The following is a 144,179-nucleotide window of genomic DNA, read 5'->3' on the forward strand; positions in this document are numbered from 1 at the left end:
TCCTCCTTCAATGTCTCCAGCTTCTTCTGCAAAAGCCTGATGAGGGGAATGACCTGACTCAGGCTGGCAGTGTCTGAACTGACTTCACGTGTGGCAAGTTCAAAGGGCATCAGAACCTTGCACAACGTTGAAATCATTCTCCACTGCGCTTGAGACAGGTGCATTCCACCTACTATATCGTGCTCAATTGTATAGGCTTGAATGGCCTTTTGCTGCTCCTCCAACCTCTGAAGCATATAGAGGGTTGAATTCCACCTCGTTACCACTTCTTGCTTCAGATGATGGCAGGGCAGGTTCAGTAGTTTTTGGTGGTGCTCCAGTCTTCTGTACGTGGTGCCTGTACGCCGAAAGTGTCCCGCAATTCTTCTGGCCACCGACAGCATCTCTTGCACGCCCCTGTCGTTTTTTAAAAAATTCTGCACCACCAAATTCAAGGTATGTGCAAAACATGGGACGTGCTGGAATTTGCCCATATTTAATGCACACACAATATTGCTGGCGTTGTCCGATGCCACAAATCCACAGGAGAGTCCAATTGGGGTAAGCCATTCCGCGATGATCTTCCTCAGTTGCCGTAAGAGGTTTTCAGCTGTGTGCGTATTCTGGAAAGCGGTGATACAAAGCGTAGCCTGCCTAGGAAAGAGTTGGCGTTTGCGAGATGCTGCTACTGGTGCCGCCGCTGCTGTTCTTGCGGCGGGAGTCCATACATCTACCCAGTGGGCTGTCACAGTCATATAGTCCTGACCCTGCCCTGCTCCACTTGTCCACATGTCCGTGGTTAAGTGGACATTGGGTACAACTGCATTTTTTAGGACACTGGTGAGTCTTTTTCTGACGTCCGTGTACATTCTCGGTATCGCCTGCCTAGAGAAGTGGAACCTAGATGGTATTTGGTAACGGGGGCACACTGCCTCAATAAATTGTCTAGTTCCCTGTGAACTAACGGCGGATACCGGACGCACGTCTAACACCAACATAGTTGTCAAGGCCTCAGTTATCCGCTTTGCAGCAGGATGACTGCTGTGATATTTCATCTTCCTCGCAAAGGACTGTTGAACAGTCAATTGCTTACTGGAAGTAGTACAAGTGGGCTTACGACTTCCCCTCTGGGATGACCATCGACTCCCAGCAGCAACAACAGCAGCGCCAGCAGCAGTAGGCGTTACACGCAAGGATGCATCGGAGGAATCCCAGGCAGGAGAGGACTCGTCAGAATTGCCAGTGACATTGCCTGCAGGACTATTGGCATTCCTGGGGAAGGAGGAAATTGACACTGAGGGAGTTGGTGGGGTGGTTTGCGTGAGCTTGGTTACAAGAGGAAGGGATTTACTGGTCAGTGGACTGCTTCCGCTGTCGGCCAAAGTTTTTGAACTTGTCACTGACTTATTATGAATGCGCTGCAGGTGACGTATAAGGGAGGATGTTCCGAGGTGGTTAACGTCCTTACCCCTACTTATTACAGCTTGACAAAGGGAACACACGGCTTGACACCTGTTGTCCGCATTTCTGGTGAAATACTTCCACACCGAAGAGCTGATTTTTTTGGTATTTTCACCAGGCATGTCAACGGCCATATTCCTACCACGGACAACAGGTGTCTCCCCGGGTGCCTGACTTAAACAAACCACCTCACCATCAGAATCCTCCTGGTCAATTTCCTCCCCAGCGCCAGCAACACCCATATCCTCCTCATCCTGGTGTACTTCAACACTGACATCTTCAATCTGACTATCAGGAACTGGACTGCGGGTGCTCCTTCCATCACTTGCAGGGGGCGTGCAAATGGTGGAAGGCGCATGCTCTTCACGTCCAGTGTTGGGAAGGTCAGGCATCGCAACCGACACAATTGGAGTCGGACTCTCCTTGTGGATTTGGGATTTCGAAGAACGCACAGTTCTTTGCGGTGCTACTGCTTTTGCCAGCTTTAGTCTTTTCATTTTTCTAGCGAGAGGCTGAGTGCTTCCATCCTCATGTGAAGCTGAACCACTAGCCATGAACATAGGCCAGGGCCTCAGCCGTTCCTTGCCACTCCGTGTGGTAAATGGCATATTGGCAAGTTTACGCTTCTCCTCCGACAATTTTATTTTAGGTTTTGGAGTCCTTTTTTTACTGATATTTGGTGTTTTGGATTTGACATGCTCTGTACTATGACATTGGGCATCGGCCTTGGCAGACGACGTTGCTGGCATTTCATCGTCTCGGCCATGACTAGTGGCAGCAGCTTCAGCACGAGGTGGAAGTGGATCTTGATCTTTCCATAATTTTGGAACCTCAACATTTTTGTTCTCCATATTTTAATAGGCACAACTAAAAGGCACCTCAGGTAAACAATGGAGATGGATGGATTGGATACTAGTATACAATTATGGATGGGCTGCCGAGTGCCGACACAGAGGTAGCCACAGCCGTGAACTACCGCACTGTACTGTGTCTGCTGCTAATATATAGACTGGTTGATAAAGAGATAGTATACTCGTAACTAGTATGTATGTATAAAGAAAGAAAAAAAAACCACGGTTAGGTGGTATATACAATTATGGACGGGCTGCCGAGTGCCGACACAGAGGTAGCCACAGCCGTGAACTACCGCACTGTACTGTGTCTGCTGCTAATATAGACTGGTTGATAAAGAGATAGTATACTCGTAACTAGTATGTATGTATAAAGAAAGAAAAAAAAACCACGGTTAGGTGGTATATACAATTATGGACGGGCTGCCGAGTGCCGACACAGAGGTAGCCACAGCCATGAACTACCGCACTGTACTGTGTCTGCTGCTAATATATAGACTGGTTGATAAAGAGATAGTATACTCGTAACTAGTATGTATGTATAAAGAAAGAAAAAAAAACCACGGTTAGGTGGTATATACAATTATGGACGGGCTGCCGAGTGCCGACACAGAGGTAGCCACAGCCGTGAACTACCGCACTGTACTGTGTCTGCTGCTAATATATAGACTGGTTGATAAAGAGATAGTATACTCGTAACTAGTATGTATGTATAAAGAAAGAAAAAAAAACCACGGTTAGGTGGTATATACAATTATGGACGGGCTGCCGAGTGCCGACACAGAGGTAGCCACAGCCGTGAACTACCGCACTGTACTGTGTCTGCTGCTAATATATAGACTGGTTGATAAAGAGATAGTATACTCGTAACTAGTATGTATGTATAAAGAAAGAAAAAAAAACCACGGTTAGGTGGTATATACAATTATGGACGGGCTGCCGAGTGCCGACACAGAGGTAGCCACAGCCGTGAACTACCGCACTGTACTGTGTCTGCTGCTAATATATAGACTGGTTGATAAAGAGATAGTATACTCGTAACTAGTATGTATGTATAAAGAAAGAAAAATAAACCACGGTTAGGTGGTATATACAATTATGGACGGGCTGCCGAGTGCCGACACAGAGGTAGCCACAGCCGTGAACTACCGCACTGTACTGTGTCTGCTGCTAATATATAGACTGGTTGATAAAGAGATAGTATACTCGTAACTAGTATGTATGTATAAAGAAAGAAAAAAAAACCACGGTTAGGTGGTATATACAATTTATGGACGGGCTGCCGAGTGCCGACACAGAGGTAGCCACAGCCGTGAACTACCGCACTGTACTGTGTCTGCTGCTAATATAGACTGGTTGATAAAGAGATAGTATACTCGTAACTAGTATGACTATAAAGAAAGAAAAAAAAACCACGGTTAGGTGGTATATACAATTATGGACGGGCTGCCGAGTGCCGACACAGAGGTAGCCACAGCCGTGAACTACCGCACTGTACTGTGTCTGCTGCTAATATATAGACTGGTTGATAAAGAGATAGTATACTCGTAACTAGTATGTATGTATAAAGAAAGAAAAAAAAAACCACGGTTAGGTGGTATATACAATTATGGACGGGCTGCCGAGTGCCGACACAGAGGTAGCCACAGCCGTGAACTACCGCACTGTACTGTGTCTGCTGCTAATATAGACTGGTTGATAAAGAGATAGTATACTCGTAACTAGTATGTATGTATAAAGAAAGAAAAAAAAAACCACGGTTAGGTGGTATATACAATTATGGACGGGCTGCCGAGTGCCGACACAGAGGTAGCCACAGCCGTGAACTACCGCACTGTACTGTGTCTGCTGCTAATATATAGACTGGTTGATAAAGAGATAGTATACTCGTAACTAGTATGTATGTATAAAGAAAGAAAAAAAAACCACGGTTAGGTGGTATATACAATTATGGACGGGCTGCCGAGTGCCGACACAGAGGTAGCCACAGCCGTGAACTACCGCACTGTACTGTGTCTGCTGCTAATATATAGACTGGTTGATAAAGAGATAGTATACTCGTAACTAGTATGTATGTATAAAGAAAGAAAAAAAAACCACGGTTAGGTGGTATATACAATTATGGACGGGCTGCCGAGTGCCGACACAGAGGTAGCCACAGCCATGAACTACCGCACTGTACTGTGTCTGCTGCTAATATAGACTGGTTGATAAAGAGATAGTATACTCGTAACTAGTATGTATGTATAAAGAAAGAAAAAAAAAATCACGGTTAGGTGGTATATACAATTATGGACGGGCTGCCGAGTGCCGACACAGAGGTAGCCACAGCCGTGAACTACCGCACTGTACTGTGTCTGCTGCTAATATAGACTGGTTGATAAAGAGATAGTATACTCGTAACTAGTATGACTATAAAGAAAGAAAAAAAAACCACGGTTAGGTGGTATATACAATTATGGACGGGCTGCCGAGTGCCGACACAGAGGTAGCCACAGCCGTGAACTACCGCACTGTACTGTGTCTGCTGCTAATATAGACTGGTTGATAAAGAGATAGTATACTACTAATATTATATATACTGGTGGTCAGGTCACTGGTCACTAGTCACACTGGCAGTGGCACTCCTGCAGCAAAAGTGTGCACTGTTTAATTTTAATATAATATTATGTACTCCTGGCTCCTGCTATAACCTATAACTGGCACTGCAGTGCTCCCCAGTCTCCCCCACAATTATAAGCTGTGTGAGCTGAGCACAGTCAGATATATATATACATTGATGCAGCACACTGGGCTGAGCAGTGCACACAGATATGGTATGTGACTGAGTCACTGTGTGTATCGTTTTTTTCAGGCAGAGAACGGATATATTAAATAAAACAAACAACTGCACTGTCTGGTGGTCACTGTGGTCGTCAGTCACTAAACTCTGCACTCTCTTCTACAGTATCACAGCCTCAGGTCAATCTCTCTCTCTCTCTCTCAACCCTAATCTAAATGGAGAGGACGCCAGCCACGTCCTCTCCCTATCAATCTCAATGCACGTGTGAAAATGGCGGCGACGCGCGGCTCCTTATATAGAATCCGAGTCTCGCGAGAATCCGACAGCGTCATGATGACGTTCGGGCGCGCTCGGGTTAACCGAGCAAGGCGGGAGGATCCGAGTCTGCTCGGACCCGTGAAAAAACCATGAAGTTCGGGCGGGTTCGGATTCAGAGAAACCGAACCCGCTCATCTCTATTTTCAAGCCTTAGTACATCTGGCGAGATGCCGGCTTCACAGTATCACTTTACTACACCAGGGGTCAAACTTGGATCACAGCAATCAGATTACCGGCTACCCTCACCGGATCTAACCTTTTTTTCTTTCTTTTAATAAACAGTGATCGGACTGTTTGTCCATCAGGCACACATGGCTGATCACGTGTGACAGATCCCAGCTCAGCCTTCACTGCCAACAAGCAGAGAAGGCTATTCAGGAGTCTGGGAACGTGGAAAGCCTGGATAACGCTATCTGAAGATAGCGTTATTATCACTGGGATGCCTCTAGTATTGTTTTACAATTCTGTTTTAGTAATTCGGGCAGATCGCATTTCCCATTACAAGTATGGGAAATGCAATCTGGCTACTCAACAAATGCGAATTTAAGGGCTTTCGCATTAGTACATTCTGGTAAAATAATGTGAAAATGTGAAAGCACCCTTCCTCACATTGGCCCTCATTCCGAGTTGATCGCTCGCAAGGCGATTTTAGCAGAGTTACACACGCTAAGCCGCCGCCTACTGGGAGTGAATCTTCGCTTCTTAAAATTGCGACCGATGTATTCGCAATATTGCGATTACAAACTACTTAGCAGTTTCAGAGTAGATTCAGACTTACTCGGCATCTGCGATCAGTTCAGTGCTTGTCGTTCCTGGTTTGACGTCATAAACACACCCAGCGTTCGCCCAGACACTCCTCCGTTTCTCCGGCCACTCCTGCGTTTTTTCCGGAAACGGTAGCGTTTTTAACCACACGCCCCTGAAACGCCGTGTTTCCGCCCAGTAACACCCATTTCCTGTCAATCACATTACGATCGCCGGAGCGAAGAAAAAGCCGTGAGTAAAAATACTATCTTCATTGTTAAATTACTTGGCGCAGTCGCAGTGCGAATATTGCGCATGCGTACTAAGCGGAATTTCACTGCGATGCGATGAAATATACCGAGCGAACGACTCGGAATGAGGGCCATTATTTTAGTAAAAAATGTTTTGTATAAATATGCCCGTATATTGTAAGGGAAATATTAATAGGAAGCTTTACATATATAACCTGTAAAGGTGCCCAATTTATATCATCCCTCTGCGTGTTGCATGAAATATCTTGACGTGTTAAACGTTGTTCCACTATGATCATCTCTCTTTGTTCCATGTAACCACGTTGGAGAAAAGGAAAGGAGACTAAAACATTATATTTCTGAAATAAGGACAGAATTGTTCATTCCTTTATTATTGTATCTCACATTGCAGGCAGCTGTGTGTGCTGGATTTTAAATACATTAATTACTACAATTTGAAAACCTAAAGTCATGTGGGGCCTGATTCAGGTCTGGTCCCTATGCTGGAAAGGACACAGTATATATACATACATTCTGTACACCAGGCATTCCCAACCTCAGTCCTCAAGGCACATTAACAGTCCAGGTTTTAGTTATATCCATGCTTGAGCACAGGTGACTTATCTATTACCTCAGTTATTTTGATTTAACAATCTGTGCTGAAGCCTGGATATCACTAAAACCTGCACTGTTTAACTAGGTACACACTATACAATTATCTGCCAGATAATCTGCCAGATTTAGCTGGTTGGAATGAAAATCTGGTAATGGATGACAGCAAATGACAATCCACCATTTGCTCCCAAACACTGGGAAACTAACAAAACCTGTCGTTCATACAAATTGGTTAAACATAAACACAAATTTAACCAACTTGGATGAATGACTGTTTTTATCCATTTTGACGTTTTTGGGAGCAAATGGTGGATTGTCGTTTGCTCTCATATCCATTACCAGATTTTCATTCCAACCAGCTAAATCTGGCAGATGATCTGCCCGATAATTGTATAGTGTGTACCTATCTTTAGTGTACCTTGAGGGCCGAGGTTGGGAATGCCTGCAGTCAGAGCCGGCCATAGGCAAACTAGGCAATTGCCTAGGGCATTTGATATGCCTAGGGGCATCAGCAGCTTCTGCTGATTAAAATGATATGCGGTATGCCTATATTCTGTATGTAGCATTTCATATGCAGATACAGCCACAGTCTCACACAGTATATAGGCATGCTGCATATCATTTTAATCAGCAGAAGCAGCGTGTGTATCCTAGCCACATAGCAATGCAAATAAGATGCAGTTTCATTAAAAAAAGGTGCCCAACGTTAGCATTGAGGCAAGAATTATGAGGACACACCTGTATCCAAGCAGAGGCACAGTGTTAGCGGCAGTGTGAGTGCTGTGTGCATGTGATTTGGTTGGTTGTGTAGTAGTGTTCATAATATGTGTAAGGAGCATTATGTGTGTCATGTAAAAATGCATTAATAACGTGTAACATATGTGTAAGGGGCACTATGTGTGTCATTATGGGTATAGGGGCACTAATAATGTGCAGCAAATGTGTAGGGGCACAACGTGTGTCATTATGTGTATAAGGGCATTAATAATGTGCGGCATATGTGTAAGGGACAATATGTGTAAAAGGGCATTAATAAAGGTTGTCATAATGTGTAAGGCGCATTATGTTTATAAGGACATTAATAATGTGTCTGTCTCAAATGTGTAAGGGGCATTACGGTGCGGAATTATGTGTATAAATGCGTTACTAATGTGTGGCATTTGTTACGATCCTGATGCTCAGGACAGGGGAGATCTTATGCAGTGAGTCCAGAGCACCAGGACGTGATGCTGGGATAGGGAAATGGAATGGAAATAGCCCCTAGCACCCTACCTCCGTTGTCTTACCCGTGTTGTCAATTCACGCCTTAACGACTATGGTTTCTTGGGCCCACGGCAGCCGCGTTTGAAGGGCGGATTAGGTCTGCCCAACTCCGACGAAGGCCGACACCAACGAACTGAGGCTACCAAAGGAAATCTTTACAGGAACTAATAAAGAATCATTAGAGGAGATTAACTGCAGACCCAAGTGAACCCCCTCACAATTCACTTGGTCAGAGCGTTTCCCGGCTTATTCGGGCAACCACGTGCGATATGTCCCTTGCCACCACAATACAAACAAAGACCAGAATTTAACCTTCTGGTTCTTTCCTCTGGGGACAGCCGAGAGAGACCCATTTGCATGGGCTTCTCGACGTCCTCAGGGAAAGTATACACACATGGACTAGGCCTAAAAGTTGTTCCTCTTTCAGCCCTCCGCTCTTGGAGACGACGATCAATTTTAATAGCGAGCTCCATGAGTTTGTCTAGAGTCTCAGGAGCGGGGTACTGAAGGAGACTGTCTTTAATAACTTCAGACAAACCGAGGCGAAACTGACTGCGCAGGGCCGGGTCATTCCAGCCACAGTCGTTCGACCAACGGCGAAACTCGGTACAATACGCCTCTGCAGGATTTTTACCTTGCTTTAGGGCACGCATGTGGCTCTCAGCAGATGCTTCTCTATCTGGGTCGTCATATAAAAGGCCTAAGGACTTAAAAAAGGCGTCTACTGATAACAAGGCAGCATCATCCGCTCTTAGCCCAAAAGCCCAGGTCTGTGGACCACCTTGGAGTAAAGACATCACAATCCCGACCCGTTGAGACTCAGTACCAGAGGAACGGGGCCTTAAACGAAAATAAAGCTTACAAGCTTTCTTAAAATTAAAGAAATCTTTTCGGTTACCCGAAAAACGGTCAGGTAAATGCATTTTTGGTTCTGGAACCATACTCTGGGAGGCTCGCAAAAGATCTTCCTGCGATCTCACCCGAAGAGTAAGGTCCTGAACCATCTGAGTTAATTCCTGAATCTGGTTGACCAAAAGCTGACTGGGATTTGGCCCTAAAACTGCCGGATTCATGAGGCCGAATTTCTAGGCCCACCAATACAAAGGAAAAAGAATTATACCCCTTTTTGTGGGCCGGTGATAATGTTACGATCCTGATGCTCAGGACAGGGGAGATCTTATGCAGTGAGTCCAGAGCACCAGGACGTGATGCTGGGATAGGGAAATGGAATGGAAATAGCCCCTAGCACCCTACCTCCGTTGTCTTACCCGTGTTGTCAATTCACGCCTGAACGACTATGGTTTCTTGGGCCCACGGCAGCCGCGTTTGAAGGGCGGATTAGGTCTGCCCAACTCCGATGCCCCCAGGTCTTAAAGAGAGACAAAGCGTGAACTGAGACAGGGTAATAACAAGGGGACCTCTAACTGAAACAACCAAGCTAGGGGCTACTAACTACCTGAAAACTAAACGTATGTGCGGTACGCCGCCAAAGGAAAAGAACTACAAAGGATACCACTGTCCACTCCCCCACACGGCACCGCCGAGTTCCGGGGAGGACAGTGAAAGCGGAAACCTCCGCAAAAGCACCAACTCAAAGAAACGCAAATACTAAGCGGCCAAGGCCGCAACACACGGCAGAAGCCGCTACTCACGAAACCGGGCGACATCCCCAGATGACAGTAACAGGTTCACAAGGACCAGAAGGATTCCCAGGACCGGCTTCAGAACTTCAGAATACAAAAGGGCAGGGAGCAGGATCGACCAGATGCAGCTGAACAGGAACAAACTTCTACAAGGCAGGAACAGCATACAGGAAGCCATCACCGGCGTTTGTGTGAGACACTGAGGAGGCATATAACAGGGAACCCTCCAATGGCAGTACAGAGCCTAATTGATAAATGTCGTGCAGCTGCCTTGCTGCACGACCAGGGGATAACAGGTGAGTAATCTTATGGCAACGGGGAACGCGGTCCACCTGTGGCGTCCCCGTTGCCATGGACCCGGCGGCCCTGCATGCACGGCGTCCTAGCGTTGCCAGGGACCCGGCGGCTATCGCGCGCACGGCGTCCCGGCGTTGCTAGGCGCCGTGCGGACGCAGGGAGAGAGAGGTGCGGCGGCCGTGACCACTGCTCTGTCAGGGCACGGCCGAACACCGCCGCGCCTAACAGCATTATGTGTACAAGGTGCTCTACTATGTGGCATTGCATATAGAAAGAGCACTACTGTGTCGTCTAATGTGAATAAAGAGCAATAGGGTGTGGTGTAATGTGAATAAGGAGCAATTCAGTGTGATGTAATGTGAATAAGGGGCTCTACTGTGAGGAGTAACGTTTATAAGGTAAAGTGATACTACTGTGGAATGTAATGTGAATTATGGACACTATCGCATGATCAAATGTGAATAAAGTTGCAGTACTGTGTGGCGTAATTTGAATTGGGGTTACTATTGTGTGGCCATGCCCCTTGCCAGCAAAAACACACCCCTTTTTGGGCTGTGCGCCAAATGTGCGAACTGTTCCTATTTAAAATATAGGGGGTACAAATACCAAAATAAGGACTGCTATGGGTGAGGGGTGATGGAGCTGGGAAAGAGGTAGAAGGTCAGAGGCGGAACCAGCGGTGGTGCTAGGGGGCACCAGCCAAAATCTTGCCTAGGGCATCATATTGGTTAGGGCCGGCTCTGCCTGCAGTACACTGTGCGTGCACAGGACCCATATTGAGCATGTGATCCTGGATCCTCGCTGGCAAAGTGGCTCCAGACGTCACGCGATTGATAGTCTACAGCCATTTGGGGGCGGGGAGAGGACGGCGGTGGGCTCTGTTTCCCAAATATGTCACCTCCGTTTTGTGGGAGTGCCGTTGCCAGGGTCTTGGTCTTCAGACAGAGATTTCCTGGCCTCAGCAACGGAGCTACAACGGCCCTTCTGCATAACCTGGGGGTTACTCTGCCGACCAATGGTGTTGCAGAGTGACCCAATGCTGCATCCTCGGACTCAGCACTGGCTCACACATGCGTGCAGGAGACGTCTACTTATACCAGACGCCTCCTGCTGCATTAGGAGCTGATTCAGCCCGCCACACAATCCCAAATTGGTTGCAATTGGCCAATGTTTTTGAGACTGCGCATGTGCTGGAGCCGCAGTGCGCATGAGCAGCGATTGTGCTGCGCCACTGGTCGCAGTTCCTGGGCGCCGCCGCCTGTTCGACATTCCATAACCATTTACTATTTCCATCATCTTGACAAGTTCCTTATGTGCGTCAGCCCATGCACAATGAGAGATGGTGACGAACACACAATTAGCATTAGTCATTATTATTATCTTTCATTTGAACGGCACCACAGGTATTCCATAACATGTTCATAAGGATGGAACATACATCAGGATTACACAGCTTCAAGGTGAACAATTTAGACTTTCACAGACAAGTTCACAACTTAAAATAATTACATACAGTATATTAGTGATGTGCACCGGACATTTTTCGGGTTTTGTGTTTTGGTTTTAGATTCGGACGCGTTTTGGCAAAACCTCCCTGAAAATTTTTTGTCGGATTCGGGTGTGTTTTGGATTCGGGTGTTTTTTTACAAAAAACCCTTAAAAACAGCTTAAATCATAGAATTTGGGGTTCATTTTGATCCCATAGTATTATTAACCTCAATAACCATAATTTCCACTCCTTTCCGGTCTATTCTGAACACCTCACACTATTATTTTTAGTCCTAAAATTTGCACCGAGGTCGCTGGATGACTAAGCTAAGCGACCCAAGTGGCCGGCACATACACCTGTCCCATCTAGGAGTGGCACTGCAGTGTCAGACAGGATGGCACTTAACAAAATTGTCCCCAAACAGCACATGATGCAAAGAAAAAAGAGGTGCACCAAGGTCGCTGGATGGTTAAGCTAAGCGACCCAAGTGGCCGACACAAACAACTGGCCCATCTAGGAGTGGCATTGCAGTGTCAGACAGGATGGCACTTCAAAAAATAGTCCCCAAACAGCACATGATGCAAAGAAAAATGAAAGAGAAAAGAGGTGCAAGATGGAATTGTCCTTGGGCCCTCCCACCCACCCTTATATTGTATAAACAGGACATGCACACTTTAACAAACCCATCATTTCAGCGACAGGATCTGCCACACGACTGTGACTGAAATGACTGGTTGGCTTGGGCCCCACCAAAAAAGAAGCAATCAATCTCTCCTTGCACAAACTGGCTCTACAGAGGCAAGATGTCCACCTCCTCCTCATCCTTCGATTCCTCACCCCTTTCACTGTGTACATCCCCCTCCTCACAGATTATTAATTCGTCCCCACTGGAATCCACCATCTCAGGTCCCTGTGTACTTTCTGGAGGCAATTGCTGGTGAATGTATCCACGGAGGAATTGATTATAAATCATTTTGATGAACATCATCTTCTCCACATTTTCTGGAAGTAACCTCGTACGCCGATTGCTGACAAGGTGAGCGGCTGCACTAAACACTCTTTCGGAGTACACACTGGAGGGGGGGCAACTTAGGTAAAATAAAGCCAGTTTGTGCAAGGGTCTCCAAATTGCCTCTTTTTCCTGCCAGTATACATACATACGTGCCTACTTGGAATCGGTCACTCATATAATCCTCCACCATTCTTTCAATGGTGACAGAATCAAATGCAGTGACAGTAGACGACATGTCAGTAATCGTTGGCAGGTCCTTCAGTCCGGACCAGATGTCAGCACTTGCTCCAGACTGCCCTGCATAACCGTCAGCGGGTGGGCTCGGAATTCTTAGCCTTTTCCTCGCAGCCCCAATTGCGGGAGAATGTGAAGGAGGAGATGTTGACGATCACGTTCCGCTTGACTTGACAATTTTCTCACCAGCAGGTCTTTGAACTTCTGCAGACTTGTGTCTTCCGGAAAGAGAGATCCAACGTAGGTTTTAAATCTAGGATCGAGCACGGTGGCCAAAATGTAGTGCTCTGATTTCAACAGATTGACCACCCGTGAATCCTGGTTAAGCGAATTAAGGGCTCCATCCACAAGTCCCACATGCCTAGCAGAATCGCTCTGTTTTAGCTCCTCCTTCAATCTCTCCAGCTTCTTCTGCAAAAGCCTGATGAGGGGAATGACCTGACTCAGGCTGGCAGTGTCTGAACTGACTTCACGTGTGGCAAGTTCAAAGGGTTGCAGAACCTTGCACAACATTGAAATCATTCTCCACTGCGCTTGAGTCAGGTGCATTCCCCCTCCTTTGCCTATATCGTAGGTAGCTGTATAGGCTTGAATGGCCTTTTGCTGCTCCTCCATCCTCTGAAGCATATAGAGGGTTGAATTCCACCTCGTTACCACCTCTTGCTTCAGATGATGGCGGGGCAGGTTCAGGAGTGTTTGCTGGTGCTCCAGTCTTCGGCACGCAGTGGCTGAATTCCGAAAGTGGCCCGCAATTCTTCGGCCCACTGACAGCATCTCTTGCACGCCCCTGTCGTTTTTTAAATAATTCTGCACCACCAAATTCAATGTATGTGCAAAACATGGGACGTGCTGGAATTTGCCCACATGTAATGCACGCACAATATTGGTGGCGTTGTCCGATGTCACAAATCCCCAGGAGAGTCCAATTGGGGTAAGCCATTCTGCGATGATGTTCCTCAGTTTTCGTAAGAGGTTGTCAGCTGTGTGCCTCTTATGGAAAGCGGTGATACAAAGCGTAGCCTGCCTAGGAATGAGTTGGCGTTTGCGAGATGCTGCTACTGGTGACACCGCTGCTGTTCTTGCTGTGGGAGGCAATACATCTACCCAGTGGGCTGTCACAGTCATATAGTCCTTAGTCTGCCCTGCTCCACTTGTCCACATGTCCGTGGTTAAGTGGACATTGGGTACAACTGCATTTTTTAGGACACTGGTGACTCTTTTTCTGAGGTCTGTGTACATTCTCGGTATCGCCTGCCTAGAAAATGGAACCTAGATGGTATTTGGTACCGGGGACACAGTACCTCAAGCAAATCTCTAGTTTCCTGTGAATTAACGGTGGATACCGGAAACACGTTTCTCACCACCCAGGCTGCCAAGGCCTGAACTATCCGCTTTGCAGCAGGATGACTGCTGAGATATTTAATCTTCCTCGCAAAGGACTGTTGGACAGTCAATTGCTTACTGGAAGTAGTACAAGTGGTCTTCCGACTTCCCCTCTGGGATGACGATCGACTCCCAGCAGCAACAACAGCAGCGCCAGCAGCAGTAGGCGTTACACTCAAGGATGCATCAGAGGAATCCCAGGCAGGAGAGGACTCGTCAGACTTAACAGTGACATGGCCTGCAGGACTATTGGCTTTCCTGTCTAAGGAGGAAATTGACACTGAGGGAGTTGGTGGTGTGGAGCTTGGTTACAAGAGGAAGGGATTTAGTTGTCAGTGGGCTGCTTCCGCTGTCACCCAAAGTTTTTGAACTTGTCAATGACTTCTGATGAATATGCTCCAGGTGACGTATAAGGGAGGATGTTTCGAGGTGGTTAACGTCATTACCCCTACTTATTACAGCTTGACAAAGGCAACACACGGGCTTGACACCAGTTGTCCGCATTTCTGTTGAAATAATTCCACACCGAAGAGGTGATTTTTTTTTTGTAATTTGACCAGGCATGTCAATGGCCATATTCGTCCCACGGACAACAGGTGTCTCCCCGGGTGCCTGACTTAAACAAACCACCTCACCATCTGAATCCTCCTTGTCGATTTCCTCCTCAGCGCCAGCAGCACCCATATCCTCATCCTGGTGTACTTCAACAGTGACATCTTCAATTTGACTATCTGGAACTGGACTGCGGGTGCTCCTTCCAGCACTTGCAGGGGGCGTGCAAAACTGCAAATGGTGGAAGGCGCCACCTCTTCCCGTCCAGTGTTGGGAAGGTCAGGCATCGCAACCGACACAATTGGACTCTCCTTGGGGATTTGTGATTTAGAAGAACGCACAGTTCTTTGCTGTGCTTTTGCCAGCTTAAGTCTTTTCATTTTTCTAGTGGGAGGATGAGTGCTTCCATCCTCATGTGAAGCTGACCCACTAGTCATGAGGAACATAGGAGAGGGCCTCAGCCGTTCCTTGCCACTCCGTGTCGTAAATGGCATATTGACAAGTTTACGCTTCTCCTCAGACGCTTTTAATTTAGATTTTTGGGTCATTTTACTGAACTTTTGTTTTTTTGATTTTACATTCTCTCTACTATGACATTGGGCATCGGTCTTGAAAGAAAACCGTTGATGGCATTTAATCGTCTCGGCCATGACTAGTGGCAGCAGCTTCAGCACGAGGTGGAAGTGGATCTTGATCTTTCCCTATTTTACCCTCCACATTTTTGTTCTCCATTTTTTAATGTGTGGAATTATATGCCAGTAATATAACAATAGCAATGGCCTACTGTACCGTACTGCTATATATTATATACTGGTGGTCAGCAAAATTATGCACTGTCCTCCTACTATATATACTGCGCAAAACTTAAATGCACCACAGGTATGGATGGATAGTATACTTGACGACACAGAGGTAGGTAGAGCAGTGGCCTACTGTACCGTACTGCTATATATTATATACTGGTTATCAGCAGAATTATGCACTGTCCTCCTACTACTGCGCACAACAACTAAAATGCACCACAGGTATGGATGGATAGTATACTTGACGACACAGAGGTAGGTAGAGCAGTGGACTACTCTACCGTACTGCTATATATTATATACTGGTGGTCAGCAAAATTATGCACTGTCCTCCTACTATATATACTGCGCATAACTTAAATGCACCACAGGTATGGATGGATAGTATACTTGATGACACAGAGGTAGGTAGAGCAGTGGCCTACTGTACCGTACCGCTATATATTATATACTGGTGGTCAGCAGAATTATGCACTGTCCTCCTACTACTGCGCACAACAACTAAAATGCACCACAGGTATGGATGGATAGTATACTTGACGACACCGAGGTAGGTAGAGCAGTGGCCTACTGTACCGTACTGCTATATATTATATACTGGTGGTCAGCAAAATTATGCACTGTCCTCCTACTATATATACTGCGCAAAACTTAAATGCACCACAGGTATGGATGGATAGTATACTTGACGACACAGAGGTAGGTAGAGCTGTGGCCTACTGTACCGTACTGCTATATATTATATACTGGTGGTCCGCAAAATTATGCACTGTCCTCCTACTACTGCACACAACAACTAAAATGCACCACAGGTATGGATGGATAGTATACTTGACGACACAGAGGTAGGTAGAGCAGTGGACTACTCTACCGTACTGATATAATACTGGTGGTCACTGGTCAGCAAAACTCTGCACTGTCCTCCTACTATATAATACTGGTGGTCCCCAGTCCCCACAATAAAGCACACTGAGCACAGATATTTGCAGCACACTGAGCACAGATATGGAGCGTTTTTCAGGCAGAGAACGTAGATATTTGCAGCACACTGAGCACAGATATTTGCAGCACACTGAGCACAGATATTTGCAAGCACACTGAACACAACTGAGAGAACACTGCACGTCCTCTCCCTTTCATCTCCAATGCACGAGTGAAAATGGCGGCGACGCGCGGCTCCTTATATAGAATACGAATCTCGCGAGAATACGACAGCGGGATGATGACGTTTGGGCGCACTCGGGTTAACCGAGCAAGGCGGGAAGATTCGAATCTGCCTCGGAACCGTGTAAAATGGGTGAAGTTCGGGTGGGTTCGGATTCTGAGGAACCGAACCCGCTCATCACTACAGTATATACATAATTATCTAATTACAACCTGCAATTATATATGAGAAAACAAATGGAGAGAGGAGAGATGTCTAGCCAAAGGGCTATTTCACACTACCCGGTTTACACCGGATGGCGGCTTTTTGCCATCCGGCAGGGTCTTTCACACACAACGGCTTTGAGCCGTGTGTAATGCTGTGCGCATGCGCAGCAGCAGCGGCTAAAAGTTGTGTGTGAAAGCTCCCCTTCACACACGGTTCTCTACCTACAAAGACGGCACGGCCTCGGCCCGGCAGCCGGACCTTCCAGTGGATATTTCCGGCTGCAACCCGGCAGCCATGCCGGGGCCGTGCCGTGTGAATTGACACATTGCTCTGAATGTGTCTCAGCAGCATGACCCGCCCCACGCATGGTCCGGCCACGCCTGCGTTGGCCGGACCGCACCCCCAACATGGCGGCCAAACGCCCCCTCCCGCCTCTACCTGTCAATCAGGCAGAGGCGATCGCAAGGAAACGATGGCCTTCAGCCGGCACATGCGGCCTTCGGCCGGCGCAATACCAACCCGATCGCTGCGCTGCGATAAACTGCAGCGAGCGATCGAGTCGGAATGACCCCCTATATCTGCTTCATGCAACAGAAAATGCTTTTCCAACGCATACCAATCTATTTACAACAAATGCTTGGACACAGAGCATCACCCATAGACTATTCTGAAAAATGATGTTTCTGCTGTGGGGTACACTGGGCTCTACAAGGAATGGATAATGGGGTGTAGAGTAGGATCATGATCCGAGGCACCAACAGGCTCAAAGCTTTGACTGTTCCCAGAATGCATAGCGCCGCCTCCTATATCACCCCGCCTCCCTGCACATGATCTCAGTTTTGTAGTTGGTGCTGCAGTAGCAGGCACTTAACAGGGGGGCTGCTCCAGGCAGCCCTAAGAAAAGCTTTTTTATGAGGAAAAAAGTGAAGACTTCAAGGGCAGCAGCAGTGTTACATGTCAGTGGACATTCATGGCTGCAGCTCCGGCTCTCCCCAGCGGCGCTGTACACTCCCGAGCCCTGGTTGCCGGGTAACTACAGCAGGAGGCTCCGGTTTTCTTCTTTTCAGGCACACACGATGGGGGCTCTCCGGGATCGCATGGCCGCGCTTCAGGAGGTGGTAAGTGGGTCCCGCTTGCGGGACCCGGTCTTTATCGCGATCCGGCGTGGTCAGTGTGAGGTGGGCCGCATGCGCTGGCGGTGGACACTGTGGCAGTACAGGCGATCCCACTAGATCACCAGGGCATGGGACAGGTCAGGTTTTCTCTATAAACCGTTTTATTAGAGCCCGCAGTACCCGGTGGTTTTGCCAGCAGGGGGATAGAGCTTGGACCTGAAGCCCCTCCCCTAGCCCCAGGGCACCATTTTCTGCAAATGTTCCTGCCCTGGAGCTGCATATCTGTCTCTCCCTCACTCCCTGGCAGTGTCTGCGGCACCATTATCCCTCAGCTCACTGTTCCTGGGAATGCTTGGGCAAATCCTCCTATGTAAAGCCGCCTGGTTGTCAGTGCTGTGACTTTACAAGACACTTAAGTATTCTACCTGCCTTTTTAGTCAGCGTTAGTAAGAAAGAGAGTGCATTTAGTCAGGGGTTTATAGTACAATTACCCTGTGATATACATCCAGTTTCTTACTGTGTAGTGTTATATCTATTGACTATATAGCTGTGTAAGCTAGTCCAGTGCAGTATTATTGTTAGTAATAACCTCTGCATTGTACAAACTGTGACTATTTGTGTGTGCATTGATAGCTGAGTGGTGTCCATCTCGTGTCTTTCACTCAACTTGCTATCCCTATATTCTATAACCTGAGGGGGCTTGGTGCGTCAGGTGTTATTTAATATAGGATTTTCACAAAGATATACTGTATTACGTATTTTTCTCTGTGATTTAGTCACCATATCTCTCCTTTATCTCTGCTGGTGCTGACTACACTGTGCAGGGGTTTGGGTTTAGGGATATAATGCTGCTAATAATTGTACTGTGTTACCTCATACTGCAAGTTATATCATGTCTGCTTCTGAGGGTAACGGTTCTGGGGCTGAACACACTGCCGGTGTTGCTGAAGCCGCAGATACCTATGAGGAGAATATAGCAGCTTTGGGCTCTGGTTCTGGGGGCTCTTTGCCCCCCAGTGGAACGGTGGCAACGGGGGCAAATAATGACCCGCCGTGGGCCGCTCTTTCCACGCTTCTGTATACGCTAGTTCATAAACTAACACCCCCTATGGGACCCCCAATGCCGGTGCAACCGTTTGTGGTCCCTGCAGCTAACCCGCCGTGGGCGGACGATTTATCTGCTCACATAAAGAAGTTGAACCAGTCCCTGACTACTAAAAAGTCTGACCGTCGCTCACCTACGTCCAAGGGGTCCTCTAAGCGAGCGCTTGTCTCCACTGCTGTCACTGACACCTCGTCGGATGAAGACGGCACTTACACTGACCCTACAGGTTCTGACTCAGATACGGCTGATGGGGAGGGTGGTTCACATGTGGATGTTCCTGATCTTTTGGAGGCTATTAAGTTAATTTTACAGATTACGGATGATCCCGAGCCATTCCTCCTAAGAAACCAGATAGGTTCAAGCGTCAGAAGGTGATTAAAAAAGTTTTACCTCACTCTGACCACCTAATTGATATACGTCAGGAACCCTGGGAAAACCCGGGTACGAAGTTTGTGCCTCAAAGATGCTGGCTCGCTATCCCCTCGCGCCGGAGCTGTCTAAGAATTGGGAAACGCCTCCTCCAGTGGACTCACATGTGGCTAGGATGGTGGTTTCCTCAGCTCTACCAGTCACCACCGTCACGTCTCTAAAAGAGCCTACGGATAAACGTGTGGAGGGTTGTCTGAAAGCGATTTACACCCTCACGGGTGCTGCACAAAGGCCCACTATTGCAACTACTTGGGCTGCAGAGGCCATTGAAGCATGGGCCTTGGAGTTGGATGCTGAAATCCCCTCTGACCATGCTAGACAATGTTTGTCTTATATTGTCACAGCTTCTCGTTATATTAAAAAGAGGCAGCTTCTGATGCCGGTATCCTGTCAGCCAAGGCCTCTACTACGTCAGTCCTGGCTCGACGGATATTGTGGCTGAGATCCTGGTCTGTGGATCTGGACTCTAGAAAAATCCTGGAGGTACTCCCTTTTAAGGGAGATATTCTGTTTGGTGAGGATTTAAATAAGATAGTGGCTGACTTGGCTACTGCCAAAACTGCCTGTCTGCCAAGTAGTGCTCCTTCTGTGTCGAAGGCTAAAGGTACTTCCTTTCGCCCCTTTCGTCCTTCAGGTAAAGCAAAAGGTCAGGCATACCACAAGCAGGCCCGCACTTCCAAACCTGGTAAGCCTAAGCCCAAAAGAGCCTCGGCGGCCTGTCAGCCAACTTCTAAGACAGATAAGCCTGCCGCATGACGAGGCGGGCCTCCCTCTGGGGGATCCCAGGGTGGGGGGCCGGCTTCTAGGGTATACCCAGGAATGGTTGAAACCACTTCAGATGTCTGGGTACGGGAAGTCGTCACGCGAGGTTACGCCATAGCCTTCAAAAACCGACCCCCTCATCGAATTTGCCAGACAGATGTTCCGTTGGACAAGACAAAGGCAAACACTCTACATTCGGTGGTACAGACCCTCCTGGATACAGGAGTCGTAGTACAGGTGCCTCTTGCGCAGAGGGGCCGGGGGTACTATTCTCCGCTGTTTCTAGTCCCGAAACCGAATGGGTCCTCCCGGCCCATTCTCAACCTCAAGGCATTGAACAGGTTTGTGAAGGTTTCCAGGTTCCGGATGGAAACCCTTTGCTCTATAGTTCTGGCCTTGGAACCTGGGGACTTCATGGTCTCCCTGGATATACAGGATGCTTACCTGCATATTCCTATAGCAGTGTCTCATCAGCAATACCTGAGATTTGCGATTGGCAACTGCCATTACCAGTTTCAGGCGTTACCTTTTGGTTTAACAACGGCTCCGCGAGTCTTTACAAAAGTCATGGCGGTGATGACGGTGGTACTCCGCCGTCAAGGGGTCAGGATACTGACGTATTTGCACGACTTGTTAATCCTGGCAAATTCCCCAGAACTTCTCCTGCGTCATCTAGATGTGACGGTCCGGTTTCTGCAAGCCCACGGGTGGCTCATCAACTGGAAGAAGTCATCCCTGATCCCTGCTCAGAGCATGGTGCATCTGGGAGCACTATTGGACACTCACAACCAGCGGTTGTTCCTGTCTCAGGAGAAAGTCCTGAAACTTCAGGACAGGATTAGTTGCTTCCTATCTCATCCGCAACTGTCGATACATTTGGCTATGAAGGTGCTGGGCCTCATGGTGTCAGCACTCGACATGGTGGAGTACGCTCAATTTCACTCTCGCCCTCTCCAGAGGCTGATTCTTGCCAAATGGGACGGCCTGCCTCACCGGATCAGGTCTCAAATGATCTCATTGACTCCGGAGGTCCGTCTGTCGCTGCTCTGGTGTCTCCGGGACCATCAACTGTGCAGGGGCTGTCCGTTCTGGATATCCGACTGGGTCCTGTTGACGACAGATGCCAGTCTAAGAGGTTGGGGCGCGGTGCTGGAGCAACACTCCCTTCAGGGGCGGTGGACCAAGGAGGAGTCCCTCCTCTCGATCAATATTCTGGAGTTGCGGGAGGCCTTCAATGCCTTGAACCTAGCCCAGCATTTAATTCAGAACCGTCCTGTTCAAGTACAGTCGGACAACGCCACCACAGTGGCTTACATAAATCATCAAGGCAGCACTCGAAGCTGCCTAGCAATGAAGGAAGTCTCACGGATTCTACAGTGGGCAGAACGCCATCTACCGGCCATATCGGCAATATTCATTCCGGGAGTCCTGAATTGGGAAGCGGACTTTCTTAGTCATCAGGACGTGCATGCCGGCGAGTGGGGCCTCCATCCAAAGTGTTTCAACTCCTAGTGGAAAGGTCGGGCCTTCCAGACGTAGATCTGATGGCGTCTTGACACAATCACAAGGTTCCGGTCTTCGGAGCAAGGACAAGGGATACTCGAGCAGCATTTCTGGATGCGCTGCCGGTACCGTGGAGGTTTCGGCTGCCATACGTGTTCCCTCCTGTGTGACTCCTGCCCAGGGTAATTCGTAAGTTCAAGCAAGAAAAAGGAATTCTTCTTCTCATAGCTCCAGCATGGCCCAGACGACACTGGTTCTCAGACCTGAAAGGCCTATCGACAGAGCGTCCAATTCTACTTCCACAACGCCCAGACCTCCTCGTTCAGGGCCCCTGTGTCTACCAGTACCTAGCCCGGCTGTCTTTGACGACGTGGCTCTTGAAGCTTCCGTCTTAAGGGCTAAAGGGTTTTCTGAGGCGGTCATTCAAACTATGTTGTGGGCCCGGAAACCGGCTTCGGCTCGGATTTACTATAGGGTCTGGCATTCTTACTTTGTTTGGTGCGCATCTAAAGATTATGACGCTTCCAAGTTCAGTATAGCCAAGTTGTTGGCTTTTCTTCAGCAGGGCCTGGACGTAGGCCTGCGTCTGGCCTCCCTCAAGGTTCAAATATCTGCCTTGTCGGTGTGGTTTCAGAGAAAAATTGCGACCTTACCTGATGTGCATACCTTTACTCAGGGCGTGTTGCGTATCCAACCTCCCTATGTCCCGTCTGTGTCTCCTTGGGACTTGTCGGTGGTTTTGGAGGCGTTACAAGAGTCTCCGTTTGAACCTCTTGGTTCAGCTGATCTTAAGTGGCTTTCCCTTAAGGTGGTGTTTCTGCTGGCTATTGCTTCAGCTAGAAGAGTGTCGGATTTGGGTGCCTTGTCCTGTAGTTCCCCATATCTGATATTTCACCGTGACCGGGCGGTTCTTAGGACTCGTCCCGGCTATCTACCTAAGGTGGTTTCTTCGTTCCACCTTAATCAGGAGATTGTAGTTCCGGCACTTGTTTCTCCTGATCTGTCTCCCAAAAAGCTGTCTTTGGATGTGGTACGGGCTCTCTGTATCTATGTGAAGAGAACTGCTCCTATTAGGAAATCTGATTCTCTTTTTGTTGTGTTTGGGTTTCACAAACGGGGCTGGCCTGCTCACAAGTAAACTCTAGCCAGATGGATTAGAATGGTGATTGCACATGCTTATGTGAAGGCTGGTCTCTCTGCTCCTGATCACATTAAGGCCCATTCTACTCGGTCTGTTGGACCTTCTTGGGCGGCCCAACGTGGTGTAACCCTTGAACAATTGTGCAAGGCGGCTATATGGTCCTCTGTGAACACGTTCATAAGGTTCTATGCCTTCGATACTGCCGCTTCCCAGGATGCTTCCTTTGGACGCCGGGTTCTTGTGCCCGCTACAGTGCGTCCCCTCCCATAAGGAACTGCTTTAGGACATCCCCATTGTCCATTCCTTGTGGAGCCCAGTGTACCCCGCAGCAGAAAATGAGTTTTATAGTAAGAACTTACGTTTGTTAAAACTCTTTCTTCGAGGTACACTGGGCTCCACAAGGCGCCCACCCTGACGCACTTAGCTTCTTTGGGTTGGTATGGCATTAGCCGCTGACACGTCTCCTGTCGTGAGAATGCGGTGTTGTGGCTACTAACCGTTGTCGTCTCTTTTCCTGCTACTGCATTGGACTGGTTGACTAAAAACTGAGATCCTGTGCAGGGAGGCGGGGTGATATAGGAGGCGGCGCTATGCATTCTGGGAACAGTCAAAGCTTTGAGCCTGTTGGTGCCTTGGATCAAGATCCTACTCTACACCCCATTGTCCATTTCTTGTGCCGCCCAGTGTACCTCGCAGAAAGAGTTTTAACAAAGGTAAGTTCTTACCAAAAAACTCGTTATTTGTAAGATACCTGTATTCAGGGATTGCAGATCCCATTGATCAAGCTCAGCAATCTGTAGTCTCAGTGGTTGTCAATGGTCCCTTACACCCAATCTATACCGGGTGTGGTATAGTTTGTCAACATTCATATACTGTATAGCTTTCTGGCTATCTGTAAAGGAGTAGGCCTACTAACCCCCTTCATCAGGCCTAGATAACCTGTGGCTCTCCAACTGTTGGGAAACGACACATCCCAGCGTACCCTGACACAGTTTTAGCTTTCCCGAGTAGCAAAATTGTGGCAGGGCATGCTGGAACTTGTAGTTTCATAACAGCTGGAGAGCCACAGGTTTACCAGGCCTGCCCTACATCTTACCACGCAGTGGCATATCTATAATGGATGCAGTGTACATGGGCCCCTGGGGTCCCCACACCGCACACAGTGCACCCATTTTTTCAATACTTACCTCTCAGGAGTCCACCGCCAGCGGCAGCATCTCACCACAAATCTCCGGGTAAATGGCGCATTTTCCGGGAGTTTTGAGCATGCACAGTAAGGAAATCTCTGGGAAAATGGCCACAACGCCATTTTCCTGGAGATCTGTGTATGCGCAATCGAGTCTGTGCTCCACTAGTGTTCAAACTCTATTGTGCTGCTGAGTGCCGGCTACAGAGGAGCGGGCCTGGACGGGGAAGGATGGACACAGGCCTCCTACTCTGTTAATATGCCCCTGTTACCACGTGTGTGTAGGGTGTGGCTACAGACCCCACAGACAGCTCAAGTACCCATTTCTCATTGTCAGTGCCAGGCGTTACATGCATTATAGGAGCTTGCCACTGTGCAGCCAGACCCAGGGCCCGACACTCCTCCCTCTAGTGGGCTATGACTATTCCTAATTTTCATACTGTAGGTTACTGAAAAGGCAGCATGTGGCAAAATTTATTTGCTAATGATAATCTCACGATTTATACTAGTTTTATAATTTTTCCAACTTCACCATCTTATTATTTATTCAAAACATCCTTATGTTATTACTAGAATTACCTCAGTGTTGTATTTATAGTTTCTTATACTGACTACTGATACACAACCCACAAGCCTTTTTCTGCAACCTGCAGGAAGCAGGACAGATGGGGGAGATGTACTAAGCAGTGATAAAAGTGGAGAAGTAAGCTAGTGGAGAAGTTGCCCATAGCAACCAATCAGCATTTACGTAACATTTATAAGTTGCATATTATAAAAGTATACAGAGCAGCTGATTGGTTGCCATGGGCAACTTCTCCACTGGCTCACTGCTTAGTACAGGTCACCCACAGGCCGGAACAGAAACACAAAAACAATATTTATGTCCCATCATCCTAAATTCCCCTGTATATATATGTCCTGTCCCACATCTTGCCATGGCTCTGGGACTCTGTGACACCAATAACTCTTGCAGCCACAATAAGCTGTGGTCATTCATCAGTGAGGTCTGGCAGGTCTCTGCTTATTGCCAGACTGGCACTGTTTTGCGGATCTTCGTATCTCCCGGGAAGTTTCACTTAACCACAGGACAGGAAAGTAAGGGTCATACTCACTCACGTGGACTCTTTTTAACAATATTGATAGGTATGGCATAACTGTTTCTGTAGTGCACCATGGGGGGGGGGGGGGGTGGAAGCCCCGAAATTTACATGGGCTAATAGGAAACCACCCTATATATTAATACAGGTTGAGTCTCCCATATCCAAAGTTCTGAAATACAGCTTATTCCGAAAAACTTACTTTTTTTTTAGCACAATTGAGATAGTGACACTTTGTTTTCTGATGGTTCAATGCACAAAATGATTGCAAATATTGTAGAAAATGACATTCAGGCTGTGTGTATATGAAACATGAATGCATTTGTGTTAAGACTTGGGTCCTTGTGTGTTGGGTGATGCTGGGTTGGGTTGGAGCTCAGAGTGGGGGTACTGATGCTGACACTTTCCCCCTGAACTGTATTGTACTTGCTGATCTTGCATGTTATCCTCATAAGCAGGCTTGGACTGGCCCACAGGGGTATAGGGGAAACCACCGGTGGGCCCCACTGCCTGGGGGCCCACCTCCTGCTCTAAGGATCAGGTTCCAGACTGTGCACTTGAATTATACATCATAATTTGTTACCTTATACTGGGCTATGGTGTATTTTCTACAGTGCATTGCTGTTATTAATCTGTTATTAATCTGGTCCATTATCATGCATGCGGCAGCTGAATTTACTGTATATATTTATGAAGGGGCCCAGATGTTGCACTCTCTAATGATTAGTCAAATCAATGAGGTGGCAGGCCACACCCCCTCTGTGAACTTACCACACCCCTAAACATGGGCCCCTACCACTGCATTCCCCGGTGGGCCCTACATGCCACAGTCCGACACTGCTCATATGGCATTCTGGGAACACCACGTGATCTCAGTGTTCTCAGATGACTCTTGGGCAGAGGAGAGCACGTCAGCTCTGCACATGCTTGGAACTAAGTAATGCTGGAGCTTGGCTTAAATAATTAGTTCTATACCTGTGCAGAAGTAGTCAAGTAATGCCTTACTTAGCACCTGAAGTAATGTCAAGTTTTACTGAAGTGATTAGTTCTTAGCATGTGTAGACCTAATCGCACATTCTTAGATCACATAGGTAGGAGACTTTAGGATAGCTTTAGAATGATTTATTTACTGTACAGTATATGAGATATTTGAGGGTCATCGGGTCCCTTCAAAGCAATAAATGCATAAAATAATCTTCAAAATCTTATTTGTGACCTTCAGCCTGGTCCAGGCAGTGACGGTCGTTGCACATTGGACTAGTTAGCGTTCTCCACCATTTTTTTTGGGCAGCAGGTTTCAATTGCTGATATTAAATCCATCACAATTTATTCCGGCGAGAGTTCGGTGTATTTCTGCGCAGAAAGTCCTGGATCTCTCTCCAGCTGTCTTCCTGCGCTCTGCAGTGAGGCAGGAGCTCCCCACCCCACATCAAGGGAAGTGGGAAGAAAGGAGATTGTGACACTGCACAAAAGGGGGAGCCTGGTGGCTCTATGAGATGCCCAGCCCCGGGGTAACACTGCATGTACACATCCTTCTTGCCATACTTTTGAGCCCTGGCTAATGCTTCCTTAGCAAAAAACAAACTGTCATAGTTCTGGTCTTTGTCTCCTACCAGGAAGAGGATGGGACCTCTGGCTTTCTCAAGAGGAAATATGGAGTCCTGGTGCTCTGGCTTTCTTGGGTCTTCCAAAGCATTACTAAGTTTGAGAGCCCCAATGTCTGTGACCAGACCGGCTTCTGCTTGGTAGGGAATCCCATTCAGGAGCAGATCACCATAGCTAAGACTGTTGCCATTTACAGCATTGGTTCCATTGATACAGACTGACGCACAAACTTGGGGCAAATAACAGGCCATTGCCAGAGCCATCTCGGCTCCTTTGCATATACCAATCACTCCCACTCCAGCTGCAGACACCTGAAAGACAAAGCATGGTGAGATGGTTTCATGCTCCAACACATGTATGATCGAACATCAGAATGACACTGACAGGACATTAGAGTGCTAGTTCACCTATATCCAATGGTTTCTAATAGTGCTCCTGATTATTAAAGCCTATGAAAGATGAACAATACTCCAGTGCTCATATCAACATATTAAAACACTCCATGTCTACAGATATTTTTCATTAGTCCAAAAAACAAGCGTGTCACACACCCGGAACTCCTTCCAAGTGCGGTTGTCATGAGGTTGATGCTTTTTTTGAGGCTGTATAGTAAGTCTAAGAACACAGAATTCAGAACTAGAAATTAGGATTTAAATTTCAAGAAAAACTTCAGCGATTACAGTTACAAAAAGGATTACAAGAGTATATGATTATTTCAAAAGTACACACAGATTTCAGACAATTTCAGAGAAAATAGTAAAAAGGATAAAACAAACTCAGAATCCTCATTACGTAAGTTGAGAATTCTTGTTGTGAAGGAGTCATTACACTCTCCTCAGGTAATGCACACTGGATTCAGCTAGTCAGTCAGACTTACCTCTTGTCCCGTTACTTGGCCCCCACCCTAGATTTTTAACCCTTTCAAAACTAGAATTTATTGTTTGTGCTTAGGTATCTGAAGGTCCTTTGTGTGCCTATCCCCAGGATTTTCCTGGTCAAACAAACAGGGTCCCCCTTAATTACTTGCTTCATTCTGTTTGAAGCCTAAAATGTAGGACTTGTCCAAATTGGGCAATTTATAGTCTTAGTAAAAAAAAAAAAAAGAAGAAAAAAATGAGAGATTCCCTGGCCAAGTGCCATCTTGAGCAATTTCTATCACCTCCTTCAAAAGAATTTGAAACCTGCATGGATGGCCAGGACACAGTACCAGTCACGCAGGCCCCTCTGCTGCCTAGAGTACATATACATTTCCTTTTACAATCCAAATCTCTCCTGCCTCAGTTCATTTACCTGGATTTAATTAAAGGCTTATAATTTGTCAAATAGTATGAAATATTTTTTTTTTTCATAGAGAATATACATTGATACAACATACAATTTGAATTTTTTTTTTCGGTGTGGGGGGAATCAGATAATGTGATGGATCACGACAAAGAGCAATAGTACAAAAGTAAGCACCATAACTGTGCAACATCGGTATGCTTGCACCTGCTTTGTGATTCATCTGCATCAACCTTAAAAAAATAATGAACTACTCCTCTTGCCCTTACTCTTGCAACCCCTGTGTCTTATAGGTTGGACACAGAAGGCTGTTTTTTGACATTTATGTACCCATCAGTTCTCCATTCTAATCCCTTTTGCTTTTGTGTGTCCTTTTCCATATTCCTGACTGAAAGTTAATAGAAAATAATAATAATAATAATAATATTAATGATAAATGACTCATTCAAATAGGATTAGTCTTTGTACTATGCCTCTATTAGAGCAGGTTGCACCAGCAGATCTGCATTTAAAACTTTAGTAGGTGCAGAGCAAAGATCAAATTAGTTGGCTTCAATAGCCATTTGCAATAAAAGTAATTTTCAACTGTTATGTTTCTATTGTGTGAATCCTATATATGTTAGATGAGGCTGCTGTTTGACCCCATGGCTGGACCCTATGGATCACAACTGCTATGGTTTTCCCTAAAAATGTTCTGTGCTTTTATTACCTTGTGAGTCTTATCATATTTATATAGTTTTTGGCACCCCCCCCCTCCGCATATTTAAAACGGGGTTGCGGCGCACAATGAAAATATAGAGGCATAGCTTCTTGGGGAAGGGGCTTGGCCGCAAAATAATACCAGTTCATATTACGCTGCACAGTAGTCTCCATTATTCAAATAATACTGCACAGTATCGCCACTTACACACTTTACACCAGGTAGAGCCCCTGTCACACATTACACCAGATAGCGCTCCATTTTACACATTACTCCAGGTAGAGCCCCTATCACACATTACGTCAGGCAGAGAACCCTTTTACACATTGAGAGGGAGAAAGAAAAGAAAGAAAGGGAGAGAGAAAGAAAGAGGGAGAAAGAAAGAAAGAGGGGTCGGAGGGGGAGAGATAGAGAAAGAGGGGTGGGAGGGGGAGAGAGGGGTGTGGGAAGACACACATACTCATATATGAGACATACCATTAGCTTGCAGGTGGGTGGCTCCCTGGTACATCAACAGGCCTGGGCTTTATGCGCCATTTAGAAATGATCGGCTACCGCAGCACGTCACCAGCCGGGAGTGGCGAGCGCTAACGCCCGGGGTCTTCCGTGTGTTGCAGCGTGACATGCAGACACAGCTGGCTCTGTTTGATGAAGGATTCCCAGGCCCTCATATAAGTAATCTTCTCCCAGTCCCCCACAATGCATGCTGCGTCCTCCAGGCTCCGGCGCACTCTCCAGAGTCTGGGGATGGAGCGGGGACAGCGCCTCTCCACGCTGTCCCTGGTTGCAGTCTTTACAGTGCTGGGGGGAATGCCACGGGCTGCCCGATCACTGTGGCCAGCAGTGATCAGGACACGCTGGGGGAGGAGCCGCAGGTACAGAGAGACCAGGAGGTCTCTCTGACATACTGTACTCATAAAGTGCAGCAGCCAAACAATTAAATAAAAACAAAATGACAAGGGGGACACACAACCTGTAGCGCTACCCGGCTATACTTCTATGTAGCGCTTTACAAATAGCAAGGTGTCAGAGCTATGTGGACACGCAGGGCGGCATGTTGCCGGCAGTCCTGCACCCACAGTGGACATGCGCTATGTGCCAGGCTGGCACACACCTAGTTACAGCACTGAATGATAATATAAACACGCTGCATTTTTTGGTGAAGAAAGATAATACAGGATATGAGGAAACTCTGTATAAAGCACTTACAACTCAGCTCAGACCTCCTCTCTCATCTCCAGGCTCCATATGGTGTTTGTGTGGGGGGAAACGGGATGCTGCTTCTGTCTGATCATCAGCGCACATTACTTCCCTCTCCTCCTCCACAGCAGCGGCTCCAATACTCACTTCTACACACCACACGGGGGAAGCCGCGCGCACGTGGGATGCCCAGCGCTGCATACTGTAAGATCTGCAGCACCACGCTCTAAAACATGGACGGGAGGGGGTGTTATGGTGGCGCCAGCGCTGCCTCATGTCATGTCTCACAACTAGAAGGAGCACTGAAGTCACAAATGGAAGACTCACTCACTCTGCCTCCCCAGCGCTGAAGCTCTCCTCACATAGACAGCCGGTCAACAGGGGTGGATGCAGACGGTGCGCACACGGGACAAATGCGCTGTGTGCAACGCACCGCCTGCCCACACCTAGCTAAGGCACTGTTAATAGTATATGTCTGGGAACTGCCGGAGTGTTGGATGTGAAAGCAGGGGGAGTTTGTGCTTGTTGGGTGCTTCACCTCCTGAAGTGATGGAAGTGAATGTAGTGTGGGGGAGTGTGTCTCTGGGTGCCAGATTTGGAGTAAGCATGGAGGTGGTAGGTGGGGGGTGTAGTGTCTGGGTGCTACTGGAGTGTTGGAAGTGAAAGTGGGTTAAGGGGAGTGTGTGTCAGTGACATGCAGTCAGGAGCCTCACCTGTCATACACCAGTATACTCCAGATTTTTGTACTATAAAAATTATTAGAATATTACAAAGATATGTATAATTTATATATATATATCTTTGTATTGTTCATATCATCTGTGTTATTATAATCTATATATAATCTATTATATTCTATAGTCAAAACTCACCACCAAATCATATACTGTGTGTGTAAATCTGGATCTGATACCAGTCAGTACCACACTGCTGTGTGTCTGGGTGCTGCTGGTATTTCAGTGTTGGCTGAATGTGAGCAGGGAAGGGCACCAACAACTATTTTGCCTCCGGGCTCCTGGTATAAACTTATGCCCCTGCATGTAGGCACCTGTTGTCCTAAGAGATGCCGTTGAGTATTTATTTCTAGCAAGGAAAGTCACAGTACGCAGATCAATGCCACATTTCACACCACAGCAGAGCCGGCCCTAACCAATATGATGCCCTAGGCAAGATTTTGGCTGGTGCCCCATAGCACCGCCGCTAGTTCTGCAGGAGATGTCTGGCATGAGTCAGCTGGCAGCTCTGCTAACGTCGGGCGCCTTTTGTTTATGAAAATGCATTTTATTTGCATTACTATGTGGCTAGGACGCACAAGCAGCTTCTGCTGATTAAAATGATATGCAGCATGCCTATATTCTGTGTGCGACTGCGGCTGTATCTACATATGAAATGCTACATTACAGTGATTTCCAGGAATACACTGCAACGTAGCATTTCGTATGCAGATACAGCCGCAGTCGCACACAGAATATAGGCATGCTGCATATCATTTTAATCAGCAGAAGCTGCTGGTGCCCCTAAGCATACCAAATGCCCTAGGCATTTGCCTAGTTTGCCTATGCCTAAGGCCGGCTCTGCACCACAGGCTCATAAAAGGAAATAGTACAAGAAATTGTTGTCTGTCTCATGGGACAGTCAAATGAAAATCCAGGCCTGGAATTTTTAGATTGACAACATCACACATACAGTACATTAGGACATCATAGTGACTCCCATCTGACTACTATATAGAGTGTATAAATTAGAGTAACCAGTTCTCCCAGCCCAATTAAGCATAAACTGTCACAATGCATGCTAAAATCATGTACAATTATAAGATGACTGCACATAAAGTGAGATAGCAATCTTCATGGACTGCATTTTTCATCAGTCCTAACATATTGTCTATATGGATGTCCCCAGATAACAATTGGCACCAGCAGCCATTTTGTAACCATGCTTAATTACCTATCAATACATAAGGCGACGGTGTAATGGGTTGGAGCTAATATGCCCAAAAGATAAGACCCATCCCACATGATAAACATGTGGTTCATTAGCCATTAACTAAATGAACGAATCCACGCTAGGCTCCATAAACTGTAAATGCATGTTTAATAATGTGTATTAAGTGGTTATATTTAATGCTCTAGGCGCAGTTGTAGAATTGCACATTTAAAATGCATGGGCGAAGCACTTAGGAGGAATGTGTAAGTTTTTATTTTAAAATGCATTGACATTTGGGGACAAATTGCCTTGGGACAGTCTCACCTAGGAATTGAGATGTTAATGACCTCTGATCAAGCTGTTTGTTTGAAATGCAGTTCAGGGGAGTATGCTTGTGTCTCTGTGTAACAGTTATAAAGAGACAAGCAGATGAACAGACAGTATTGTTTGGCTCTCAGAATTTCATGATGTTCCTAAAAAGTTGTTAAGATTCTGATTAAGCCAAACTGGTTTTAGTATAGATATGTGAAAGGGTAGATGCAATTGAAATTTGAGTTATATTAACATTTGTGAAAGGGACAGGAACATATTAATCAGATTTTGCTTGGGAGATGAGTGGGTTCGGTTCTCCGAGAGCCGTACCCCCCCGAACTTCACCTATTTTACACGGGTCCGAGGCAGCCTTGGATCTTCCCGCCTTGCTCGGTTAACCCGAACGCTGTCGTATTCTCGCGAGATTCGTATTCTATAGAAAGAGCTGCGCGTCGCCGCCATTTTCACTCGTGCATTGGAGATTAAACGGAGAGGACGTGGCTACGTTCTCTCCCTGAAAAGTTCCATATCTGTGCTCAGTGTGCTGCAAATATCTGTGCTCAGTGTGCTGCATTTTGGTGACCAACTGTATATAGTTGTACAGTACAGTAGGCCATTGCTGTATCTTGCAGCTCTGTGTGACTGCAAGTATCCATTCCATATCTGTGCTGCATTTTTGTGAGCAGTATATATAGTAGTACAGTGCAGCATTGTGGTGACCAGTATACTGCAGTACAATAGTCCAGTGCTGTTCTCGCTGCTCAGTGTCAGTTTTCCGTAGTATCATCAGTGCTCAGTAAAATCAGTCAGGCCCGGCGACAGGGGGGGTCAAAGGGGACACCCGTATGGGGCCCCAAGGATCAGGGGGGCCCCGAGCATCAGGGGCACAAGAAATGTGTAGGCAGCGCCTAAGAAAGCTGTGGCTCCCGTGCACTCCGGGACGCCCATACGTCAATTAACAGACAATTACTTCCCAATACAAACACCACCCCTGCCGCATACCCCATCACGTGGTCTGAGCTGGTCCCGTGCTGTGTTGCCAGCATCGCGGAGTCACTACGCATGAACCCGCGCCAGCCCGTCCCTGCTGCTGCCGCTGACTCCGAGGAGCTGAGCGGCACAGCACTGCCAAGCACACTGACTGGAAATATCAGACAGCAGCCGACTGCAGCTTTACCAATGTGATGTCCCTACAGACAAGGTCAGTCCCTCCTGGGTCCTTGCAGTCTCCCTCACCGTTGTGACAATCTGTGGGTCTGTGTCTATATATGTATGTTTGTTTGTGTCTGTGTACTATATGTACATGTAGGTGTGCTTCTGAAAGGATTTGACCTTATTTTCTTTAACCCTCGATGTGATGGCCTTACAGACGTCTGGAGTGTAAACTTTTAACCACAAGGTACATGCACAGACAAGCAGTTAAAATTCACACTGTTTATTATAAAGTTAACAAGAGTATATAAGACAATGCATATGGGTGGAACTGACAAGTGTAAAAGGGCTCATTGGCTTAGGGGTAGGTGCCTGGGTGGGGTACGTAGGGGTGGTTAATACTTGACATAACATAATTGGATATAGCAGTTGCCAGGCAGATGTTATATATGTTGCATCAGACGAAACTTAACAAAGGATCTTTTAGTAACACACAGAAGTAGAAAAAGCAGGTTTCATCTAGTAGAGAGCTGACCTTGGATGCCAGACCCACACAAGCCTGGTATCTGTATGAGAGACAAAGGCATCTAACACAGGGCAGCAGCATCCATTGCAAACACATAAGAGTTCATAAAGCATGTTTTAACCCTTCACTAGGGAAATAGAAATATTCACTTTTACACTGTAATTATTATAAGGAAACTGATCATATAAAAAGTAATATGTACAAAGACAGAAGAGGTAACCCTTCAATCCCCTCTTAGAATCATGATTATTATATGACATGATTCTTGAGTGAGGCTCCTTTCTTGTTTCTCCAGTTCTTGAGATATTGGACATAATCGTCGGGTCCCTTACTATCAGAGGAGGTGACAGGACTGGTGGTTATGTCATAATACATCAGGGCCTTATCAATGCCTTTGGAGGTAAGTTTCTTTCCACAGGGAATTACACAATAAACTATAATGCCTACAAGAATTAAAGTTACAAGTATGAATATGCTTATTTGCACAAGAGCCAGTTTCCAATTTTCAAACCATCCAAAATATTGGCTCCATGGGTTATCAATACCTGAATTTTTCTTAAGTTCTATGGATAAGGTTTCTAACTTGTTTATGGCTAAAGTAACCTTACCATTGGGACCAGTGTTGTCAGGAATATATGTACAACAGCCTTCCACCTTACTAATGTAAACACATGTACCGCCTTTTTCTGCTAGGATCATGTCAAGGGCCATTCTATTTTGGAATGTCATTTGGGAAGTGGCTTCTAGCTGTTCAGCTATACCTTTAAGAGCATCTTTGGTATCATTAACAAATCTTTGTTGATTATAATATATATAATTAATCCAGGCTACGTTTTTATTTACAGTTTCCCACATATGTAATAAATGTCGCCTAATGATCTAGTTTGGTTGACTAAAACAGTTGTTCTTTTATTTGCACAATACCCTGGTGGGAAGGTTTTTAAATTTCTCCCTGTTGTGGTGTTAGATGTATAACAAGTGTAGTTTCCAGGATATATGGTTATGGTGCTTCCTGGGTTGGGATTTTTTTGACAATATGGGATATTCCCTTTTCCACATTTCGCACTGACTGTCATTTGTTTTGGTGTCATTAAAAAGGCTGAAAAAAACAATTTTCTTGTTCTAGGGGTATATTAAGGGGCACTGTACCTAGGTGGGGCCTAGATTTGCCACAGACATAACAGTTGCTTTTATTGTGTTTGTTAGCACTATACTTCATCCATTCCAACCAAAAATTAATGTCAGAGAAACCAGTTTCAATAGCTAGGGTGTCTTCAAAGGTAGGGTTAGTAATAGCCACCATATCTTTAAAAGTGGCAATATGGGGCTTTAAAGGTTTGTTTTGGGGAGCAATTTTAGGCTGGTATTTTGGGTTTTTATACATATCCCATAAATAAAACATTTGCCTTGCACTATAATACCCTGCTTGCCACCATATACCAAGTACATAAGTCTCATTGTCGCTTCTGCTAGGGTTCACTATGTTTAGTCTAAACCTGTATGAATTTGGGCCTTCATCCATCTTATGAATGGATAGTCTAGAAAGTAGGGGTACTCCATATTTGCTCCATCTATTCTTTGCAAACGATGGGCCATATTTCCAATCTACTCCTGTATTCCACCCCACAGCTTCCCAGGAATTACAATTAGATCCATAATATCTATTGTCATAGTACCATTCGTCAGTAACACAAATATATACTGTATCAGACATTCCTGATTTCCTCCTTTGTTGTATATAATATTTGTCATCAGCAATTTTGGGGAACATAAAATAGTCAAGGATATATGTGGCTACGTGTGTATTGGAGGAATTGTACCACAAGGTGGGGATCCCATTAGTCTGTGTAATATCAACCTCACATATTGTGTGGTGAGTGAGGGCCAGTAGGGCTATCAAGGTAGTCCCCAGGATAAAGATAGGGGACAGGTTCCTCATCTTCTTCTGTTCTTCTTTCTTCGCTAGGTGGGAGGTCAGGGCTGTCTGCCCCGGTTCGTACCTCACTGGAATCACTTGCTTCCCTCTCTAGGTCTGGTCTAGGAACCTTTTTTTTTACTCGGGATGCATGGATCCAGGTAGGACTTTCCTCTGTCAGGACTGCTGTTCGGGTAACTGCTACGACCTCTGTCTCTGGACCATAGGTGAAGTCTCCTGGGCTCTTGTTCCTGGGGAGCACCTTCACCACGACTCTGTCTCCGACTTTAAAGGGGTGTGTAGGTTCCTGTGGATTCAAAAGGGTTTTTACAAACAACCTCATGTTCAATTTCATTCAGTTTTGTTATCAGGGACCTGACATACTCTTCTCTGATAAGTTCTAGATCTCCCTCCTGTATTACTAATGGTTTCTTAGCCCAAGGTGTGGGAAAAGGCCTGCCCATTAGTATTTTAAATGGGGAGTAACCTAGAGTTTTCTGTGGGGTATTCAAGATGCTGGTGTTTAGCTTTATTAGGGTTGTTCCTGAGGCAAGTGATGCATCTGCTAACATACTGGTCCACAAGTGATTTGGCATTAGTAACATAAAAATCACTGGTTAGTAGGAGGAGTGTTGTGGCTTCACCACGGTGACCAACACCACGGCACTGGGCAACGAGCAAAGGGGCACTGGACTGGGGTATACAGGGTTTCCCCTCTTTGCAGATTAATCCTGATTTAGGATTTTTTCTGCAGAATTGGGTAAGTCCAGTCGGAGAGATCAGCATTAGTCGCAGCAGCTTGAAGTTGAGTGAGCAGATGGACGTTGTCAAGGGAGGGACATGCTCCAGTGAGCGCAATGAGCTCTGCAGCTTGCGCGGACCGACAAGGCATTGGTAGGGTCTCCAACACAGTATCAGGGAGGGTGACAATGGCATAGCCAGCCTGGTATGTATTGTCATTGGGCCTACTACAGGAGTCGTCAACAAAAACAATGTCTGTGCCTGGTATGGGAACGGGAGACATGTCAAGTCTGGGAGAAGTTTCAGCTTCAATGGAAGCAGCACAGTCATGTAGGTCGGGTGGTTCATCCTCGGGACCTTTCAAGCCTAAAAGGGCATTGAGAATGGGTGCAGGGCCAGAAGAACCAGCAGTGCACTTAATGGTAAGGGTAGGGTTACTCAAAAGGAGTACTTCATATCCACTAAGGCGTTGTGCTGACATGTGCTGTGTGTAAGCCTTTAAGTATTGCCAGGACATCATGTGTGGTGTGGAGTACTGTGATGTGGCCTAAAGTGAGGGTAGTGGCCATTTCTGCAACCATTGCACAGGCTGCCAAAGCCCTGAGGCAGGCAGGCATACCTTGCACAGACACTGGCATGACTTTGGAAAAAAAAAAAAAAAAAATGCCACGGGGCGCAACTTCCCTCCATGAAACTGTGTGAGCACCCCCGCCATGGTTTTACAATTGTCCCTTGCATATAGATGGAAAGGTAGTACATAACTGGGGAGGCCAAGTGCCGGACTTTTCATCAACATACATTTTAAACTTTCATATGCAGTTAACATTTCTTGTGACCATTGTACAGTTTTAGGTTTGTCCTTCAGTGTGGCTTGTCTCAAAATGTTATCACAATAAGAGCAATCAGATATCCACTGTCTGCAGTAATTTACCATACCCAGGAAGGACAGTAGTTCCTTCTGGGTAGTTGGGGTGACCAGGCCCAATACAGACTGCATGCATTGTGGACTGACTTTTCTCTCTCCCTGAGTGAGCACAAAACCTAAGTAATCAACATGCTTTTTACACCATTGCATTTTTATTTTGGACACCTTGTGTCCACATTCACAAAGCCAGTTTAGTAATGAAACACCATCCTCTCGGCAGGCCTCCTCAGTTTTACTACAGAGCAGCAGATCATCTGCATACTGTAGCAGGACTGAACCATGGTGAGGTTGCCAGGGCCTCAATGTGGCCTGGAGACAACAGGTGCGTCAATAATCTGCACCAGGTAAGTTGTTTACCCTCAAAAGAAAAGGCAAAAGTAATTGTGTCTGTGAATCTACAGGTATGCTGAAAAAAAGGCATTCTTCAACACTCAGAAAATCTGTAAGAGAAGAACGCAGCATCTGTAGGGATTGCAGAAATGAGTGAGTTTACATCTGGAACAATTGGTGCAATTGGGACAATTAACTGATTGATCGCTCTGAGATCCTGTACAAATCCCATACTACCATCAGCTTTGGCAACAGGGTTCACAGGAGTACAGTATGGTGATACAATATGTCTGAGATACCCTGTTGTAAGAATTGCTGTATCATGGGGCGGAGACCTTCTATCTTTTCTGGTGAGAGGGGGTATTGCATAAGTCAGAACACAAAACACTGGCTGCTGCACCGCTGTCCACTAAAAAGGGAATTTTACTTCCATTTATAATAAGTGGCAGCAGAGGTGAATCTCACTATGACGGGAGAGTTGAATAAAGGCTGGGATACCCTCCTCCGGGCCCCGTCAGTGCGCGGGGTCTTTGGAATGTTCCCTGACTGCGGGGTTGGTTCTGTCTGTCAAAGCGTCTGGAGCTCTGATAGTTATGAGTGGGCGCAGGTTTCTTTTTACAAGCTACAGCGACAGGCAAAAAAACACAGGCAAAAAAAACTTCCTTCATATGTGTATAGCTGCGTCCTTTGCAAGTTTTGCGTAAATAAGATATACAGCCATCGAGGGTAATGGTGGGCTTGGGACAGTGTTTTACTATTATCTAAACTCTGGGTTATTGGTGCGTTAGGGATAGAGCTAGTGGACGCACCCTCCAGCAGTGAAGTTGGAAGCGATCCCATTTAGTGTGAAAGGGTTACTGCTGCCAAGAGATTTGTGTCTCTGAGCGCAGGATACATTGGAATGCAAAAGGGGGGGGGGGCGAGAGGGATTTCAAAGACTTACAATTCCTCTGCAGCTTCGCTTCTGTGCTATTGGAAACTGACATTTTTTCTTAAATCTCCATATAGAAAAGGTAATTACTGCCTTCCCGTAGGAATGGGTCCCGTCCTGCTTTCTCTGTCCATCCCGCTAAATTATCCACCCATGGGTTAACTAAATAATACTCTGAGGTAGAGTTACGGGCAACATACATCCTGCATGTCTCACCAGGGAGGGGCGGGGGATATGCAGTTTTTTTTTACTCTGACTAGAGCCCATTGTCAGACAGTAATATAAATCAACAGTACAACTTTTAAAAGAAAATTATCTAAAATATACGACACTCTACTTATACATAGGTCCCTCCCATAGTAAAAATGCAATCTACACCAGCTTTCTACGCAATTTCCACAACAACCCACAACAACTGTCTATGCAATATCACAACAAAAATGCAGTTTACAAAAAAAAACCTTCTATGCAATTTCACAACAAAAAGACTTTCTATGAAATTTCACAACAAAAAAATGCAATTTACAAAAACTTTCTATGCATGCATTAGCTAACACCAGTTAATTAGTCATTGACAATATCACAATATTATCTGTATAATGAGAACATGAAATCTTTTGACGGGTACGCTTACCTTCGTACAAGATGTCAGAAAAAATACAGCGTTTTAGACAGGAAGCAAGAAAAGTGTTTGAGTAAAGATATCTGGCAGACGAAAACTTACCAGCCGTCTGGACCAAATATAAGAACTTATCTCACTACAAACATACAAAAATATATAGGCGATCAAATCGGGGTATTCTCTACGTTACGTATAGACTCCCAGGTCTATTTTAAGTATCCCAGATACTAACGTCTTTGGAGAAGTGCGCTCGGACCCCTGGTCCCTTCTCAGACGTATCTTTAAGTCCCAGACATTAAAGATTCTATGGTATCCCTGATACCTGTTTTAAAAACTTCGTAATATTAAGTCCCGGACTTAAATATTACCTTGTCACGTGTTCCCGGAACACTGACACGGATTCAGCTTCAGTGTATGACCGCAATCCCGCATAGCAAAGACAGACAATAAATCTTCTATCTTTATTATTCGGGGACGATCACTGAATCCCGGACATAACCCCCAGCTGAAAGGATTTGACCTTATTTTCTTTAACCCTCGATGTGATGGCCTTACAGACGTCTGGAGTGTAAACTTTTAACCACAAGGTACATGCACAGACAAGCAGTTAAAATTCACACTGTTTATTATAAAGTTAACAAGAGTATATAAGACAATGCATATGGGTGGAACTGACAAGTGTAAAAGGGCTCATTGGCTTAGGGGTAGGTGCCTGGGTGGGGTACGTAGGGGTGGTTAATACTTGACATAACATAATTGGATATAGCAGTTGCCAGGCAGATGTTATATATGTTGCATCAGACGAAACTTAACAAAGGATCTTTTAGTAACACACAGAAGTAGAAAAAGCAGGTTTCATCTAGTAGAGAGCTGACCTTGGATGCCAGACCCACACAAGCCTGGTATCTGTATGAGAGACAAAGGCATCTAACACAGGGCAGCAGCATCCATTGCAAACACATAAGAGTTCATAAAGCATGTTTTAACCCTTCACTAGGGAAATAGAAATATTCACTTTTACACTGTAATTATTATAAGGAAACTGATCATATAAAAAGTAATATGTACAAAGACAGAAGAGGTAACCCTTCAGCTTCCCTGGTACATTCAGCGCAAGAGCCTATAGCAAAGAAAAAAACGGTCTTTTCTTTGCTATAGGCTCTTGCGCTGAATGTACCAGGGAGGTTTATATTTTTTTGTTTCGATTGTATATGTTAAATGTGGTGACATTTATTTCTAAACCTCTAGGCACTGCAGCAGCAATGCGCCATTTGGGTATACTTTCCTTCCATTTTTTGATATCATGTATGTGTGCTTATATATGTATGTTTGTTGTATATGTGTATGTGTATGTATATGTGTGCGTGTGTATGTATATACTGTATATTTATATATATATATATATATATATATATATATATATACACACATTTATATTGAGGGGAAGAGTTGAGGGGGTAGGGGGCCCCCAGAGATATCAGTGTATGGGGCCCCAAGATTTCTGTTGCCGGCCCTGAAATCAGTGCTCAGTATAATCAGTGATTGAGCAGTATAATCAGTGCGCTGTTAGACGTGCGCCCGTTTTCCGCCATTAGTGCATTGGAATTTAGACAATTGATGAAGTTATTGTGTCCCCCGTACAAAATCCCATCTAGATTCCACTTCACTAGGCAGGCGATAGCGAGATTTTACCAATTAATATCAGTGATTTATAATTAATTACAGTGATCTAGCCAAATGATTCCTGTGATTTTGTCATGTTCTTCCAGTGATTTGGACCAATAATACCATTGATTAGAACAAATAATTCCTGTGATTGTCATTTTCTTCCAGTGATTTGGACCAATAATACCATTGATTAGAACAAATAGTTCCTGTGATATTGAGGTGTTTGTGTCGCTTAGCTTAGCCATCCAGCAACCACAGTGCAACTCTTTTTCTCTTTTCTTTGCATCATGTGCTGTTTGGGGCCAATTTTTTTAAGTGCCATCCTGTCTGACACTGCAGTGCCATTCCTAGATGGGCCAGGTGTTTGTGCCGCCCTCTTGGGTCGCTTAGCTTAGTCATCCAGCGACCTCGGTACAAATTTTAGGACTAAAAATAATATTGTGAGGTGTGAGGTGTTCAGAATAGACTGGGAATGAGTGGAAATTATGGTTATTGAGGTTAATAATACTACAGGATCAAAATTACCCCCAAATTCTATCATTTAAGCTGTTTTTGAAAAAAAACACCCGAATCCAAAACACACCTGAATCCGACAAAAAATTTTCCGGGAGGTTTTGCCAAAATGCGTCCGAATCCAAAACACGCCCGCGGAACCGAATCCAAAACCAAAACCCGAAAAATTTCCGGTGCACATCTCTAGTTTATATATGAACTAGAGCAGGAAATTGCTTTATCTAGTGATTTAACTCTTTTGAAATGTAATCTGTATTTATATTTTGTGAGATAGCCTGATTGGTTAAATAGACCCATGGTGGAACTACCCCCTGTAGTATTGTGTGTTGGAGTAAGATAAAAAGGAGGTCTATGAGACCTGTGTGTGTACATCTTCTGTGACATCTTGAGATGTGGAACTGCTGTAACATTGTTTGCTGCATCCCCCTGGCAAAAGGGAAGGATCTTTTTTAAGACTTATTTTAAGCAAATAAATATCATTGCCTCAAGACGATTGCCTTCATCTTGTGACCAACAGGAATGCGGCAAACTCAGTCTCATTCTCCGCTTGTCCTGGTTTGAGCCCAGAGTCTCCAAGCTCTGCCTTCTGCCAGCTACCATGCCTGGCCTGGCCCAGGTCAGCGACCAGGGGGAGGTCAACTGATGCCAGTCAGGAGGTGTGTCAGCAGCGTGTCGATGCATACACAACAGCAAATGGTACAGGTGCCGGTGGTAGAATCCTGAGCAGAAACGTGGTTCCAGGTGCCAGATGGTAGGATCTTGGTGGTGGCAACAAAATACCCGCTTACTGCGTAGTGGGTGGAGTCAGTAACAGGCGGTACTGATGGTAAGAGGAAGTCTTCTATTAGCCAGGTCCCGTGTGACCCAAAACCCAATCTGTGATCGATGGGCGTATGCAGCGATGGCACGTCCAGTCACACTGTATATATTCCAAGGACCTCGAATGACCAGGATAAACTTGATTTAAGTAGGTGCACAAGTTTATTTTATAAAAATCAACAAATTACATGAATATACGTAAAATCAAATACATAAAAAGGATAATCATATGCTTTCATCTGCCCCAGGCTGAAGAGGAGAACTGAACTGAAATTAATCAAGCAGGTTTCTCCATCTCTATGTTATGAAGTCAGAGCTGGTTGGTGAGAGCAGAAGAAAGCCTCTGATGAAGCAAAATAGGCCAGCCATGAAACAAAAGTTTGCCAGATATTTGTGATCTCACAGTGTACTTATCTTAACGCTCTCAGACAGTGTATGAAATGCTTGAGATGTTTACTCCAATCAGCAGAGGAAGTGTCCTCGAGACGCTGTGTGGAGGACCAACATTATTTGTGTTTCAGCAGTAGCATGGCTCTGCAAACTTGATGGACTGTTTATATGTCCTCCCTACACCGTGGTGGGCATGTGGGTCCAGCAGACTGTGGATGAGAGTCCCATTTAGCACCCACATATGATGAGAGGCTCAGCTATAACCCCCTTACCACACATGTTCATCATACATGTGCATTTTATGGTGATGGTAGCGGAATCCCAGCTCTTGGGATGCTGGCAGTCAAAACACAGACTTTGGCATTCCGATGTGCAGAATCCCAGCACCATATAGGTAAGCAGTCTAACCTGCTCAGTCTACCCCCCCCTCACCCCAACCTTAACTCTCCCTCCCCCGCAGCCTCCCCCTTACCCTCCACATTGTTGCCTAATCCTCCCACTTTAGTGCCTAACCCTCCCTCACTGCAGCCTAACCATAAGCTTCCCCCGCTGTAGCCTAAACCAAACACACCCCAACAAGCAGCCTGACCCTAAACTGCCCCAGCACACTTCAGATCTGAATACCGGCAGTCTGGATTCCGGCATTGTGATCCATGCCGGGATCCCCGGGTGAGTCTTCTGACCAGTGTCGGGATTCCGGCATCGGTATTCTAAATGCTGGCATTCTGACCGGATCACCATTTTATGTATAGTCATGCGATACTTAGCTGATTTTTTATTAAATCGAATTGTGCACCTTCTTAAATCAAGTTTGTCCAAGCCACTGGGAGTTCTTGGAATATATATGAATGTCTTTTGGGCATATTAACGACAACCCATTACACGGTCACCTTATGTATTGATCCTTGTTCTGGAAGTCTGTGTTTCCTTCTATTAATGTAATTGGGGGCTGCTCTAGTCCCATTTTTTGCACAATATATGGTGCCTTTTGCCTTTGGTTTACAGTCCCAATTACCTGTCACAATCTCAACATGTGACAAGTAACTTATTACTAACGCAGGATGCTGACTACCCTGTAAGTGGACAGCACTAAATTCTTCCTATATGTGTTTTGGAATGCAGACTAGTGTTACATAATAAAGAAGTAAAATAAATATTCTGACATAAAGGAATAATCATGAAACTTACTTTTGGATGACTTTGCAGATACTGAGCCGCTTCTTCAAAATATGTTAGATCTACATGAAAGAGAGACTGTGGAAGATCCTCATAAGCAAAATAAGCCAACGCAAGAGCGGCAAAGCCACGGCTGGCAAGGAGACTGCTTCGGAATTCTGTAAGACCTCCAATGCCACCAAACATGTCAACCACTCCCAGGAATGGACCTTCGCCTATAACATAAGGACACAATTACTCAACAATGTTTCTTCATTCCAATTAGCTAGCTATGTTACGTGCTAAACCACTATCAATCAGAATGCAGCCAATCAGTTCTCTAGGATTTAGTGACATCACTGAGGTGTGACATCTCTTTAGGCTGGAGATGTCTGTAGCCTTTTGCTGGTGTCTGCTGAGCATTATGGGGGACCCCACAGTCAGTTGTAATTATAAGGAAACCAAACGAAATAGACTTCCTTGTACTGCCTTGTAATTCTACTTCTTTACACAAGTAACCATGCAGTAAATGTTTGTTGCCTAGCTATAAGCTTGTTGACATGTATTACCACACCAGTAACAGGATAGGTAAAACCCCAACTCATCCAGGAAGGTGCAGGAACCAAACCTACATGACCAAGCAGTGACTTGTAGCCGGCATTATCAGACTTAACCGCTACTACAATTAAGTGGTTTATTTGCCTACCTGGTGGGAGGAAGAGCGCTCCTCTGACTCGGCCTTCTCTTATCTGCAGTCTCTGTACCCCAGGACTCACGTACCATCTTTCTATGATTTTACTGACACCGGGTGTTTCTTCAGGCAGTAGGCTTATCACCTGGTAAGGATACAGCTCCAGGTGAATATACCAGGGACTTCCCATCACATCACGTTTTATCAGTCTGAAGAATTGGATGGATGGCTTCAGAGACCAGAACAGACCCATAGGATAAACCCCTTCAAAATCTCCACCAATCGCTGGTGAGCTTTCCAGGTTTACTTTCCCCTCCATATCACTCCTATAGAAAGCTCTGGAGGAAAATATCTGCCCTTTCTCATCCTCCAGCCATGCTCTCAGGGTGATGGTCTGCTGTGGTGGGAGGCCCCAGGCCTGGATCTTCACTGGCTCATCCACTAGCGAGCTCCCCGGCGAAACTGCGAGGCCAATCATATCTCAAGGTCCAGAGAAGGCGGGATTAATCTTAAGTGAGAGACGGGAGAAAAATAATGTTACCTGACTAAATACAGTACAGTGCAGAGTAAAAGTTTATGAACCCTTTAATATTACAGGTTTTGTTGAAGGAATTGTAGCTAAAATAAGATTGCATTTTTAATTTAAAATGTAATAATACTAGCAACATGAATACAATAAATACTACATTTCCATGTAGGAAAGAGGGACCCTTGGCGCGGCGTAACCCCGCCAGGAAAAGGGGACGTGGCCTATGGAAAGGGGGCATGGCTTCGCGGTAGTGCCGCGATCGCGAGCCACGCCCTCGGTTTTCATCACTGAGGGGGCATGGCCAACGCTCTGTGAGCTGCTGGCATGCCCTCTCTCTGCACTGAATCGACGCTGTGCGCATGCGCACAACGTCTATTCGCTGCTGCTCTGCTAAATAGGGCAGCGGGTGACAGAGCCTCCAAACTGCCCCCCCTTCCCACCACGGGACACTGCGGCCCGTGGGTGGGACAGCGGGACTGTCCCGCGAAAATCGGGACAGTTTGGGAGGTATGTAGTAGCACACTACATATTACACAGCCCCTCCCATATTACATCCAGTGCACATTACACGGGTGGTCTTCAGTATGCCGACTGACGGGATCCCGGCGCACAGTATACCGGCGCCGGGATCCCGACAGCCGGCATACCGACACTTATTCTCCCTCGTGCCCGTAGAGTGGCGAGCGCAGCCAGCCCGCAAGGGGCTCATTTGCGCTCGCCACACTGTCGGTAAGCCGGCGGTCGGGCTCCCGGCGCCGGTATGCTGGTCGCCGGGAGCCCGACCGCCGGCATATCGTAGTGAACCTCATTACACTACATTTTACACAGCCCCCCCTATATTACACAGTAGCACACTACATATTACACAGCCCCTACCATAATACACCCGGTAGCAAACTATATATTACACACAGTAACCCCCCCCACCCCCAATACTACACCCAGACTCAGTTTAGAAAATGTGCCGGAGGAGCCGGTCACAGCTAGGGGAGCTCCTAGGAGTTTTTCTTAGTTTTTTTATTTTAAAAGAGTTTTTAGGTTACAGGGAGGCTGCTGGCAACAGCCTCCCTGCTTCGTGGGACTTAGGGGGGGAGTAGGAACCAACTCTAGAAATTAATGGTTCTCTATCTCCGCTGACAGGACACTGAGCCCCTGAGGGTGCTGATCGCAAGCCCACGAGGCGACCGCTCACTCCCGCAGCACGGCCGCCACCCCCTAACAGAGCCAGAAGAAAGGTGAGTGGTGAGTACAGCGCCGGCGGCCCGATAAGCGGGTCGCCGGTGGGAATGGTGGCACAAGGGTGGGAGCGCAACTCTGACAGGCTGCGCTCCAGTGCAGGCTCAGTAACACTTGGTGTGTGCGCTTGAGGGGCGTCCTGAGTCAGCGCTATTACCCTACACTGGTCAGATCAACTAACGGGCTAATCCCGCTGTTAGCAGCCACACCTCAGGCCAGTATAATATAACAAGTGCGGGAAGCCACGCTCCATTACAGGGGGCGGGGCTTCCCCTCAGAGCGGATCCAGCACTCACCAGCCCCATTTTCTCCCTGCAGATCAGAGGATCAGAACGCTGACAGGGAGCGCTGCCCTCTACATAACTCCAGCAATACCTCTGCGGTACCAGGGTGTTATAGACAGGGGGGGGGGGGGGAGTGAGTTGGTTGTGTTAAGTGAACCTATTAAAGGTTAGAAAACCGGCGCTGGGCTTTTAACATAATAATTGCCTGCAGTGGCGCTGTGTGGCTGGCTCCTTATATTCTGTGGCTCTCTGAAGGTGCTCTGTGGGGAAACCGTGTCTGACATTTTCCTGTGTGTATGTGTGTGTGAGTGTGTGTGTGTGTGTGTGTGTGTGTGTGTAAGTGTGTATCTCACATTACCATGTCCAAGGACTCTGTATCCTGTGCTGCAGAGTGTGTATCCTGAAGAGTCTCTTCCATGTACTCAAGACTGCAATATGCTTACTCAGCCTTCTGAATCTGAGCCAGCATGGGTGGATTCTTTAAGGGGAATGATATCCCAAATTTCAACAAGGATGTCACATAATGAGAAAGAAGCAGTTTATGAAAAAAATCTGTGGAGGGTTTGACATATGCAGCCCCCACTGCGTCGTCTAAGACCCCCCCCCCCCCCCTACATACCCACAAAAACGTACACTTGCCCAGATAATGCAAGTCGACACTGATACCGACTCAGATACAGGGGACGGTGATGGGGATATGTAGGGGGGGCGGGGGATCACTTGCTAAAGGGGTGCAGCTAATGATTGGAGCCATTAGGGACGTTTCACATATAACTGAGAAGGTACCTGAGCAGGAAAAGGAATCTTATTTTACAGAAAGTAAGAAATCCTCGCTTACCTTCCTGGCTTCCAAGGAGTTAAACTCCTTATTTGAAAAATCCTGGGAAAACCCAGAGAAAAAATTCCAGATCCCAAAAAGGGTTCTCATTGCTTTCCCTTTCCCTGAAGATGACAGGAAAAAGTGGGAAAGCCCCACTTTAGTAGACACTTCTGTGTCTAGGTTGTCAAAAAAGGTGGTTTTACCTGTTCCTGGTTCAACTGCTTTAAAAGAACCGGCTGACCACAAGATTGAGACTACGCTGAAATCACTATACACAGCTACTGGTGTAGCTTTAAGGCCCACTATTGCTTGTGCGTGGATTTCTAAAGCCATAGTAAAGTGGTCACATTACTTGAGGACATAGATACTATGGATAGGTGTGACATTGACTTGTTTTTGCATCACATACAGGATTTTGCTGGTTTCATAGTGGAGGCCATGAAGGACATTGGCATGCTAAATGCGAGGGCTACTTCCATGGCGGTCTCGGCACGCAGAGGACTCTGGCTACGCCAATGGACTGCGGATGCAGAATCCAAGAAAAGTGTGGAGAACCTACCCTTCACAGGTCAGGCTCTGTTTGGGGACGCATTGGATGCGTGGATTTCCGCGGCAACTGCGGGTAAGTCAACCTTTCTTCCCTCAGCAGCACCACCGGCTAGGAAATCTTATCCTACATCTACACTGCAGTCCTTTCAGACCACAAAAGTTAAAAAATCCCAAGCCCCCTTCACCTTATTTAGAGGAGGTCGGGGAAAATCCAGAAAACCTGCATCAACAGGATCTCAGGAACAGAAACCAGGTTCTGCTTCCTCAAAAACTTCTGCATGACAGTGGACCTCCCAGCCTGGAGATCAGGCAGGTGGGAGCGAGACTAAAAGATTTCAGTCACATCTGGGTGTCATCATGCCTAGACCCCTGGGTAACAGATATTGTTGCCCAGGGGTACAGACTGGAGTTTCAAGAACTCCCACCTCACAGATTCTTCAAATCAGGCTTATCAGCTTCGCTGACAGAAAGTGCTATCCTACAGGATGCCATTAAAAAATTGGTTCAAACAAATGTAAATGTTCCAGTTCCACCTCACCTACAACACAAGGGTTATTACTCAAACCTGTTTGTGGTACCGAAACCGGATGGTTCGGTAAGGCCAATATTAAGCCTAAAGTCATTGAAACCCTACTTGAGGGAGTTCAAATTCAAGATGGAGTCTCTGAGAGCCGTGATCTCAGGTCTGGAGGAGAGGGAATTCCTGGATATCAAGGATGCATACCTTCAGGTTCCGATCTGGCCGCCTCACCAGGCTTACCTCAGATTTGCGCTGCTGGACTGTGACTATCAGTTCCAGGCACTGCCATTTGGCCTCTCCACGGTACCGAGGGTGTTCACCAAGGTCATGGCAGAGATGATGCTACTCCTCCGCAAACAGGGAGTGAACATTATTCCATACCAGGACGATCTGCTGATAAAAGCATCTTCCAGGGAGAGGTTTGTTGCAGAGTATTGCTCTCTCAATTCGACTACTCCAGGATCATGGGTGGATCCTCAACCTTCCAAAGTCACATTTGGAGCCGACAAGGAGACTGCCCTTCCTGGGGATGATTCTCGACACGGAGGTGCAGAGGGTGTTTCTACCAGTGGAGAAAGCGTTGGTGATCCAATCGATGGTGCGGGACGTCCTGAAACCAGCCCGGATATCGGTTCATCAGTGCATTCGCCTTCTGGGGAAGATGGTAGCCACCTATGAGGCTCTACAGTATGGAAGATTCCATGCGAGGTCCTTCCAACTGGATCTCCTAGACAATTGGTCGGGTTCGCATCTTCACATGCATCAGTGGATACGCCTGTCGCCGAAAGCCAGAATTTCGCTCCTCTGGTGGCTACAAACTTCTCGCCTACTCGAGGACCAGAGGTTCGGAATACAGAACTGGATCCTTCTTTTTTTTTTTTAAATCCTGTAATTTTTATTGAGAAGGAGAAGTATACAATTCAGCATAAAGTAAAATTACAGAAATATATTCAATAAACATGTGGCTGGGAGGCCAGTATGAATAATACAAATGCGTAAAATTTTTCCAAAGAAGTAATAGAAGGGGAAAAGCATATAGCATATTAACGTTACGTCTAGAGATTGAAAACATAAATAGTAAGACATTTTTAGAGAACAGAGAGATATAACATTAGGAAGAGGCGGGAGCTCATAAAGTTCCGAGCTATAGTGAAGACGATAAATATTTAGCAAGACAGATAGGTACAGCAAATGGAAAGGGAAGAACTAAAGAGAGAAATCGAGAGGTGAAGAAGAAAGAAGAAGAAAAAGAAGAAAGGGAAGTCCTCCTATGGGTCGGAGGCCTGTTAATTACCAGAGCGTCCGAGAACCCACAAAAAGTTCTCAGACAAGTTCTTAAAATCCGAGAAACCGCTCGGGCTGGAAGCTGGAAAAGTCACTGGTTCTTGAGACCGCAGGACACCCTCTGGACACTGGCCACAAATGGACACTGGCCACAAATGGACTCGCCAACGCGTTTCAACTCCTCCTTCCTGGAGTCTTTCTCAAGGCTGTATACCATCTCACAGTCACTGTCCAGATCTTTAAGCTATCCTTAAGCCAATCAATAGCGACGTTGATTGGCTTAAGGATAGCTTAAATATCTGGACAATGTGTGTATGTGTTAATAAATTACTGTACTACACATGTGGCCCTCCTCTTCTATCTGTTTTACATGCTGGTCTCTCTGTGACATATTTGGTGAAAAGGAGGTGCAAAAGTTTGAAGAGTGGACATCCCTGCATCAGTTGAAGGGTTGTATAATTTGTATGGTCCTTTCCATTGAATGTATTGTAATTTAACATCTGGTCTAGGCGCCTGGTGGTACCTGTAGCCATAATTCTTTTTTTGTTCTTTATTCTATTTGTTGTGTTTTGGAGAGACACTTCACCTGGTTACGGGCACTATAGGGCAGCCCTGCAACATAGCTGCGCAACACACGGGGTAATCAGACCAATTTTCAGGTTTCAATGTAATGGCAGTGTCCTACATAAACCGACAAGGCGGAACGAAGAGCAGAGCGGCAATGTCAGAGGTAACAAGAATCCTCCTCTGGGCAGAAAAGCACGCAGTGGCGCTGTCAGTGATCTTCATTTCGGGAGTGGACAACTGGGAAGTGGACTTCCTCAGCAGACATGATCTCCATCTAGGAGAATGGGGCCTACACCCAGAGGTGTTTGCAGAGGTGACAAGCCAGTGGGGTGTTCCTCAGATAGACATGATGGCCTCTCGTCTCAAAAAGAAGCTTTGGAGGTACTGTTCCAGGTCACGAGACCCACAGGCAGTGGCAGTGGACGCCCTGGTAACTCCATGAGTGTTCCAATCGGTGTATGCGTTCCCTCCACTTCTGCTCATCCCAAGGATTCTCAAGCCCATAAAAAGATCAGGAGTTTAGGCGATCCTCATTGCTCCTGACTGGCCACGAAGGGCTTGGTACGCAGATCTTCTGGAATTACTGCTGGAGGATCCGAGGCCTCATTCTCTTCGCGAGGACCTTCTTCAACAGGGGCCGTCCGCTTATCAAGACTTACCATGGCTACGTTTGACGGCATGGAGATTGAATGCCAGATCTTAGCTCGGAAAGGTATTCCGAAAAAGGTCATTCCTACTTTAATACAGGCTAGGAAGGGAGTTACGTCCAAACATTACCATCGGATTTTGAAAAAGTATGTGTCTTGGTGTGAAGCCAAGAAGTTTCCAATGGTGGAGTTTCAACTGGGACGGTTTCTCCTCATTCTGCAAGCAGGTGTGGATGTGGGCCTACGCTTGGGCTCCATAAAGGTCCAGATTTCGTCCTTGTCCATTTTCTTTCAGAAACAATTGGCTTCCCTCCCTGAGTTTCAGACATTCTTGATTTTTGATGAAGATAGCGCTGAGCTCAGAATGCGTCAGCAATTTTTCCAAAGGTTATGTCAGCTTTTCATATCAACCAACCTATTGTGGTGCCAGTGGCTACTGACTCCTCAATTACCTCAAAGTCCTTGGATGTGGTGAGGGCTTTGAAAATTTACGCGAAGAGAACTTCTCGTCACAGGAAATCCGACGCTCTTTGTCTTTTATGATCCCAACAAGGTTCGGTGTCCTACTTTTAAGCAGACGATTTCTCGCTGGATCAGGTTTACTATCCAGCATGCTTATTCTACGGCAGGCTTGCCATTTCCAAAATCCATTAAGGCCCATTCTACTCGTAAAGTGGGTTCTTCCTGGGCGGCTGCCCGGGGTGTCTCGGCTTTGCAGCTTTGCCGAGCAGCTACTTGGTCAGGGTCGAACACGTTTGCTAAGTTTTACAAGTTCGATACTTTGGCCTCTGAGGACCTCAAGCTTGGTCAATCAGTTCTGCAGGAACCTCAGCACTCTTCCTCCCGTACTGGGAGCTTTGGTACATCCCCATGGTACTAATGTGGACCCCAGGATCCTCTAGGACGTAACAGAAAAATAAGAATTTACTCACCGGTAATTCTATTTCTCGTAGTCCGTAGTGGATGCTGGGAACTCCGTAAGGACCATGGGGAATAGACGGGCTCCGCAGGAGACTGGGCACTCTAAAAGAAAGATTAGGTACTATCTGGTGTGCACTGGCTCCTCCCTCTATGCCCCTCCTCCAGACCTCAGTTAAGGAAACTGTGCCCGGAAGAGCTGACACAACAAGGAAAGGATTTGGAATCCAGGGTAAGACTCATACCAGCCACACCAATCACACTGTACAACTTGTGATAACCATACCCAGTTAACAGTATGAACAACAACTGAGCCTCAGTAACAGATGGCTCATAACAATAATCCTTTAGTTAAGCAATAACTATATACATGTATTGCAGAGAGTCCGCACTTGGGATGGGCCCAGCATCCACTACGACTACGATAGACTACGAGAAATAGAATTACCGAGTGGAATTCTGAACTCCGTAGGACCATGGCTAGTGATGACCGAAAGCTCCAAGACTGATACCAAAGCTCCCAACGGGCGGGAGAGTGCGGATGACTCTGCAGCACCGAATGAGCAAAGGCAAGGTCCTCCTCAGCCAGGGTATCAAACTTGTAGAACTTAGCAAATGTGTTTGAACCCGACCAAGTAGCAGCTTGGCAAAGCTGTAAAGCCGAGACCCCTCGGGCAGCCGCCCAAGAAGAGCCCACCTTCCTTGTGGAATGGGCTTTTACTGATTTAGGATGCGGCAATCCTGCCGCAGAATGAGCTTGCTGAATCGTGTTACAGATCCAGCGCGCAATAGTTTGCTTTGAAGCAGGAGCACCCAGCTTGTTGGGTGCATGCAGGATAAACAGCGAGTCAGTTTTCCTGACTCCAGCCATCCTGGCTACATAGATTTTCAAAGCCCTGGCTACATCTAGTAACTTGGAGTCCTCCAAGTCCCGAGTAGCCGCAGGCACCACAATAGGTTGGTTCAAATGAAACACTGATACCACCTTAGGGAGAAATTGGGGACGAGTCCTCAATTCTGCCCTGTCCATATGGAAGATCAGATAAGGGCTTTTACATGACAAAGCCGCCAATTCTGATACACGCCTAGCCGAAGCTAAGGCCAATAGCATGACCACTTTCCACGTGAGATATTTTAGCTCCACGGTCTTAAGTGGCTCAAACCAGTGGGATTTCAGGAAATCCAACACAACGTTAAGATCCCAAGGTGCCACTGGAGGCACAAAAGGGGGCTGAATATGCAGCACTCCCTTAACAAACGTCTGAACTTCAGGCAGTGAAGCCAGTTCTTTTTGAAAGAAAATAGATAGGGCCGAAATCTGGACCTTTATGGATCCTAATTTTAGGCCCATAGTCACTCCTGACTGTAGGAAGTGCAGGAATCGCCCCAGCTGGAATTCCTCTGTAGGGGCCTTCCTGGCCTCACACCAAGCAACATATTTCCGCCATATACGGTGATAATGTTGTGCTGTCACGTCTTTCCTAGCCTTTATCAGCGGGTGTGGTTCGTTTTATCGACAGTGTCTAGGTCGACAATGTTTAGGTCGACCACTATAGGTCGACAGCCACTAGGTCGACATGGATGGAAGGTCGACAGGGTATCTAGGTCGACATGTGCTAGGTCGACAGGTCTAAATGTCGACATGAGGATTTTTTTTTGTGTGTGTCGTTTTCTTCGTAGAGTGACCGGGATCCCAAATTAGTGCACCGCGTCCCCTCGCATGGCTCGCTTCGCTCGCCATGCTTCGGGCATGGTGCCTTCGCTCCGCTACCGCTTCGCTCGGCACACTTTACCGTTCCAATCGTAGTTCACGTGGATCGTTAAGTATGAAAAAATCCCAAAAAATAAAAAAAATGTGAAAAACTCATGTCGACCTTTCGACCTGTCGACCTAGCACATGTCGACCTAGAAACCCTGTCGACCTTCCATCCATGTCGACCTAGTGACTGTCGACCTATAGTGGTCGACCTAATCATTGTCGATCTTCAGACCGGGTCCCTTTATCAGCGTAGGAATCACTTCATCCGGAATGCCCTTTTCCGTTAGGGTCCGGCGTTCACCCGCCATGCCGTCAAACGCAGCCGCGGTAAGTCTTGGAACAGACAGGGCCCCTGCTGTAACAGGTCCTTTCTGAGAGGCAGAGGCCATGGGTCCCCTGAGATCATTTCTTGCAGTTCTGGGTACCAAGTTCTTCTTGGCCAATCCGGAACGATGAGTATAGTTCTTACTCCTCTCTTTCTTACTATCCTCAGTACCTTGGGTATGAGAGGAAGAGGAGGGAACACATAAACCGACTGGTACACCCACGGTGTCACTAGTGCGTCCACAGCTATCGCCTGAGGGTCCCTTGACCTGGCGCAATATTTTTTTAGCTTTTTGTTGAGGCGGGACGCCATCATGTCCACCTGTGGCCATTCCCAACGGTTTACAATCTGCGTGAAGACTTCTGGATGAAGTCCCCACTCTCCCGGGTGGAGGCCGTGCCTGCTGAGGAAGTCTGCTTCCCAGTTGTCCACTCCCGGAATGAACACTGCTGACAGTGCTAGCACGTGATTTTCCGCCCATCGGAGAATCCTTGTGGCTTCTGCCATCGCCATCCTGCTTCTTGTGCCGCCCTGGCGGTTTACATAGGCGACCGCCGTGATGTTGTCTGATTGAATCAGCACTGGTTGGTTTTGAAGCAAGGGCTCTGCTTGACTCAGGGCGTTGTAAATGGCCCTTAGTTCCAGTATATTTATGTGTAGTGAAGTCTCCTGACTTGACCACTGTCCTTGGAAGTTCCTTCCCTGAGTGACTGCCCCCCATCCTCGGAGGCTTGCATCCGTGGTCACCAGGACCCAGTCCTGTATGCCGAATCTGCGGCCCTCGAGAATATGAGCACTCTGCAGCCACCACAGCAGAGACACCCTGGCCCTTGGGGACAGGGTGATCAACCGATGCATCTGAAGATGCGATCCGGACCATTTGTCTAACAGATCCCACTGAAAGATCCTTGCATGGAACCTGCCGAAGGGAATTGCTTCGTAAGAAGCCACCATCTTTCCCAGGACTCGCGTGCAGTGATGCACCGACACCTGTTTTGGTTTCAGGAGGTCCCTGACCAGAGATGACAATTCCTGGGCCTTCTCCACCGGGAGAAATACCTTCTTCTGTTCTGTGTCCAGAATCATGCCCAGGAAGAGCAGACGTGTCGCAGGAATCAGCTGCGACTTTGGGATATTCAGAATCCAGCCGTGCTGTTGCAACACTTCCCGAGAGAGTGCTACGCTGACTAACAACTGCTCTCTGGACCTCGCCTTTATAAGGAGATCGTCCAAGTACGGGATAATTATAACTCCCTTCTTCCGAAGGAGTATCATCATTTCGGCCATTACCTTGGTAAATACTCTCGGTGCCGTGGACAGACCAAACGGCAACGTCTGGAATTGGTAATGACAGTCCTGTACCACAAACCTGAGGTACTCCTGGTGAGGTGGGTAAATGGGGACATGCAAGTAAGCATCCTTGATGTCCAGCGACACCATAAAATCCCCCTCTTCCAGGCTTGCAATAACCGCCCTGAGCGATTCCATTTTGAACTTGAACTTCCTTATATAAGTGTTCAAGGATTTTAAATTCAGAATGGGTCTCACCGAACCGTCTGGTTTCGGTACCACAAACATTGTGGAATAGTAACCCCGTCCCTGTTGAAGGAGGGGAACCTTGATTATCACCTGCTGGAGGTACAGCTTGTGAATTGCCGCCAGTACTACCTCCCTTTCCCTGGGAGCAGCTGGCAAGGCTGATTTGAGGTAACGGCGAGGGGGAGTCGCCTCGAACTCCAGCTTGTATCCCTGAGATACAATTTGTACAGCCCAGAAATCCACTTGTGAGTGAACCCACTGGTTGCTGAAGTTTCGGAGACGCGCCCCCACCGCACCCGGCTCCGCCTGTGGAGCCCCAGCATCATGCGGTGGACTTAGAGGAAGCGGGGGAGGATTTATGTTCCTGGGAACTAGCTGTCTGGTGCAGCTTCTTTACTCTACCCCTGCCTCTGGGCAGAAAGGATGCATCTCTGACCCGCTTGCCTTTCTGAGGCCGAAAGGACTGTACATGATAATACGGTGCTTTCTTAGGCTGTGAGGGAACCTGAGGTAAAAAAGTTGACTTCCCGGCTGTTGCCGTGGATACGAGGTCCGAGAGACCGTCCCCAAACAATTCCTCACCCTTATAAGGCAAAACCTCCATGTGTCTTTTAGAATCAGCATCACTTGTCCACTGCCGAGTCCATAATACTCTCCTGGCAGAAATGGACATTGCATTCATTCTAGATGCCAGCAGGCAAATGTCCCTCTGTGCATCCCGCATATATAAGACGACGTCTTTTATATGTTCTATGGTTAGCAAAAAAGCATCCCTGTCGAGGGAATCAATGTTGTCTGACAGGGTATCAGACCATGCGGCTGCAGCACTACACATCCATGCTGAAGCAATAGCAGGTCTCAGTATAGTACCTGAGTGTGTATACACAGACTTCAGGATAGCTTCCTGCTTTCTATCCGCAGGCTCCTTTAAGGCGGCCGTATCCTGAGACGGCAGTGCCACCTTTTTTGATAAGCGTGTGAGCGCCTTGTCCACCCTAGGGGATGTTTCCCAACGTAACCTGTCCATTGGCGGGAAAGGGTACGCCATCAGTAACCTCTTAGAAATCACTAGTTTCTTATTGGGGGAACTCCACGCTTCCTCACACAATTCATTTAATTCATCAGATGGGGGAAAAGTCACTGGCTGCTTTTTCTCCCCAAACATAATACCCTTCCTGGTAGTAACCGGGTTAATATCAGAAATGTGCAATACATTTTCTCTATCGTCCTAGTGGATGCTGGGGTTCCTGAAAGGACCATGGGGAATAGCGGCTCCGCAGGAGACAGGGCACAAAAAGTAAAGCTTTAGGATCAGGTGGTGTGCACTGGCTCCTCCCCCTATGACCCTCCTCCAAGCCTCAGTTAGATTTTTGTGCCCGGCCGAGAAGGGTGCAATCTAGGTGGCTCTCCTAAAGAGCTGCTTAGAAAAGTTTAGCTTAGGTTTTTTATTTTACAGTGAGTCCTGCTGGCAACAGGATCACTGCAACGAGGGACTTAGGGGAGAAGAAGTGAACTCACCTGCGTGCAGGATGGATTGGCTTCTTGGCTACTGGACATTAGCTCCAGAGGGACGATCACAGGTACAGCCTGGATGGTCACCGGAGCCTCGCCGCCGGCCCCCTTGCAGATGCTGAAACGAGAAGAGGTCCAGAATCGGCGGCAGAAGACTCCTCAGTCTTCTTAAGGTAGCGCACAGCACTGCAGCTGTGCGCCATTTTCCTCTCAGCACACTTCACACGGCAGTCACTGAGGGTGCAGGGCGCTGGGAGGGGGGCGCCCTGGGAGGCAAATGAAAACCTTTTTTGGCTAAAAATACCTCACATATAGCCTCCGGGGGCTATATGGAGATATTTAACCCCTGCCAGAATCCGTTAAGAGCGGGAGACGAGGCCGCCGAAAAAGGGGCGGGGCCTATCTCCTCAGCACACAGCGCCATTTTCCCTCACAGAAAGGCTGGAGGGAAGGCTCCCAGGCTCTCCCCTGCACTGCACTACAGAAACAGGGTTAAAACAGAGAGGGGGGGCACTAATTTGGCGTTAGAAATATATAAAAAAGATGCTATAAGGGAAAACACTTATATAAGGTTGTCCCTATATAATTATAGCGTTTTTGGTGTGTGCTGGCAAACTCTCCCTCTGTCTCTCCAAAGGGCTAGTAGGTCCTGTCCTCTATCAGAGCATTCCCTGTGTGTGTGCTGTGTGTCGGTACGTGTGTGTCGACATGTATGAGGACGATGTTGGTGAGGAGGCGGAGCAATTGCCTGTAATGGTGATGTCACTCTCTAGGGAGTCGACACCGGAATGGATGGCTTATTTAGGGAATTACGTGATAATGTCAACACGCGCCAAGGTCGGTTGACGACATGAGACGGCCGACAAACAATTAGTACCGGTCCAGACGTCTCAAAAACACCGTCAGGGGTTTTAAAACGCCCGTTTACTTTAGTCGGTCGACACAGACACAGACAGGGACACTGAATCCAGTGTCGACGGTGAATAAACAAACGTATTCCTTATTAGGGCCACACGTTAAGGGCAATGAAGGAGGTGTTACATATTTCTGATACTACAAGTACCACAAAAGAGGGTATTATGTGGGATGTGAAAAAACTACCGTAGTTTTTCCTGAATCAGATAAATTAAATGAAGTGTGTGATGATGCGTGGGTTCCCCCCGATAGAAAATATGGGCGGTATACCCTTTCCCGCCAGAAGTTAGGGCGCGTTGGGAAACACCCCTTAGGGTGGATAAGGCGCTCACACGCTTATCAGAACAAGTGGCGGTACCGTCTATAGATAGGGCCGTCCTCAAGGAGCCAGCTGACAGGAGGCTGGAAAAATATCATAAAAAGTATATACACACATACTGGTGTTATACTGCGACCAGCGATCGCCTCAGCCTGGATGTGCAGAGCTGGGGTGGCTTGGTCGGATTCCCTGACTAAAAATATTGATACCCTTGACAGGGACAGTATTTTATTGACTATAGAGCATTTAAAGGATGTATTTCTATATATGCGAGATGCACAGAGGGATATTTGCACTCTGGCATCAAGAGTAAGTGCGATGTCCATATCTGCCAGAAGATGTTTATGGACACGACAGTGGTCAGGTGATGCAGATTCCAAACGGCACAAAGGTGTATTGCCGTATAAAGGAAGAGGAGTTATTTGGGGTCGGTCCATCGGACCTGGTGGCCACGGCAACTGCTGGAAAATCCACCGTTTTTACCCTAAGTCACATCTCTGCAGAAAAAGACACCGTCTTTTCAGCTTCAGTCCTTTCGTCCCTATAAGAGTCATATCTGCCCAGGGATAGAGGAAAGGGAAGAAGACTGCAGCAGGCAGCCCATTCCCAGGAACAGAAGCGTTCCACCGCTTCTGACAAGCTCTCAGCATGACGCTGAGACCGTACAGGACCCCTGGATCCTACAAGTAGTATCCCAGGGGTACAGTTTGGAATGTCGAGACGTTTCCCCTGCGCAGGCTCCTGAAGTCTGCTTTACCAAGGTCTCCCTCCGACAAGGAGGCAGTATGGGAAAAAATTCACGAGCTGTATTCCCAGCAGGTGATAATTAAATTACCCCTCCTACAACAAGAAAAGGGGTATTATTCCACACTATATTGTGGTACTGAAGCCAGAAGGCTAGGTGAGACCTATTCTAAATCTAAAAAAATTTGAACACTTACAAAGGTTCAAATCAAGATGGAGTCACTCAGAGCAGTGATAACGAACCGGGAAGAAGGGGACTATCTGGTGTCCCGAGACATCAGGGATGCTTACCTCCATGTCCCAAATTTGCCCTTATCACTAAGGGTACCTCAGGTTCGTGGTACAGAACTGTCACTATCAGTTTCAGACGCTGCCGTTTGAATTGTCTACGGCACCCCGGGTCTTTACCAAGGTAATGGCCGAAATGATGGTTCTTCTTCGAAGAAAAGGCGTCTTAATTATCCCTTACTTGGACGATCTCCTGATAAGGGCAAAGTCCAGGGAACAGTTGGAGGTCGGAGTAGCACTATCTCGGATACTGTTACAACAGCAGGGGTGGATTCTAAATATTCCAAAATCGCAGCTGATCCCGACAACAAGTCTCCTGTGCTTAGGGATGATTCTGGACACAGTCCAGAAAAAGGTGTTTCTCCCGGAAGAGAAAGCCAGGGAGTTATCCGAGCTAGTCAGGAACCTCCTAAAATCAATGCATCATTGCACAAGGGCCATGGTAAAAAAATGGTGACTTCCTTCGAAGCAATTCCAGTCGGCAGATTTCATGCAAGAACTTTTCAGTGGGATCTGCTGGACAAATGGTCCGGATCGCATCTTCAGATGCATCAGCGGATAACCCTATATCCAAGGACAAGGGTGTCTCTCCTGTGGTGGTTACAGAGTGCTCATCTTCTAGAGGGCCGCAGATTCGGCATTCAGTTTTGGATGTTGGTGACCACGGAGGCCAGCCCGAGAGGCTGGGGAGCAGTCACACAAGGAAAAAATTTCCAGGGAGTGTGATCAAGTCTGGAGATTTTTCTCCACATAAATATAGCTAAGGGTAAATTTATAATGCTCTAAGCTTAGCAAGACCTCTGCTTCAAGGTCAGCCGGTATTGATCCAGTGGGATAAAACATCACGGCAGTCGCCCACGTAAATAGACAGGGCGGCACAAGAAGCAGGAGGGCAGTGGCAAAAACTGCAAGGACTTTTCGCTGGGCGGAAAATCATGTGATAGCACTGTCAGCAGTTTTCATTCCGGGAATGGAAACTGGGAAGCAGACTTCCTCAGTAGGCACGACCTCCACCCGGCAGAGTGGGAACTTCATGGGGAAGTTTTCCACATAATTGTAAACCGTTGGGAATTACCAAAGGTGGACATGATGGCGTCCCGTCTGAACAAAAAACGGGACAGGTATTGCGCCAGGTTAAGAGACCCTCAGGCAATAGCTGTGGACGTTCTGGTAACACCGTGGGTGTACCAGTCGGTGTATGTGTTCCATCCTCTGATTTTCATACCTAAGGTACTGAGAATTATAAGACGTAGAGGAGTAAGAACTATACTCATGGCTCCGGATTGGCCAAGAAGGACTTGGTACCCGGAACTTCAAGAGATGCTCACAGAGGACTTATGGCCTCTGCCGCTAAGAAGGGACTTGTTTCAGCAAGTACCATGTCTGTTCCAAGACTTACCGCAGCTGCGTTTGACGGCAGGGCGGTGGAACGCCGGATCCTAAGGGAAAAGGCATTCAGGAAGAGGTCATTCCTACCCTGGTCAAAGCCAGAAAGGAGGTGACCGCACAACATTATCACCACATGTGGCGAAAATATGTTGCGTGGTGTGAGGCCAGGAAGGCCCCACAAAGAAATTTCAACTCGGTCGATTCCTGCATTTCTTGCAAACAGGAGTGTCTATGGGCCTCAAATTGGGGTCCATTAAGGTTCAAATTTCGGCCCTGTCGATTTTTCTTCCAGAAAGAATTGGCTTCAGTTCCTGAAGTCCAGAAGTTTGTCAAGGGAGTATTGCATATACAACCCCCTTTTGTGCCTCCAGTGGCACTGTGGGATCTCAACGTAGTTCTGGGATTCCTCAAAACACATTGGTTTAAAACCAGTCAAATCTGTGGATTTGAAGCATCTCACATGAAAAGTGAACATGCTCTTGGACCTGGCCTGGACCAGGCGAGTGTCAAATTGGTGGGTTTTTTTTCTCAAAAAAGCCCATATCTGTTTGTCCATTCGGACAGGGCAGAGCTGCGGACTCGTCCCCAGTTCTCTCCCTAAGGTGGTGTCAGTGTTTCACCTGAACCAGCTTATTGTGGTGTCTTGCGCCTACTAGGGACTTGGAGGACTCCAAGTTGCTAGATGTGGTCAGGGCCCTGAAAATATAGGTTCCAGGACGGCTGGAGTCAGGAAAACTGACTTGCTGTTATCCTGTATGCACCCAACAAACTGGGTGCTCTTGCTTTTAAGCAGACTTTTGCTAGTTGGATGTGTAATACAATTCAGCTTGCACATTCTGTGGCAGGCCTGCCACAGCCAAAATATGTAAATGCCCATTCCACAAGGAAGGTGGGCTCATCTTGGGCGGCTGCCCGAGGGGTCTCGGCTTTACAACTTTGTCGAGCGGCTATTTAGTCAGGGGCAAACACGTTTGTAAAATCCTACAAATTTGATACCCTGGCTAAGGAGGACCTGGAGTTCTCTCATTCGGTGCTGCAGAGTCATCCGCACTCTCCCGCCCGTTTGGGAGCTTTGGTATAATCCCCATGGTCCTTTCAGGAACCCCAGCATCCACTAGGACGATAGAGAAAATAAGAATTTACTTACCGATAATTCTATTTCTCGGAGTCCGTAGTGGATGCTGGGCGCCCATCCCAAGTGCGGATTATCTGCATTACTTGTACATAGTCACAAAAATCGGGTTATTATTGTTGTGAGCCATCTTTTCAGAGGCTCCGCTGTTATCATACTGTTAACTGGGTTCAGATCACAGGTTATACAGTGTGATTGGTGTGACTGGTATGAGTCTTACCCGGGATTCATAAATCCTTCCTTATTGTGTACGCTCGTCCGGGCACAGTACCTAACTGAGGCTTGGAGGAGGGTCATAGGGGGAGGAGCCAGTGCACACCACCTGATCCTAAAGCTTTACTTTTTGTGCCCTGTCTCCTGCGGAGCCGCTATTCCCCATGGTCCTTTCAGGAACCCCAGCATCCACTACGGACTCCGAGAAATAGAATTATCGGTAAGTAAATTCTTATTTTTCATTGCAGTAATCATGATTCGGATGGCTTTTGTAGACTGTGCATTTGTCTCATCCTCATCTACACTGGAGTCAGACTCCGTGTCGACATCTGTGTCTACCATCTGAGCTAGCGGGCGTTTATGAGCCCCTGATGGCCTCTGAGATGCCTGGGCAGGCACGGGCTGAGACCCCGGCTGTCCCAAGGCTGCTGCGTCATCGAACCTTTTATGTAAGGAGTTGACACTGTCTGTTAAGAGTAGACCTTCCACATATCCATCCAATCCGGTGTCGGCCCCGTCGGGGGCGACACCACACTTATCTGCCCTTGCTCCGCCTCCACGTAACCCTCCTCATCAAACATGTCGACACAGCCGTACCGACACACCGCACACACACAGGGAATGCTCTGACTGATGACAGGACCCCACAAAGTCCTTTGGGGAGACAGAGAGAGAGTATGCCAGCACACACCACAGCGCTATATAACACAGGGATTTACACTATAATGAGTGATTTTTCCCAATAGCTGCTTATTATCTTATTTGCGCCCAAATTTATGTGCCCCCCCTCTCTTTTTTACCCTTCTTGTACAGGCTACTGCAGGGGAGAGCCTGGGGAGCGTCCTTCCAGCAGAGCTGTGAAGAGAAAATGGTGCTGGTGTGCTGAGGAAGAAGGCCCCGCCCCCTCAGCGGCGGGCTTCTCCCGCGTTTTGTATATCTTAATGGCGGGGTTTTTTGCACATATACAGTTTTCCAGACTGTATTATGTGCATAATGTGCCAAAAGGTATTCTTATTGCTGCCCAGGGCGCCCCCCCCCCCCCCCCCCCCCCAGCGCCCTGCACCCTACAGTGACCGGAGTGTGTGGTGTGCAGTAGGAGCAATGGCGCACAGCTGCAGTGCTGTGCGCTACCTTAATGAAGACCGGAGTCTTCTGCCGCCGATTTCATCTCCTTCTTCTGTCTTCTGGCTCTGCAAGGGGGACGGCGGCGCGGCTCTGGGAACGGACGATCGAGGTCAGGCCGTGTTCGAACCCTCTGGAGCTAATGGTGTGCAGTAGCCTAAGAAGCACAAGCTAGCTGCACGCAGGTAGGTTTGCTTCTCTCCCCTCAGTCCCACGTAGCAGTGAGTCTGTTGCCAGCAGATCTCACTGAAAATAAAAAACCTAACAAATACTTTCTTTTCTAGTGAGCTCAGGAGAGCTCACTAGGTGCATCCAGCTCTGGCCGGGCACAGATTCTAACTGAGGTCTGGAGGAGGGGCATAGAGGGAGGAGCCAGTGCACACCAGATAGTACCTAATCTTTCTTTTAGAGTGCCCAGTCTCCTGCGGAGCCCGTCTATTCCCCATGGTCCTTACGGAGTTCCCAGCATCCACTAGGACGTCAGAGAAATAGGAATTTAATTACCTACCGGTAAATCTTTTTCTCGTAATCCGTAGAGGATGCTGGGGTCCATTTTAGTACCATGGGGTATATTCAGTATGTATCACAATACCCACATATGCAGCCTGTGCCAGGGCCCTGTATGTACAGTATGCATCACAATACCCACATATGTATCCTGTGCCAGGGGCCTGTATGTACAGTATGCATCACAATACCCACATATGCATCCTGTGCCAGGAGCCTGTATGTACAGTATGCATCACAATACCCACATATGTATCCTGTGCCAGGAGCCTGTATGTACAGTATGCATCACAATACCCACATATGCAGCCTGTGCCAGGGGCCTGTATGTACAGAATGCATCACAATACCCACATATGTATCCTGTGCCAGGGGCCTGTATGTACAGTATGCATCACAATACCCACATATGCAGCCTGTGTCAGGGGCCTGTATGTACAGTATGCATCGCAATACTCACATATGTAGCCTGTGCCAGGGGCCTGTATGTACAGTATGTATCACAATACCCACATATGTATCCTGTGCCAGGGGCCTGTATGTACAGTATGCATCACAATACTCACATATGCAGCCTGTGCCAGGGGCCTGTATGTACAGTATGCATCACAATACCCACATATGTATCCTGTGCCAGGGACCTGTATGTACAGTATGCATCACAATACCCACATATGTAGCCTGTGCCAGGGGCCTGTATGTACAGTATGCATCACAATACCCACATATGTAGCCTGTGCCAGGGGCCTGCATGTACACTATGCATCACAATACCCACATATGTAGCCTGTGCCAGGGGCCTGTATGTGCAGTATGCCTTACAATACCCACATATGTAGCCTGTGTTAGGGGCATGTATATCCAGTATGCATCACAATACTCACATATGTATCCTGTGCCAGGGGCCTGTATGTACAGTATGCATCGCAATACCCACATATGCAGCCTGTGCCAGGGGCCTGTATGTACAGTATTCATCACAATACCCACATATGTATCCTGTGCCAGGGGCCTGTATGTACAGTATGCATCACAATACCCACATATGCAGCCTGTGTCAGGGGCCTGTATGTACAGTATGCATCACAATACCCACATATGCAGCCTGTGCCAGGGGCCTGTATGTACAGTATGCATCACAATGCCCACATATGCAGCCTGTGCCAGGAGCCTGTATGTACAGTATGCATCACAATACCCACATATGTAGCCTGTGTCAGGGGCCTGTATGTACAGTATGCATCACAATACCCACATATGCAGCCTGTGTCAGGGGCCTGTATGTACAGTATTCATCACAATACCCACATATGTATCCTGTGCCAGGGTCCTGTATGTACAGTATGCATCACAATACCCACATATGCAGCCTGTGTCAGGGGCCTCTATGTACAGTATGCATCACAATACCCACATATGCAGCCTGTGCCAGGGGCCTGTATGTACAGTATGCACCACAATACCCACATATGCAGCCTGTGCCAGGAGCCTGTATGTACAGTATGCATCACAATACCCACATATGTAGCCTGTGTCAGGGGCCTGTATGTACAGTATGCATCACAATACCCACATATGCAGCCTGTGCCAGGGGCCTGTATGTACAGTATGCATCACAATACCCACATATGCAGCCTGTGCCAGGAGCCTGTATGTACAGTATGCATCACAATACCCACATATGCAGCCTGTGCCAGGGGCCTGTATGTACAGTATGCATCACAATACCCACATATGTATCCTGTGCCAGGGGCCTGTATGTACAGTATGCATCACAATACCCACATATGCAGCCTGTGCCAGGGGCCTGTAGGTACAGTATGCATCACAACACCCACATATGTATCCTGTGCCAGGGGCCAGTATGTACAGTATGCATCACAATACCCACATATGTAGCCTGTGCCAGGGGCCTGTATGTACAGTATGCATCGCAATACCCACATATGTAGCCTGTGCCAGGGGCCTGTATGTACAGTATGCATCACAATACCCACATATGCAGCCTGTGCCAGGGGCCTGTATGTACAGTATGCATCACAATACTCACATATGCAGCCTGTGCCAGGGGCCTGTATGTACAGTATGCATCACAATACTCACATATGCAGCCTGTGCCAGGGGCCTGTATGTACAGTATGCATCACAATACTCACATATGTATCCTGTGCCTGGGGCCTGTATGTACAGTATGCATCACAATACCCACATATGCAGCCTGTGCCAGGGACCTGTATGTACAGTATGCATCACAATACCCACATATGCAGCCTGTGCCAGGGACCTGTATGTACAGTATGCATCACAATACCCACATATGTATCCTGTGCCAGGGGCCTGTATGTACAGTATGCATCACAATACCCACATATGTAGCCTGTGTCAGGGGCCTGTATGTACAGTATGCATCACAATACCCACATATGTAGCCTGTGCCAGGGGCCTGTATGTACAGTGTGCATCACAATACCCACATATGTAGCCTGTGTCAGGGGCCTGTATGTACAGTATGCATCACAATACCCACATATGCAGCCTGTGCCAGGGGCCTGTATGTACAGTATGCATCGCAATACCCACATATGTATCCTGTGCCAGGGGCCTGTATGTACAGTATGCATCGCAATACCCACATATGTAGCCTGTGTCAGGGGCCTGTATGTACAGTATGCATCGCAATACTCACATATGTAGCCTGTGCCAGGGGCCTGTATGTACAGTATGCATCACAATACCCACATATGTATCCTGTGCCAGGAGCCTGTATGTACAGTATGCATCACAATACCCACATATGCAGCCTGTGCCAAGGGCCTGTATGTACAGTATGCATCACAATACCCACACATGCAGCCTGTGTCAGGGGCCTGTATGTACAGTATGCATCACAATACCCACATATGCAGCCTGTGCCAGGGGCCTGTATGTACAGTATGCATCACAATACCCACATATGCAGCCTGTGCCAAGGGCCTGTATGTACAGTATGCATCGCAATACCCACATATGCAGCCTGTGCCAGGGGCCTGTATGTACAGTATGCATCGCAATACCCACATATGTATCCTGTGCCAGGGGCCTGTATGTACAGTATGCATCGCAATACCCACATATGTATCCTGTGCCAGGGGCCTGTATGTACAGTATGCATCGCAATACCCACATATGTAGCCTGTGTCAGGGGCCTGTATGTACAGTATGCATCGCAATACTCACATATGTATCCTGTGCCAGGGGCCTGTATGTACAGTATGCATCACAATACCCACATATGCAGCCTGTGCCAGGGACCTGTATGTACAGTATGCATCACAATACCCACATATGCAGCCTGTGCCAGGGGCCTGTATGTACAGTATGCATCACAATACCCACATATGTATCCTGTGCCAGGAGCCTGTATGTACAGTATGCATCACAATACCCACATATGCAGCCTGTGCCAAGGGCCTGTATGTACAGTATGCATCACAATACCCACATATGTAGCCTGTGTCAGGGGCCTGTATGTACAGTATGCATCGCAATACTCACATATGTATCCTGTGCCAGGGGCCTGTATGTACAGTATGCATCACAATACCCACATATGCAGCCTGTGCCAGGGACCTGTATGTACAGTATGCATCACAATACCCACATATGCAGCCTGTGCCAGGGGCCTGTATGTACAGTATGCATCACAATACCCACATATGTATCCTGTGCCAGGAGCCTGTATGTACAGTATGCATCACAATACCCACATATGCAGCCTGTGCCAAGGGCCTGTATGTACAGTATGCATCACAATACCCACATATGTATCCTGTGCCAGGAGCCTGTATGTACAGTATGCATCACAATACCCACATATGCAGCCTGTGCCAAGGGCCTGTATGTACAGTATGCATCGCAATACTCACATATGTATCCTGTGCCAGGGGCCTGTATGTACAGTATGCATCACAATACCCACATATGCAGCCTGTGCCAGGGACCTGTATGTACAGTATGCATCACAATACCCACATATGCAGCCTGTGCCAGGAGCCTGTATGTACAGTATGCATCACAATACCCACATATGCAGCCTGTGCCAAGGGCCTGTATGTACAGTATGCATCACAATACCCACATATGTAGCCTGTGTCAGGGGCCTGTATGTACAGTATGCATCACAATACCCACATATGTATCCTGTGCCAGGAGCCTGTATGTACAGTATGCATCACAATACCCACATATGCAGCCTGTGCCAAGGGCCTGTATGTACAGTATGCATCACAATACCCACACAAGCAGCCTGTGTCAGGGGCCTGTATGTACAGTATGCATCACAATACCCACATATGCAGCCTGTGCCAGGGGCCTGTATGTACAGTATGCATCACAATACCCACATATGCAGCCTGTGCCAAGGGCCTGTATGTACAGTATGCATCACAATACCCACACATGCAGCCTGTGTCAGGGGCCTGTATGTACAGTATGCATCACAATACCCACATATGCAGCCTGTGCCAGGGGCCTGTATGTACAGTATGCATCACAATACCCACATATGTATCCTGTGCCAGGGGCCTGTATGTATGTTCAGTATGCATCACAATACCCACATATGCAGCCTGTGTCAGGGGCCTGTATGTACAGTATTCATCACAATACCCACATATGTATCCTGTGCCAGGGGCCTGTATGTACAGTATGCATCACAATACCCACATATGCAGCCTGTGTCAGGGGCCTGTATGTACAGTATGCATCATAATACCCACATATGCAGCCTGTGCCAGGGGCCTGTATGTACAGTATGCATCACTGTATGTACAGTATGCATCACAATACCCACATATGCAGCCTGTGCCAGGAGCCTGTATGTACAGTATGCATCACAATACCCACATATGTAGCCTGTGTCAGGGGCCTGTATGTACAGTATGCATCACAATACCCACATATGTATCCTGTGCCAGGGGCCTGCATGTACAGTATGCATCACAATACCCACATATGCAGCCTGTGTCAGGGGCCTGTATGTACAGTATTCATCACAATACCCACATATGTATCCTGTGCCAGGGTCCTGTATGTACAGTATGCATCACAATACCCACATATGCAGCCTGTGTCAGGGGCCTCTATGTACAGTATGCATCACAATACCCACATATGCAGCTTGTGCCAGGGGCCTGTATGTACAGTATGCACCACAATACCCACATATGCAGCCTGTGCCAGGAGCCTGTATGTACAGTATGCATCACAATACCCACATATGTAGCCTGTGTCAGGGGCCTGTATGTACAGTATGCATCACAATACCCACATATGCAGCCTGTGTCAGGGGCCTGCATGTACAGTATGCATCACAATACCCACATATGCAGCCTGTGTCAGGGGCCTGTATGTACAGTATGCATCACAATACCCACATATGCAGCCTGTGCCAGGAGCCTGTATGTACAGTATGCATCACAATACCCACATATGCAGCCTGTGCCAGGGGCCTGTATGTACAGTATGCATCACAATACCCACATATGCAGCCTGTGTCAGGGGCCTGTATGTACAGTATGCATCATAATACCCACATATGTATCCTGTGCCAGGGGCCTGTATGTACAGTATGCATCACAATACCCACATATGCAGCCTGTGCCAGGGGCCTGTAGGTACAGTATGCATCACAATACCCACATATGTATCCTGTGCCAGGGGCCAGTATGTACAGTATGCATCACAATACCCACATATGTAGCCTGTGCCAGGGACCTGTATGTACAGTATGCATCGCAATACCCACATATGTAGCCTGTGTCAGGGGCCTGTATGTACAGTATGCATCACAATACCCCCATATGCAGCCTGTGCCAGGGGCCTGTATGTACAGTATGCATCACAATACTCACATATGCAGCCTGTGCCAGGGGCCTGTATGTACAGTATGCATCACAATACTCACATATGTATCCTGTGCCTGGGGCCTGTATGTACAGTATGCATCACAATACCCACATATGCAGCCTGTGCCAGGGACCTGTATGTACAGTATGCATCACAATACCCACATATGTATCCTGTGCCAGGGGCCTGTATGTACAGTATGCATCACAATACCCACATATGTAGCCTGTGTCAAGGGCCTGTATGTACAGTATGGATCGCAATACCCACATATGTAGCCTGTGTCAAGGGCCTGTATGTACAGTATGCATCGCAATACCCACATATGTAGCCTGTGTCAGGGGCCTGTATGTACAGTATGCATCACAATACCCACATATGTATCCTGTGCCAGGGGCCTGTATGTACAGTATGCATCACAATACCCACATAGGTAACCTGTGCCAGGGGCCTGTATGTACAGTATGCATCGCAATACCCACATATGTAGCCTGTGTCAGGGGCCTGTATGTACAGTATGCATCGCAATACTCACATATGTATCCTGTGCCAGGGTCCTGTATGTACAGTATGCATCACAATACCCACATATGCAGCCTGTGCCAGGGGCCTGTATGTACAGTATGCATCACAATACCCACATATGTATCCTGTGCCAGGAGCCTGTATGTACAGTATACATCACAATACCCACATATGCAGCCTGTGCCAAGGGCCTGTATGTACAGTATGCATCACAATACCCACATATGTATCCTGTGCCAGGAGCCTGTATGTACAGTATGCATCACAATACCCACATATGTATCCTGTGCCAGGAGCCTGTATGTACAGTATGCATCACAATACCCACATATGCAGCCTGTGTCAGGGGCCTGTATGTACAGTATGCATCACAATACCCACATATGCAGCCTGTGCCAGGGGCCTGTATGTACAGTATGCATCACAATACCCACATACGCAGCCTGTGTCAGGGGCCTGTATGTACAGTATGCATCACAATACCCACATATGCAGCCTGTGCCAGGGGCCTGTATGTACAGTATGCATCACAATACCCACATATGCAACCTGTGCCAGGGGCCTGTATGTACAGTATGCATCACAATACCCACATATGTATCCAGTGCCAGGGACCTGTATGTACAGTATGCATCACAATACCCACATATGTATCCTGTGCCAGGAGCCTGTATGTACAGTATGCATCACAATACCCACATATGTATCCTGTGCCAGGGGCCTGTATGTACAGTATGCATCACAATACCCACATATGCAGCCTGTGTCAGGGGCCTGTATGTACAGTATGCATCACAATACATACATATGTATCCAGTGGCAGGGACCTGTATGTACAGTATGCATCACAATACCCACATATGTATCCTGTGCCAGGGGCCTGTATGTACAGTATGCATCACAATACCCACATATGCAGCCTGTGCCAGGGGCCTGTAGGTAACACCTGTGCCAGGAGCCTGTATGTACAGTATGCATCACAATACCCACATATGCAGCCTGTGTCAGGGGCCTGTATGTACAGTATGCATCACAATACCCACATATGCTGCCTGTGTCAGGGGCCTGTATGTACAGTATGCATCACAATACTCACATATGTATCCTGTGCCATGGGCCTGTATGTACATTATGCATCACAATACCCACATATGCAGCCTGTGTCAGGGGCCTGTATGTACAGTATGCATCACAATACCCACATATGTAGCCTGTGCCATGGGCCTGTATGTACAGTATGCATCACAATACCCACATATGCAGCCTGTGTCAGGGGCCTGTATGTACAGTATGCAGCCTGTGTCAGGGGCCTGTATGTACAGTATGCATCACAATACCCACATATGTAGCCTGTGTCAGGGGCCTGTATGTACAGTATGCATCACAATACCCACATATGTATCCTGTGCCAGGGGCCTGTATGTACAGTATGCATCACAATACCCACATATGTAGCCTGTGCCAGGGGCCTGTATGTACAGTATGCATCACAATACCCACATATGTATCCTGTGCCAGGGGCCTGTATGTACAGTATGCATCACAATACCCACATATGTATCCTGTGCCAGGGGGCTGTATGTACAGTATACATCACAATACCCACATATGCAGCCTGTGCCAGGGGCCTGTAGATAACACCTGTGCCAGGGGCCTGTATGTACAGTATGCATCACAATACCCACATATGTATCCTGTGCCATGGGCCTGTATGTACAGTATGCATCACAATACCCACATATGTATCCTGTGCCAGGGGCCTGTATGTACAGTATGCATCACAATACCCACATATGCAGCCTGTGTCAGGGGCCTGTATGTACAGTATGCATCACAATACTCACATATGTATCCTGTGCCATGGGCCTGTATGTACAGTATGCATCACAATACCCACATATGTATCCTGTGCCAGGAGCCTGTATGTACAGTATGCATCACAATACCCACATATGTATCCTGTGCCAGGGGCCTGTATGTACAGTATGCATCACAATACCCACATATGCAGCCTGTGTCAGGGGCCTGTATGTACAGTATGCATCACAATACATACATATGTATCCAGTGGCAGGGACCTGTATGTACAGTATGCATCACAATACCCACATATGTATCCTGTGCCAGGGGCCTGTATGTACAGTATGCATCACAATACCCACATATGCAGCCTGTGCCAGGGGCCTGTAGGTAACACCTGTGCCAGGAGCCTGTATGTACAGTATGCATCACAATACCCACATATGCAGCCTGTGTCAGGGGCCTGTATGTACAGTATGCATCACAATACCCACATATGCAGCCTGTGTCAGGGGCCTGTATGTACAGTATGCATCACAATACTCACATATGTATCCTGTGCCATGGGCCTGTATGTACATTATGCATCACAATACCCACATATGCAGCCTGTGTCAGGGGCCTGTATGTACAGTATGCATCACAATACCCACATATGTAGCCTGTGCCATGGGCCTGTATGTACAGTATGCATCACAATACCCACATATGCAGCCTGTGTCAGGGGCCTGTATGTACAGTATGCAGCCTGTGTCAGGGGCCTGTATGTACAGTATGCATCACAATACCCACATATGTAGCCTGTGTCAGGGGCCTGTATGTACAGTATGCATCACAATACCCACATATGTATCCTGTGCCAGGGGCCTGTATGTACAGTATGCATCACAATACCCACATATGTAGCCTGTGCCAGGGGCCTGTATGTACAGTATGCATCACAATACCCACATATGTATCCTGTGCCAGGGGCCTGTATGTACAGTATGCATCACAATACCCACATATGTATCCTGTGCCAGGGGGGTGTATGTACAGTATGCATCACAATACCCACATATGCAGCCTGTGCCAGGGGCCTGTAGATAACACCTGTGCCAGGGGCCTGTATGTACAGTATGCATCACAATACCCACATATGTATCCTGTGAAATGGGCCTGTATGTACAGTATGCATCACAATACCCACATATGTATCCTGTGCCAGGGGCCTGTATGTACAGTATGCATCACAATACCCACATATGCAGCCTGTGTCAGGGGCCTGTATGTATGCCCCTGTGCCATGGGCCTGTATGTACAGTATGCATCACAATACCCACATACCGTATATACTCGAGTATAAGTCGACCCGAATATAAGCCGAGATACCTAATTTTACCACAAAAAACTGGGAAAAATGACTGACTCGAGTATAAGCCTAGGGTGGGAAATGTACGGTGCCAGGGGTTTTCATGCTCAGGGTGTCATGCTCGTTGCCAGGGGTTTCATGCGGTAGGTGTTATGCTTGTTGCCAGGGGGTAATGCTTGTTGCTAGGGTTGTGCCCCCAGTGCCACATATACCCCCAGTAACAGATATCCCCCCACAGTGCCAGATAAAAACATGCTGCCGTTGCTTTGCCCCCAGTAGTTATGCCCCTTCTTTGCCCCCAGTAGTTGTGCCCCTCTTTCATTGCCCCCAGTAGTTATGCACTCTTTCTTTGCCCCCAGTAGTTGTGCCCCCTTTCATTGCCCCCAGTAGTTGTGCCCCCTTTCATTGCCCCCAGTAGTTGTGCCTCCTTCTTTCTTTGCCCCCTGTTGCAGTGCCCCCTTCTTTCTTTGCCCCCTGTTGCAGTGCCCCCTTCTTTCTTTGCCCCCTGTTGCAGTGCCCCCTTCTTTCTTTGCCCCCTGTTGCAGTGCCCCCTTCTTTCTTTGCCCCCTGTTGCAGTGCCCCCGTCGCCGCTTACAAACACACAAACACACACAAAAACAATACTTACCACTGCCCCGCTCCTGCTTCCCGACCGCTTCTTCTGCTGCTGCGCTGCTCCGCTCCGTCCGTCCGCTCGCTCCATCCGGCCGCACGCTCCGTCCGGCCGCCGCTCTGTCCGTCCGCCCGCTCCCCGGCACCCGATCATCTCTATGGGAGAGACGTCATGACGTCTCTCCCATAGCAACGCGCACAGACACTAGAGGTCAATAATGACCTCTAGTGTCTGTCCTGGAGCCGGCTGCAGCGGACGCCCACACAGCCCACGGCGTCTGCTGCAGCCATTGACTCGAGTATAAGCCGAGGGGGGCTTTTTCAGCACAGAAAAATGTGCTGAAAAAGTCGGCTTATACTCGAGTATATACGGTATGTATCCTGTGCCATGGGCCTGTATGTACAGTATGCATCACAATACCCACATATGCAGCCTGTGTCAGGGGCCTGTATGTACAGTATGCAGCCTGTGCCAGGGGCCTGTATGTACAGTATGCATCACAATACCCACATATGTAGCCTGTGCCAGGGGCCTGGATGTACAGTATGCATCACAATACCCATATATGCAGCCTGTGCCAGGGGCCTGTATGTACAGTATGCATCACAATACCCACATATGTAGCCTGTGCCAGGGGCCTGGATGTACAGTATGCATCACAATACCCATATATGCAGCCTGTGCCAGGGGCCTGTATGTACAGTATGCATCACAATACCCACATATGTATCCTGTGCCAGGGGCCTGTATGTACAGTATGCATCGCAATACCCACATATGTATCCTGTGCCAAGGCCCTGTATGTACAGTATGCATCGCAATACCCACATATGTATCCTGTGCCAGGGGCCTGTATGTACAGTATGCATCACAATACCCACATATGTATCCTGTGCCAGGGGCCTGTATGTACAGTATGCATCACAATACTCACATATGCAGCCTGTGCCAGGGGCCTGTATGTACAGTATGCATCACAATACTCACATATGTATCCTGTGCCAGGGGCCTGTATGTACAGTATGCATCACAACACTCACATATGCAGCCTGTGCCAGGAGCCTGTATGTACAGTATGCATCACAATACCCACATATGTATCCTGTGCCAGGGGCCTGTATGTACAGTATGCATCACAATACCCACATATGTAGCCTGTGCCAGGGGCCTGTATGTACAGTATGCATCACAATACTCACATATGCAGCCTGTGTCAGGGGCCTGTATGTACAGTATGCATCACAATACCCACATATGTAGCCTGTGCCAGGGGCCTGTATGTACAGTATGCATCACAATACCCACATATGTATCCTGTGCCAGGGGGCTGTATGTACAGTATGCATCACAATACCCACATATGTAGCCTGTGCCATGGGGCCTGTATGTACAGCATGCATCACAATACTCACATATGCTGCCTGTGTCAGGGTCCTGTATGTACAGTATGCATCACAATACCCACATATGTATCCTGTGCCAGGAGTCTGTATGTACAGTATGCATCACAATACCCACATATGTATCCTGTGCCAGGGGCCTGTATGTTCAGTATGCATCACAATACCCACATATGCAGCCTGTGCCAGGGACCTGTATGTACAGTATGCATCACAATACCCACATATGCAGCCTGTGCAAGGGGCCTGTATGTACAGTATGCATCACAATACCCACATATGCAGCCTGTGCCAGGGGCCTGTATGTATCACAATACCCACATATGTATCCTGTGCCAGGGGCCTGTATGTACAGTATGCATCACAATACCCACATATGCAGCCTGTGCCAGGAGCCTGTATGTACAGTATGCATCACACCCACATATGTATCCTGTGCCAGGGGCCTGTATGTACAGTATGCATCACAATACCCACATATGCAGCCTGTGCCAGGGGCCTGTATGTACAGTATGCATCACAATACCCACATATGTATCCTGTGCCAGGGGCCTGTATGTACAGTATGCATCACAATACCCACATATGCAGCCTGTGCAAGGGGCCTGTATGTACAGTATGCATCACAATACCCACATATGCAGCCTGTGCCAGGAGCCTGTATGTACAGTATGCATCACAATTCCCACATATATATCCTGTGCCAGGGACCTGTATGTACAGTATGCATCACAATACCCACATATGCAGCCTGTGCCAGGGGCCTGTATGTACAGTATGCATCACAATACCCACATATGCAGCCTGTGCCAGGGGCCTGTATGTACAGTATGCATCACAATACCCACATATGCAGCCTGTGCCAGGGGCCTATATGTACAGTATGCATCACAATACCCACATATGTATCCTGTGCCAGGGGCCTGTATGCATCACAATACCCACATATGTATCCTGTGCCTGGAGCCTGTATGTACAGTATGCATCACAATACCCACATATGTATCCTGTGCCAGGGGCCTGTATGCATCACAATACCCACATATGTATCCTGTGCCTGGGGCCTGTATGTACAGTATGCATCACAATACCCACATATGCAGCCTGTGCCATGGGCCTGTATGTACAGTATGCATCACAATACCCACATATGTAGCCTGTGCCAGGGGCCTGTATGTACAGTATGCATTACAATACCCACATATGTATCCTGTGCCAGGGGCCTGTATGTACAGTATGCATCACAATACCCACATATGTATCCTGTGCCAGGGGCCTGTATGTACAGTATGCATCACAATACCCACATATGCAGCCTGTGCCAGGGGCCTGTATGTACAGTATGCATCACAATACCCACATATGCAGCCTGTGCCAGGGGCCTGTATGTACAGTATGCATCACAATACCCACATATGTAGCCTGTGCCAGGGGCCTGTATGTACAGTATGCATCACAATACCCATTTATCTATCCTGTGCCAGGGACCTGTATGTACAGTATGCATCACAATACCCACATATGTATCCTGTGCCAGGAGCCTGTATGTACAGTATGCATCACAATACCCACATATGTAGCATGTGCCAGGGGCCTGTATGTACAGTATGCATCACAATACCCACATATGTATCCTGTGCCAGGAGCCTGTATGTACAGTATGCATCACAATAACCACATATGTAGCCTGTGCCCAGGGGCCTGTATATACAGTATGCATCACAATACCCACATATGTATCCTGTGCCAGGAGCCTGTATGTACAGTATGCATCACAATACCCACATATGCAGCCTGTGCCAGGGGCCTGTATGTACAGTATGCATCACAATACCCACATATGTATCTTGTGCCAGGGACTTGTATGTACAGTATGCATCACAATACTCACATATGCAGCCTGTGCCAGGAGCCTGTATGTACAGTATGCATCACAATACCCACATATGTATCCTGTGCCAGGGACCTGTATGTACAGTATGCATCACAATACCCACATATGCAGCCTGTGCCAGGGGCCTGTATGTACAGTATGCATCACAATACCCACATATGTATCCTGTGCCAGGGGCCTGTATGTACAGTATGCATCACAATACCCACATATGTATCCTGTGCCAGGGGCCTGTATGTACAGTATGCATCACAATACCCACATATGCAGCCTGTGCCAGGGGCCTGTATGTACAGTATGCATCACAATACCCACATATGCAGCCTGTGCCAGGGGCCTGTATGTACAGTATGCATCACAATACCCACATATGTAGCCTGTGCCAGGGGCCTGTATGTACAGTATGCATCACAATACCCATTTATGTATCCTGTGCCAGGGACCTGTATGTACAGTATGCATCACAATACCCACATATGTATCCTGTGCCAGGAGCCTGTATGTACAGTATGCATCACAATACCCACATATGTAGCATGTGCCAGGGGCCTGTATGTACAGTATGCATCACAATACCCACATATGTATCCTGTGCCAGGAGCCTGTATGTACAGTATGCATCACAATCACCACATATGTAGCCTGTGCCCAGGGGCCTGTATGTACAGTATGCATCACAATACCCACATATGTATCCTGTGCCAGGAGCCTGTATGTACAGTATGCATCACAATACCCACATATGTAGCCTGTGCCAGGGGCCTGTATGTACAGTATGCATCACAATACCCACATATGTATCTTGTGCCAGGGACTTGTATGTACAGTATGCATCACAATACTCACATATGCAGCCTGTGCCAGGAGCCTGTATGTACAGTATGCATCACAATACCCACATATGTAGCCTGTGCCAGGGGCCTGTATGTACAGTATGCATCACAATACCCACATATGTAGCCTGTGCCAGGGGCCTGTATGTACAGTATGCATCACAATACCCACATATGTAGCCTGTGCCAGGGGCCTGTATGTACAGTATGCATCACAATACCCACATATGTAGCCTGTGCCAGGGGCCTGTATGTACAGTATGCATCACAATACCCACATATGCAGCCTGTGCCAGGGGCCTGTATGTACAGTATGCATCACAATACCCACATATGTAGCCTGTGCCAGGGGCCTGTATGTACAGTATGCATCACAATACCCACATATGTATCCTGTGCCAGGGACCTGTATGTACAGTATGCATCACAATACTCACACATGCAGCCTGTGCCAGGAGCCTGTATGTACAGTATGCATCACAATACCCACATACGTATCCTGTGCCAGGGACCTGTATGTACAGTATGCATCACAATACTCACATATGCAGCCTGTGCCAGGGGCCTGTATGTACAGTATGCATCACAATACCCACATATGTAGCCTGTGCCAGGGGCCTGTATGTACAGTATGCATCACAATACCCACATATGTATCCTGTGCCAGGCACCTGTATGTACAGTATGCATCACAATACCCACATATGTATCCTGTGCCAGGGGCCTGTATGTACAGTATGCATCACAATACCCACATATGTATCCTATGCCAGGAGCCTGTATGTACAGTATGCATCACAATACCCACATATGTAGCCTGTGCCCGGGGCCTGTATGTACAGTATGCATCACAATACCCACATATGTATCCTGTGCCAGGGACCTGTATGTACAGTATGCATCACAATACCCACATATGCAGCCTGTGCCAGGAGCCTGTATGTACAGTATGCATCACAATACCCACATATGTATCCTGTGCCAGGGACCTGTATGTACAGTATGCATCACAATACTCACATATGCAGCCTGTGCCAGGGGCCTGTATGTACAGTATGCATCATAATACCCACATATGTATCCTGTGCCAGGGGCCTGTATGTACAGTATGCATCACAATACCCACATATGTATCCTGTGCCAGGGACCTATATATACAGTATGCATCACAATACCCACATATGTATCCTGTGCCAGGGGCCTGTATGTACAGTATGCATCACAATACCCACATATGCAGCCTGTGCCAGGGGCCTGTATGTACAGTATGCATCACAATACCCACATATGTAGCCTGTGCCAGGAGCCTGTATGTACAGTATGCATCACAATACCCACATATGTATCCTGTGCCAGGGACCTGTGTGTACAGTATACATCACAATACCCACATATGTAGCCTGTGCCAGGAGCCTGTATGTACAGTATACATCACAATACCCACATATGTAGCCTGTGCCAGGAGCCTGTATGTACAGTATACATCACAATACCCACATATGTAGCCTGTGCCAGGAGCCTGTATGTACAGTATACATCACAATACCCACATATGTAGCCTGTGCCAGGAGCCTGTATGTACAGTATGCATCACAATACCCACATATGCAGCCTGTGTCAGGAGCCTGTATGTACAGTATGCATCACAATACCCACATATGCAGCCTGTGTCAGGGGCCTGTATGTACAGTATGCATCACAATACCCACATATGTAGCCTGTGCCAGGGGCCTGTATGTAGGGCTGGCTCCAGGCATGTTCGAATAGAGCGGCCACGTGGAGCGCCACCCTTAATGGGCGCCGCATGCTGACCCCACCATATTCGTGCCTGGAGCCAGCCTGCTGCCCGGACTAAAAACTGTTCTCTACGCGCTATGCGCACTGTGTGGTGCCGGCGTCTGATGTCAGACGCTGGCGCTGCACAATGCGCATTGTAGTTTAGCAAGAGTCCGCCCACGGCCCTCAGCACTCTCCCTCCCAGCACAGCAGGTGCCAGGTACTGTGGGGGCATTTATGTATCGGGCACTGTGTGGGGGCATTTATGTATTGGGCAGGGCACTGTGGGGCATTGATGTTTCTGGCACTGTGGGGGCACATCTGGCACTGTGGGGTCATATCTGGCACTGTGGAGGTATTTATGTATCTGGCACTGTGGAGGTATTTATGTATCTGGCACTGTCGGGGCATATCTGGCGCTGTGGGGGCATTTATGTATCTGGCACTATGGGGGAATATCTGGCACTGTGGGGGCATTTATGTATCTGGCACTATGGGGGTATATCTGGCACTGTGGGGGCATTTATGTATCTGGAACTGTGGGGGCATTTATGTATCTGACACTGCTGGGGGACATGTCGTGTAGCTGGCACTGCTGGGGGGCATGTCATGTGTAGCTGGCACTGCTGGGGGGCATGTCATGTGTATCTGGCACTGCTGGGGGCCATGTCATGTGTATCTGGCACTGCTGGGGGCCATGTCATGTGTAGCTGGCACTGCTGGGGGGCATGTCATGTGTAGCTGGCACTGCTGGGGGGCATGTCATGTGTAGCTGGCACTGCTGGGGGGCATGTCCTGTGTAGCTGGCACTGCTGGGGGGCATGTCATGTGTAGCTGGCACTGCTAGGGGGGGCGGCAGATGTAACATGTGCAGAGAGAGTTAGATTTGGGTGGGGTGTGTTCAAACTGAAATCTAAATTGCAGTGTAAAAATAAAGCAGCCAGTATTTACCCTGCACAGAAACAATATAACCCACCCAAATCTAACTCTCTCTGCACATGTTATATCTGCCCCACCTGCAGTGCACATGGTTCTGCCCAACTGGTAACAAATTTGCTGCTGCGATCAACTCTGAATTACCCCTTAAATCCGCCTCCACCCGAACGGAGCAACAATTGGATTGCTCCAGCGGTCACCATCTAGTGGCAGCCGTGGGGAAAAACAATTAAATCCCCCCCCTTCCAATATGTTCCTTTGGCTCTGCTCTGCAGTACTGTAATATATATTGTGGCTATATACATATAGGACAATAATAGGTTCTTTTTCAGTCCGACCTGATATTACAGAGTTTTATTTTACCAACCACGGACTTCTACACAGTCCCAGTACAAAGACACTGCTGCAAGTAAATGCATTATGGGTTAATAATTAAAACCACTCCTGACCTTGCAATGTTCTGGATTCAGACGTAATATTCCTGCAGTGCAGTTTATGTAGCGATCGGCTTACAAATGAAATACACAGCAGGCAGCTCCCTACAGCTGAATCCAGAGCTGCCGGGGAGTGCTCAGCTGCACTCTGTCAGGAGATAATGAAGCAAAGTGCGGAAGAGGCAGGGTTCCAAATACAGGGGGAGACAAATGAAATCAGAGGGGAGGGTTTATGTAATGTGTATTAATACTAAAGTTCATTTGAGGCAAAGGGCAGCTAGTGAAATACCGTGTTTACTGCAGTTAGATCTTTAGTAAGCAGATTGTACAGTCGTAAAGGGTCCTTTTATTAACCATATGCAGATCTGTACACCACACTGTGTCTGTTTACTCCTATTGGGATTTAATGCTGAGAATTCATTCAGTTAAGCTGCTGTGACATAACTGATCCCACTCTGGGGGTAAATTTACTAAGATGGGAGTTCTATTTAAGATGGGATGTTACCCATAGCAACCAATCAGATTCCAGGTATTACCTTCTACAAGCGAGAAGTAGAAGCTGAGTGGTTGCTATGGGCAACATCCCATCTTAAATAGAACTCCCATCTTCGTAAATTTACCCCCTGGTGTTTAAATCTGCCAGTCCACAAAGTACATTACTGTATATCAAATTCTCAGAAAACGGGATTTAGAATCTCTTGGGCCCTACACATCAGGCAACCCGCTGCCGAGCTTCCTGACGGCCGATACGACCGACCTGGTTGCGGGGAGGGGGGGGGGGGGGGTTGGTGGTGACGGGGGGAGTGAAGTTTCTTCACTCCCCCCATCACCCTGCTCCATAGCAGTGCATGCTAATATGGACGAGATTGTCCATATTGGCCTGCATGTATAAGCGACCCGACACCAACGATGAACGAGCGTGGGGCTGTGCATTGTTCATCGTTGGTGCCTACACACTGAACGTTCATATCGTTCACTGTTATCTGCCAGTGTGTAGGGCCCATTAGTCTGGCGTCTTGAACATTGGTCATGTAATGCCTCAGGAATGTCCTGGGGCCAAATAGTGCATTGACCGGCCCCACAGAAAAAAAAATTGTGTAGGGGACCATTGCTTTAGTTGTAGCTTCCCAGATCCCTTGTGCAGGCCTGGTGTATGGACCCCTTGTACTGTAGTTCCACCACTGGTTCTTAGTTAATTGCTGGTGTTACATTGTACTGAGAATTGGTCCATCCTACTCAGTGGTGGTCATTCCGAGTTGTTCGCTATTTTTTTCGTTCGCACAAGGTATGTGCAAAATTGCGAACATGTTGCAAAATAGCGAATATCCGCCTCCAACGTATTTTTGCTAATTCGTCCGCAGTATTACACAAAGTGGGCGTACGCCAAATGACATCACAGCAGTGCGAAACCATCGCATTAACACAAACCTCATCGTAAAAATACTAAGTTTTCGTAGATTTACACATTTTTCTTAAAAGTGCACACTTTTGCGGAAAAACGCACAACAATGTGTTTTTTTTCTATTAAGTGAAATTACACCTTTCAGTTTAAAGTCCACAAGCCCTCCTCAATTACGAATCCAATTAGTGTAATGAATGATAATGTTCATGACCAATTAAGTCTACAAAAAATACCTGAAGAACACTTTGTAGGCATAATTGGCCATCAACATTTAAATGTTTAAATTATAAATATAGATGTTTTAAATGTGCCTGGTCTATTTTTGTGTGTTTTTGTTTTTTTGTGTAGATGTTTAGTTTGTGAATGAAGGTGTATACATGTTTATTTAGACAATAACCTCCTAACTTATTTTTTTTTTTTTTTAAATCTTACGTTAGATGTGAGAAATGTTTAAGGTAATCAATTTCTGCTAGGCAATCTGCTGTTCCTTTATTGCATTAATAAACACAACACCCGCTTAACTTGAAATATATAGTTTTTATTGTTTGTCTTTTTTTTTTTTTTAAACTGAAAAGATAAAATGTTTTAAAATAAAAATGATGCCAATTTTTCCAGCTGGGCCACATTAGCCAGCAAGGCTTCTAGATTTTACCGCATGTCGGCCAGAATGGCCGCAAAAGTTGTGGGATCTCCAACTGCAACATCTGAAATTAAGAGGCAACATAAACATTACTAACTTACTCACATTACCTATTATACAAGCAAGGCACAAAGCACACTTTAATGCAGGCATGTCCAAACTGCGGCCCTCCAGCTGTTGTGAAACTACATATACCAGCATGCCTTGACACAGTTTTGGGGTCAGAGAATGCAAAAGCTGTGTCAGGGCATGCTGGGATATGTAGTTTCTCAACAGCTGGAGGGCCGCAGATTGGACAGGCCTGCTTTAATGGCAAAGTGACTACATCAGGCATGTCCAAACTGCGGCCCTCCAGCTGTTGTGAAACTACATATCCCAGCATGCCGCAACACAGTTTTGCTGTCAAAGAATGCTAAAGCTGTGTCAGGGCATGCTGGGATGTGTAGTTTCTCAACAGCTGGAGGGCCGCAGTTTGGACATGCCTGGACTACATCATGGCTGTTTTAAGGATAAATCAGTAGCAGAACAACACACAAGCCTGCTCAGCAATGTTTTTTTTTTTTAAAGTGTACCACACCATGGGGTACATTTACTACTATGGGAGTTCTATTTAAGATGGGACGTTGACCATAGCAACCAATCAAATTCTACATATTATCTTGTAGAAGGGGTCAAAATAATTACAAGTATAATCTTATTGGTTGCTATGGGCAACATCCCATCTTAAAGAGAACTACCATCTTAGTAAATGTAACACCATGTTGGCATTCATTCACATCTGGAGTGAAGCCAACTTATCTTTTTTGGGGTTGGCCCTGCATCATCACACTGCATATCAACATCTTCAGAAGGACAACATATCCTAGCATGCCCACACTCCCTGAAAGCCTGCCTTACTAAATAAGGTCAAACAGGTTTTGATAAATCAAATAAGCATTTTGTGAGTGTAACTTTCAAAGCACAAATCATTGTGTCGTTAGGCTGGCTAACAAAGTGAAGCATGCAAATTGAAAGTGCAAATATTATGAATACCCAGGCACAAGTGTAAAAGACCAACAACATACTAAACTCCACTCAGGTCTAACTGTTTCACTGACAACCTAGCACATATAAACCCTGTTGTCCTGGCAACCCTGTCGACCTAATGAGTGTCGACCTAGAGTGGACAGACCAAACATTGCACACATAGACACTGTACATCTAATGATACTCACATAAATGTAAATGCAAAATCTAGACCATGCAGAAAAACACAAACATTTTTCCTTGGGCCAAGATTGCCCACAGTACAACACTGCATGTTTTGTAATTGTAAGTGTAAGTGTAAGTAGGTAACCAATACATTTTAAATGTTTTAAAACTTACTCTCATCTTCCACATGCGGACTCCCCGGAATATCCGCAGGGGCTTCTTCGGCCCATTCACTGGGTGGGGAAGGCGGCTGGATGGGGGAAGGCGGCTGGATGGGGGAAGGAGGCTGGATGAAGGAAGGAGGCTGGATTGGGGAATGAGGAGGGATTGGGGAAGGAGGAGGGATTGGGGACCTGCTTTCAGAGGGTGGGTCTGATTGAGAGGGGGAGAGGGGTGGAGAGGGTGTTTGGGCAACAGAGGGGGAGGGGGCCAGAGAGGGGGACTGGGAAGGAGAAGGGGATTGTGCGACAGAAGGGGAGGGGGGCTGAGAAGGGGCCTGAGAAGGAGAAGGGGGCTGAGAAGGAGAGGGGGCCTGAGAAGGAGAAGGGGGCTGAGAAGGAGAGGGGGCCGGAGAAGGAGAAGGGGGCTGAGAAGGAGAAGGGGGCTGAGAAGGAGAGGGGGCCTGAGAAGGAGAGGGGGCCTGAGAAGGAGAAGGGGAGGTGGACTGAGAAGGGGACTGTGAAGGGGAGGGGGACTGGGAAGAGGAGGGGGACTGTGAAGGGAAGGGGGACTGGGAAGAGGAGGTGGACTGTGAAGGGGAGGGGGACTGGGAAGAGGAGGGGGACTGGGAAGGGGAGGGGTGCTGAGAAGGGGACTGGTCTGGCCTCCCTGCAGCAGCTTGCCATTGTAGTGGTTCTAGAATGACATGTTTTATATTTGTTTTGAATGACAAATTTAATAAATACCATTTGTCTATTACACTGTTCTGTCCCATGTAAAAGACACAGGGCTAACATTATTTTGTTTGGCTAATTTGTAATCTGGTGATGTTGTCCATAGCAACCAATCTGATTATACATAACATTTGTGAAGCTCATTACAGAATCTATTCGATTGACTCATATTGATTGGTATAGGCAACATCACCAGATCTAAAATCAACCCACCTTATTAAATTTCCACCACTGAGCAAGTTATTTGGTACAGTTTACAGCCTGTGTAGCAATTCTGTACAACATGCACTTGTTTAAAATCACTCTGCTACAGTCAGTACTGCTTGCCCTAACCACACACACTGTCATATTTATTAAACTAGTTCAGTCAGTGTGGCAATTTAGACACTATCACTTAGTGAAAATTTTCAAAGTTTATGCTAATAATATTACTTAGTGTAAATTTGCACAGTTTATGCTAATAATCTCTGTTATGTAATGTATTTTACTTACTGCGTCCACGCAGTTGCCGGATTTGCTGGCGGAGCTCCGCCAACAGTTCCGGCGTCCGCCTGCGGAGATCACTCCATCTCCTCTCTAACTGAATGATGGTCCGCCTGCTGCGGACGCGGGTCCTCAGTAGGTGGCGGACCTCCGCGTAGGCCTGGCGCTTTACACGATTTGGGACAAAGCGCCCTACGCGGCCTACGCGACGGTCCATCACCGCCACCAACACGCGGAGCTCACGCCGGGTGAACGGTGCAGCACGCATCATGGCAATGGCGTTTTCCTTATTTGGGCATATATTTATAGTGTGTGTTGGCATGTGATTGGTGGAAAATCTATGCTGTCATCTAAATAAACTTTATTGATGTGTGCATTGACTAAACTTTATTGCTGTCTGCAGTGCTGTGTAGAGCAGAGGGGTTAGTTCGCTATAGCGGAAATTTGCAGTCGCGGAAGAGCATGATAATAAACTAACCTATTCTCACAACTCCACACACACACACACACACACACACACACACACACACACACACACACACACACACACACACACACACACACTTTTACTCTAATTTTTGCGTCAATCTGTGTACTCACCACATTTTGTATGAACAATCAGCTGCACAGTCACAAATTTTTCCACATTTAGTATCATATGTAGTTTTTTTGTTTTGGAAAACAGGATTTGAAAATAAAAAAAAATGTAATTACAACAATTTAGCAACGTAAAAAAACAAAAACAAAGAATAAAAACATTGTAAGGTTAACATGTTTGAATATTTACATAAACAACTAATAATATATTCACACACACAAAAACAATTACACAATGAGCTTACAATAACTACCTAAATGACACCAGAGCAAAATGAACATAAACAGACAGTGACTTTGAGTTTATTTGTAAAAATTAATAAAAAAAATATATACCTGAAATATTCGCGCACAATGCGTGCCCTTACTTCGTTTCCCCTCCTGGAAACACTCCCCCCACCGACTCTCCGCCCAACCCCTGGCTCCTCATCCGGCAATTCCTCTGTGTGAGGAAGCTCAACGCGACTCCTTACAGCGATGTTATGTAGAATAGCGCACAGGACCACAATTTTAATTACCATCTCCGGCGAATACATGATGTCGCCACCAGTGCGGTGGAGCACACGAAAACGCCCTTTAAGAACACCAATTGTGCGCTCCACCAGCTGTCTAGTGGCAGTAAGCGCGGAGTTAAATGCCGTCTGTGGTCCTGGCCTGGGCTTACTGTAAGGAGTCATGAGCCAGGGGGTGCAAGGATATCCACGGTCTCCTGTTTGATGAGAAGAAAAGAAAATAATTATAATCTAAAATTTGAAAATATTATTGTTAGTTTAAAAAAAAAACACTCACCCAATAACCACATGTCTTGACCTTCCATCGATCTTAATCTGTGCCATATCCCTGATTGTCTAATGACATGGGCATCATGGGAGCCCCCCGGGAACTTAGCATTCAGGGACAGGATCTGGAGGGATGGCCCACAAACAACCATTACATTCAGAGAATGAAACAGTTTCCTGTTTCTATAAATTCTTCATTATGTCTTGGTGGTACAATAGCTACATGTGTGCCATCCACAACCCCAATAACATGTGGGAAGCAACTACCACCTTCCTCAAATTGCCGCTTCACCACATCTAGGGCCTCAACATCCAAAGGCATAGCAATAAATTGCTTAACGCGCTTAATAAAAGCCTGGCTGACACGCCGCAGGACCTTACTGAACTGGCCCTGCGGCATGCCAACCAGTTCGCCAACAACATGCTGGTATGAACCAGTGGCCACAAAATGTAGCACAGCAAGGAATTGTGTCAATGCTGGTATTGCTGTAGGATACCTAATGGATTGTTCTAGATCACTCTCTATTATGGAGAGAGTGTCTAGGATTAGATGAGGTGGCAGCCTGTATCTGCGCACAACCACATCATCAGGCATCCCAAAAAGGAGGACACGGGTACGGAAAATTGGTGGCCTAGCACACCTCCGTTGCCTTGGATGATGAGGAGCCTGTTGCATTTGGAGGGCTTGCAGCGGTTGGGGTGGGAGTGGTTCCGTGGGTTGGGGTGGGAGGGCTTCAGCTGCCACATGAACGGACATCACCAACTTAAAATGAAGGTAAGAATAATAAAAAAAAAAAAAAAAAAACATTGTCAGTCATAATCAAAGACAAAGTGTATGGGTGTTAACTTACTGCAGGAGCATACTCCATTTCTTCAATAACAAAATACGGGTCCAAAACACAAAATTGGGGGGGGGGGGGGGGGGAAACCTTTAGCTAATTATTACAAACATAGGTTAACATCACAAATCAAAAAGTATTTGAGATTTCAAACATACCCATATAATAACTGACACATTATATATTCAAACAACTAAGTATGAATAATGTAACTTAGTTTGTTACTTAAAAAAACCTTTTAGAAAAAAAAGGGGGGCCTTTAGTAGCTAATACAGCAAAAATCCGGACGACTTTGTCCAAAGTAAAAGCTTTGAAAACCAAGAAATAACACCTACTAGATAGAGAAATGGCCAATCAAAAATAAGATACACACTTGCTACAAACACACTCCAGGACACACAGGGATAGGCTACTTACCTGGTCAATCACTGAAGTGACTAATTTAGGAGCAAACTGAACCAAAAAAACACCAACTCGGTCAAAAAGAAAATCTGGATAATAAATCCAAAAATGACACACCTACAAGAGACACAGAAGGAGTGTAAGATATCATATAGACAATTATAACAAACAGCAACACACACAGGGATAGGCTACTTACCTGGTCAATCACTGTAGTGACTAATTTAGGAGCAAACTGAACCAAAAAACCACCAACTCGGTCAAAAACAAAATCTGGATAATAAATCCTAAACTGACACACCTACAAGAGACACAGAAGGAGTCTAATAAATCAAACAAACTGTGTGAACAATATAACAAACACACTGTAAAGTACAGGTAAGATATAAAAAATTATGGCATACTAAACCATTTAAATATCAAACAGATATCCTCCAAAATACATAAACCCAGTTCCATTGCACCACCATACATACTTGGCTTGATAATTGACTAATGTAGGAATACTCTCAAAAGAAACTTAGCAAAAAAAACGCACTACGCTATACAAAATGTTTAAAGAGAATAAACGGACATCTGTCTGCAAGACAATGCAAAAATTACTCACTGCAAAGTTGAAACAAAGACGACCACCTTCAAAGATAACACAGCACTTTGTAACATCATACACCCACTCACACAGGCTGCAAACAAGGCTCTTAAATTAGCAGTACAATCAGTCACACAATTAGCATAATTTACACCAGTGTGAATTTTCGCTGCGCACGTAGCTATAAATACCTACACACCTGTGCGTACAGACATGTCATTAGCAACATGGCTACTCGTGAGGATTTGGCAGCAGAGATGGACCGCGTGCAGCGGCAGCAGGCGGCATTGGCACAAAGACAAATAGCATTGTGTCGGCAAATGCTGGACTCCGCCTCTGCGGATTCTGAAGAAGCAGGACTCAGTACTAGAGACATTCCACCTTCTGAAACACAGCAGTTAGGAGGGGTTACCCTGCCAGACAGACAGACTGAGAAAACTGAGGGAGATTCAGCATTAGCCACACAACCACAACATACACAAGCAGCTAGTGACGAGGAAGATGGTGAGGAGGAACAGTCTCAAAGCTCACAGGCTACTTCAAGGCGAAAAAAAAGGCAGCCCGCATTCACTAAGAGGGAGTTGCGTGTTTTGGTCACACAGGCCATGTCAAAAATACATAGAGGGCCAAAAAACATGGGTGCTGCTACCAAAGAACGAATCTGGAGGGACATCACTCATTCTGTGAATGAAGTCGGCTCTATAGTCCGAACATCACAGGAAGTTAGACGACGGTAAGTGTATATTGGCAGTCCATTATCTGTGCAAAGTATTCTTAAAAAGCTAGTTACATGTGATGTTGGCTATAGCAACCAAATGCAGAACATGTGTCCGATATATTAGATATGATGTCTATAGCAACCAAATGCAGAACATGTGTCCTATATATTAAAGCTGGAATTTATTGTAAAAATATACCTTGACCCTATTTTTCCTAATATATGTAGTTGGGCCGACTTCAAATCCCGCCTGAAGGGCAAGAGGTCTGCGGAGTGGAATGCCTCAAGGGCTACAGGGGGCGGACCATCTGTCACTGTGGAGTATACAGAGTTGGAGGAGATGGCGATGGACTGTGTCAGTTATGAGGAGGGGACAGGGGTGTCTTATATGGACACGGACCTGCCTGAAATACTGACGGAACATGACTTGCCAGGTAAGTTTACACACATATTTGTAATTTATAATTGTTTATTTTACAAAAGTCTCATTGTTTTTTTGTACTCTTTTTCCACACATTCTTCTATTTGCTTTGCACATAACAGCACAGGGGGGTGAGCAGGTAGAGTCACAGGAGGGTTATGTGGCTGAGGCTGAGGTGGAGGGACCTAGTGTGTCTGGCAGTGTGGGACCCCAAATCCCACCTATCCAGGTTCCAACTGGCCCCCCCACCCAACCCTCTGCTTGAAATAGCTAGGTATGGTGAGAGCCTAAACGCTTTTCAAGACAGGATGACCCGGGAGGTAATCCAGATAGCTGTCCGGCTCACTGAGCACAGAACCAGTGTGGAGCAAGGTGTTGCTCAACTCTGCCAAGGTCTGGCAGAGATCAGGCAGGGACAAGATCAACTTGCCTCCTCATTCCAAAACCTTGCAAATAACATCTTGCAAGGGCTCCAGGCCATCGCTGTCTCCCTTGCCCACAGTGGCAGAGAGCCAGTCACATCGGCTCCCTCCCCTGCCCAGGAAGAACATCCCACTGGGCAGGGCACACGAAGGTCGCTCCGCAGACCAAGCCAAGAAGAACAGCATCAGGCGGGGGAAAAAAGAAAGAAAGTGATGTCTCTCCAGATGGGCAGCACCCATGTTTTTCATGTTGTCTCTATGTTTTTTTTGAGTTGGCTTGTGTGGCCAGAATGGCTAACTCCCTCTTAGTGAAATGTATTATTTCTGTTTAGATATATTGTAGCCTGTGAGCTTTTTTTCCTGTACACCAGAGCCATCTTCCTCTTCCTAGTGTGCTGTGTATTGTTGTGTTTGTGTGATGGCTCCTGAATCTTTCTCAGTTCCCAAAATATATTTGTCTGGCAGGGTGTTTACACCATATTATTTATTTGCATTTAAATTATTATTTTGTCAGAAGATGGAGTTTCCCTAGTACTGAGTTCTGCTATGTCATTTGTGTCAGTGGCATCTGCTTGCTGCTTGGTCCATCTTTGCCTGTGATACTCACCTGTAGCCATGTTGTTTGGATCACTAAATTTATTACAGCAGTAATAAAAAAAAAAAAAAAGTTTGTGTACTTTATTAAAGTAAATGCATTATATTAATCTTAGTCCAGGAAAGTTTAGCAAAGCATATAGACACTTGGGGAACAAGGGAACAATCCGAAAAAATATACAAGCATTGCATCTTTAAAAATGCAACAGGTATGCCTTGCACCACACTTTAATGTCCATATTAAAAGAATAGTCACAACTCAGGTTTTATTTTACTATGGGCAACAGGACATAATTTTAAACATTGTCAGATATTGAAACCAAAAATAAAATTATTATTTAACTTACAAATTAAGTGTATGCTGCATTATGTTGGTCCTGATATTTGGGATATACAAAGGTCACATTTTATGTAGTTTAGATGTTGCTGATGTAGTTTTGGAGTTTACATAATTTCACTTGTTTGCATTTGGTAGTATTTAACACATTAAAACATGCACTTAACATGAATGTTTTTCCAAAAACTTGACTCACAATGAAAACCTTATTTGGCAGCGTTACAGATTTATAGGTGCTTAGAATAAACATGTAATGTGTCCACACAATTGCTGTTTGCAGTACTTCAGCAGAGCAGTGTTTAGCAAGTAATTTGACAACAGATGAATGGCATCTCCAATTAACTGCTAATTATTGCATACACACTTGAAACACTACTTCGCAAATGCAGAGTAACTGCAGACCTACTCGGCTGCTGCGTCAAGATTGCGAGGAATTGCTATGTTAAATTTAACATCGAAAACGCATTTCTGCAAAAACACGCCTACTGCTAGTTGCATACTCCCACACTAGACGCCCACTTTCACGCCCATGTCGTCAGATTGCGAAGTCACGCCTTCGCCACTCCCCGTTTTCGTTTCTGTGTAACGAGCAGTTTTCTTTGTAGTATTTCTGCACAAGTGTCGTATCGCTATGCTAGCGCATGCGTATTTTCGCTTTTGCGCATGCGCGTTTTGTTGATTTCTGCCCGTTTGCGATGCGAAGATTCACTGCGAACAACTCGGAATGAGGGCCAGTGACCGCCCCTACATTGTATAGATTACAGGTGTTCTTCACAGTTATCGGAAACCTTGTAATAGCAGTTTCTATGTTGTTGATAGATGCATGTATGATTGAAGTGACAATATTTCTCTGATATGTACTGCACACAAGGCTTACACTGTGGCATGCTGGTACTAGTTGTTCTGCATTGCCTGGAGAGGCACATGCTCATTACCTCTGTACAGAACAGCTAGATAAAGGCCAGCCTATAGTGTGCCATTTATTTTATAGACATCTTATGTCCGTGATCTCCCAGATACACAGCGCCCCCTTCCCGCTGGACTTTCTCTTCTGCTCTGATGTCTTCCTGTCCAATCTCTTTTTCTTTCTCCTATTATCTGTCCTTTCTCTCTAGAAAGACTGAGGACTGGGGGTATCTGAATGAAGATGGTGAGCTGGGCCTGGCTTACCAAGGCTTAAAGCAAGTGGCCAGGTTGTCTCTCCTTGAAAGGCTTATGCTAATAAACCTTGGTGCACCATGGTGCAGCAGAGAAGGCTAGATGAGCAAGGCTTCATCTGTACCTACAACATACTTACCTACCCTCCCGCATTCAGCGGGAGACTCCCGTTTTTTAACTGAGCCTCCCGCTGCCCCGCAAACCGTCCCTGTCCTCCCGTTTTTTCACATTTTTTTTGTAAATATGGACTGCGCATGCGCCTGTCCCAAAGTGCTGGTGACGGAGGCGGAGCTCTGATTGGCAGGACCGTAGAGCAAGTACGGGTGCCCCTAGGGTCCGGCTCTGGTGGTGGTTTGTGGAGAGCTGCTGGCGAGTGGAAGGTGCAGTGCCGCTGGCTGGTGGAAGGTGCAGTGCCGCTGGCGAGTGGAAGGTGCAGAGCCGCTGGTGGGTGGTTTGTGGCAAAGCGGCTCTGCATTTGTGCTGTTACACGCCGCTGCCCGTCTAAGCAGAGATCGGGCAGCAGCACGCAGGACAGCTCACACAGCTGAGCCTGCAGCGGGAGGAAGCGCCAGGAGCCGGCTAGCAATAATATAAACATGCCGCTCCGTTTGGGCGGCCGCTGGCAGAGCAGCTGAGTAAGCTGATTTGAGCCAGCAGCAGCGGGGAGCGCCAGAACGGATGCGCGTCTGGCAATAGTAACCTGCCAGCGTGCAGAAGGGAGGAGGGGGGAGAAGGAGGAGAGAGGCTGCCTCTAACGCTAACTGGACCAGCTGCTGCCAGTAACAAATCTGGGCTCTGGTCCTGGGTAAGGGCTACATGCCCAGATGCAGCAGTTCCTCCTCCCTTGGGCACTATACTGTCACCCAGCCACCATGTCCCGCCTAGATCCTCCTGCCTATGATCTGGGTCCGCCAGCCTCCCTCAGTGACACCCTGCAGCTCACCTCGATGTTGATTGCACACAGTGTGGTGAGTAACCTGATAGCCCTGTATGTGACCCCCTACCTGTGTGTGTGACCCCCTGCACCCCCTACCTGTGTGTCAGCCCCTATACCCCATACATGTGTGTCTGAGCCCATGTACCCCCTACCTGTGTGTGTGTGACCCCCTGTACCCCCTACCTGTGTGTGTGACCCCCTGTACCCTATACCTGTGTGACCCCCTGTACCCCCTACCTATGTGTGTGACCCCCTACCTGTGTGTCAGAGCCCATGTACCCCCTACGTGTGTGTGTGTGACACCCCATGTACCCCCTACCTGTGTGTGTGTGTGTGTGTGTGTGTGTGAGACCCCATGTACCCCCTACGTGTGTGTGTGTGTGTGTGTGTGTGTGTGACCCCATGTACCCCCTACCTGTGTGTGTGTGACCCCATGTACCCCTACCTGTGTGTGTGTGTGTGTGTATGAGACCCCATGTACCCCCTACGTGTGTGTGTGTGACCCCATGTACCCCTACCTGTGTGTGTGTGTGTGACCCCATGTACCCCCTACCTGTGTGTGACCCCATGTACCCACTACCTGTGTGTGTGTGACCCCATGTACCCCCTACCTGTGTGTGTGTGACCCCATGTACCTCCTACCTGTGTGTGTGACCCCATGTACCCCTACCTGTGTGTGTGCATGTGTGTGTGTGACCCCATGTACCCCCCTACGTGTGTGTGTGTGTGTGTGTGTGTGTGTGACCTCCTGTACTCCCCTACCCCTGTGTATGTCACCCTGTACCCCCCTAGTCCCCCCAGTGTTTGACACCCTGTATCCTCTACCTTTGTGTGTACAGTATGTCACCCTATACCCCCATCCCCCGTGTGTGATACATGGTGTGTGTGATACCCTATACTCCCTAACCCCCCCCCCCCCGTGTGTGACACACTGTACACCCTCTACCTCTGTGTGTCACCCTGAACCCCCCAACCCATTCTCAAGGGTAATACGGGTGATTATATTTTTGATCTGTGAGAGTTGTTAAATTTGCTTTTTTTATTGTAGTTTGTCCCCAACCTTCCTCTCCCTACTCATGCCTTCTGTCCGTGGTTCCCAGTCAGCAACCCCCAACTCCTCTGTCCCCTGGTCACAGTACATCACTCCACACCCTTTGCCCCCCAATCAAAGTCCATCACCCCAAAATCTCTGCCTCACAGAAACCTTGGCCTCACAGGCACAGCCTGTCAACCCACACCCTCTACCCCTGATCACATGCTATCACCTCACAGAATTTGCCACCCGCTCACAGCCTGTCACCCCACACCCTCTACCCCTGCTCACATGCTATCACCGCACAGAATTTGCCACCCGCTCACAGCCTGTCACCCCACACCCTCTACCCCTGCTCACATGCTATCACCTCAAACAATTTGCCACCTGCCCACAGCCTGTCACCCCACACCCACTACCCCTGCTCACATGCTATCACCTCACACAATTTGCCACCTGCCCACAGCCTGTCACCCCACACCCACTACCCCTGCTCACATGCTGTCACCTCACACAATCTGCCACCTGCCCACAGCCTGTTACCCCACACCCTCTACCCCTGCTCACATGCTGTCACCTCACACAATCTGCCACCCGCTCACAGTCTGTCACTCCACACATTTATCTACTTGACACAGTCCATCGCCCCACAACCTGTCCTCTTGTCACAGTCCGTCACCCCACAACCTCTGTCCCCCAGCCTGTTACCACATAACCGCTGATACTTTTAAATGTATTTTGTGTGAATCTGGCATTTTAGTGTAGTTTTATGGAGAGAGAATTGACTGCATAGGAAAGGAATGAGTTAAACATCTTGTGAGGGGTGGACCTAGCTGTGAGGAAAGTACAGCCTTTGGAAAAAGGGGAGGGTTAATATATATAGGGAAGGATAGGCCATTTTGCTCTCTCTTGTTGGTGAATTGCCTTGTGAGTGGGTGAGTGCTGCATAGCAGAGCTCCCCATTTTGATTGCGAGATTCCAGTTTTTAGAATTGCAAGCTCTCCCCTGCATTCCCACTGCATTCCACTATGACTTCCCGCCCTCGACGTTCCGCCGGGACACCAGCTCGGTACCGCGCATCTGGCGGTGGGGCTGGACCCGAGGAAGGGGTGGCTGGCCTTGGGGACGGGGCCCCGTCCCCTGGGGCTTCCACAGGCTCGGGCAGGGACGCGGAGCGGCGGACCAGGTCAGCCTTGCCGCTGGGGGCCAGGCCGGCTTTGCCGGACGGGCGCGGGCGGCGGGGTAGGCCGGAGGTCCGGTCAGGCCACCCGGAGGTGGAAGGGCAGCAGCCCTCACCTCCGAGCGCGGCGGAAGAAGCAGCGGTGTCGGGCGCCCGCGGGCGCCCGTCGGTGGAGCCACACTCGGCTCTTATTACTTCCCCCTTGCCGAGGCCGAGTGAAGGTGCCAGGCGGGGGGGGGGGGGGGGCAGGCAGTTGACGAGGGGGATGCGGCCGGGAGCTTGCTGGCGGGAAGCAGTGGGACGCGCGCTCCCACGCTCGCCTCCGGCGCCGCCGTTCGCGCACGTGAGCGCGCAGCGGCGCCGCCAGCCTCCTTGTCTCCCCAGCTCACTCCCCTGCAGCCGGAGTCCGGCGGGGAGCGGGGGGGGGGGGAGAGGCAGTACACGGAGAGGAATCAGCAGGGCTGCACATGCGCACAGGGGTTTAGCGGCGCTAAGAGACGTGCTCACTGCAGGCGGCGCCGTTCACGCGCGCAGCGGCGCCGCATGTCTCTCTGTCTCCCCAGCTCACTCCCCTGGAGCCGGAACCCAGCGGCATGCGGAGGAGGAGGGGGGACAGGGAATGGGTTAGTGGCCGCAGGGCTGCTGCAGGCGCTACCCGGTCTCGCCGCGGCTCCCTCCCAGCGGGCGGAGATGGCTCCGGTCTGCAGGGGGAAGGGGCGAGTATAGATTTAGAGAGTGAGGGCAGCGCTGGCACCGACGGCCAGTCCCTCGGTAGAGGCGGAGTTTGGTGGGGGACCGGTTCGCAGTTATTCAGGGGCGCCTCCTTTTCCCCGCCAGGGCAGACGGGGCGGCAGGCGTCGGTGTCCCAGTTGACGCCTGTCAGGCGTCAAGCGGGTAGGCGCGCGCGGGCCCCGGCTGGGGGTCCCTCCTGGTCCGACGCCGGGTTCTGGGGCGGTCAGGACCCCTCCGGAACGCTGGCGTCGTCCCTGGCCACGGTGGTGGCGGCATTAGGGCCGCTGGCCGCGGCTGCATCCCCGGGGGTGGCTGCAAGTTCCAGCACGCCTGCGGTGGCAGGCAGGTCTGGTGTGCGGACGGTTTCGGCGGCGCAGCAAGTTGCCCGCGCCTGCCAGGAGCTCGGGGCGGGCCGCGGCGGAGCTGGATCATTGTCCGGGACAGGACGGGCAGGGACGCGCGGCGGAGACGCCCCCCTCACGAGTTGCTCGGCATGCGCCGCGATTGCTTTCTGGGTCCTTCGCTCCTGTCTCTTCTGCAGGGGATCGCGGTGAAGTGGAGATGGTGGAGTCCGAGGAGGAAGATGTCGGTTTTGCCACGCCGGAGGATTCCGTGTCGGAGCATTCGTCGACATCAGGTGAGGTGGTGCAGTCGGTATCGGGCTCCTCCGCGAGCTCTAGTTCTCGCAGTTTTTCCTCTTCCTCCTCTTCCTCTTCTCTGTCGTCGCCGGCGTCCGAAGTCAGTAGTACGACTAGGGCGAAGAAGCGTGCGACGAAATTCGCCAAGAGGGCGGCGGGTCAGCAGGAAAGGCGGAAGAGGCGCAAGCGGCTTAGCGACGATGCTCGCAGGGCCAAGAAGCGCCGCGATTTGCCCGGGGTTGTTCGCTGCGACTACACTGCGGTAATGCGGAGGCTGAGGGATAGCTGCAGTAGGAAGATTCGCAGGGGGGACTTCGTTGATGTGTTCGTCTTGACAAAGGACGCGAAGAAGGAGTACAAGTCGGCGGCAGCAAAGAAGGGCATCGGGGCCGAGGCCTTCCGTACCTTCGACAACTGGCTGGCCGGTTTTTGGGTCTTCGCGGCTTGTTACCTAGAAGATAGGCCGGACGAACACATGAACATCATTCGGTACCTGCATCTCATACACGACATGCAGCGCACATCGTCGGGCTCTGAGTGGCGTAGGTATGACGAGGAATTCAGGGAGAAGCAGGACGGGTTACAGGTCATGGACTTTGGGTGCAAGGACGTGGAAGTCTGGCTCAAAGTCACTCGGGCTTCGCAACAGGCTAAGGAGCCCCGGAACGCGGGGGCGGACGGGCACCGCGCAGGGTCGTCCGCCCAAGGGTCCGGCGCGGACGGCGGATCGGCCAAGCCAGGTAGGTCGGCCGTCCGTGCAGGGGGGCAAACCGCCGCAAAAGGAAAATGTTTCGCGTTTAACAAAGCGGCCTGTTCCTTCGGCAAGCAGTGTCGTTTTCGACATTTGTGCTTGCAATGTGGCGGTTCCCACTCAGCCTCCTCCTGCTTTAAAGGCAGTCGTCAGGGTGCCCGGGGTAAGCAAACTTACCCAAGGCAGGCCGCGGGCGGGAGCGCTCCGCAGAGCTCCAACGCCAATTAATTTGGATACTATGGGCAAGTGGTTAGATTGGTATCCAAATAGGGCGGATGCAAAATTTCTGTTTTCCGGTTTTCGTTTTGGTTTTCGTTTGCCTGTTGCGAGCGAGGTGTCGGTTCGGGCCCAGCGGAACCTCCAGTCCGCCCGAGCCTTGCCGTTGGTGCTACGGGAGAAAGTGGATAAGGAGGTCAGGTTGGGCAGGATGGAGGGACCGTTTATTTCACCCCCGGTGGATGGTTTGGTCATCTCTCCAGTGGGGGTGGTTCCCAAGAAGACTCCAGGCGCTTTTCGGCTCATTCAGCATCTTTCTTACCCGTCGGGGGGCGTCGGTCAATGACGCGATACCGCCGGCTCATTGCTCGGTGGTGTATTAGTCCTTTGACGAGGCGTTGGAGCTGGTCCGCAGTTACGGGACTGGGGCCCTCATGGCTAAGATTGATGTTGAGTCCGCTTTTCGGTTGCTGCCGTTACATCCGGACTCATTCCGTTTTATGGGTTTTCGGATTGGAGCGGAGTATTTAATCGACAAATGTTTGCCAATGGGATGTTCCGTTTCATGCTCGTTTTTCGAACGGTTTAGCACGTTTCTACATTGGTGCGTGGAGTCTTCGTCAGGGGGTCACGGGGTCGCCCATTACCTCGATGACTTCCTGTGTGCAAGTCCGTCAAATTCACCGCGGTGCGGCGACTTGCTTTTCAGCATCCGAGCTCTGTTTTTCCAGTTCGGCGTTCCCGTGGCCGAGGATAAAACAGAGGGACCGGCCTCCTGTTTGTCATTTTTGGGGATTAAGATTGACACGGTGGCGGGATCGTGTCGACTGCCTCGGGACAAGGTGGTGAAGCTCCGCGACGCTATTTGCCGGTTCAAGGGGTCGCGTAAAGTCACGCTGCGGCAGGCGCAGTCCTTGCTGGGCATGTTGAACTTTGCTTGTCGGGTAATACCGATGGGCAGGGTTTTCTGCCGGAAGCTAGAAAGGGCGACTGCGGGGTGTGCCAGACCACACCATTTCGTGCGCCTGTCCTCCGAGATTAAGAGGGATTTGGCCGTATGGGCCTCGTTCCTGGAGGACTTCAACGGGGTGTGTATATGGCAGGCCCCAACGGTCGACAGCGCTAGGTTGCAGCTGTTCACCGACGCAGCGGGTGCCTCTGGATTCGGTTGCTGTCTGGAGGGATCTTGGTGCGCGGCCTCATGGCCGGCGGAATGGCATCGCGAGGGTTTAACTAAGGACCTTTTGCTTCTTGAGCTTTTCCCCCATTATTGCGGCGCTGGAGGTCTGGGGCGATCGGCTGGCTCATCGCAGCATCTTGTTTAGATGTGACAATCTGGGCGTGGTGCATGCGATAAATAACCAGAGGGCGAAGTCGCTGGTGGTTCTGCGGGTGCTGGGACAGTTGCTATTGACATGCCTACGTAGGAATGTGTGGTTCCGCGCGCAGCATGTGCCTGGTTTGGAGAACGGAATTGCCGATGCATTGTCACGGGGGCAGTGGGAAAGGTTTTGTTTGTTGGCTCCCGAGGCCGACGAGCACGGTTTTCATTGTCCCGGTTATGTCTGGCAGGTGATCGGGCCGGACTGGAGGGTCTAGCGTTGCGGTCAGTCGCGCCAACCACGCTGAAGGCTTACGGACAAGCTTGGAGCGAGTGGGAGGAGTTTGTTCGCGGGCATCGGATGATGCTCTCTTTTATTTGGCAGCTGTATGTCTCGGGTAGGTCCAGAGCGGTGGTATCCCGGTACTTGGCTGGTATTTCGTTTTTCAGCAAAATCAAGGGTGTCCCCGACTTGACGAAAAGTGGGATTCTGCTGAAGGCGATGAAAGGATGGGCGCGCATTGTGCCGACGCCGCCTGACAAGAGGCGGCCCATTGATGCGGCCTTGCTGCCGGCTGTCATCAGGGCGGTTGGAGGTATCGCGTCGTCCATGTTTGAGTCGCTGTTGTTCAGTTTGGCGTTCTCAATGGCTTACCACGGGGCCTTTCGGGTTTCGGAACTGGTAGCGCCTTCTAAGCGAGCAGATTCGCGCATGCTTGTCGGGGACGTGGTAGTGGGTGAGAGGTCCTTGCTCTGCAGATTGCGTCGCTCTAAGACGGACCAAGTGGGGAGAGGTCGATGGGTCACCTTGGTTTCGGCACTTGAGGAGAGCATTTGCCCAGTGATGTTGGCAGTTCAATATGCGGCTGTACGGCCCGACGGTGGGGGGTCATGGCTGCTGCATTATGACGGGCTGCCGGTGACGAAATATCAATTTCGTTGGATGCTGGGTCGCTATCTGGCGGGCTTGGGCCTTCCACCCACTGCTTTCGGGACACATTCCTTCCGCATAGGGGCTGCGACGTCGGCTGTGTCGGCGGGATTTTCCATGGCTGAAATCCAGGCGGTGGGGCGATGGAAGTCGTCAAGTTACAGACGATATATTCGCCCCGTTGCATGAGATGTTGGCTTGCGCGTGGTTTTTGTTTAATTATAGTTGTTATAATCATGTTGTTACAGTTTAGTACGTTCTTGTGTTGTGCGTTTGTTTGTTTTCCCGTTTTTATCCTACTCAGGGATTAGCCACTCGCCGCTGCTGGCATGAGCCGGCAGCGGGGGTCTGGAGTTCTTTTGCGATTTTTTGCCTGACTTGACGGACTGAATTCTAATCCACAATTCGGCTGATCAGTTCTAATCAAAGTCCCTCAGCAGGTTTTTACGCTTTCACCTCCAGCTGAGTTCTTACATGTTTTTCCCTTTTTATACACCCCCCCCCCCCACACCCGTTTAATTTCTTATTTTAATTTGATTTTTTCCATTGTGTGTTTATGTCCGCTTCAAATTGGCTAGAAGCTTGTGCAGATCGGCTAGGCCGTGACTTCTGCAATAAACGAAAACTCTATTTTTTCTTTTTGGCAGATCCTTCAGGTTAATGCATTTAGTAAACAATGGTATAGATAATTAGTAACCAATTTTACCCCCTTTTCCTCCTCTTCAGGTTGTTTTGAAGATGACTTGACTATTTGGGTGGTTGGCCACTGTTATGTGTATTGGGCCGCCAAGCTTTTGGCCTCGGAGGGGGCGCAGATGTTTCCTAGGGCTCAGGGAGTTCGTTGGCTTGGTTGGCGAGGGATGATGTGGAAAGATCTGAGGAGTAGACTAGTCAGTCAGGCCAGCAAGCATGGAGTCCCCAGGGTGCTGGTTGTCCATCTAGGTGGCAACGACCTGGGGAAGAGGACATCTTTGGAGCTGCGGTGGGCCATGATACAGGATCTGGCAAGTGTGGCCGCAGCATGGACCAATTGCGTATTGGTGTTCTTCTTGATGGTGCTGTCAAAGTCGGAAAAATATCATACTACACATTGCCATATATTCACCTCATGCGCGTGCCTGCTGCACGTGCACATTCTCTCCCATGCGTGCGGATACTCGCAGCTGCGTGATGGCGCCTCCTCGGCCATGCGCTCGAGCGCGTGGTATGTGCATTTACGGTAGAGTTCGTGTGCGTCTAGCGGGCGACTCAATCGTTAAATAATAAAACCAAATAGTATGTTTTATAGATAATGTTCCCCTTAATAATGACTGTAAGTTTGTTTAATGTAAAGGGTCGCTGGACAGAGGAATTCCTCTTTGCATGGTACGAAGGGTCAGACAGGGTTTGAGCAGCTGTGTCTGGTACCTAACTAAAGAACATTTTATTAGAAACAATCCGGTGCTGGTTAGGTAAAGATTAATCGCTCCTGCGTATAGTTATGGCCATTAGTATTTTCTGGACATTTACTATATTTGCGATTCATTACCCATGCGGCGGGAATCTTCAGATTCCCTCCCACCTGAGCAGTTTGATATAGTCACAGCCCACCTGTTCAAACTAACCTATGACCTTTTGTTATGATGCAAGGAGACATTCCTGTGTCCAATGAACAATGAGATTATAGGTCCCTTTGTAGTGTACTGTACGCAGTGTATATAAGATCAGCCAGCCTGGGCAGCTCTCTCACTCTCCACAAACGGTTTTCATCTTGACTAACTCGGAGCTGGTACCAGAGCTGCGCAGCGATCATTCCCCAGTGTGTGTAAGTAATTGTCTGTAATCAACTTGTTCTCTGTTTGTATTGGCCATACTCTCTCTCTCTCTCTGTTATAGTATAGGATTGTGACGCTATTGTATATTTCTGTCTAGATATTCTGTTAGAATGATACGTTAGCTTGTAGTGTATGACTTGTAAACTGTTTCCCCTTTTCGATATAACTAAAAGCTTGTTAGTAAAGGTGTTGGAACCTTAGCAAGGTATCGTGTGTTTATTATATTGCAGAGGGTAATAGGAGCGTCTCAAACGCTCAAGCAGCTTTAGCATTAACAAGGTTAAGCAGCGTTACATCGCTACAGTATTTCCGTACAAGGTTTACAGTATAAGAGTATCCTTTCTGTGTGTTACATTCAAGGTTTACTGATTGTCATCCCGTGAGCGTCTGCGCCGCTCGTGTTCTCCTCGTGGACTCGAGCGTCCGCTACGCTGGTAGCGTAGCATTACGGTAGTCGGCCGCCTATAGCGTGCTCGACACCACGCATTAAGCTGTGAGCGAGCGTGTCGCATGTGCGTCTCAATCACGGCCGAGCGTATGCTACGCTAAGTGCGTACCCTTACGGTACCCCACACGCCAATTGCGTACTGAGTCTCTTACCCATTTATAGTGAATGTTATAAGATAAATAGTTAGCTTTATCAATTGGCGGCTCGTCCGTCCTCCACATATCCGCACTAGCGAACACAGACTTTATCTGTCAGCAAGGGCGGGAAGGCAGTATCCCTTCGTATCGGGATACAGTAGTGCTGGCTAGATAAGCGTCTGTTTCACTACGTTGAAGGAGTGCTGGTGGAATCTGGAACCGGAGGTAAGAACAATACGCTATTGTCTTTTAAAACTGTTTATTTCTGTTTTGCGTACACACGCACGCACACACCTGTATTTCTTTTAATTTGTGTATTTTCACATATCACTTTCCTGTTTGCCATTTCACAATTGATAACGTGCTGAGAAAGATGTGTTGCTATTGGTAGTTAAAAGTAATATTAATACGTTAAGGAATAATTTGTAAAACACGCACACGGCTTGCCTAAGATACAAGGAAGTTCTGTGTGGTGTTCAGTAAATGATTACAGTTAAAGATCATCTACATTGATATAAACGTGTTAATTGTATTTCTGTGGATATACCTGGCTTGCGTACATGTGTCTCTAACAAAGGGCGGGACTAGCGTAGGCCGACGCAAGGGCCGACGCACGGAGCGTATATTACGCAACGGAGCGTCTGGGTACGCCCACATAATACAAATAATAAGAATTTACTTACCGGTAATTCTATTTCTCGTAGTCCGTAGTGGATGCTGGGGACTCCGTAAGGACCATGGGGAATAGCGGCTCCGCAGGAGACTGGGCACATCTAAAGAAAGCTTTAGGACTATCTGGTGTGCACTGGCTCCTCCCCCTATGACCCTCCTCCAAGCCTCAGTTAGGATACTGTGCCCGGACGAGCGTACACAATAAGGAAGGATCTTGAATCCCGGGTAAGACTCATACCAGCCACACCAATCACACCGTACAACTTGTGATCTGAACCCAGTTAACAGCATGATAACAGAGGAGCCTCTAGAAAAGATGGCTCACTACAGCAATAACCCGATTTTTTGGTAACAATAACTATGTACCAGTATTGCAGACAATCCGCCCTTGGGATGGGCGCCCAGCATCCACTACGGACTACGAGAAATAGAATTATCGGTAAGTAAATTCTTATTTTCTCTAACGTCCTAAGTGGATGCTGGGGACTCCGTAAGGACCATGGGGATTATACCAAAGCTCCCAAACGGGCGGGAGAGTGCGGATGACTCTGCAGCACCAAATGAGAGAACTCCAGGTCCTCCTCAGCCAGGGTATCAATTTTGTAGAATTTTACAAACGTATTTGCTCCTGACCAAGTAGCTGCTCGGCAAAGTTGTAAAGCCGAGACCCCTCGGGCAGCCGCCCAAGATGAGCCCACCTTCCTTGTGGAGTGGGCATTTACAGATTTTTGGCTGTGGCAGGCCTGCCACCGAATGTGCAAGCTGAATTGTACTACAAATCCAACGAGCAATAGTCTGCTTAGAAGCAGGAGCACCCAGCTTGTTGGGTGCATACAGGATAAACAGCGAGTCAGTTTTCCTGACTCCAGCCGTCCTGGAAACATATATTTTCAGGGCCCTGACAACGTCTAGCAACTTGGAGTCCTCCAAGTCCCTAGTAGCCGCAGGCACCACAATAGGTTGGTTCAGGTGAAACGCTGAAAACACCTTAGGGAGAAACTGAGGACGAGTCCTCAATTCCGCCCTGTCCGAATGGAAAATCAGATAAGGGCTTTTACAGGATAAAGCCGCCAATTCTGACACGCGCCTGGCCCAGGCCAGGGCCAACAGCATGAGCACTTTCCATGTGAGATATTATAACTCCACAGATTTAAGTGGTTCAAACCAATGTGACTTTTGGAACCCAAAAACTACATTGAGATCCCAAAGTGCCACTGAAGGCACAAAAGGAGGCTGTATATGCAGTACCCCTTTTACAAACGTCTGAACTTCAGGGACTGAAGCTAGTTCTTTTTGGAAGAAAATTGACAGGGCCGAAATTTGAACCTTAATGGACCCCAATTTCAGGCCCATAGACACTCCTGTTTGCAGGAAATGTAGGAAACGACCCAGTTGAATTTCCTCCGTCGGGCCTTACTGGCCTCGCACCACGCAACATATTTTCGCCAAATGCGGTGATAATGTTTTGCGGTTACATCCTTCCTGGCTTTGATCAGGATAGGGATGACTTCATCCGGAATGCCTTTTCAGGATCCGGCGTTCAACCGCCATGCCGTCAAACGCAGCCGCGGTAAGTCTTGGAACAGACAGGGTCCTTGCTGGAGCAGGTCCCTTCTTAGAGGTAGAGGCCACGGATCCTCCGTGAGCATCTCTTGAAGTTCCGGTTACCAAGTCCTTCTTGGCCAATCCGGAGCCACGAATATAGTGCTTACTCCTCTCCATCTTATCAATCTCAGTACCTTGGGTATGAGAGGCAGAGGAGGGAACACATACACTGACTGGTACACCCACGGTGTTACCAGAACGTCTACAGCTATTGCCTGAGGGTCCCTTGACCTGGCGCAATACCTGTCGAGTTTTTCCCAACGGTTTATAATCATGTGGAAGACTTCTGGGTGAAGTCCCCACTCTCCCGGGTGGAGGTCGTGCTGAGGAAGTCTGCTTCCCAGTTGTCCACTCCCGGAATGAATACTGCTGACAGTGCTATCACATGATTTTCCGCCCAGCGAAGAATCCTTGCAGCTTCTGCCATTTCCCTCCTGCTTCTTGTGCCACCCTGTCTGTTTACGTGGGTGACTGCCGTGATGTTGTCCGACTGGATCAACACCGGCTGACCTTGAAGCAGAGGTCTTGCTAAGCTTAGAGCATTGTAAATGGCCCTTAGCTTCAGGATATTTATGTGAAGTGATGTCTCCAGACTTGACCATAAGCCCTGGATATTCCTTCCCTGTGTGACTGCTCCCCAGCCTCGCAGGCTGGCATCCGTGGTCACCAGGACCCAGTCCTGAATGCCGAATCTGCGGCCCTCTAGAAGATGAGCACTCTGCAACCACCACAGGAGGGACACCCTTGTCCTTGGTGACAGGGTTATCCGCTGATGCATCTGAAGATGCGACCCGGACCATTTGTCCAGCAGGTCCCACTGGAAAGTTCTTGCGTGGAATCTGCCGAATGGGATTGCTTTGTAGGAAGCCACCATTTTACCCAGAACCCTTGTGCATTGATGCACTGAGACTTGGCTCGGTTTTAGGAGGTTCCTGACTAGCTCGGATAACTCCCTGGCTTTCTCCTCCGGGAGAAAAGCCTTTTTTCTGGACTGTGTCCAGGATCATCCCTAGGAACAGAAGACAAGTCGTCGGAACCAGCTGCGATTTTGGAATATTGAGAATCCAATCGTGCTGCCGCAACACTACCTGAAATAGTGCTACACCGACCTCCAACTGTTCCCTGGATCTTACCCTTATCAGGGAATCGTCCAAGTAAAGGATAACTAAAATTCCCTTCCTTCGAAGGAATATCATCATTTCGGCCATTACCTTGGTAAAGACCCGGGGTGCCGTGGACCATCCATACGGCAGCGTCTGAACTGATAGTGACAGTTCTGTACCATAAACCTGAGGTACCCTTGATGAGAAGGGTAAATTTTGACATGAAGGTAAGCATCCTTGATGTCCCGAGACATCATGTAGTCCCCTTCTTCCAGGTTCGCAATCACTGCTCTGAGTGACTCAATCTTGAATTTGAACCTCTGTATGTAAGTGTTCAAAGATTTTAGATTTAGAATCAGTCTCACCGAGCCGTCCGGCTTCGGTACCACAACAGTGTGGAATAATACCCCGTTCCCTGTTGCAGGAGGGGTACCTTGTTATCACCTGCTGGGAATACAGCTTGTGAATGGCTTCCAAAACAGTCTCCCTGTCAGAAGGAGACATCGGTAAAGCCGACTTTAGGAAACGGCGAGGGGAGACGTCTCGAATTCTAATTTGTACCCCTGAGATATCACCTGAAGGATCCAGGGGTCTACTTGCGAGTGAGCCCACTGCGCGCTGAAATTCATTGAGAAGGGCCCCCCACCGTGCCTGATTCTGCTTGTAAAGCCCCAGCGTCATACTGAGGGCTTGGCAGAGGCGGGAGAGGGTTTCTGTTCCTGGGAACTGGCTGATTTCTGCAGCCTTTTTCCTCTCCCTCTGTCACGGGGCAGAAATGAGGAATCTTTTGCCCGCTTGTCCACGAAAAGACTGCGCCTGATAATACGGCGTCTTCTCATGTTGAGAGGCGACCTGGGGTACAAACGTGGATTTCCCAGCTGTTGCCGTGGCCACCAGGTCTGAAAGACCGACCCCAAATAACTCCTCCCTTTAATAAGGCAATACTTCCAAATGCCGTTTGGAATACGCATCACCTGACCACTGACGTGTCCATAACCCTCTACTGGTAGAAATGGACAACGCACTTAGACTTGATGCCAGTCGGCAAATATTCCGCTGTGCATCACGCATATATAGAAATGCATCTTTTAAATGCTCTATAGGCAAAAATATACTGTCCCTATCTAGGGTATCAATATTTTCAGTCAGGGAATCCGACCACGCCAACCCAGCACTGCACATCCAGGCTGAGGCGATTGCTGGTCGCAGTATAACACCAGTATGTGTGTAAATACATTTTAGGATACCCTCCTGCTTTCTATCAGCAGGATCCTTAAGGGCGGCCATCTCAGGAGAGGGTAGAGCCCTTACAAGCGTGTGAGCGCTTTATTCACCCTAGGGGGTGTTTCCCAACGCACCCTAACCTCTGGCGGGAAAGGATATAATGCCAATAACATTTTAGAAATTATCAGTTGTTATCGGGGGAAAACCACGCATCATCACACACCTCATTTAATTTCTCAGATTCAGGAAAACTATAGGTAGTTTTTCCTCACCGAACATAGGCCCTCATTCCGAGTTGATCGCTCGCAAGGCGATTTTAGCAGAGTTACACACGCTAAGCCGCCGCCTACTGGGAGTGAATCTTAGCTTCTTAAAATTGCGAACGATGTATTCGCAATATTGCGATTACAAACTACTTAGCAGTTTCAGAGTAGCTTCAGACTTACTCGGCATCTGCGATCAGTTCAGTGCTTGTCGTTCCTGGTTTGACGTCACAAACACACCCAGCGTTCGCCCAGACACTCCCCCGTTTCTCCGGCCACTCCTGCGTTTTTTCCGGAAACGGTAGCGTTTTGATCCACACGCCCATAAAACGCCGTGTTTCCGCCCAGTAACACCCGTTTCCTGTCAATCACACTACGATCGCCGGAGCGAAGAAAAAGCCGTGAGTAAAAATACTATCTTCATTGTTAAATTACTTGGCGCAGTCGCAGTGCGAATATTGCGCATGCGTACTAAGCGGAATTTCACTGCGATGCGATGAAAATTACCGAGCGATCAACTCGGAATGAGGGCCATAATACCCCTTTTTGATGGTACTCGTATTATCAGAAATGTGTAAAAACATTTTTCATTGCCTCAATCATGTAACGTGTGGCCCTACTGGAAGTCACATTTGTCTCTTCACCGTCGACACTGGAGTCAGTATCCGTGTCGGCGTCTATATCTGCCATCTGAGGTAACGGGCGCTTTAGAGCCCCTGACGGCCTATGAGACGTCTGGACAGGCACAAGCTGAGTAGCCGGCTGTCTCATGTCAACCACTGTCTTTTATACAGAGCTGACACTGTCATGTAATTCCTTCCAACAGTTCATCCACTCAGGTGTCGACCCCCTAGGGGGTGACATCACTATTACAGGCAATCTGCTCCGTCTCCACATCATTTTTCTCCTCATACATGTCGACACAAATGTACCGACATACAGCACACACACAGGGAATGCTCTGATAGAGGACAGGACCCCACTAGCCCTTTGGGGAGACAGAGGGAGAGTTTGCCAGCACACACCAGAGCGCTATATATATACAGGGATAACCTTATATAAGTGTTTTTCCCCTTATAGCTGCTGTATCTTTAATACTGCGCGTAATTAGTGCCCCCCCTCTCTTTTATAACCCTTTCTGTAGTGTAGTGACTGCAGGGGAGAGACAGGGAGCTTCCCTCCAACGGAGCTGTGAGGGAAAATGGCGCCAGTGTGCTGAGGAGATAGGCTCCGCCCCCTTATCGGCGGCCTTATCTCCCGTTTTTCTATGTATTTTGGCAGGGGTTAAATGCATCCATATAGCCCAGGAGCTATATGTGATGCATTTTTTTGCCATCCAAGGTGTTTATTATTGCGTCTCAGGGCGCTCCCCCCCAGCGCCCTGCACCCTCAGTGACCGGAGTGTGAAGTGTGCTGAGAGCAATGGCGCACAGCTGCAGTGCTGTGCGCTACCTTGTTGAAGACAGGACGTCTTCTGCCGCCGATTTTCCGGACCTCTTCTGCCTTCTGGCTCTGTAAGGGGGCCGGCGGCGCGGCTCTGGGACCCATCCAGGCTGGGCCTGTGATCGTCCCTCTGGAGCTAATGTCCAGTAGCCTAAGAAGCCCAATCCACTCTGCACGCAGGTGAGTTCGCTTCTTCTCCCCTTAGTCCCTCGATGCAGTGAGCCTGTTGCCAGCAGGTCTCACTGAAAATAAAAAACCTAAACTAAAACTTTCACTAAGAAGCTCAGGAGAGCCCCTAGTGTGCACCCTTCTCGTTCGGGCACAAAGATCTAACTGAGGCTTGGAGGAGGGTCATAGGGGGAGGAGCCAGTGCACACCAGATAGTCCTAAAGCTTTCTTTAGATGTGCCCAGTCTCCTGCGGAGCCGCTATTCCCCATGGTCCTTACGGAGTCCCCAGCATCCACTTAGGACGTTAGAGAAAACACGATACTATTGTTTTAGTTAGGCGATAAGGAGGCAACGCGATAATAGCGCAAACCAATCTCAGTGTCCAAAATTTTCAGCTAATAGATCCTTCTCTAGTTGCAACTCCTCGGGATTAGCCTGCGATACTGAATGAAAGGGATTTCTGCGCAGAAACGAAAGTAAAGAGTATATGAGGTGGAAGAGTGTGTATATGTATATATAAGTTTCTAATTTTTGGGGTTGAACCACAGGAAATCATCGAGTTCTCGTGGGGTACACCCGTGAAAGTGACGGCGCGTGGTGGCTTGGGAGGCATCCCTTGTTAAATATTGAAATAAGAGCATTATAGTATAGCAGACCAGGAGGTCTACTGTAGCACAGACCAGGAGGTCCAGACAGACCAGGAGGTCTAGGTACAGCAGACTAAGAAGTCCGCTATAGATAAAGAATAAAGGAGCACAACACCAGAAAGGGTTGGTGCGGTACCCATATAGGCCATTAAGCTCTGGCTGAAGGAATTCGCAGCCACAATTTTCGATTCCACTGGTCGCTCCGCACATAAGATTAGTTGCTTATGTGCAGAACGATTGTACCGCACGTAATTGTGTGTATTAGTTAGTAACTTGACCCAGTACCATTTGCGTACGCTAGAGGGGTCATAAACGCTATTTGTACATTCTAACGTGATTTGTGTAATTTTTTTTATTTTAAGGGAGGTTCGCTGGTCACTTGGGAACTATCCAACAACCAATAGTTACTGGACAGGGTTAAGTGCTCTTCGGATCACACCCACATGTTCCAGTAAATAGAGGTTCAGGTCGCAGGGGCCCTAGGTTGAGTACGCCAGCGCCAGGGCAGTGTGTGGGCGTATTGGTCGACGTGGGCGAGTGAGTGGAGTACTCGGTAAACTAACGCCGCCGGCCTACCCCGGACATCTTGGTTTTTGTAAGGGTTCACTGAAAACCCTGATTAAGGTCAGAGGTAGTGCAACACCTGCAAAGATGGGGGCCAGTTGTTCAGGTAGGGGGCGATCAACCTCGGTTCGGGTTGACTTAATAAACCGGCCAATAGAGTCGGCAAGGATAATGTGTGATACAGACCGGGAAGTCCGAAATGGATCACACGCAAAGGTAATATTCAATGAATGGGAAAGAATGACTGTGCATGACGGGGAAAAGTTCCCACGGGTAGGCAGTTTTAGTCCCGAGGTGTTACAGAATCTAAGGAGAAGGATATGTCTCATTAAATCTGCAAAGAGACGGATCAAACATTATGATTATTTACAGTTATGGCAACAGGAAGGAGAAATACAAGGAGAATTAGCTTACACAGCTGACTCTCACTGTGGTAAGAAAAATATGGCAACAAGAGAGAAGGTGGTTACAGAGAGTGGCACACTGGTGTTTGATAAACATGCACTTAGCAACTGTATTATAGATGATAAGGATAAGTGTAACAAATGTAACAATTATAAAAGTAAAACTGTTAAATGTACAATTGTTAACCCGTGCAAGTTGCACTCCATGTTAAACTTCCCTCAGGATTACCAGCAAGAAAGTGAGCCCAGCACGATGTCGGCACCTTTTCCAGCAGCCATCACACAAGACATCCAGGTGGACGCGACCAATTCGGTAAAGGCAATAATCAAACCCCCTAACGGAGGGTCAGGTGAGGTCGGGTCCACAGGTACGTACAGTGTTATATTAGAGATGAGCGGGTTCGGTTTCTCTGAATCCGAACCCGCCAGAACTTCATGTTTTTTTTCACGGGTCCGAGCGACTCGGATCTTCCCGCCTTGCTCGGTTAACCCGAGCGCGCCCGAACGTCATCATGACGCTGTCGGATTCTCGCGAGGCTCGGATTCTATCGCGAGACTCGGATTCTATATAAGGAGCCGCGCGTCGCCGCCATTTTCACACGTGCATTGAGATTGATAGGGAGAGGACGTGGCTGGCGTCCTCTCCGTTTAGAATAGATTAGAGAGACACTTGATTTACTAATTTTGGGGAGCATTAGGAGTACTCAGTACAGTGCAGAGTTTTGCTGATAGTGACCACCAGTTTTATTTATAATCCGTTCTCTGCCTGAAAAAAGCGATACACAGCACACAGTGACTCAGTCACATACCATATCTGTGTGCACTGCTCAGGCTCAGGCCAGTGTGCTGCATCATCTATTATCTATATATAATATTATATATATCTGTCTGACTGCTCAGCTCACACAGCTTATAATTGTGGGGGAGACTGGGGAGCACTACTGCAGTGCCAGTTATAGGTTATAGCAGGAGCCAGGAGTACATAATATATTATATAGTGAGTGACCACCAGACACACAGTGCAGTTTATTTAATATATCCGTTCTCTGCCTGAAAAAAGCGATACACACAGTGACTCAGTCAGTCACATACCATATCTGTGTGCACTGCTCAGGCTCAGGCCAGTGTGCTGCATCATCTATATAATATATATTATATATCTGTCTGACTGCTCAGCTCACACAGCTTATAATTGTGGGGGAGACTGGGGAGCACTACTGCAGTGCCAGTTATAGGTTATAGCAGGAGCCAGGAGTACATAATATTATATTAAAACAGTGCACACTTTTGCTGCAGGAGTGCCACTGCCAGTGTGACTAGTGACCAGTGACCTGACCACCAGTATATATAATATTAGTAGTATACTATCTCTTTATCAACCAGTCTATATTAGCAGCAGACACAGTACAGTGCGGTAGTTCACGGCTGTGGCTACCTCTGTGTCGGCACTCGGCAGCCCGTCCATAATTGTATATACCACCTAACCGTGGTTTTTTTTTCTTTCTTTATACATACATACTAGTTACGAGTATACTATCTCTTTATCAACCAGTCTATATATTAGCAGCAGACACAGTACAGTGCGGTAGTTCACGGCTGTGGCTACCTCTGTGTCGGCACTCGGCAGCCCGTCCATAATTGTATATACCACCTAACCGTGGTTTTTTTTTCTTTCTTTATACATACATACTAGTTACGAGTATACTATCTCTTTATCAACCAGTCTATATATTAGCAGCAGACACAGTACAGTGCGGTAGTTCACGGCTGTGGCTACCTCTGTGTCGGCACTCGGCAGCCCGTCCATAATTGTATATACCACCTAACCGTGGTTTTTTTTTCTTTCTTTATACATACATACATACTAGTTACGAGTATACTATCTCTTTATCAACCAGTCTATATATTAGCAGCAGACACAGTACAGTGCGGTAGTTCACGGCTGTGGCTACCTCTGTGTCGGCACTCGGCAGCCAGTCCATAATTGTATACTAGTATCCAATTTATCCATCTCCATTGTTTACCTGAGGTGCCTTTTAGTTGTGCCTATTAAAATATGGAGAACAAAAATGTTGAGGTTCCAAAATTAGGGAAAGATCAAGATCCACTTCCACCTCGTGCTGAAGCTGCTGCCACTAGTCATGGCCGAGACGATGAAATGCCAGCAACGTCGTCTGCCAAGGCCGATGCCCAATGGCATAGTACAGAGCATGTCAAAACCAAAACACCAAATATCAGTAAAAAAAGGACTCCAAAACCTAAAATAAAATTGTCGGAGGAGAAGCGTAAACTTGCCAATATGCCATTTACCACACGGAGTGGCAAGGAACGGCTGAGGCCCTGGCCTATGTTCATGGCTAGTGGTTCAGCTTCACATGAGGATGGAAGCACTCAGCCTCTCGCTAGAAAACTGAAAAGACTCAAGCTGGCAAAAGCACCGCAAAGAACTGTGCGTTCTTTGAAATCCCAAATCCACAAGGAGAGTCCAATTGTGTCGGTTGCGATGCCTGACCTTCCCAACACTGGACGTGAAGAGCATGCGCCTTCCACCATTTGCACGCCCCCTGCAAGTGCTGGAAGGAGCACCCGCAGTCCAGTTCCTGATAGTCAGATTGAAGATGTCAGTGTTGAAGTACACCAGGATGAGGAGGATATGGGTGTTGCTGGCGCTGGGGAGGAAATTGACCAGGAGGATTCTGATGGTGAGGTGGTTTGTTTAAGTCAGGCACCCGGGGAGACACCTGTTGTCCGTGGGAGGAATATGGCCGTTGACATGCCAGGTGAAAATACCAAAAAAATCAGCTCTTCGGTGTGGAGGTATTTCACCAGAAATGCGGACAACAGGTGTCAAGCCGTGTGTTCCCTTTGTCAAGCTGTAATAAGTAGGGGTAAGGACGTTAACCACCTCGGAACATCCTCCCTTATACGTCACCTGCAGCGCATTCATAATAAGTCAGTGACAAGTTCAAAAACTTTGGGTGACAGCGGAAGCAGTCCACTGACCAGTAAATCCCTTCCTCTTGTAACCAAGCTCACGCAAACCACCCCACCAACTCCCTCAGTGTCAATTTCCTCCTTCCCCAGGAATGCCAATAGTCCTGCAGGCCATGTCACTGGCAATTCTGACGAGTCCTCTCCTGCCTGGGATTCCTCCGATGCATCCTTGCGTGTAACGCCTACTGCTGCTGGCGCTGCTGTTGTTGCCGCTGGGAGTCGATGGTCATCCCAGAGGGGAAGTCGTAAGCCCACTTGTACTACTTCCAGTAAGCAATTGACTGTTCAACAGTCCTTTGCGAGGAAGATGAAATATCACAGCAGTCATCCTACTGCAAAGCGGATAACTGAGTCCTTGACAACTATGTTGGTGTTAGACGTGCGTCCGGTATCCGCCGTTAGTTCACAGGGAACTAGACAATTTATTGAGGCAGTGTGCCCCCGTTACCAAATACCATCTAGGTTCCACTTCTCTAGGCAGGCGATACCGAGAATGTACACGGACGTCAGAAAAAGACTCACCAGTGTCCTAAAAAATGCAGTTGTACCCAATGTCCACTTAACCACGGACATGTGGACAAGTGGAGCAGGGCAGGGTCAGGACTATATGACTGTGACAGCCCACTGGGTAGATGTATGGACTCCCGCCGCAAGAACAGCAGCGGCGGCACCAGTAGCAGCATCTCGCAAACGCCAACTCTTTCCTAGGCAGGCTACGCTTTGTATCACCGCTTTCCAGAATACGCACACAGCTGAAAACCTCTTACGGCAACTGAGGAAGATCATCGCGGAATGGCTTACCCCAATTGGACTCTCCTGTGGATTTGTGGCATCGGACAACGCCAGCAATATTGTGTGTGCATTAAATATGGGCAAATTCCAGCACGTCCCATGTTTTGCACATACCTTGAATTTGGTGGTGCAGAATTTTTTAAAAAACGACAGGGGCGTGCAAGAGATGCTGTCGGTGGCCAGAAAAATTGCGGGACACTTTCGGCGTACAGGCACCACGTACAGAAGACTGGAGCACCACCAAAAACTACTGAACCTGCCCTGCCATCATCTGAAGCAAGAAGTGGTAACGAGGTGGAATTCAACCCTCTATATGCTTCAGAGGTTGGAGGAGCAGCAAAAGGCCATTCAAGCCTATACAATTGAGCACGATATAGTAGGTGGAATGCCTACTATAGTCTCAAGTGCAGTGGAGAATGATTTCAACGTTGTGCAAGGTTCTGATGCCCTTTGAACTTGCCACACGTGAAGTCAGTTCAGACACTGCCAGCCTGAGTCAGGTCATTCCCCTCATCAGGCTTTTGCAGAAGAAGCTGGAGGCATTGAAGAAGGAGCTAAAAGGGAGCGATTCCGCTAGGCATGTGGGACTTGTGGATGCAGCCCTTAATTCGCTTAACAAGGATTCACGGGTGGTCAATCTGTTGAAATCAGAGCACTACATTTTGGCCACCGTGCTCGATCCTAGATTTAAAGCCTACCTTGGATCTCTCTTTCCGGCAGACACAGGTCTGCTGGGGTTGAAAGACCTGCTGGTGACAAAATTGTCAAGTCAAGCGGAACGCGACCTGTCAACATCTCCTCCTTCACATTCTCCCGCAACTGGGGGTGCGAGGAAAAGGCTCAGAATTCCGAGCCCACCCGCTGGCGGTGATGCAGGGCAGTCTGGAGCGACTGCTGATGCTGACATCTGGTCCGGACTGAAGGACCTGACAACGATTACGGACATGTCGTCTACTGTCACTGCATATGATTCTCTCAACATTGATAGAATGGTGGAGGATTATATGAGTGACCGCATCCAAGTAGGCACGTCACACAGTCCGTACTTATACTGGCAGGAAAAAGAGGCAATTTGGAGGCCCTTGCACAAACTGGCTTTATTCTACCTAAGTTGCCCTCCCACAAGTGTGTACTCCGAAAGAGTGTTTAGTGCCGCCGCTCACCTTGTCAGCAATCGGCGTACGAGGTTACATCCAGAAAATGTGGAGAAGATGATGTTCATTAAAATGAATTATAATCAATTCCTCCGCGGAGACATTGACCAGCAGCAATTGCCTCCACAAAGTACACAGGGAGCTGAGATGGTGGATTCCAGTGGGGACGAATTGATAATCTGTGAGGAGGGGGATGTACACGGTGATATATCGGAGGGTGAAGATGAGGTGGACATCTTGCCTCTGTAGAGCCAGTTTGTGCAAGGAGAGATTAATTGCTTCTTTTTTGGGGGGGGTCCAAACCAACCCGTCATATCAGTCACAGTCGTGTGGCAGACCCTGTCACTGAAATGATGGGTTGGTTAAAGTGTGCATGTCCTGTTTTGTTTATACAACATAAGGGTGGGTGGGAGGGCCCAAGGACAATTCCATCTTGCACCTCTTTTTTCTTTTCTTTTTCTTTGCATCATGTGCTGATTGGGGAGGGTTTTTTGGAAGGGACATCCTGCGTGACACTGCAGTGCCACTCCAAGATGGGCCCGGTGTTTGTGTCGGCCACTAGGGTCGCTAATCTTACTCACACAGTCAGCTACCTCATTGCGCCTCTTTTTTTCTTTGCGTCATGTGCTGTTTGGGGAGGGTTTTTTGGAAGGGACATCCTGCGTGACACTGCAGTGCCACTCCTAGATGGGCCCGGTGTTTGTGTCGGCCACTAGGGTCGCTAATCTTACTCACACAGCTACCTCATTGCGCCTCTTTTTTTCTTTGCGTCATGTGCTGTTTGGGGAGGGTTTTTTGGAAGGGACATCCTGCGTGACACTGCAGTGCCACTCCTAGATGGGCCCGGTGTTTGTGTCGGCCACTAGGGTCGCTAATCTTACTCACACAGCTACCTCATTGCGCCTCTTTTTTTCTTTGCGTCATGTGCTGTTTGGGGAGGGTTTTTTGGAAGGGACATCCTGCGTGACACTGCAGTGCCACTCCTAGATGGGCCCGGTGTTTGTGTCGGCCACTAGGGTCGCTTATCTTACTCACACAGCGACCTCGGTGCAAATTTTAGGACTAAAAATAATATTGTGAGGTGTGAGGTATTCAGAATAGACTGAAAATGAGTGTAAATTATGGTTTTTGAGGTTAATAATACTTTGGGATCAAAATGACCCCCAAATTCTATGATTTAAGCTGTTTTTTAGTGTTTTTTGAAAAAAACACCCGAATCCAAAACACACCCGAATCCGACAAAAAAAATTCGGTGAGGTTTTGCCAAAACGCGTTCGAACCCAAAACACGGCCGCGGAACCGAACCCAAAACCAAAACACAAAACCCGAAAAATTTCAGGCGCTCATCTCTATGTTATATATCACGCACAAACAAATGTACCTCATATTGTAGAACCAACACAAGATGATGTAGTTGAATTTAATCCTGTCAGGGTGATCGCAGTCCCAGATGGGAAGATTGATGCTCAGGGAATCATTCCCGCCAGGAGCTGTGTAATGCCCTGCCCCTGGTCCCGGACAGAATTAAGGACAATTATGTCTGAATTTCCTGATCCTAGGAAAAATCTAGTTGCATGTCAAAGGTTTATTAAAGAACTAGGAAACTCCACAGAACCCACCAACAAAGATTGGCGGACAGTGCTGAGGGCAGGTTTGCCCTCCAGTGTTGACCCTGCGAAATTTATTGCTGATTGTAAATTAGACACAGAGGTACCTCGTACGGAGGAACACAATCAGGAATGTATTAAGCAGATCAACCGGCAGTTAGCCGTATATTTCCCAGCCATTGTCAAGTGGGACAAAATCCTCTCCATAAGACAAGGAGAAGGGGAAAGTACTTCTGATTACTTCAATCGAGCACTGCAAGTAATGGCTAGAGACACTGGGATCACGGACATCAAAACAAGTGCACCGCACAGAGAAGTAGCAGTATTTGTGTTAATAAATGGTTTAAAGGAAGTGTTGAGAACAAGGGTACAGACCACCAACCCAAACTGGAGAAATATCTCGGTGGCTGCATTAAGAAAGTCCGCTGTTGGGCATGAGCAAAACATCAGCAAGCACAGAGAAGCACAGAGAGGTAAGAGGCCTCAGATCCCTGTGGGTAAGTCAAAGGTGATAAGGTGTTATAATTGCCAGAAGGAAGGTCATTATGCACGAGATTGTAGGTTTAAAGAACCACAGAAGGTATATAAACCCCCTAGACAAAGACATGAGCAGAGTCATGACACACAAAATTGTAATCAGGGATCACATAGGAAGGAGTTTGGGCCGCACCTGTAATATGCAGTCGGGAAAGGTGATCATTAGGACTGATAGTAAGCCTGAGGTTACAGTTAATGATATTGGGAGGTCAGTTCCTTGTAAACACAGGAACGGCCGGGTAAACGTTGTAATTTATTTGTAAATGTTTCTTTTTTCCCCCATCTCTGACGTTCATTGGCAGAACTCAAACATCACATAGCTATTTGATCCTTGCAGAAGTCTACCTAACCCCAGTATGACCTACCGACATCGGTGTGTCCTGGCCAGGCACAAAAGGGTGGGGTGTGGAAATACTGGTGGGGAGGGGACTTCGCAAGGACACCAGTGGATGTGTTGGTGTGACAGCCTGATGGTGAACGGAAGATCTGACAATGTTTTTTTTGTTGGTTAATGCAAAATGTGATGAATTGTTCTCTCTCTCGTTTGTTTTTTTTCCCTCTTCTTTTTCATGTTCTCATGCTTTAAAGATGGTATGTCACACATCAGTTGGACAAATGGTAATGCAAGATTTTTGCTCCTTACAGAAAGATCGCAGATTTGGAAGGAATATTGTATCACCAGAATGTTTGTTTGGAAGACTGAGAGACAGCACCTTTGAGATGAAAGTAGAGCAAGAAGAACAACAAGACTAGAGGACAAAAGCATCATAACATTTTTTCTTTCCCCTCAAAGTATTTTTTTGTGCCCCCATTACAAATTTCTCTTTCTCCTCCTGTAAGATGGACTCGCCCCAAGAGTCTGCAGTCCATGTTTTCCTGTTGACCATGATGTTGACCAGAGCAGTCTGTTTCGGTGAGAGTACCAGTGAGGTCGAGAAAGGATCCGGAAGGGGTTTCTGATGACTGAAACGGAGGCGTAAATTTCCAATAGCAACACAATCACCAAGCAAAGGCGAGTATCAGAAAACGATCTGGTAGCATTGACAATAGAAGGAATTGTGAAGGATTGTTAGCTGAAGAGAACTGCATCTGTAGGCATTGTGACAATATAGTTGAGGGTGGGTGCATAAAGAAATGTCAGTCCAGTTTTAATGTCCACATGGACCGGCATCCATTGAGTGACTGTCACTCCTTAGTGGGTAAAGTGTTAAACCAGACAGACTGTTGGGTATGCTCTCAAGTACCTCAAGGTCATAGCAAATCAGGACTAGTACCATTCCCTTTAACTGTAGGAGAGGTACTTGAGCTAAGTGGTGGGAGGCCGGTGGACAAGAGGTTTAATATTTCTAGTCCTCCTAGTTTGAAGCTCCACCAATATCATGTGGATAGGTCCTTAGTGTGCTTTAACATTTCCAATCCCCGAAAGCCGGGAAATTGGGAAGTGTCATGGAGTAATCAAATCATGACCTTTTCATACAGACCCGACAGAATGCCCATAGACACAGAACTTATACGCCAGATAGCCGACCATGGAAAATATTTCCGGTATAGGTACTGTCAAAGTCAGAAAAATATCCCCATACACGTTGCCATATTTGCACCGCACACTGGTCCGTGCTGCGCATGCGTACGCTCTCCCGTGAAGGCGCATACCCGCAATAGCGTGCACTCACAGGCGCGGTATGCGTATTTACGGTAGAGTTTATGTAGTCGTAGCGTGCGACTCATTCGTTACATATTTTCACAATTAATGTAGTTTATAGATCATGATCTCTTTGATAGTTTCTGAAAGTTTGGTTAAAATAGAAGGTCCCTGTTTAAAGTAATCCCTCTTTGTATTGTACGAAGGGTCTAACAGGAATCATACAGCAGTGTTTGGTACCCATCGGAAGAGTATTTAATTAGCAATATTCCGGTGTTGGTTTGGAGCGTATTAATCGCTCGTGCGAATAGTTATGGACATAAGAAGTTTATGTCCATTTCTACTATTTACTCATACTCAGGTATGCGGCGGGAAACTTAGTTCCCCACCCACCTGAGCTGTTTGAAATCGTCACAGCCCACCTGTATGAATCAACCTATGACCTTTTGTTGTGATACAGGGTCGAATTCCTTCATCCAATGGACAATGGGATTGTAGGGACTATGAGATTGCATTGTGTGTGGGGCATAAATAGGCAGGCCGACCACATCCAGCTCTCACTCTTCAACGGTTCTCATTGCTGAAAATCGGGTGCTGGATGTCCAGGCGCATGCGATCGTTTACCCTTGTGCGTAAGTTTCTCTCCGTAATCATTGTCTTACTGTGAGCCAATTTCTCTCATCTCTCTCTCTCTCTCTTTCTCTTTCCCTTCTCTTTCTCTCGTATCTCCCCTAGACTAGTATTGTATTGTATTAGATAGTATTGTATTTTGGTTAGGAAGTCTTTGTTATATTGTAGTGTATCATTTGTACTGTTATCCCCTTTTTACAAGTATACTAGATATAATACAGTTAATAGGCTTTGGACCCTAAACCAGTATCTGTGTATTTCCTATAGTGTTAAGTGTTCACTTGAGCGTCGGTGACGCTCAAGCAGCTTTGTAGTTAGTCAGGTTACACAAGGTTGCACTTACACCCTGTATTCACATTAAGGTATTCCGTGTATTTCATTGGTATAAGGTTTAGACATAAAGGTATAGCGTTGTGAGCGTCTGCGCCGCTGGTGATCTCCTCGTGGTCTCGAGCGTCCGCTACGCCATAGCGAATCATTACTCTAGTCATAGCCAATAACGTGTCCTGTGATCACTGGGCCGTGAGCGAACGTGACGCTTGAGCGTCTCGCCTACGGCTGAGCGATCGTTACGCAACTAGCGTACCATTACGGTACTTCTTAAGTAAACAGCGTACAGTGTTCTTAGACTTCATAAAGGGTTGTTTATACGACAAGGGAATTTAGCATTGTCAATTGGGGACTCGTCCTATCCTTCTCATATCTGCACTAGGTAGATCAGCAGACATTATCCCCCCAGCAAAGGGTGGGAGGTTGTCTCGCAGTGCTGACGGGATAAGCGTCTGCTTCGCTTAGATAAAGAGTGCTGAAGGAATCCGGGAACCGGAAGTAAGAACAAAACGCTTGTGTCTTTTAAAACTGTTTTATTTCTCTTCTGTCTTGCGTATACACGCACGCATACATTTATCTGCATTTCTTTTTCAAATTTCGTATATCACTATTCCTGTTTGCCAAGTTTTATAGTTGATAGAAAGCGCAAAAAGAGATTTGCTGTTATTTCATAGTAGAGGTAATAGTTAAAGTATAGACCAACACACGGCTTGTCTGGGAGATAAGACAGTCAGTGTGGTGTGCGGTAGATGATCAGGGATCACCTACATTGATAAAGGTAGAAATTGTGTTACGGTGGATCTTTGTTTTGCGTACACGTGTCCCTAACAAAAGACTTGCGTACGCAATCCAAACGGCAGACGCACGCAGCGTACATTACGCAACGTAGCGTCTGGTTACGCCCACGTAGCTCAAGTCACGAAAAGTTGAATTAGCGCAAAGCGATAATTAGCGCAAAGGCGATAAGTAACGCGACGCGGTAAATAACGCAAATCTATTTTTGGAAAAATCTGAAATTTAGTTTAACAGATCCTGCTCCTAATTGGTAACACTGTTGGACTGAAGACAATTTCTGCGCAGAAATAGATATAGAAACAAAGTGTACATGTGTTGAGTGAGTGTGTTTTTATCACATAAGTTTATATAACTTAGAGGTTGAACCAAAAGGAAAGTCGGGTACTCGTCAAGGGACACACGTGTAAGTGACATATACGGTGGCTGGGGAGGCATCCCTGGTTAAATAATATTTGAGCATTAGAGTATAGCGGACCATAAGGTAACAGACCAGGAGGTCATAAGGTAACAGGTAAAATAGACAAAGAGGTCCGCTATAAAAGTCCAGTGGCACAACCCCTGGGGGCGTTGGTGCAGAACCCATATAGGCCATAAGCTCTTGCTGAAGGAATCGCGGCCGGAAACATCGATTCCATTGATCTTTCAGTACATGACAAGTAGTGCTTATGTACTGAACGATTGGACCGCACGTAATTGTGTGCAGTAGTTAGTAATCTGACCTAATACCATTAGAGTAAAGTGGTCACAAACGCTATCTGTACATTCTGACGTGATTTGTGTAATTTTTTATTTTTAAAGGGAAGTTCGCTGGTCACTCAGGAACTATCTAACAACCCCAACTTTACTGGAAAGAGTAAGTGTCCTTCGGGTAACCCTCATATGTTCCAGTAAACAGAAGGTTCACAGGGGCCCTGGGTTGGGTACAGCAGCTCTGGTTACAGTTATTGCAGTACTGGCCAACGTGGGCGAGAAGTAAGTGGGGTACTTGGTAAACCGCCACCGCCGGCCTGCCCAGGACATCTTGGTTTGTTTGTAAGGGTTCGCTGAAAACCTTGAGATAAAGATCCAAGGAGGAATAAGCAACACCTGCAGAATTATGGGGGCCAGTTGTTCAGGTAGGGGGGCGATCAACCTCGGTTCGGGTTGATTCAGAGAACCGACCCGTTGGGTCGGCAAGGTACATCATGTGTGAAAAATACGGAAGTCACACAGAATCTTTATGTGATGAATGGGAGAGAATGACTGTACAAGACGGGGACAAATTCCCAAGAATAGGTAGCTTCAGTCCAGACGTGTTACAAAATTTAAGGAGGAGGATATGTCTCATTGAACCAACAAAGAGACGAAGTAAACATTATGATTATGTGCAGTTAGGGCAACAGGAAGGTGAATTACAAAGAGATTCAATTGACTTTTCTGAATCTTATCTTGAGAGGAGAGACATGGCATCGGGGAGGATTATGGTTGCGGAGAAAAGCACAAGGTTGAACAATAAAAACGCTCTTAGCAACTGTAGTATAGATTATAAGAATAAGTGTAATAACTGTAACAATGATTATTGTAATACTGTTGAATGTACAACTATTAACCTATGCAAGTTGCACCCCATGTCAAACTTCCCTCAGGAATACAAACAAGAAAGCGAGCCCAGAACGATGTCAGCACCTCTTCCAGCAACCATCACAAAAGCCATCCAGGTGGACGCGACCAAATTGGTAAAGGCAATAATCGAACCCCCTAACGGAGGGTCAGGTGAGGTCGTGTCCACAGGTACGTACAATGTTTCATATCACGCACAAACAAATGTACCCCATATTGTAAGACCAACACAAGATGATGTAACTGAGCTCGATCTGGCCAGGGTGATCTCAGTCCCCAATGGGAAGACTGACGATCAGGGAATCATTCCCGTCAAGGACAGTGCAATGCGCTGTCTCTGGTCCCGGACCGAATTGAGATCAATTGTGTCTGAATTTCCTGATCCTAGGAAAAATCTAGTCAAATGTCAAAAGTTTATTAAAGAACTAGGAAACGCCACAGAACCCACCAACAAAGAATGGCGGACAGTGCTGAGGGCATGTTTGCCCTCCAGTGTTGACCCTGAAAAGTTCATTGCTGATTGTAAATTAAACACGGAGGTACCTTGTATGGAAGAACACAATCAGGAATGTATTAGGCAGATTAACCGACAGTTAGGAATATATTTCCCAGCTGCTGTCAAGTGGAACGACATCCTCTCCATAAGGCAAAACGAAAGGGAAAATGTTTCTAATTATTTCAATCGAGCACTGCAAATAATGGCTAGAAACACTGGGATCGCAGACATCAAGGCAAATGCACAACATAAAGAAATAGCGGTTAAGGTATTAATGAATGGTTTAAAAGATGAATTAAAAACAAGGGTACAGACCACCAACCCAAACTGGAGAGATATCTCGGTGACCGCACTAAGAGAGGCCGTCATCAATCATGATCAGAATATCACCAGATACAGAGAGTCACAAAGAGATGAGTTAATGGCAGCAAATATACAGGCCCAAAACACAAGACCACCCCAACAAAAGCCCCACACCCCTGTGAGAAATCCAGATATGGAAGTCTGTTACAATTGTCATAAAAAGGGACACTTTGCAAGAGATTGTAGATCAAGAGAAAGACAACACCATAATCATAAAATCCAAGGAATCAGGGAAGTACAGGGGAAACGAATGATGATGATGAGCATCCGAGCGTTTGAGGAGGCATCAAATCAACCAAAACCTCAGGTCATTGACACGTGGAGGAAGCCCAGGATTTGTTATCATTGTAGGAGAGAAGGGCATTATGCTAGCAACTGTAATAACCCACATAAAGTTAGACCCCCTAGACCAAGAAATGAGCAAAATTACAATACACACCATTATAATCAGGGATCACATAGGCAGGAAAGGTGATTATTAGGAATGGAGGCAAGCCTGAGGTAACGGTTAATAAAGTGGGAGGTCATTCACTGAAGACACCGGAATGACCAGGTGAAAAGTTGTAAATGTATTTGTGAAAAATGTTTTTTTTTTCTCTCTCTCTCTCTATCCCCATCTCTGACTAGTATTGGTAAGAATTCACACATTGCATATCCACTTGGTCCTTGCAGAAGTCTACCAAACCCCAGCATGACCTCCGCCACAATGTATTTCTGGCCAGATACAGACAGTGGAGTAATGCAGGTGCTGGTGGGGAGGGACTGCTCAAGGAGACCATTAGACACATAGATATGACAGCCTAATAAGTCTGACAATGTTTTTTCTAATGCTAACAATGTTTTCTTAATGTTGACAATGTTTAAAAATGTTTTGTTTCTCTTTTCTTATTGATGGTTATTGTCGAGTTATGTAATGTATATATGCACATGAATTGTTCTCTATCTCTTTTGTTTTTTTTTGTGTTTTCTCTCTCTTCTCACTCATGTTTTCATGGTTTAAAGATGGTATGTCACCCCTCAGTTGGACCAATGGTAATGCCAGATTTTTTTTCTCCTTACAGAAAGATCGCCGGTTAGGAAGGAATATTGCATCACCAGAATGTTCGTTTGGAAGACTGAGAGACAGCACCTTTGAGAGGACAGCAGAACAAGAAGAACAACAAGACGAGAGAACTTATTATCGTAACAAGTTCTCTCCCCCTCAAACTGTTTTCTTATACCCCCTTTACAAATTTCTTCTTTTCTCCTCCTGTAAGATGGACTTGCCCCAAGAGACTGCGATCCGGATTTTTCTGTTAACCAGGATGTTGACCAGAGCAGTCTGTTTCGGTGAGAGTACCAGTGAGGTCGAGAAAGGATCCAGAAAGGTTCTAATGACTGAGACGGAGGTGTAAATTTCCAATAGCAACCCAATCACCAAGCAAAGGCGAGTACCGGGCACGATCTAACAACCATGTTATCTGTAAACATTCTCTTTGAAGGATTGTTAGCTCAAAAAGAAAATTGTATCTGTAGGCTCTGTGATAATCTGGTTGAAGATGGATGCATAAAGAAATGCCAATCCAGTTTTAATATCCATATGGACCGGCATCCATTGAGTGACTATCACTCTTTAGTGGGTAATGTGTTAAACCAAACAGATTGTTGGGTATGCTCTCAAGTACCTCAGGGTCATAGCAAATCAGGGCTAGTACCATTTCCTTTAACGTTAGGGGAGGTACTTGAGCTAAGTGGTGGGAGACCGGTGGACCGGAGATTTAACATCTCCAGCCCTCCTAGTTTGAAGCTCCACCAATACCATGTGGATAGGTCCCTCTTATGTTTTAATATCTCCAACCCCCGTAAGCCGGGAAATTGGGAAGTGTCATGGAGCAACCTTACCATGACCTTTTCACACAGAGCAGATAGAATGCCTACAGATACAGAGCTTGTACGCCACATAGCCAGTAGAGGAAAATCTTTCCGGTATCGATATACCTTAGGAAATAGGATTACTAGAGTTGGAGAGGTATCACCAGGATACTGTGCACATATCGTACAAACTGATACGTGCATTAAGCAGATGGAAGAATTAGGGTCAGGAGATTTCACCTGGAAGGTTTGTAACATGGTAATGTCCTTCTCCGTCCCATATGTTCTCCCCGATGACGCATATTTCATATGCGGGAGAAAGGCGTACAAGTGGCTTGCCCCAAACTCTGAAGGATTGTGTTATATTGGAAAAGTATTGCCTGAAGTGATGACTGTAACACATGACAAAATGAAAGACATACACCGTGGTGCCCAAGCTCCTTATACTCACACTCACTACGAGCACCGAGTTAAAAGACAACTGTCAGAAAGGTTAGAGCATCCGGCCTCTGATCTTATCCATGAATCCACCGGGATTCAGGTTCTGGTAGCGTTAGATTTCACTCGCACCGCTCGAGGAGTGATGAATTATAGATACATTTCCGCACTCGCCAATTTGTTAGATAATATCACTGAAATGTATGATGACACGTTTAGATACACTGGAAGAGAACTTCAAGCTTACAAAACGGAACTAGTTCAGCATAGGATGGTTCTTAATTATCTTACAGCAGTAACAGGCGGATATTGTGTTACATTGGCAACACAGTACGGCATAAAGTGTTGCACTTATATCACGAATAGCACCGAGGATCCGGTAGAGGTCATAGACCAAAAGATGGACGATATTCTGCAATTAAAGTGGGAATTTCGTCGAAAACACAATCTCACCCTTGCTGCTGTAGGTAATGAGCTGACTGGTTGGGTGTCATGGTTGAACCCGCGAAATTGGTTCTCCGGTTTAGGAGACTGGGCACAAGGAGTCATAATGGATGTTGGAAAGTTTCTACTATGTATCTTAGGTGTTGTTATATTTATTGGATTGATATTTAGATGCGGGCAGGCTTTAATGAGGTGCAAACAAAGTACAAAAGTGATGAGCGTGAGGAGTGAGGAAACTGTAATTAACCTGGATTTGATTTATGACCCAATAATAGAAACCCGAATGTGATGAAAATGCGATTATACGGTCCGTTTCTTTCACCTGTTTTTCTGCTTTTCTCCAAGATACAAAGACCCCCTTGGACGAGGAAGTTGACGAGACGCTATACAGACAACAGACAAGCACCAAAGATGAAGTTTTGACCACTTGAGAAATGGACACTTGATGAACTTTGCCATGGATCCCCAGTTTCCCTAGTACATTTAAACTCACGCTAGCCCAACATTTTTTTTGTAAATCCGATGGCTCTGACAAAGCTATTTGCTCATGCCCAAGGAGCAATACAGCGCAAAGAAGACGACTCTCAACAGATACCGAACACAACTTCGACGACAGATGTACATTTCCCTGACATAGAATATCATTGCATTTTCCATAAGTGTTCTTTATCTTCATCTCTACAACCCTCAGGTAATGACACACATAGACGATAGGGAATACAGGCACAGATATCAGCAACCACATACCTCCCCCATTCATGTATCATCAACTAAAATGTGCTCCCCATTTTGTTCAAAATCCGAAAAGAGCTCGGTAAAGTTTGACAGCCCATCCACAGACCTGTACCACAGGATAAGAAGGAATTCAAATGTATACTTCGCAATACCTCGAAGCTTGATTTACAACACGTACGGCACGATGATACATGACCCTCCAAACATGGACTCATACACACATGCTTCTGCTATCACACTAGGTCATACCCTCTTCACACCTACTCCTCTCTCCTCCCTCACCCAACCATGGAAATGAATTAACCCCTGACATATATTTTTCTCCTTTTGAAATGTTTTAGAAGGTGGCAGTTATTATTGACTGCCAAAGGGTGGACTGTCAAAGTCAGAAAAATATCCCCATACACGTTGCCATATTTGCACCGCACACTGGTCCGTGCTGCGCATGCGTACGCTCTCCCGTGAAGGCGCATACCCGCAATAGCGTGCACTCGCAGGCGCGGTATGCGTATTTACGGTAGAGTTTATGTAGTCGTAGCGTGCGACTCATTCGTTACATATTTTCACAATTAATGTAGTTTATAGATCATGATCTCTTTGATAGTTTCTTAAAGTTTGGTTAAAATAGAAGGTCCCTGTTTAAAGTAATCCCTCTTTGTATTGTACGAAGGGTCTAACAGGAATCATACAGCAGTGTTTGGTACCCATCGGAAGAGTATTTAATTAGCAATATTCCGGTGTTGGTTTGGAGCGTATTAATCGCTCGTGCGAATAGTTATGGACATAAGAAGTTTATGTCCATTTCTACTATTTACTCATACTCAGGTATGCGGCGGGAAACTTAGTTCCCCACCCACCTGAGCTGTTTGAAATCGTCACAGCCCACCTGTATGAATCAACCTATGACCTTTTGTTGTGATACAGGGTCGAATTCCTTCATCCAATGGACAATGGGATTGTAGGGACTATGAGATTGCATTGTGTGTGGGGCATAAATAGGCAGGCCGACCACATCCAGCTCTCACTCTTCAACGGTTCTCATTGCTGAAAATCGGGTGCTGGATGTCCAGGCGCATGCGATCGTTTACCCTTGTGCGTAAGTTTCTCTCCGTAATCATTGTCTTACTGTGAGCCAATTTCTCTCATCTCTCTCTCTCTCTCTTTCTCTTTCCCTTCTCTTTCTCTCGTATCTCCCCTAGACTAGTATTGTATTGTATTAGATAGTATTGTATTTTGGTTAGGAAGTCTTTGTTATATTGTAGTGTATCATTTGTACTGTTATCCCCTTTTTACAAGTATACTAGATATAATACAGTTAATAGGCTTTGGACCCTAAACCAGTATCTGTGTATTTCCTATAGTGTTAAGTGTTCACTTGAGCGTCGGTGACGCTCAAGCAGCTTTGTAGTTAGTCAGGTTACACAAGGTTGCACTTACACCCTGTATTCACATTAAGGTATTCCGTGTATTTCATTGGTATAAGGTTTAGACATAAAGGTATAGCGTTGTGAGCGTCTGCGCCGCTGGTGATCTCCTCGTGGTCTCGAGCGTCCGCTACGCCATAGCGAATCATTACTCTAGTCATAGCCAATAACGTGTCCTGTGATCACTGGGCCGTGAGCGAACGTGACGCTTGAGCGTCTCGCCTACGGCTGAGCGATCGTTACGCAACTAGCGTACCATTACGGTACTTCTTAAGTAAACAGCGTACAGTGTTCTTAAACTTCATAAAGGGTTGTTTATACGACAAGGGAATTTAGCATTGTCAGTACACTCTAGGAAGTAGGACCATGCGAGTTGGAGAAGTATCACCAGGATACTGTGCACATATCGTACAACCTGATACGTGTACTAAACAGATGGGAGAGTTAGGGTTAGGAGATTTCACATGGAAAATTTGTAACATGATAATGTCATACTCCGTCCCATATGTTCTCCCCGATGATGCATATTTCATATGCGGGAGGAAGGCGTATAAGTGGCTTGCCCCAAACTCAGAGGGATTGTGCTATATTGGAAAAGTACTGCCTGAAGTAATGACTGTAACCCATAACAAAATGAAAGATATTCACCGCAGTGCCCAAGCTCCTTATACTCACACTCATTACGAGCACGTCGTTAAACGGCACCTGATAGAGAGGACAGAGCATTCAGCCTCTGATCTGATCCATGAATCCACCGGGATTCAATTCCTACTCGCGTTAGATATCACTCGTACCGCCAGAGGAGTGATAAATTACAAATATATATCTGCGCTTGCAAATTTATTAGACAATATCACCGAAATGTATGACGACACATTCAGGTACACTGGGAAAGAGTTACAAGCCTACAAAACAGAACTGGTTCAGCATAGGATGATTCTCAATTACCTCACAGCTGTGACAGGCGGGTATTGTGTTACCCTAGCAACTCAATATGGAATAAAGTGCTGCACGTACATTACAAACAGCACGGAGGACCCAGCCGAGGTCATAGAGCAAAAGATGGATGACATTTTACAATTAAAGTGGGAGTTTCGAAGGAAACACACTCTCACACTCGCTGCTGTGGGTAATGAGCTGACCAGTTGGGTGTCATGGTTGAACCCACGAAATTGGTTCTCGGGCTTAGAAGAATGGGCCCAAGGTATTATTATGGATGTAGGGAAATTTCTTTTGTGTATTCTGGGAGTCGTCATATTGGTTGGCCTGATATTTAGATGCGTTCGGGTTTTAGCGAAGTGTAAAGGTAGTACCCGGGTGATGAGTCTGAGGAGCGAGGACACTGTACTAACAACAACTAATTTGATGTATGACCCAACGATAGAGACAATGTTGTGATGAAAATGTGATTCCACGGTCCGTTTCTTTCACCCGTTTCTCCTTTGTTTTCCTCCAAGGTACAAAGACATCTGCTTGGAAGAAGAATTTGACAACCTCTTTTATACAGACCATTGATGAACTATGCTACAAGCCCCAATTTCCCTAGTGACTTTAAATTTTACGATAGCCCAAATATTTTCGTGACTAACTTTCTGGACAATGGAAAAACTTTTGCCGTCATTTATAGCAAAAGCATCAGGAGACTACAGTCAACATGTACATCGAGACAAGACACAAGACAAGACCTCAATCGGCAAATGTATATTAAACTCACATAGTTTATGACTGTATTTACCATAATTGCTTCTTATCTTCATTTCTACAACCTTCAGGTAATGACACACATAGTCAATAGGGAATATAGGCACAGATATCAGCACTCACATATCCCCCCATTCATGTATCATCAACTAAAATGTGCTCCCCCATTTTGTTACAACTAAAAGCCGAAAAGAGCTCGGTAAAGTTTGACAGCCCATCCACAGACCCTTGATACGGGATAAGAAGGAATTCAAATGTATACTTCGCAATACCTCAAAGCTTGATTTAAAACACGTACGGCACGATGATACATGACCCCTCAAACATGGATTCATACACACATGCTTCTACTATCTCACTAGGTCATACCTTTTTCCCACCTGCTCCTCTCCTCCCTTTACCCAATCATAAAATGGTATTTACATTATGACATATATTTTTCTTTTTGAACTGTTTTAGGAAGTGGCAGTTATTGATGACTGCCAAAGGGTGGACTGTCAAAGTCGGACAAATATCATACTACACGTTGCCATATATTCACCTCATGCGCGTGCCTGCTGCACGTGCACATTCTCTCCCGTGCGTGCGGATACTCGCAGCTGCGTGATGGCGCCTCCTCGGCCATGCGCTCGAGCGCGTGGTATGTGCATTTACGGTAGAGTTCGTGTGCGTCTAGCGGGCGACTCAATCGTTAAATAATAAAACCAAATAGTATGTTTTATAGATAATGTTCCCCTTAATAATGACTGTAAGTTTGTTTAATGTAAAGGGTCGCTGGACAGAGGAATTCCTCTTTGCATGGTACGAAGGGTCAGACAGGGTTTGAGCAGCTGTGTCTGGTACCTAACTAAAGAACATTTTATTAGAAACAATCCGGTGCTGGTTAGGTAAAGATTAATCGCTCCTGCGTATAGTTATGGCCATTAGTATTTTCTGGACATTTACTATATTTGCGATTCATTACCCATGCGGCGGGAATCTTCAGATTCCCTCCCACCTGAGCAGTTTGATATAGTCACAGCCCACCTGTTCAAACTAACCTATGACCTTTTGTTATGATGCGAGGAGACATTCCTGTGTCCAATGAACAATGAGATTATAGGTCCCTTTGTAGTGTACTGTACGCAGTGTATATAAGATCAGCCAGCCTGGGCAGCTCTCTCACTCTCCACAAACGGTTTTCATCTTGACTAACTCGGAGCTGGTACCAGAGCTGCGCAGCGATCATTCCCCAGTGTGTGTAAGTAATTCTCTGTAATCAACTTGTTCTCTGTTTGTATTGGCCATACTCTCTCTCTCTCTCTCTGTTATAGTATAGGATTGTGACGCTATTGTATATTTCTGTCTAGATATTCTGTTAGAATGATATGTTAGCTTGTAGTGTATGACTTGTAAACTGTTTCCCTTTTTCGATATAACTAAAAGCTTGTTAGTAAAGGTGTTGGAACCTTAGCAAGGTATCGTGTGTTTATTATATTGCAGAGGGTAATAGGAGCGTCTCAAACGCTCAAGCAGCTTTAGCATTAACAAGGTTAAGCAGCGTTACATCGCTACAGTATTTCCGTACAAGGTTTACAGTATAAGAGTATCCTTTCTGTGTTACATTCAAGGTTTACTGATTGTCATCCCGTGAGCGTCTGCGCCGCTCGTGTTCTCCTCGTGGACTCGAGCGTCCGCTACGCTGGTAGCGTAGCATTACGGTAGTCGGCCGCCTATAGCGTGCTCGACACCACGCATTAAGCTGTGAGCGAGCGTGTCGCATGTGCGTCTCGATCACGGCCGAGCGTGTGCTACGCTAAGTGCGTACCCTTACGGTACCCCACACGCCAATTGCGTACTGAGTCTCTTACCCATTTATAGTGAATGTTATAAGATAAATAGTTAGCCTTATCAGTGCCAAGGTTGAGTTGGCGAGGTGTGGCGGATGGTCGCCTGATTGATGAGGCCAGAAAAAAGGTGAATGGGGCGGTGGCGAAGTGGGTGCTGTCCCACGGAGGCAAGGTAGTTCGCCACCCTAGGATTCGGTTCCGAGACAGTCACCTTTTTCGGCCTGATGGTGTGCATCTATCCAATGAAGGGATGATGCTTTTCCTGGAGGATCTGTGTCTAGTGTTGCAGGAGTTAGGGTGAGGTTATGGTGGCGGTGCGAAGACTCTGGGGAAGAGTCTTTCGCTGTTGGCGGAAAAGAACGTCAGTTTGTAGTTGTATGGTAAGCTGTAGTGATTTACAGTTTGGTGTGGTTTAGGTGCACTCACCTCCATCGACTTTTTGGCCGCTTGACCACCCGTCCGGGAGGCAGCGGCAGGGCACCCATCAGGGTGGGTAGTCACTGTGGGGGTTGAGTTGTCACCTATTACCGATTTGATAGTTTGTAGTTAAATTAGGATGGTTTCGAATTTTAGCATTTTAAGGTTAGCGTTAGTTTAATAGAGCCGTTCTTTTTTCTGCCACCATATGCCGGCTGAATCGGCATCTTAACAAAGTTTTTCATTTACAGGTTTGCTATGGTTAGGGTCAAATAATTAGCTAGCAATTTTTCTGCCAAATTCAAGTCTCCGTGTCTTTATTTCTTGGTATTAGAGGTAACGAATGCTTTACTTTTATGAAGGGGTCCACCAAATGTCACTAGGATGTTTAGGAGAGAGAATTGACTGCATAGGAAAGGAATGAGTTAAACATCTTGTGAGGGGTGGACCTAGCTGTGAGGAAAGTACAGCCTTTGGAAAAAGGGGAGGGTTAATATATATAGGGAAGGCTAGGCCATTTTGCTCTCTCTTGTTGGTGAATTGCCATCCCGCCCTCCCGCCCTGTTGGTAGAGGTTCTTGCATGGAGTGCCTTGGCGTTGAATTGTTGGCTGGGTTTATCGTTGGCTATTTATTGGCAGAAAAGAATGGCAGTTTGTAGTTGTATGGTAAGCTGTAGTGATTTACAGTTTGGTGTGGTTTAGGTGCACTCACCTCCATCGACTTTTTGGCCGCTTAACCACCCGTCCGGGAGGCAGCGGCAGGGCACCCATCAGGGTGGGTAGTCACTGTGGGGGTTGAGTTGTCACCAATTACCGATTTGATAGTTTGTAGTTAAATTAGGATGGTTTCGAATTTTAGCATTTTAAGGTTAGCGTTAGTTTAATAGAGCCGTTCTTTTTTCTGCCACCATATGCCGGCTGAATCGGCATCTTAACAAAGTTTTTCATTTACAGGTTTGCTATGGTTAGGGTCAAATAAATAGCTAGCAATTTTTCTGCCAAATTCAAGTCTCCGTGTCTTTTTTTCTTGGTATTAGAGGTAACGAATGCTTTACTTTTATGAAGGGGTCCACCAAATATCACTAGGATGTTTAGTGGATTTGGCTTTTTTTTTGGTGTTTTATGTTCATCTGGTATTTTCAGTGGATCTGGATGTTTTCAATGTATTATGTGGATATGGTATTTTTTCAATGTATTTTAATTTGGATGTATCTTTTTTTAATGTAGGCCAGAGTTTCACATACTCCGCCATCCAGTCAAGGTTTTAAGGATAGCCATGCTTGAGCACAGGTGAATTAGGGCCTAATTCAGACCTGATCACAAAAGCAAAATCTTTCTCTCTCTTATGGGCACAACCATGTGCACTGCAGGTGGGGCAAATGTAACATGTGCAGAGAGAGTTAGATTTGGGTGGGTTATAGTGTTTCTGTGCAGGGTAAATATACTGGCTGCTTTATTTTTACACTGCAATTTAGATTTCAGTTTGAACACACCCCACCCAAATCTAACTCTCTCTGCACATGTTACATCTGCCCCCACCCCCACCCCCCCCTGCACTGCACATGGTTATGCCCATTAGAGAATTTTTTTGCTGTTGCGATCAGGTCTGAATTAGGCCCTTAATTAGTAACTCAGTCAATTTGATTTAACTATCTGGACACAAGCATGGGAATCCTGAAAACCTGGACTGTAATGTCAGAGTTTGGGAAACTCTGATGGGACCCATAGTAGCGGTGTCATCAGTTCAAATTAAAGGTGATGAGATCAATCATCACTCTTCAAATCGATGGCGTGCGACTGTGGCTACATCTCAAGCTATTTTCTGCTGGCTGTGCACAGCATGCTGGGAGGAGGGACGGCATTGTCTGCTAGGGGCACCAACAAAAATCTTGCCTAGGGCATCAAATTGTCTAGGGCCAGCTCTGCGAGTGGGGCTCTGATATATGAGTGACAGCGCTGCTGGGTACGTGAGTTTTTTTTTTTCAACTTGTTGTAGTTCTTCTTTGTGAAAGCCGGAGTGACAGAGAGAGGCGGGAGGAGAAGCAAGACAACCTCTGGGACTCAGGTGAGGGATCTATGAAGGGTGATATAATAGGTATATTATAGTGAGTAGGGTATGCAGGGTGATATAATAGGTATATAGTGAGTAGGGTACAGAGAGTATATACAATATATAGATATTATATCACCCTCTGTACCCTACTCACTATTTACATATTATATAACCCTCTGTATCCTACTCACTATATACATATTATATAACTCTTTGCAGTATGTTGCTCTTCGTACCGTAGTTTTCACCTGCCACTGCAGGACACAATCCTTAGTGGAAACAGACATGCCCATGGGTGGAGCTAGACACGCCCCTTTGGCTGGAACATGACACACCCTCTCAACGGCACTCCCTCAATCTCCCTGAAACTACTTTTCAAAAGTAGGCAAGTATGACCTACAAGTGATAAGTTTTACAAGGAGTAGCCACCTTCAGGCAACTTTAATGTGTCTTATCTTTGATACAACACAGCTGAGCTCTGATCTACAGTATGCATTAGATGCAGATAAAAAGCCAAAATATATGTAGTAAAGGTTGCAGGAGGACGCATACAGGCCAAATATGAGTTACCTGCAGGTGGAAAATGTTTGTCCTTTTATTAACTGCATAAAGACGACTTATTGTTAAAATATCACTAACAATCAGGGTAAAATAAAGCCAAAACATGGTTCATAATTAGTTTATTAGCTGGCAGTAGTTTTGTAATTGTGTGTAAATCTCAGTAGTGATAGAACCACTATCCCACCTGTCACCTTCTTCCATGCACTTTATCAGTACAGTTATGTGAGCGGATTCTCAGGCACAGAATACAGAGAGCTCTCGCTGAGTGGCAGCAACACAGTCTGCTTTCTCCCGCACTGTTATTCTGTAGTGTAACGTGAGGCTTGAGCATTGCACTACGAGAGCACGGCCACAGGGGGCACCGGCACATAATTATATATGAAGGCGAGTTATCAGGTAGGGTTATCGCTGATCATCTGTCTCCCTCTCGCAGGCTCCTGGAGGCCCAGCTGCAGGCACAGAGCAGGCAGCACGACGATGAGGTGGAGGCAGGGCCTGCGCGATCACTTTAGGCAGCTGCCTATGGGCGCCAGCATTTGAAGGGCGGTGCTGAGTAAAACAACAAAACAAAAAAAATATATAAGGCCACCGCTCTCTGCTCACCTGGTGTCTTCCCTCCTCCACTGCTGCGTCGCTCACTCCCCCTCCCTTCTCTTACCCGCCCCGATGACCGAGGGCGGCACCTTCACCCAGGGAGGAAAGGAACTTCTTCCACTAACGGCAGATCCATCACCCCTCGCATCGCGACCTGACCGGCGGCTGTTGGAAGAGCAGAAGGTGAGACAGGAGGGAATCAGAGTGCCAGGCACATAATTTCAGCAGGCAGCCGGCGGTGGTAAGGAGGAGCCAAGCTGACTGATGAGCTGCTGCTGGTCGGGGCTGCACAGGGGGACGGATCTGCTGTTAGTGGAATAGGTCCTTTCTCTAACGTCCTAGAGGATGCTGGGGTCCATTTAGTACCATGGGGTATAGATGGGTCCGCAAGAGCCTTCGGCTCTTTAAGACTTTTTTACAGTGTGAACTGGCTCCTCCCTCTATGCTCCTCTTCCAGACCTCAGTTTAGAAAATGTACCCGGGGAGACTGAACGCACGCTAGTGGAGCTCTACAGAGTTTTACTGGAAAAGACTTTGGGGGTCATTCCAAGTTGTTCGCTCGCTGCCGTTTTTAGCAGAATTGCGATCAGGCTAAAAACCAGCAGTTCTGCGCATGCGTATGGGCCGCAGGGCGCACGCGCTAAGTAATTTCACACAATACTATGCAATTTTACACAGGGCCGAGCGACGCTTTTCAGTCGCTCTGCTGATCGGTGAGTGATTGACAGGTAGTGGGTGTTTCTGGGCGGAAACTGAGCGTTTTCCGGGAGTGTGCTAAAAAACGCAGGCGTGCCAGCCAAAAACGCAGGAGTGGCTGGGGGAACGGGGGAGTGGCTGGACGAACGCAGGGCGTGTTTATGATGTCAAACCAGGAACCAAACAGTCTGCAGTGATCGCAATCTAGGAGTAGGTCTGGAGCTACTCAGAAACTGCAGGGAAATATTTAATAGCAGAACTGTTAACCTTTCGTTAGCAATTCTGCTATGCTAAGATACACTCCCAGAGGGCGGCGGCCTAGCGTGTGAATTGCTTCCTAAAGCAGCTAGCGAGCGAACAACTCGGAATGAGGGCCCTTGTTAGGTTTTTTATTTACAGGGAAGCTGCTGGCAACAGCTTCCCTGCTTCGTGGGACTTAGGGGAGGAAGTAGGAACCAATTTCTCATTAAGTTTCATGGCTCTGCTTCCGCTGACAGGACACCATTAGCTCCTGAGGGGTACTGAACATAGCCCAAGCCTGGCTAGCGCTCACTCCCACAGCACTGCCGCCACCCCCTAACAGAGCCAGAAGTCAGAAGAGCGGTGAGTATATCACCGGAGACCTAGAAGAGAGGGGCCCTCCGGTCATCGTTGGTGGCAAAGAGGTACAGCGCAGCGGCGAGCATGCATCTCAAAACACACAGGGGTATATGCAATAGCGGGCGAATTCGCGGCAATTATCGCCGTTTTTTCAATTCGACCAAATTCGCCAGGTGAATTCCGGAAGGTGGCTTCCGGAATTCACCATATGCAATGAAAAACGGATTCGCCAGAGTCGCGGGCGAAAATCGGCCGATTTGGCGGATTTTGCCGCGATTTTAAAAAACGGGAAAAAACGGGGAAAAACCCGAAAAAAAAATGGCGTGGGGTCCCCCCTCCAAAGCATAACCAGCCTCGGGCTCATCGAGCTGGTCCTGGTTCTAAAAATGCAGGGGAAAAATCGTCCAGGGATCCCCCGTATTTTTAAAACCAGCACCGGGCTCTGCGCCTGATGCTGGTGCCAAAAATACGGGGGACAAAAAGAGTAGGGGTCCCCCGTATTTTTAACACCAGCATCGAGCTCCACTAGCTGGACAGATAATGCCACAGCCGGGGGTCACTTTTATGCCGTGCCCTGCGGCCGTGGCATCAAATATCCAACTAGTCACCCCTGGCCGGGGTACCCTGGGGGAGTGGGGACCCCTTCAATCAAGGGGTCCCCCCCCCCCAGCCACCCAAGGGCCAGGGGTGAAGCCCGAGGCTGTCCCCCCCCATCCAATGGGCTGCGGATGGGGGGGCTGATAGCCTTTGTGATAAAATAAAAGATATTGTTTTTTCCATTAGTACTACAAGTCCCAGCAAGCCTCCCCCGCAAGCTGGTACTTGGAGAACCACAAGTACCAGCATGCGGGAGAAAAACGGGTCCGCTGGTACCTGTAGTACTACTGGGAAAAAAATACCCAAATAAAAACAGGACACACACACCTTGATAGTAAAACTTTATTTCATACGCCGACACACACATACTTACCTGTGTTGACACGCCGACTGCAACGATCTCCGACGATCCGAGGGTACCTGTCAAAAAATTATACTCACCTTCCAGCGTCCAGAGGTCCAGGTCCAGAGGTAAATCCACGTACTTTGTAAAAAAACAAACCGAACACGATCCACCGGACTAATGAAAGGGGTCCAATGTTTTCACATTAGACTCCTTTCCCCGAATGCCGGGACATCACGTGACTCCTGTCACTGATGTCCCTTCAGCCAATCAGGAAGCGCTACTGCCGTGGCGCTCACCTGATTGGCTGGACGCCGTCTGTACTCTGACAGCGCCTCGCAAAGCCGCTCCATTACTTTCAATGGTGGGAACTTTGCGGCTAGCGGTGGGGTCACCCGCCGGTCAGCCGCTGACCGGCGGGTGACCTCACCGCTAGCCGCTAAGTTCCCACCATTGAATATAATGGAGGGAGCTGTGCGATGCGCTGTCACAGCGATCAGCCAATCAGGTGAGCGCAACGAAGTTGCGCTTCCTGATTGGCTTAGAGACCTGTCAGTGACAGCTGTCACTGACAGGTCTCAATCGTGGAAAGGTGTCCCATGTGTCAGCATGGGACCCCTTTCAGTCCGTTCTGGAGCGGGTATTTGCGTTTTCTTTTTTTGCCAAGTACGTGGATTTATCTCTGGACCCTGAGGTGAGTATATTGAACTTTGCTTTTCAGGTATCCGTGGATTCTACATGGAGAAGAGGACCGATGTCGGCGTGTGAACATAGGTAAGTATGTGTGTGTCGGTAGTGTGAAATAAAGTTTTACTGTCGACGGTGTGTGTGTCCTGTTTTTATTTGGGTATTTTTTTCCCAGTAGTACTACAGGTACCAGCGGGCCCACTTTTCTCCCGCATGCTGGTACTTGTGGTTCTCCAAGTACCAGCTTGCGGGGGAGGCTTGCTGGGACTTGTAGTACTAATGGAAAAAACAATATCTTTTTTTTATCACAAAAGGCTATCAGCCCCCCCATCCGCAGCCCATTGGATGGGGGGGGACAGCCTCGGGCTTCACCCCTGGCCCTTGGGTGGCTGGGGGGGGGGGGGACCCCTTGATTGAAGGGGTCCCCACTCCCCCAGGGTACCCCGGCCAGGGGTGACTAGTTGGATATTTGATGCCACGGCCGCAGGGCACGGCATAAAAGTGACCCCCGGCTGTGGCATTATCTGTCCAGCTAGTGGAGCCCGATGCTGGTGTTAAAAATACGGGGGACCCCTACTCTTTTTGTCCCCCGTATTTTTGGCACCAGCACCAGGCGCAGAGCCCGGTGCTGGTTTTAAAAATACGGGGGATCCCCTGTCAATTTTTTCCCCGCATTTTTAGAACCAGGACCAGCTCAATGAGCCCGAGGCTGGTTATGCTTTGGAGGGGGGACCCCACGCCATTTTTTTTTCTGATTTTACCGTTCCAGCAATAAAATAAAAAATAAAAAAAAAATAATATTTTAAAAAATATATAAATAATATTTGTGCCTCCCCCCCCAAAAAAAAAGTACCTAATCCCTTCTAATATAAATAGATCTGCTATTCCCCCCAAAAAAAACACCAAAAAAAACATGTTTAAATTTTTTTTATTTGTTTTCACCCTCCAAAGTGTGGCGGATTGAAAATGACGAATTTGCTGTCTGAAAGCACTGCTGTCGAATTTCCAAACTTGAATTGAATATGCTTTGGTCGAATTGCAGCACTTGTATCATTGCAGAAAAGTCGAATTTGCAAAAAGTCGAATTTCAAAAAGTCGAATTTTGAAAGTCCGTTTTTTGGTCGGAAAGCACTGCATTGCATAGGCGAATTTTTTTTTTGGGTCGAAAATGACCCGAAATTCGCCAATTTCGGGAATTCGACCACAATTGCATATACCCCACAGCCCTTTACAACACAGGGTGCTGGGTGTTGGGGGAGGGGGGGGGGCGGGGGGCTGAGCTGCATGAAAAATCCTTACTCTCACTGGCAAAACAGTAAATACATTTATGCCCTCTGATTTACAAACCCCAGCCAGTATAAAAATCATTGTTGCTGAGGCAGGAGGGACGGGGCTTCTCCTCAGACTTGCCAGAGACTCACTCAGTGCCATTTTCTCCTGTAGATCACAGAGAGAAGCTGACAGGCGCCGTTTACTCCTCACGACAACGCTGAAACAAGTACCAGGGTGTGATAGAGGGGGAAGGGGGGGGGGGAGTGTTTATTACATTAGGTGAGCGTGTCTAATATTGAAATGAAGCACTGAAGGTTTTGTATAATAATATACATATACAATTCTCTTCATATAGGGCGCAGTGTGTGAACTTGCAAATCTGTCTGCGTTTGACAGATTTTAGTGTGGGTCTGTCACAGATAGCTCCCATGTGTGATTGTGGTGTGAAAGTGCACGTTTGTGACATGTCAGACAATGGAGAGAGCTCTTCCCCTGAGGAAGCCATTTTAGATATGCAGGAGTGTAATGTGGTGGCCCTTTCCTCACAGAAGGAGCCAGAGTGTGTGAGAAAATTACAAAGTAATATGTCAAAGCTTTCTAGAAAATTCTCAGAGTCTGAACAACAGACAGAATACTGGAGAAAGTCAGTGGAGGATGTACTATTTGCTGATCCCTCCACGTCATCCACACGGGACCCCTCAAGTTCCCAAAAGAGGTCACTTGCGCAGATTATGCAAGGTGACACAGACACAGATTCCGACACAGGTGTCGACACTGGGGATTTGAGAGGGGTGGACCCAGGGCCGGCTCTAGGCATGTTCGAATAGAGCGGCCGCGCAGGGCGCCACCCTTAATGGGCGCCACGCGCTGGCGCCGCCATATTCGATGCTGGAGCCGGCCCTGTGTGTGTGCTGCTGCAGCATTTGGCGGTCGCGCTGTGTATGCGCGCTGCGCGGCGCCGGTATCTAACGTCAGACGCCGGCGCCGCGCATAGCCCGCCTGCACAAGTGGCCGCCCGCCCGCCAGCCCGGACCCAGGCTCAGGCTCAGGCTCACTCGCCCGGCCTCCCGCCCGCCCGCCCGCCAGCGCTCCCACACAGGCGGACAGCAGTACTCCTCCCCAGCGCCGCAGGTATTTTTTTTTTTGGGGGGGGGGGGGGAGAACCGCACTGTGGGGGCATTTCTGGCACACAGGGGGCATTTTTGGTTATGTGGGGGCATTTCTGGCACTGTGGGGGCATTTCTGGCTCTGTGGGGGGCATTTCTGGCACTGTGGGGGCATTTCTGGCACTGTGGGGGCATTTCTGGCACTGTGGGGGCATTGCATATCTGGCTCTGTGGGGGCATATTTGGCACTGTGGGGGCATATCAGGCACTGTGGGGACATATCTGGCCCTGTGGGGGCATATCAGGCACTGTGGGGGCATATCTGGCACTGTGGGGGCATATCTGGCACTGTGGGGACATATCTGGCACTGTGGGGGCATTTCTGGCACTGTGGGGGCATTTATCTGGCTCTGTGGGGGCATTTATCTGGCACTGTGGGGGCATTTATCTGGCACTGTGGGGGCATTTCTGGCACTGTGGGGGCATATCAGGCACTGTGGGGACATATCTGGCACTGTGGGGGCATATCTGGCACTGTGGGGGCATATCTGGCACTGTGGGGGCATTTCTGGCACTGTGGGGGCATTTATCTGGCTCTGTGGGGGCATTTATCTGGCACTGTGGGGGCATTTCTGGCACTGTGGGGGCATTTCTGGCACTGTGGGGGCATTTCTGGCACTGTGGGGACATATCTGGCACTGTGGGGGCATATCTGGCACTGTGGGGACATATCTGGCACTGTGGGGACATATCTGGCACTGTGGGGGCATTTCTGGCACTGTGGGGGCATTTATCTGGCTCTGTGGGGGCATTTATCTGGCTCTGTGGGGGCATTTATCTGGCACTGTGGGGGCATTTCTGGCACTGTGGGGGCATTTCTGGCACTGTGGGGGCATATCAGGCACTGTGGGGACATATCAGGCACTGTGGGGACATATCAGGCACTGTGGGGGCATATCTGGCACTGTGGGGACATATCTGGCACTGTGGGGACATATCTGGCACTGTGGGGGCATTTATCTGGCTCTGTGGGGGCATTTATCTGGCACTGTGGGGGCATTTATGTATCAGGCACTGTGGGGGCATTTATGTATCAGGCACCGTGGGGGCATTTATGTATCAGGCACCGTGGGGGCATTTATGTATCAGGCACCGTGGGGGCATTTATGTATCAGGCACCGTGGGGGCATTTATGTATCAGGCACCGTGGGGGCATTTATGTATCTGGCATCGTGGGGGCATTTATGTATCCTGCACTGTGGGGGAATTTATGTATCATGCACCGTGGGGGCATTTATGTATCAGGCACCGTGGGGACATTTATGTATCTGGCACCGTGGGGGCATTTATGTATCTGGCACCGTGGGGGCATTTATGTATCTGGCACCGTGGGGGCATTTATGTATCTGGCACCGTGGGGGCATTTATGTATCTGGCACCGTGGGGGCATTTCTTGCACTGTGGGGACATTTCTTGCACTGTGGGGGCATATCTTGCACTGTGAGGGCATTAATGTATGTGGCACTGTGGGGGCATATCTGCGCTGTGGGGGCATTTATCCATCTGGAACTGTGTGGCCATTTATGTAGCTGGCACTGCTGGGGGGCATGTCACGTGTAGCTGGCACTGCTGGGGGGCATGTCATGTGTAGCTGGCACTGCTGGGGGGCATATCATGTAGTGTTCCCGCTAGGCGTCTGTGGCTGGGCAGTGTGTCTCAGTGCTCTACCTGGCGCAATGTGTCTAACGTGCTCTTATAGGAGGTTCTACCTGGTGCAATGTGTATTAGCTGCACTACTGTGTGGTGTAATGTGAATTGCCACTATAATGTGGCTACGCACCTTCCCCACGAAGTAACTCCCCTAAATTTTTGCTGCGCGCCTTCGGCGCGCACTGTCCATGCTTTAGCGTGTGGAAATGGGAACAACAAGCATTACAGTATGTACATCATTTTGCCCACCTAACTTAAAAATGTGCCCTCCCTGTGATCAGCAACCTGCCCTAAAAAGTGAACACTAGCACGTGTAGCTGGCACTGCTGGAGGGCATGTCATGTGTAGCTGGCACTGCTGGGGGACGAGACCACGCCCACTTTTTCAGGAGGCCACGCCCACTTTCCCAAGAGCGCGCGCGCCTTCGGCGCGCGCATGGGGGGGGGGGGGCACTTTTACATTTTCTCGCTCAGGGTGCTAGTAGGCCTGGAGCCGGCCCTGGGTGGACCCCAAGTTAGCAAAAAGCATTCAATGTATGATAATTGCTATTAGGGAGGTATTAGAGATCACAGAAACAACACCTGAACCTGAGGAAAAGGCTTATTTTAATTTAAATAAGAAACCGGTGGTAACTTTTCCTCCTTCAAAGGACATTCTTTGAAAAATCCTGGTCTAACCCAGAAAAGAAAATTCATATTCCTAGAAGAATACGTTTAGCATACCCCTTTCCTGAAGAAGACCGTAAAAGATGGGAGTCACCCCCCATGGTAGACACCTCAGTTTCTAGGTTGTCTAAGAAAATCATTTTACCTGCCCAAGGGTCGGCTTCATTAAAGGAGCCAGCTCACCGTAAGTTAGAGATGACCTTAAAATCCCTTTATATGGCTACCGGAACGTTACTCAGGCCCACCATTGCTTGTGCATGGGTAGGTAACGCTATTGAAAAATGGTTAGACAACTTGCTAGCAAATATAGACACAGTTGATAAGGATGATATGGTCTTAACTCTAGGTCACATAGAGGATTCTGCAGGATACTTGGTGGAAGCTGTGAAGGATATTGGTTTATTAGGATCGAAATCCTCAGCTATGGCGATTTCAGCTCGCAGAGCACTGTGGATTCGCCAATGG

At 47.5% G+C, this 144,179-nt stretch overlaps 1 protein-coding gene across 2 annotated transcripts; it reads right to left on the reverse strand.

The window, feature by feature from the left end:
- Positions 1 to 26,494: 26,494 nt before the first annotated feature.
- LOC135055812 (acyl-coenzyme A amino acid N-acyltransferase 1-like) lies at positions 26,495 to 81,531 on the reverse strand. Of its 2 annotated transcripts, none has more exons than XM_063960281.1 (4): positions 81,371 to 81,531; positions 44,805 to 45,297; positions 44,132 to 44,334; positions 26,495 to 27,303 (listed from the first exon to the last, which is right to left on the reverse strand). In XM_063960281.1, exons 2-4 carry the CDS (start codon positions 45,265 to 45,267, stop codon positions 26,707 to 26,709), a joined length of 1,263 nt encoding a protein of 420 aa, XP_063816351.1. In that variant the 5' UTR covers positions 45,268 to 45,297; positions 81,371 to 81,531; the 3' UTR covers positions 26,495 to 26,706. The 2 variants fall into 2 exon arrangements, with proteins under 2 accessions (XP_063816351.1, XP_063816359.1); XM_063960289.1 differs by lacking the exon at positions 26,495 to 27,303 and adding an exon at positions 35,877 to 36,311 and having other exon boundaries at positions 81,371 to 81,528.
- Between the last annotated feature and the right edge of the window lie 62,648 nt (positions 81,532 to 144,179).

Source organism: Pseudophryne corroboree, chromosome 1 (assembly GCF_028390025.1).
Source record: "Pseudophryne corroboree isolate aPseCor3 chromosome 1, aPseCor3.hap2, whole genome shotgun sequence".
Taxonomy (NCBI): domain Eukaryota; kingdom Metazoa; phylum Chordata; class Amphibia; order Anura; family Myobatrachidae; genus Pseudophryne; species Pseudophryne corroboree.

Bases quoted from the DNA above. Each gene is read 5' to 3' on its own strand.
- LOC135055812 (XM_063960281.1), bottom strand. From the start codon at position 45,267: ATGATTGGCCTCGCAGTTTCGCCGGGGAGCTCGCTAGTGGATGAGCCA. The intron at 44,335-44,804 runs GTAGGCAAATAA...CTTATGTTATAG, and splicing joins AGCGCTCTTCCTCCCACCAG to GCGAAGGTCCATTCCTGGGA. The intron at 27,304-44,131 runs GTAAGTTTCATG...TTTGTCTTTCAG, and splicing joins ATCTGCAAAGTCATCCAAAA to GTGTCTGCAGCTGGAGTGGG.